The following is a 143,738-nucleotide window of genomic DNA, read 5'->3' on the forward strand; positions in this document are numbered from 1 at the left end:
AAAAAAATCTCGGCCCGTACTAAACGCCTGTTATCTAAAACAAAAAAAAAGGGATGGAAGGCGTTCTGTGAGAGCTTGTCTCCTAGAACTCCCCCATCAGTATTATGGAGAAATATAAAGCGGTTCAGGGGCTCCTTCAAGTCTGACACTGTATCCTCCGCTGACAAGTCGCTTTGGCTCCCAGACTTTGCTGACAGATTGGCTCCCCCAACTGCCCCAGAAGTATCCTGCTTAATATTTCCTCCTGTCGCCACCCCACCAAGTACCTTCGACGAACCATTCTCGTTCACGGAGCTAAAGTTGGCACTGGATGGCCTACGCAATACTTCGCCGGGGGAAGATGGTATCCCATACTACTTTGTGACTAAACTGAGCTCATACTCACGGGAACACTTCCTTGCCATTTTGAATCACGTTTTTGATACAGGTGAGATCCCAGAAGATTGGAAAACCCAAATTGTCATCCCGCTATTGAAGCCTACTAAAAACCCGGAAGAGGCCAGCTCGTACAGACCGATTGCGCTCTCTGCTACGATGGGCAAGATTCTAGAACACTTAGTAAAGAATAGGTTGGAATGGTATGTCGAGAGCAGGGGACTGTTAGCAAATACTCAATTTGGGTTCCGTAAAGGTAGGAGCACAATGGACAGCTTAAATATACTAACCACAGATATCAGACTAGCACTTTCATTTAATGAGGATCTACTGGCGTGTTTTCTGGATATTTCGGCAGCCTATGACAATGTCCTTCTTCCGGTGCTCAGAGCAAAGATGCAAAATCTGAGCATTCCCGTGAAGATTGTACAAATTGTCTCCAATTTATTCATAGGAAGATTCATCAAAATCCGTAGTGGCAGCTCTTATCTTTCTCCGCGTATGTTGTGGCGAGGCCTCCCTCAAGGATCTGTTCTCAGCCCATTACTCTATAGCATCTATACATACGATCTAGAACAATCTGTATTACCCTTCTGTAACATTCTACAATATGCAGACGATCTTGTTCTCTATGCTTCAGCAAAATCAATTAATACAGCAGCTACAAGGCTGAATATGGGCCTTAGGTATCTGAAGAATTGGCTGGAAGACCACGGATTGTCTTTGTCGCCTTCCAAGAGCTGTGCGGTGATTTTCAGCCGCAAAAGGAACATGCCCATTGCAGACGTTCACTATGGTGAAGAAAGCATTCCCAATAAGGAGTCAACCAAATTCCTGGGCATCATCTTGGACCGGAAAATGTCTGGAGAACTGCACCTGAAACATATAAGGGACAAGTGTGAGAAAGGCGTCAACATTTTACGAGCACTATCGGGAGTTTGGTGGGGTTCACATCCATATTGCCAAAAACTGCTTTATAACGCTATCATTCGCAGCCACATGGACTATGGATCATTCATTTTAGAACCTTGTAATAAGAAACCCTTGGAAGGATTGGATCTAATACAGGCTAAATGCCTAAGAATCATACTTGGTGCCATGGCTTCGTCTCCCAAAAATGCCATGCAGGTGGAAGGTGTGGAGCCTCCACTCGCACTACGTAGGCAATATCTTGCTGACAGGTTCCTCATAAGAGCTATCTCCAACTACAATCACTTGTTGTTTCCACGCTTACGAGATCTCGCTTCACTGGTCACTGAAAACCCTTATTGGACACATAAGGACTTCCCCACCATTATCATAAGTTTTTCTAAATTAAATAACTTAAATCCCATAATATACAAATCAGGAACAAACCCTATATATGAGACACAATTTGAAACTTTAATTTACTCCCCTCATGTTATTTTGGACCTAGGGATATCTAAAAAGGACCCAGGAGCTGACAGTAAATTTAATAAACTATTAGAGAAATGGCCAGGCTACCTACCGGTGTTTACTGACGCATCAAAGATTGATCCCACGAATTGTGTTGGAGCAGCAGTGGTTATTCCAAAATATAAGATTGTTCTGATGTTTAAGTGCCCTCCACAAACATCCATATTTACAGGCGAGGCTGTAGCTATCTTGGAGGCTGTAGCGTATGCTGACTCTCATAACATTGAAAAATTGATTATTTTTACAGATAGCAGAAGTTGCCTGCAGGCTATTATAGGCAATCAGTTCAAAATGAAGGCAAAATTCCCTTTAATTCTCCAAATAAAAGCCTTATTAAGAAAGTGTGACTTAAAGGGTTTAAAAATCACCCTTGCGTGGATTCCAGGTCATTGTGGCATCGTTGGTAATGAGTCTGCAGACCTATGGGCAAAGAAAGCTATTGAGTTGGGATCACCAGGCTACGACAAGGTATATAGCTCTGACATTCTGAGCCATGCACAGGCTGATTTATTTAACACGTGGCAAAATCGCTGGAATTCTTCCAGATTGGAGGTGGGAAAGCATTATGGTCGCATTCAACCGAAGATTACCCGTAAGCCATGGTTTTTTAAATTCCGAGCCCATCCTAAGTGGGTCATATCTACAATTTGTCGTTTACGCTTAGGGCCAGTTTGTACACCTGTATTCCTTGCTAAGATACATGTCCGGGATACTTCACTGTGCGAATGTGGGTTAGACGAGGGCACCGTAGATCACATTTTTTTCTCTTGTCCGAGATCCAATTACTCTTTGTATGATGTGTTACCTGCAAATATTCCGCGACCTATTAATTTTTACTCACTTCTCACTCTAACGGACCCGCCCCTAACTTCTATTCTTATTAAATATGTACAGGAACAAAATATAAAACTTTAATTATTACTTTATTTCTATCTATCTATACTTAAACCTCTACGTTTTTTCCTGCATTTCATCCGCTATGTTGCTTGCCTTAACAATCTGTCATCCGCCTTCCGCTCTTTTTCACTAATGTTGGTACTATGTCAATTGTGTCATGTCATGTGTTTGTCTGTGTAGTCCATAATATTTGTTTGTTTTAGGTTACCAGTCTATCCTTCCACAAAAACCAAAATTTAACCGAACATTCTCGTTGCGCAAGTCAAAAGTCTACACCTCGACATTGGCAGAATCCACCTTGCTAAATTTAGCGAGGAGTAAAAGCCATGATAGGAAAAAAAAAAAAAAAAAAAAAAATAATAATTTATATTCTCGATTTTATCCCGAACTCAGTGTTGCCAGATCGTACCTTTTAGTACGGTTTTACGTACTATTTTTTGACCTTGCGTACCTTTTTTGTACGCAGCGTACATCGTACTAAAACCGTACCTTTTGATGTACAATTGTTTATCAACTTTTTTTTCGGTATATTGGTTCAGGATGGTTTGTTCAGGGCAAAATATCTAATCTGACAATAATAGCCACCATAAAAAAGTACCATGTACTATATAAAATACACGTTTCTTTAGTTGCAGTCGGCAGTTGTGTCTTTCTTACCTGTGCTTTGCTAATAGTAATAGTAATATCGTTTATTGCAAACCATGGTACAATAGAATAGATGTTACAATGGAAAAAGATGACATGGCACCCTGATAGGTTATTGGCAATTATCCATAAAACTACATTAAATAATTTATGTGTAATATTATTCATATTGCTTTGTGATTGCTTCTAATGCAGTTGCTCGAGGAATAATAAAAAAGCTAAAAGAAGTTAAAAAAATGATAAAGAATTTGTTCTCGGGCTGTCAGGTACCTAAATCCTACTTTTATTATTAAAAAGGGAAGTTACATAATTATTATTACTTATCTGCCAACTTGTTTATCTTACCAATCTTATTCAAATGCATTTCTTTTTAATTTATATACTTATGTACATTTGCATATCCAGTAGAAAGTTACTTATACTTGGTCAAGCAGATCTTGTCAGCAGAAAAAGGCGGCAAATTTGAAAAATGTAGGCGCGAATGGATATCGTCTCATAGAAAATTTGAATTGCGCGCCTTTTTTTACTGACAAGATTTGCTTGACCAGCTATAGTCATCTGAGTGTATTTCGTTTTATTTGGCATTATTATCCAGATTACAAAACTCAGGTAGTCAAAATTCAGCCAGCCATTTATAGCCGGTCAAACAACTTAGTCAGTATAAAATGGCGCGAAATTTAAGTTTTCTATTGGATCATAACCCTTCACACCATTTTTTTTTAGATTTGCCGCTTTTTTCAACTGACGGAAATGGCTTGACAAATTTTATTTGTCATGTACCTATATCAATGGAAACAAAATTGGTTAACTATGACGTGTACACTACACTTATAGTTGGTCAAACCAATTTGTCAGTCAGTAACAATCAGGAAAACTAATACTCATCCACCCACCCACATAGAAATATTGTTTCTGTAAGAAAATTTTACTAATAAAAAAACCGTACCTTTTTTATCAAAATCGTACCTTTTTTGACGTACGACTGTACATAAGCTGGAAGCGCTCTGGCAACACTGCCCGAACTAGTACACAGCGTTGCCAGATGGTCACAAAAGTCACATTTTTCGTGACTTTTCACCTGCTCGTGTGACATGCGCGTGACTTTTGATTTTGAGGCAATTTTTGTGACTTTTTAAGATAGTCGATTTTTGGACAAGTTTATTTTTGCAATTCGTATTATTTAGGAACTCTCCCAAGTTTACTAAGCTCTTTAAATTTGACACTTGCACTGACCGTTGACGTTACATCAATAATCATGTTTATTATCATAGTCATGGCAAAATGAGACTTGTTACCTTGACGTGACGGTGTTATATAGTTTGATAGTAGTAGTTTTTTTTTAGTGTAATGATTCATTTCTTTTAGTCTGTATCTATATTTGTTATTTACAATATAATATGCCACTTGTTAATGTAAATTAGTGTACTGTTCTGGATGAATATGACATACCTGTGTAATTTTTTTGATTGGTATATATTGTACAATATACATATTAAAAATAAAACAACTGATATATGGGTGTTTATTTAATTTAAAGGTAAATAAGATAAAGGTCACTTTTCGACTTGGTTGCGTTGTACACGTACATAAACCGCCATAGGTAAGTATTGTCTGAAAAGATACTACCTACTACGAACGCCTTATATTGGGCAAGATTTAATCCTGCAACAAACATGTATGGATTAGGTAGATATTGCGAAAGAACGGCGATATAATCAAGGCTCTTCTTAATACTGTTTAAAAGGTTTACCTTTGTAAATAGTCACAACTGATTGCTGAAAATATTAGAACATGTGGGCCTATGGACGGTTTCCAGGACACAATTTATGGTCTTGTTGGATAGATTTAGGCATACGTTTTAATTTTATTTATGCCTTTTAACCCTAAAACAAAAAAACTGAACATAATCTTAAAAGTTCGAAAGAGTTCTTCCAATACTTGTCATAACCTCAATTTTTAGTAATGTTTACCATCAACGAGCATGATTGTACATTGTAGGCCCCTTAGCTTTGCTTATTCTTATTTAATGTATTGGTATTTAATGGTGACTGCAGAAATATCTCTTGAAACAGAAACGATTCAGAATGAAAACCAAATGAAAACAAATAAGGTGACGGCTGTCATTCACGATCCACATTCCACAGATAAAACACAGATGACACGCGTTTTGGAATTATTTGAACACAGTGTTGCTAACCCGCGATTTTTCAAATTTGCCGCCTTTTACTACTGACAAGATTTGGTTGATCCAGTATATTTGTTATTTACAATATAATATGCCACTTGTTAATGTAAATTAGTGTACTGTTCTGGATGAATATGACATACCTGTGTAATTTTTTTGATTGGTATATATTGTACAATATACATATTAAAAATAAAACAACTGATATATGGGTGTTTATTTAATTTAAAGGTAAATAAGATAAAGGTCACTTTTCGACTTGGTTGCGTTGTACACGTACATAAACCGCCATAGGTAAGTATTGTCTGAAAAGATACTACCTACTACGAACGCCTTATATTGGGCAAGATTTAATCCTGCAACAAACATGTATGGATTAGGTAGATATTGCGAAAGAACGGCGATATAATCAAGGCTCTTCTTAATACTGTTTAAAAGGTTTACCTTTGTAAATAGTCACAACTGATTGCTGAAAATATTAGAACATGTGGGCCTATGGACGGTTTCCAGGACACAATTTATGGTCTTGTTGGATAGATTTAGGCATACGTTTTAATTTTATTTATGCCTTTTAACCCTAAAACAAAAAAACTGAACATAATCTTAAAAGTTCGAAAGAGTTCTTCCAATACTTGTCATAACCTCAATTTTTAGTAATGTTTACCATCAACGAGCATGATTGTACATTGTAGGCCCCTTAGCTTTGCTTATTCTTATTTAATGTATTGGTATTTAATGGTGACTGCAGAAATATCTCTTGAAACAGAAACGATTCAGAATGAAAACCAAATGAAAACAAATAAGGTGACGGCTGTCATTCACGATCCACATTCCACAGATAAAACACAGATGACACGCGTTTTGGAATTATTTGAACACAGTGTTGCTAACCCGCGATTTTTCAAATTTGCCGCCTTTTACTACTGACAAGATTTGGTTGACGGACTTTACTCATTGTACTGCATAGTAATTTTGAGATTTTTGAGCGCTCTAAAAACATTAATTTTATCCGGGGGTAAATTATTTACGCATATACTATTTTCTTTTGATTAAAGATTCGCAAACAGGGAAATCGACTCCACACTCGCGTTCGCGCTTCCACACCGCGACAGTGTAAACTTTTAAAACTTTTTTCGCACTGACTGACTGTGACTCGTATCATCGTAGTAGTTTGTGGACTGATGTGACTGGGTTAAGGTTGGTAGATTAAGGCGTGCCCAGACGAAGACAATCCCCCCCCCCCCCCCCACTCTCCAAACTATCCGATCAAACGGACGCGTGGACGCAAACACCAATTTGGCCAGTTTCATGTATTTTAATTTTATGGTGATATTTTCTTGACTGCACATTTCTTATAGGTTTTTCTGTCATAACTATTAGTCCCAATAGTTTCGGAGATAAGGGGGGCGGGGAATGGTAATTTTTTGCCTATTTTCTTGAATAACTGCTAAACTATTTATCCTAAAATTATATAAAATAAATATTTGAGATTCTTACAATGAGCTCTTTCATTTGATATGTAACACGATATAGTTTGAAAAACTTTATTTTTTAATTTTCTCATTTACCCCAAAAGTGGTCTCCATATTTATTTACGTTACACGTCCATTTTTGGGTCACAAATTTACATGTGTGCCAAATTTCAACTTAATTGGTCCAGTAGTTTCGGAGAAAATAGGCTATGACAGACGGACGGACAGACAGACAGACGCACGAGTGATCGTATTAGGGTTCCGTGTTTTCCTTTTGAGGTACGGAACCCTAAAAATGCCCCTAACCGCGAAAACTAGCGTCACAAATTGGTATTCTTGCGTCCGCACCCCATTGTATCGGTAGTATCGGTCATAATCGGCGAGCCAAATTGGCGTTTGCGTCCGCACGTCCCGACCCAATCGGACAATTCAATCAGACCGGCGAAAAATTGTCCTCGTCTGGACAGGCCTATACTATAGTCTGTCAAGCCATTTCATTAGGAAGTAGAAAAAAGCGTCAAATTTAAAAAATGTAGGCGCGACGGGTCTATATCTTCCCATAGAAAATTTTAATTTCGCGCCCTCTTCTACTGACAAAGTTATTTGACTGACTTTATAATAACTTATTATAGTAATTTTTTTTTTCGTTTTCAACAAGAAAAAATTCAAGAAAAAAAAGGAACTTACAATTCATGAAATCGATCACAAATAGCATTAAATATAAAGAAAAATCATATAAGGTTAGTAGATTTTTTGTGAAAAATATTATTTTTTGATTTTTTCTAACTAAATCGATTTACCAAATCATACAATAAAAATGTGACTTAAGCAGCAAAAACGTGACTTTTAGGGAAACGAAACGTAACTTATGACTCCAGAGCCCTGGCAACACTGCTAGTACAATTTAAACTAACCTATAGGTTCTAATAAGAGGCAATTTATTATGTCGGGTTTATTGTCAGCAGTGTTACAACCTTTGCGGTAAGTTCAACTAAATTTTAAATATGCAATGGTGCGCATTCATTGCAAATGAATCTAATAACCTAATAACAAACACTTTCAGGTTTCTAAAGCAAGGGCTGCACACGATCAGTCAAGTAACCCCAAGCACTAGCTTAGTCAAGCCAGAGAGCTTTTCATTACAATCAATTAGAACAAATGTTCGCTGTTATTTCCCACGGCCCAACGAAGTGAAAAGAGTCCGTCGACATGGCTGGAAAGCCAGGATGGCCACACCAACAGGCAGAAGGATCATTATGCGGAGGTTATTAAAAGGCAGATATGTTTTGACCCACTAAACAATACCATCATAGGATAAATAGTTTTAGAAAATAAAAAACATAAAATAGCAACAAATTGTTTATTGAATCTCTTTTTTCCAACTTGGTTTTATGATTAAAACTTTTTACAGTTTTGAACTATAAGCATTTTACTTAACTATCTACTGTAGAAAAACATAAACAAAAACAAACATTGACTATACATCATCTGAAAGGACCTGACAATGTTATAATGGATTTTAGGATCATGAGAAAAGTTTCTTGTGCCTAGTCAGATATAATAATTATGATTAGATAGTTGCAATCAGCAATTTGACAATGAAAAGGTCTTGGCCCTTAAAATTCCTAAACACATATTCAAAGATTTTCATGCTGTATAATTTTATATGTGGGGCATTCCACAAAAAGTACTTTGTCAGGGATGTGACGCTTAGGGCAGCTACCTTACCCTGCAAGTCTGTATAACCTCCTAAGGCCCAAGGTCCTACCCATAGTACTTATTAACTTTCTTATTCAGACCCAGCTCCTACAACAATTGTGTAGTCATAGCGTACCACGGTCCTACCAGTAGGACTTAATAGAAAACCCATTTCAAATTTTGCACTTATCGAAATTAGAGTGTACGAACTTCTAAAGGACTGTTTTGTTGTCTTTGAGCCCTTTAACAAGTTCGTAAAAAAAAATCAACGTGCTGTACAAATTGCTGTATAATATAAGTACAATAACATTAAAAAAAGTCTTTTAAGTACTTGGGTCTGAATGAGTATAAAACAATAGTACTACTGGTAGGACTACGGGTCGTACTGACTACATACTTAATTTTTCGTTGGGCCTTAGGAGGATAATATACCATTGAATTTAAGGCTAAGTTATCTAATTGTCATCCCAAATAGCTTCATCAGAAGTGTTTAAAAAATTGTGCCACATATCCAACACTTTTCTGGAATGCCCCATGTGATGAATTTCATGTTAACACATTCATTGCCAACCAGCCAAACAAGACATCCGCGCCAGGCCACCAAAATTTCGTCATATTGAGCTGTAGTACCACAATCCTAACTATCGGGTTGTCCGGCCTGGGAACAAAATAAAATACCAGATAGTCGGGTTTTCGGCTCTGAATGTGTTAAGATATTTGACTCTGCTTTGGTAGTATCAGGTATCAATAGTGTCCCAAACAAAACAACATGCAACTAAAATTATGGAATTATCTGTATGTAGAAATGACTTTATTGTCCCTAGTTTGTCGTTGAATTGCAGAATTTAATATGGGTTCAATAAACTACTTTTAGAAATTTCTGGCCATGAGCCAACTCTTATGTCACTCTTTGTAACTAAAGTCTATTTTTTTATTCGGTAGACTGAAATGACAGTTAATAGTATGAAATGACATTTCATGTTCATACAATTAACTGTCATTTCAGTCTACGGAATAAAAAAATAGACTTTAAGGTGTAACATTAAACTAGGGCTGCCCACCCATGTTTTTTCTGGGTTTTTGAACTTATGTCCACAGAATTTTGTCCATGGTAGCCCTACATGACATTACCCTATTGTCAGTACTCCAACCATTGTTGACACCTATCACATTTTTTTAAGGATGCAGCTCTCCGACTTCCCTAAAAAAGATATGCCAACCACTGGTATTTTTCATTGCCAATTTACTTTCATTAAAGAACATTTGTAACAATTATAAGCCTGTTTTCACCTTACCAAGTTAATAGTCTGTACACCCTTTTTCTCAACTATCTCCACAGTAACAATGACAGACAGTTTGTCAATCCATATATAAAAATTGATTAATTTGCATACAGAGGTAATTTCTGCATATTACTCTTAAAACAAATCCCGAAATTGATCTAAAATCTCTAGTTAAACAGGTACTTTTGCTGGGAGGGAGCAGAATCTTCACTTGTGGGAGTCTTGGCAGGTTTGAGAAGGTTGGACACTTCTGACACAACCAAGGTTGTCAATTTGATTATGGCCAAATGGGCCGCCAGCTGCAGTATGAGGGCTCCAAACCCTTTGTAGAGTCCCGACAAGCCTTCCTTGGCTATTGTGGTGTTATAGCAATCCATGAAGCCTTCGTAGCCGGTCAGGATCGGTGTCACGGAAGTACCCGTGTCGAGATTGTCGATTATTGTTCTGGTACCCTAAAACATAATTGGTAGGTTAGAGTTTAAAAATATCTGACTGATTATTGGAACGTTTCAGTTCGTCTACGACAATTCTGGGTTGGGTGGAAGAACATTTCCCTTCAGTTTTTTTTGACCTGTGGCATAATTACGGCGCATATGCGCGTTGCCGACCCTTTAAAAACCTGTACCCTCTGGTTTTGGAAACCCATACTGTAGTCACTCAAGAAAACCTCGGCAGGGAGCTCATTCTTATTCAGCTGTGGTTAGATGGAAATATTTTAAATATATAATTTTAGTGGACCATATAATATATTTCATAAGTTATCTACTGAATAATACCTGTATATGAAGCCTGTGTATAATCGTCTCCACGGGATAGAACAGTATCTCCATGGTAATGAAGGAGAATATGTTGGCCCTCAAGTTGATATCCTCAATCAGCGGGTTCTGCGACTGTTTGTAGTTAACATTGTACGAGTCGCTAAGCTCGTGGCGATGGCGCTGTTGGAAGCGAAGGATACGGACCGTTATGCTTTTTAACGACACGCTGAAACAGTAAAAAATGTTTAAAAACCTATAACCCGAAGAAGACAATGTGGATGTGGTGTGATCTGGTCAAGTATAGAAGGAACCATTGGGGAAGTATATGACTAGTTCAACTAGTTGTGGAGATTCTTGAGGCAGACCGATTATCTGCAATTAGGGTTACCATAGGAAAAAATGGATTATGGACATGACTTTAAAGGTAAAAAAAACCTGGACGGTAAACGGCAACACGTGACGCAACAAGTCCCCCCGTGATTCTGACAAAGGACCTAAACCCTTACACGTCAGGGGGAATCCCAATCTGCAGTGGAAGACTTACCAAGTATGGATGTACAGTCAGCACACGGGATTGTTACGCCGTTCAGGGTCCTAGCTAAGTTGGTTGTTCGATACTTACGATATGAAATGTCCAATTTAGCTAGAACCCTGAATGACGTAACAATCGCGGAGCGTGACGGTACTTCATTTAGAACCTCCTCCTCTTGGAAGACCACACACAATACACATATATAAAATGACTAAACTCAGTACAATGTTACACCAAAGGCAGTTGTAGGCTCCACTATGGCCTATTTATAAAGACAAAATTCGGCTCAATCTTGGCGTACCCCTCTATAATTCGGCCTTTGCTCTTTGAATTGTAATATACAGTTATATCTCAAAACTTACTGAGCCAAATACTTCGTAACTCCAAAAGCAGCCGTCGGCCCGACTATGGCCCATATAGGGAGCATTCTGCCTCTGCTAGGTGTTCCCCACTCCAGTATACGCAGGAACCCCTCTCTGAACACATCGAGGAGAGCTGGCTTGTCACTGGCTATGTCGCTTTGAACTGTTTCGACCAGGCTCGCTGAGTAGAATGGCGTGATGATGGCTAGGCTTATGCTGAAAACAGAAATGGTTAGTTGGAGTTCGAAAATAGAAAAGTAATTTTTCTGCAGGCGTAAAGAAACCATAAAGAAGCTGATTTTGTTCTAGAGTAGGGAGTTAAGGCAATAGTTGCGAAAATACGTAAATCTGCATTAAAGCAATACAATAAAGTAAATACCAAAATTAATAATTACCATTTTAGAGTCACATGTTGGAGGAACTGCAATACTGAATTGCACTTTGAAACTTCCCTGCAAAAACATAAAATTAATAGAAAACAGAACCAGTAGTATAAAAGATTTTATACATGCCAAATTTAAAATGACTATGACTGTACAGCTTGCGTGATTATTTGCCTAAATTGTAAAAAAAAACCGGTTGCACTAGTGCTGGCAGAAGTGAAAACTCAATGACTAGTGCAAAATGTCTGCAGCACTATGTATAATTGAGGTTAACGCCATCTAGCGTTATTTCGTCGCATTACTTGAAGCCCCTAAGCACTGTTAGTACTCGAGTTATATTATTACCAGTAAGAGGGAAACTCACTAGACGGCATTTAAATCAATAAAGAGAAACTCAATGTCGTAACAGTTTTTCGATCAGGTCACGTGTCCGTCTTACGGTCACGTGACCTGTCGCGAGTTTAACACTTTTCCCCCACCTCAAAAAGTGCACAGCGCCGCTAAAGAAGTTTTCACATCAAAAAAATTGATAGTACAGTTTCTTAGTTTGTTTGGATTGTAACAATTAAATCCATAGTCTATGATCCATGTTCCATATGGATTTTAAAAGAAAGTAGTTACCTAAACATAAAACCCCAAGACTCAATTGTTCAGCCATTATAATTACTATGTACTAACTTGGGCCACCCTGTTGCTTTAGCCACCACATCTTCCACAGCTAAGTTGAGCCCCTTGACAATGCAAGTTGAGCCGATGCCCTTCCACAGTGTCGTGAAGTCCTGTCGCCGATGCAGCCGCACCACAACCGGCATTAATGTGTAAGGTACTATATGGTAGTTGCGGAGGTTATTGTGAACCTGTTGGTAATAATTTATTTTTATAGCATGCATATAATTTTTACAGTGTTATAATAATGTAGGTAACTAAATTATACAATCTTAAGCTCTTTTTAAGTTTTTTATTAAATTAGCCTCTTTGATTGAGTTTAAAACTACAATTTTTTTTTGTTAAAGTTACGATTCTTAAACGGTACAGTCAGCAGCAGAAGTGCCTAACACTTTTTCTGAAACACTGTTTACAGAAACAGTGTTTCAGGTTAGTGTGGATGGTCTGAGATACAATGAACTTGGCGATAAACAATAGTGTTTACCACAACTGTTTCTGTGTTGCAGAAACACGTGGATTTCTGTTTCTAAAACCGTGTTCCTTAGCAAAATGTTTATAGTGAATATGGCTTTGGTGATGCATTTTTGATTATCAAACTTTTTTTAAACCCATGATATTTTAAAACTTGACTCATTAAGGCAGCTCACTTGATAATGTTCTTAGTTCTAAATCTAATAATTCTATACATCAGGGATGTTGCGGATGCCGATTTTTTGACATCCGTGGATGCGGATTTTTAAAGGCTCACATCCGCGGATGCGGATGTCAAGGTAGGTACATAAAAAACGTCAAATATTACATTTTAGTCATTTTTATTTTTAAAAAACGGCCAAGTGCGAGTCGGACTCGCGTTCCAAGGGTTCTGTACATTAAGTCCCATTCACGCTTGACTGCTCATTTCTAATAGGATTTTTTGGCTAATGACTAAATTACCTAGCAGTCTAGCACTTACGCCGATGCTAAGACGTTCCTGTACCGACCTGTTCCACATCCGCATCCGCATTAAACTACACATCGATTTTATGCAGATGCGTATGTTGAAAATAATGCGGAAGTTCCGCGGATGCGGATGCGGATATTCGCAACATCCCTGCTACACATACCTGGCATTGCCTTCTTAACACAATAAATGGATGGCTGAGGAGATTCTCAGTGATTAGACTGGCAACACTAATTGCTGTTGTAACATATGCATTGTTGTCTGAAATAAAATATAATGTTATGTAAGATGTAACATGTACATACTTATTTATTAGCACTTTATTACTCATAACAAGAGGAACAAAAAGCGGACTTAACACCTCATGGCATACATTTATCAGTCCACCATAGAGTCAAACATAGCTTAAAAAAACAGTTAACCTCCCCCGAATAAAAAGGGATCATTTGAGTTAGATTTATACAAGTTAGGCACATAGCACAAGTTAGACATTAAATAGATAATGACTAAGGACTGGTTACAAATAAATTAAGCTCAAAGCAGTGATCTTGTGCCCTAAATATCATTGAATTTATATTTTGGAGAAAGGAGGCCATGAAAACATTATTTCGGAAACAAATATTATTGTGGAAAACTCTTTTGTGAAGCAAAATATCAGCGGTCTGTAAATACAGAACATACTGTACGCTTAAAAGTAAACACTTGTGAAAATAAATACGAGTTTGTACAAAATTTAATTATAAGAAGCTATAAAGGATACCTTCTTCAGAATTATCATCCATAACAAGAGGTGGACCCTGGTATTCTTCAGTCATAGGTGTGTGATATCCGTATATTTGCTGGTAGCGGGAATCGTACAAATCATTGCTTTCTCTGTTGGGATCCAACCCATACGGCCTGTTGTAACCAGTGTAATCAAAACCAGCCATCTTAGCACATTATTTTTCTAATAAATATTGCCTAAAAATAAAATTAATAATACTTCTGTAAAAAAACGTCGGCCAAGAGAATGATTTCTGTTGGTTGACGGTTGACCAATCTTGACATATTAGTTGTCATTGTCAAACAGACTGACCATACTACTACTTTGACCAATAGAATGTCTTGCGCGGTAACTATCCACCAACCAACGTTACCATTGCTACCCAAAGTACTATTAGGGTTTATGATTGGTTAAGGTATGATGATAATAGGGAACATATTTTTTTTAAGTCGTAACACACTATCGCACCGATCGATAGAGATATTACTATCTTTTACTCGTTCTCACTTATGGGTGCGGCGTACCATGACCTTGAACGGTGCGGTAATGTGTTAAGCCGGCTTCCCACGGCCCGTGTTTATTACAGGCCAGGCCGGATCGCGCCACGCCTGTGGATGCCTGTGCGGTTGATTAAGCCGGCTTCCCACGGCCCGTTTTTTCACAGATCTGACCGCGCCTCTACAGGCCGACAGATCGTGGGAACGGTCGCATTCGACGAGGCCTGTCGTCACCCGTCCGATCCGTCGGGGGTCGGTAACTTCAAAGGCGCGTCGCGGCGCGGCGCGACGGTGCCTGTAGGGGCGCGTCTGCGTCGGTTCATTTCACCTGGGACAGCGCACAGGCCTCGTCGGATGCGACCGTTCCCATGATCTATCGGTCTGTAGAATCTGGCCTCGTCGAATGCGACCGTTCCCACGATCTTCGGCCTGTAGAGGCGCGGTCGATCTGTGAAAAAACGGGCCGTGGGAAGCCGGCTTTACGGCTTCACAGCTCCTATGGACTAACGAGGATATTCGCGCCGGGCCCAATGTTGGATGCATGGTTGGATAGATGATGGATAATGGTTGTAATGTAATAAGCCCTTAAAAGAACTAATGTCAATGTATAGCGGCCTTTAGTTTATGGTACAAGTATTTTTCTTTTTTGTTATTATCTGTGTCTCTTATCACCAACCATGCTTATGGAGGCTGATTGTCAAAGCAAAATTAAATTTTACGTAAAAGAAAAAAAAGGAAAACCATGATTGTAGGGAAATGACCTGGATTATTCAAATTGGTGAACAATTTCACCCTTGGGAACAAGAAACAGTTTTTACAATCAACACCTTGACAAGTTTATAAAATGACTTGAGGATGCAGACAGGATGTAGCGATATTTTAGAGGCTAAAGTTGCTGAACGCAATGAAAAAGCCAAAAAGCTATATCGGTAAGTTCTTGCAGTGTATTAACTAGATATTATTCATTACCGTGGTGCCATTGAGTATCTAACTTTTTTTGTAAAGTGAAAGGTCAAAGGTGACAGCTGTGATGTGATTGTAAACAAGGTTTCCTAACACGGGTCTTGTGCGAGTTGAGGGAATGTATACTTAATCATTAGTATCATTACATTTCTGTTCTAGGTATGTGAGTGACGCCGCTAGACGTGTCGACGAGGCGTCAGCGGCCAGCCACTCTATAATCGACCTATTTTCCAGCAAAATAGAAATTCTTCGTCAAAAACTCAGAGACAATTGCGAAAAATTGCTCTTTCTCGATCTATCAAACTATGGCAAGAAATCCCTTGAGCTTCTATGGAGGAAGGGATACTATGAAACTGTATCAGCAGCAAGGAAATATGCGGAATCGGATACTGCTATAGATAATTTTCTGTTTACTCATATTGGGTGTGGAATAGGTCATTTTCATCACATCTTGAACAGGATGCAAGCTATAACTAAAATTTTTCCCGGAGAATTGGACTATGAGCTCATGCTCGAGGATGGAGAGTCAGAGAGTGAAACCCAACTTAGTGAAGAAGAGGTTCAGCTTGGGCGCTCTGTAATTTATCAATGCTTGATTTACCTTGGCGACTTGAGTCGGTATCAAGTGGAAATATTCCAAAACTATGAGCCTTCTACAGCAGCTCGCTATTACCTCCAAGCTGCTCATATTGACATGTGCTCCGGAATGCCATTTAACCAACTAGGCAATCTGTATCTTGATAAAAATTACAACTTAGACTCTGTTTGCTATTACATCCATTGCCTTAGCTGCACCACACCGTTTGAAGGTGCTACTGGTAACTTGGTAAAGATTCTAGAAAAACAAACACAATATTGCGAAAATTTAAATGATGCTGAAACTTACACACAAGCAGAACACATACAAAACACAGTTGCAAACTTTCTATCGCTAATTGACATATGGTATTTTAGCAGAAATGACACTAATGTGCCACAGAGATGTAACAAAATAGCCCAAGATCTGAGAATAGCAATGGAGTTTGCAAAATCTCCATTTCCTGACATGAATAAGAATTATACTGAGTATACACAGGCTGTTGAAGAAGAAAGCACTACTCCATCCTATTTAAATGGCAATCTAGTCCATAAAATGGTACAGATTTGCCTGTTTACAGTATCAAAAATGATGGAAATAGATGAACAAAAAGCATTTGCAGGCAAAGCATTCACACTTGCATTACTATCCCAGCTGTTACAGAAATTGCTTAAGCAAATGGAAGAACTGGGTTTTAAAAATCCTGCTCGAAAATATAGAGTCAGATCTATATCAACAAATTATGTGGAATCTGAAAAATCAGACATTCAAGCTAATAACACAAATGAATCTGAAGTAATAGAAGATACCATTATCAATAAGGAGAAAACACCACCACAGACTGAAACTGAAGATGCAAAAGAAATATCAGATGGAGATAATAAAAAGTTAGAAAATGGTGACAGTAAGCCAAATCTTAAAAAGACTAAACGCAGACGCAGGAGAAGGGTTGATTCCTCTGAGAGTTCAGATTTGAGTGGTTCAGATAGTGAAACTAGCGGCATGACTTCAGATGATGCTTGCTCTGATGATGATAATGATATATCAGATTCAACATACAAATCCGATGATGAATCTAGAAGTGAGGATTCCATAATTGAGGATTCTGATGAAGAGGAAACAGTAGAAAACCTAAATGGAGATGTGGATAAATCTCCTAAGCCAATTGAAGATGCCAATGCTCCCATTTCTAAAGTAAATGGTACAGATCACATTCGAAAGAATAACCCTAAAAAACAAGACATTGAATTGAAAGAAGAAGAAATTCAAGATTTCTTAATGGGTGATAACTATTTGCCAAGCATCAAGCTCTTACTAGACTGGGTGCTCTTAGAAAAAGAGTTGATCCTATCCTGTGGAGACAGCGGTGAGTCACTCTTCCAATGTGTTGTTGATCTGCTAAACATTTTCACATTCTACTTTTATCCCAAAAGCAATGAAGTTCCTGGCAATCTGAAAATCTTAGCTTATGCCAAACATATTGCTATGAAATTAAAATTGGAATACAAGAAGATACCCCTACCAGAAGACCTAAATTTACGGGGCACTAACATCTGTAAATTTGACAAAGATGCTGCAGAATGGCAGATATTAAACAAGTACCAACCATCAGTGTACGAAGAAAACGTAATAAGGATCCTGAATTTTATTGACTTTGGCAATCAAATTGCTAAAATTGTCCCTAGAATAAGATTTAACAGATCCATGAAGATATTCTATTTCAAGAAGATTTCAGCACCGAAATTGAATACTAAAATAAATCACAAGAAAAGTAGAGAATGGCACAATTCAAAGACACCCCATGTAAGTATAATTTTTTTTTTTTCATTTTAGCTACAAGATATTGTCTCATCAGTACATGATCTTAACTAGAAGTTTTGTGAGTGATTATTGAGAGTCTTCTCTATAATTATACGAGCCTTATTGTTATACAGTAGAGTCCGGTTATAACGACGCCCATGGGACCGCTGATATTACGTCGTACTAACCGGACGTCGTACAAAACGAACTGCCAATTTTAATATATTTTTTTAATCAAAATAATTACGTCATTTTGTATTTATTAATACTTATGCGACAATCAAAGAAAAAGAAACATTTCCTTTAAAATATTTATTTACGTTAGTATTACAACACTTTGTCTTAAATGGAGAGAATTGTGTGTTTATTAGAAGAAGACACTTTTCAAGGTACGCGTAGTCAACTCACTCGTCATTCGCAAATTACTCGAATCCCGTAAAATAAAAAGTCGTAATTCTTGGAGATCTAATCCAGCTGACGTTGTTTTATCACACAGTTCCTATGGCCATCTCCTGTGTCCATAGATCAGCTCGAAGGTACCTACCAAAATATTGCATTGTACCTAACTTATGTACATAATTATGTATGTGAAGTTTAAGCTCAATTGAATAATGGGAATTGGGTTTTATTTAGTTTGCAAGATTACGAAAAGTCACATGACTATTTCATCTTGCTGCGTATAGGCAAAAGGGGGAGGGGAGTTAGGTGCGCGGGACGGAGTAAGCTCTTTACCAACTATTTATTTATAAAAACTACGTCGCTCGTCGTTGTAACCGGACTTGACGGACGGATCTTGATTCAATTTCCGTCGTTAAAAGCGATCGGTCGTTATAAGCGGAGTCGTAATAAACGGTTGAACTTTCATAGTAGCTCGTACTAAAACCAAACAAGTGCCTATACTTACGTCGCTATAAGCGGTTGGTTGTTATATCCGAAGTCGTACTAATCGGACTCTACACTCTACTGTAGTAAGACTGTCAAAAATAAATTAATGTTTTCCATGATAAAGGATGGCTCCGGCGGCCTCCTCCGCCGCCTCGGGCGCCTCTGGCTGACGGCCCAAGTGCGCGAGCTTGAGCGCAGCCCCTCCGCGCCCTCGCTGCTAGCCCTGGATTCGTCCGCCATGCACCTGCATCTGCGGAAGGTGAAGCAACTGCTGAAAGCGCGGTCGTTCGTGCTGCTGGTGCCGACTGTCGGTAAGTATGATAGGAGAGAATGTATATAATAATATAATAATAATAAATAAATATTAGAGGACATTTTTACACAAATTGACTAAGCCCCACGGTAAGCTCTAGGCTAGTGTTGTGGGTATTCAGACAACGATATATATAATATACAAATACTTAAATACATAGAAAACAACCATGACTCAGGAACAAATATCTGTGCTCATCGCACAAATAAATGCCCTTACTGGGATTCGAATCCAGGACCGCGGCTTCACAGGCAGGGTCCCTACCCACTAGGCCAGACCGGTCGTCATGTATGTATGTAAACACTTTATTGTACATAAGACAGGTTAAGATACAATTAAAAGAAAGTATACAATGTACAGAGGCGAACTTATCCCTATAAGGGATCTCTTCCAGTCAACCTTTGAGCAATTGAGAGTAGACAAATGAAAATGACAGACAAACGAACACATGTACTGAAAAGCAAATTATGGTTCAATTATTACCCAAGTAAATAATGAGAGAACATAATGGTGCTCCCACATTGGCACCACTGTGAGTATTGATGATGTTTTATTATGTTGTCCCTGTCACACCATGTTACATTTTGTAACCTCTAGCATCAAAATTTGCGGAACTCATACAAACATCCACCCCCTAGTTTTAAGGGGTTGGGGGTCAAAGTTTTAGGATTTTTTTGTTTTTTGTGTACTAATACTAGCTTACATACCAAATTTTAGCTTCCTAAGACTTCAGGAAGTACCCTAAGAATTTTGATGATCATCAGTGAGTGAGTCAGTGACAAATTTTTTTTTTCTATCGCAGTGTTGCAAGAGCTAGACGACCTGAAGCGCTCACAGCACAGCGCGCGCGACGCCATCCGCTGGCTCGAAGCGGCCCTACGGAGCGGGTCGCGTTTCTTGCGCGCTCAGAGGCCGGGACAATCGCGCCCGCTACCATTACTCAAGTATCCTAAGAAGGTCAGTACAATTTCAACTATAATAATAGCCTTTTATTCAGACAAGTATTTTACAATTTACGAGTTTAACTATTATTGAACACAATTTATCAAATTACTAATTAAAACTATTTCAGACAACATCGGTTTGGTCTGTATGCCGTTTGGCAAAGGCCTCTTCCATTTCAACTAGTTTATTATAATTATATGACTACGACTGGTGCGCTAATTTCAAGTATATACTAGTAGTTCGCCCCCAACTGAGAACTCGCGGTTCGCCAAAATCGTTCGTTATTTTAAAATTGTAAATTTAAAAACTATATTATAAATGTGTAAGCCGAGCACTTTCATTTGATACCAAACTCGACCATACTTTCTTGCAAAAAAGACCACAAATAGCTTTTTAGCATTCTAAGCTCGTCTAGCTCAATCACCCCTTGATCGAGCCTGCTCATAATTTAATGACTAAAATATAATGCCCTCAACTACACGTTTACCCAATTTCATTTAAATTAGAACAAATTTACTTAAGTTATTGTGTATCAAACTATCCTCTGATAGTTCAGCTTAAAAACATCGAAATGCCGGGACGTGCCCCTAGCCAGCCGTGTGCTCCAAGTTGAATGTAAGAACTTCACTTCGCTTCGCTCGCTCGTTCGACTAAGAGTTACTTGATAAAGTTTGTGCGGTAAGAAAAGAGTCGTGGAATGTATGGGGCCCAATACATTCTTCGACTCTTCTCTTTCCGTAATTTTATTAAACTGACCGCTGGTAATTCAGTTAACAAAGTGGACTATGGTAAGTTGTTTCACGAATCGGAAGACTTCAGAAGAGGGATTGGTCAGGGTAACGTGACGCGATCCAATGGTCCGAGGCGGCCTTACGTAGCGGTACAGTCAGCAGCAGAAGTTGCTAAGCGAGCGAGGTGTTCAAAATTACCTTGTCAGTCTTGACACGCTCTTATTTTCTTAACAATAAAGTCTTGTCAAGATCATTTTGAATACCTGGCCCGCTTAGCAACTTCTGCTGCTGACTGTACTATTTATGTGACTGTTTCGAGTGCCTTGCTTGAGCAAAGCTCACACTTTGATTCTCATTTCTGTTTTATTTCATAGCTTTAATGAAGTGACATTAAAGATATGAAAAAACAGAAATGAAATCTTCATCAAAACAGGCTTAATAAACCCAAGAAAATTAACAGCCAGCCGTATTCTGTAAGTACAATAGGGATGTTGACACATGTTGAATTTTATAACAAAATCTAGTAAAATAGATAGCAAACGAGCAATTTATCACAATAATGTGGATATTAAAATAAAATATTGAAAAATTACAAAAATACAGGACCTGAAAGTTTCAAAATTTAAGTTCTTTTTCTAACTTCCAAAAACGATAAAAGTAAGGGTACCATTCGATTCCTTACATTTCACCAAAAAAAAATTGTATAGCAACTATATACATAAACGCAATATTTCACCGACAAAAACGCAATTTTCTTGTTTTGTCCATACTACAACGTGGGCGATGACGTCACGGCCTCTGGCCGTTTTGTATAGGACGTTTCGCGAGTGAAGTGCGACTGTCGGACTTTGACTACAATTTCTGACTTTTGTGTTACTTTAATGCAATGGGTCCCATATAGACATTTGATCCTAAAAACAAACCCGATCGATTGATACCATAAAAAAAATTAGTCATGTAGCCTATTATAAAGAGGGGGGTTGAGTTCACCTAAGCTGTTCAATCTATACATGAACGAGTTAATCGAGGAGCTCAGCAGTACCTATGTCGGATGTCACGTGGATGGGGTGTGTGTTAATAACCTCAGCTACGCGGATGATATGGTGCTGTTGAGCCCCTCGGTTGGTGCACTACAGAGATTGGTGAAGATATGTGAATCGTATGCAGGTACCCATGGGCTAAGGTACAATACTTTGAAAAGCGAGGTAATGCAATTTAAAGCTGGGCCAAAATCGTACAAAATGACACCTGTTACCCTTTGCGGTACCGCTTTAAAAGTCGTACAGAAGTTCAAGTACCTTGGCCACTGGGTAACAGAAAGCATGACAGATAACGATGACATAGAGAGGGAGCGCAGGGCGTTGTGTGTTCGTAGTAACATGCTGGCCCGCAGATTTGCTCGTTGTAGTAATGAAGTGAAGCTAACGCTCTTTAAAGCATACTGCCAAACATTCTATACGTGCAATCTGTGGGTCAGTTTTACGCAGCGGGCATACAACGCACTGCGCGTACAATACAATAACGCGTTTAGGGTGCTGTTTGGGTTGCCGCGTTACTGTAGCGCGTCAACTATGTTTGCCGAGGCGCACACTGATAGTTTCGACGCAATAATTAGAAAACGGTGTGCGTCATTAGTCAACCGTCTTCGCCACAGCCCAAACAGTATTCTAAACGTGCTGGCGCAGCGCTGGGACTCGCCTTTGTTCGCGCGCTGGGTGCGGCTGCACGCGCCGCCGCTCGCCGCACCACGCCGCTTTTAATATAGTTAATATTTTGTGTTTGTTTGTATTTGTATCTACTTTTTGTCACTAACTTAGATTTATAAGTTTTGTTTAGCCTTAAGTACTAACAATAATACGGATTTTTTATTCGAAATAAAAATATTGAATTGAATTGAATTGAATTGAATAATGAAATTCTTTTCCATAGACTCCTCCACACGTGACAAACTTCATCCAAATCCTCGAGTTCTGCCACCACCTGACGGCAGACGAGAAACAGAACGGTCAGGGCGAGCCAGACCGCGGCAAAACCAACAACCTGCTGATACTGCTGGTGGGCAATCAACCGGGCACGGACGAGTACAAGGAGTTCAGCGTGACGGGCGCCGCGCAGGCGGCTGGCGTTACTGTGCAGTACATAGGTATAGTTTGTAGCAGGGATGTTGCGAATATCCGCATCCGCATCCGCAACCGCGGAACTTCCGCATTATTTTCAACATCCGCATCCGCATCCGCATAAAATCGATGCGGATTTAATGCGGATGCGGATGTGGAACAGGTCGGTACAGGAACGTCTTAGCATCGGCGTAAGTGCTAGACTGCTAGGTAATTTAGTCATTAAGCAAAAAACTTATTAGAAATGAGCAGTCAAGCGTGAGTGGGACTTAATGTACGGAACCCTTGGAACGCGAGGCCGACTCGCACTTGGCCGGTTTTTTGAAATAAAAATTACTAAAATGTAATATTTGACGTTGTTTATGCTACTATCTTGACATCCGCATCCGCGGATGTGAGCCTTTAAAAATCCGCATCCGCATCCGCATCCGCGGATGTCAAAAAATCGGCATCCGCAACATCCCTGGTTTGTAGCTTTCTAATAGACCCCGAAGGCTAATCCTATTGTCTATTGTTCAGTAAAACCGCACGTGCTACTTACCTGCAAAAAAGGGTCCTAATTATTCTATTTGGCACCTGAGCGCGGGCTAGTCCAACGCTCAAAAAACCAGTGTAGGTGCGCTCTCCGATAACGCGCCTTTGTTACGCATCTCGATGACACATTTTAGACTGGTTCTGTAGCGTTCGACTCGCCGGCACTCAGTAACCGAAGTACCGATTTTTTATGCAGGTGGTTGTGGCACGTGGCACGAGCGGTTTTTCTTAACAATAGACAATAGGATTAGCCTTCGGGGTCTATTAGAAAGCTACAAACTATACAAACTATAAACCCTTGTGTGCAGTAGGGAATCATTGGGCAGTCCGGAGCAGGGATGTTGCGAACATCCGCATCCGCAACCGCGGAACTTCCGCATTATTTACAACATCCGCATCCGCATAAAATCAATGCGGAGCTTATGCGGATGCGCATGTCGGACAAGTCGGTACAGGAACGTCTTAGCGGCGGCGTAAGTGCTAGGTAATTTCGTCATTACCTATAACGAAATCGTCTAGATCCAGAAAAGTCGGCCAAGTTACCGTTTATTAAATATAACGCACCTATATTCTTGCTCAAATACTAAACGTTTCGTTTTTTTTAATAAAAAAATATTAAAAATGTAATTTGACGTTTTCTAAGTACCTAATTTTGACATCCGCATCCGCGGATGTGAGCCTTTAAATATCCGCATCCGCATCCGCGGATGTCAAAAAATCTGCATCCGCAACATCCCTGCTCCGGAGGCTGCTCGGCATGAATCTAGTATTAAACTGGATTGGGCATGAGTGGTGGGGATAACTGACAGAAAGGGACTTCTCAAACTGACCATACCTTCTCATCGTACTGGTTTCATGACTCATTCTTTCGCCGTCCAGGCTAGCCGTCTTTGGAATTCACTCCCTCTAAATATTAGACAAGCTACTAGTAAGTTTTCTTTCAAGCGGATGTTACGTAAGCATTTGCTAAAGCAAGAGTTCGAATAATATCCATCATTATTATATTTATAGTATGTATTTTATAAATATGTATAAGTATAGTTTGCTTTTTTTAACTCACTCAATATATTTTCTCTCTCTGCACCAATTGAAGGTATCTCTGTTTCGCCCTATGGTTGACTGGTAGAGAATGCCATTTGGCATTAAGTCCGCCATTTGTACATTGTTGTATATATTTTGTGCAATAAAGTTTAAATAAATAAAGGGATAGTCTTATGTATCTTTCAGGAGGAGTAGCAGCGAAAGCGCTATTATTGTTTGTCCTTGTCACAGTCTCGCAATTTTTATTTCCCACCATAAATTAGTATGGATTATGGTGGACAACAAATAAATTCGACCAATCATAGCGTCGCGTTGCGTATGTTTTGTCCCTCACGGAGGCACGCGTAGACCACTTCTATAGGATATGGGAAGGACAAATTATTGGTCGAATTTTGAAACAGGAAATTGGGGAATACACACGTCTATTACGACTGTGTCTAATTTATGAATAAGTGATTATTCTTATCTAATTTTCATATAGTTCGGTGGTCTATTATGCTCTCTACAGTTTTCGATTCGTTTCTCTATATATACCTAAAATAATATAATTTTTCAGGTGACTTCTATGCGAAGTGGCGCCAGACCATAAACAAAACCGGCAAGAAAAGATGAACCCGTTTTTGTCGCGTAACGGACTTGGCTGAACAATCGAAGATCGAATCGGAAATCGATGCGAATCGCCGCGGCGATGAACCAAGGGAATCGATAATCGGTGGTCATATATTATCTATGGTCTCTGTAACTTTTTTAATGGAACCATTTTTTATTTTAGAAAATGTAATAGCTTAATGCATTTTTATCATTGTAGAATTATCGTTGACAAATCATTCATTTTAAGAAGTAACCATTTTACATCATTGTCATTATCATTCTTGGGGATTTTTCATGAAATATTCATTTTCATTATGACTCCATAACATGCATTTTCAGATTTTTGTACGTTTTATTTGGCTTAATATGTATTGATTTCTTAAGATATGGTATTATTCATTTCAATAAATATTACGTTCACAAAATGATGTTTTATTAGATCTATCAACAATTTTGCTGAATTGCTGAACTGGAATAGTTTACCAGTCTTTGGTTTCAGGTTTCATTGATCAAATGATCATTGGTCATCATAGTAATTGTTCATCAAATAAAAGCTTGTATAGATGTAACAAGCGCTGGTGGCCTAGCGGTAAGAGCGTGCGACTTGCAATCCGGAGGTCGCGGGTTCAAACCCCGGCTCGTACCAATGAGTTTTTCGGAACTTATGTACGAAATATCATTTGATATTTACCACTAGCATTTCGGTGAAGGAAAACATCGTGAGGAAACCTGCATACATCTGCGAAGAAATTCAAAGGTGTATGTGAAGTCCCCAATCCGCATTGGGCTAGCGTGGGGACTATAGCCCGAGCCCTCTCGCGCATGAGAGGAGGCCTGTGCCCAGCAGTGGGACGTATATAGGCTCACATTATTATTATTATTATAGATGTATCTAAAGCCAATGACGTCCTGACATGCTCCCTAGTGGTGAATCGGAGATACTACCTACTTTTGTGGTTTTTGGGGGATAGTTGACTGGATAATGCGAAAAGTAAATCAAAATGTTCTTACAAGTAATTTAATTTATTAACAATTATCATAATCATACGTAAAACTAGTTTTATTATACTTAGATCTTTTCGTCACCACTCTTCAGGCTTGTCAAAACGCGCTAGTGTTAGAATGTCTAATAACAAGAGAATTTTATTAGGTATGTGCAAAATTTCCGGGACGAAGATTCATAAACCCACAAATGAAGGGTCCCAAAAACGCCCAACTAAGTCACTGTCATGCTCATAAAACCTATATCCTATATCCGCACCACTTATTTATTTTTCTCCTTAAGACATTTTGCTACTAATTCGTTTCGACAGCACCAAGTAACATTTTACAGTTCATCAAACTTAAGTCAAAAATTTGTATACAACTTCCAATACAACATACGGTATTGATGCTATTCCATGGATAATTTCATTTCATAGTTTTATTTCGTTGTTCCGTTTTCGTAACTTTCGATTTTTAATTTACGAAACTAAAATACAATTTATTCACATTTAAAGTTAACTTAAAAGATTTATACGTTAAAGCAGCGGTCGGCAACCACGGCCCGCGGGCCGCATGCGGCCCGTGAACCTGTCACTTGCGGCCCGCGGCCTGCCTGGCTATTTTGTATGTAATATTGACAAACGACAATGTCTGATAAAGTCATAAATATTAATATAGTGCGGCCCGCATCTACTTCGTGAACTATTATGTGGCCCTTGGCTGCTAAAAGGTTGCCGACTGCTGCGTTAAAGGATTATTTTTACAATATAAAGTTGTATCAAAATCTTAACAATAAGATCGCAAAATATAGCCAATATTAGAAAAACTACGTCTTTGAGACAATGGGTCAAGATTGAATATTGCCTGGAAAATTTTCTATGCTTATTTATACTGTATTGATCACGAGAGAGCGAGCATAGTTACGAAAAAGGAACAAAGAGTTACGCGTTCCATAACATTACTATTCGAATACAGTGTCATTTAGCGATTTTTCTCGGAGCGTTTGGGGCTATTCATAAATTACGTCATTTCAAATTAGGGGAGGGGTCTGGATATCGGATGGTAGGAAACGGGGTCATTGGAAGCATGATTTTTGGATGATTTTAGGGGGGGGGGGGGGGTCAAAAATCGTCAAAAATAGATGACGTAATTTATGAACAGCCCCTTTGTCTGGGTTATTAGCATCCGTCATGATTATTTTGGAACCTAATACATTATAATAGGACTATTTACATAGCGCCACCTAGTGGTGAGCGTGGGCACCAGGGATGTTGCGAATATCCGCATCCGCATCCGCATCCGCATTATTTTCAACATCCTCATCCGCATCCGCATAAAATCGATGCGGATTTAATGCGGATGCGGATGTGGAACAGGTTGGTACAGGAACGTCTTAGCATCGGCGTAAGTGCTAGACTGCTAGGTAATTTAGTCATTAATCAAAAAAACCTATTAGAAATGAGCAGTCAAGCGTGAGTGGGACTTAATGTACGGAACCCTTGGAACGCGAGTCCGACTCGCACTTGGCCGGTTTTTTGAAATTAAAATTACTAAAATGTAATATTTGACGTTTTTTATGTACCTATCTTGACATCCGCATCCGCGGATGTTAGCCTTTAAAAATCCGCATCCGCGGATGTCTAAAAATCGGTATCCGCAACATCCCTGGTTATTAGCATCCGTCTTGATTATTTTTGAACCTAATACATAATAGGAGTATTTACATAGCGCCACCTAGTGGTGAGGGTGGGCACTAGCCGGATAGGTCGCCGTGGTCGAAAAGCTCTTGGTCATAGAGCGCGGCGCGCACGGTGCGGCCGCCAAAGTATCGCCCGTTCAGCGCCGCCGCCGCCGCTGCCGCCTCTGTATAAAACATACGTATATGGTTATAGTTCGTTTTTTTAGCATTAGAAATAAGGTAAACAATCTTGATGTGTCTTTTAATTGAAAAACACATTTTTTTTTAAAAGTTACGGTAAATATGTAACAATTATGAATCTAATACGATCTTTTATAGTCTTCTGCTTTCATAAGTAATAGTTATTGATTTTTAGGGTTCCGTACCCAAAGGGTAAAAACGGGACCCTATTACTAAGACTCCGCTGTCCGTCCGTCCGTCCGTTTGTCACCGGGCTGTATCTCACGAACCGTGATAGCTAGACAGTTGAATTTTCACAGATGATGTATTTCTGTTGCCGCTATAACAACAAATACTAAAAACAGAATAAAATAAAGATTTAAGTGGGGCTCCCATACAACAAACGTGATTTTTGACCGAAGTTAAGCAACGTCGGGCGGGGTCAGTACTTGGATGGGTGACCGTTTTTTTGCTTGTTTTGCTCTATTTTTTGTTGATGGTGCGGAACCCTCTGTGCGCGAGTACGACTCGCACTTGGCCGGTTTTTTATTTAGCATTAGAAATAAGGTAAACAATCTTGATGTGTCTTTTAATTGAAAAACACATTTAAAAAAAAAGTTACGGTAAATATGTAACAATTATGAATCTAATACGATCTTTTATAGTCTTCTGCTTTCATAAGTAATAGTTATTGATTTTTAAAAAGTGTTTTTCATTTAAAAGTTATGTCAAAATCGCTTACCTTTTTTTAAGTTCTTTCTAATGCTAAAAAAACGAACTATAGGGCGTAAAATGATCCATGAACCATGTGATGAACCAATTAGAAAATGTCTTCTTTGGATGGCTCAACCGCGAAAAGTCCTGACTTAAGACCAGAGCATAGCGGCTGCGTGTATGGTGTGCTGTCTCTCATAAGCATGTGTATTACAACGAGCACGTGCACGTCTACGCACACGCATCCGGTGTGCACAGGCTTTAAATAAAAACCGGCCAAGTGCGAGTCGGACTCGCGCACGGAGGGTTCCGCACCATCAACAAAAAATAGAGCAAAACAAGCAAAAAAACGGTCACCCATCCAAGTACTGACCCCGCCCGACGTTGCTTAACTTCGGTCAAAAATCACGTTTGTTGTATGGGAGCCCCACTTAAATCTTTATTTTATTCTGTTTTTAGTATTTGTTGTTATAGCGGCAACAGAAATACATAATCTGTGAAAATTTCAACTGTCTAGCTATCACGGTTCGTGGGATACAGCCTGGTGACAGACGGACGGACGGACGGACGGACAGCGGAGTCTTAGTAATAGGGTCCCGTTTTTACCCTTTGGGTACGGCACCCTAAAAAGGCACCGTTCACAAAATGTCTTGAAACAGAATATTACATTTTGTAAAATCAGTTTTTTTTTTAAACTTACAAAATTATTCTAAATACTTTAAATGACTAACTGTATGTTACGGGTGAGATACTGACCTTCAGGGTTTTGGAACTGCACGAAAATCTTGACTAGTGCGTGCGCGGGGTCATCGTCCTCGCTCTGCCGCTCGTTGTAGATCACAAGCCTTTCTACCGCGCCCCATTTGCCGCATTCCTCCTGTCAACAAAATAAGTATAGAAAATGAGCGTGTCATTAAATATGCGGGTCTATATAGGTATTATAGAATAAGAAATTGATACGCGAAACAACTCGATCTATGGAAACATACCGAATGAATTACGAGGGGTGTTCAAAATATTCTCGGTATGAGAATGAAAACAAACAAGTACGAAAAGTTTGATATTTTTATTTTTCAATATACTCCCCCCCTATGTTCATACACTTAAAAGATCGATCAATTATTTTTTTTAATCCTGCATAAAAATATTTTTTATCTTTGGTGTAAAAATGCTCCTCCACTGCCGCCTTCAATGCTTCATCATCGGAAAATTTATTTCCACGCAGATCCTTTTTAAGATTGGGGAACAAAAAGAAGTCGCTGGGGGCTAAGTCCGGACTATACGGTGGGTGAGTAACAGTTTCAAACCCACATTCAACAATAGCTGCCTTGGCAATATGAGCAGTATGGACGGGGGCGTTGTCATGCAGAAGCATAACACCTTTGGTTAACTTTCCTCGCCTCTTTTCTTTGATTGCATCCTTTAATTGACGTAGAATGTTAGCGTAGTACTGTCCTGTGATATTTACACCTTTTTCTTTATAATCGATCAGTAATACTCCTTCACAATCCCAAAATATCGTGGCCATGACCTTGCCAGCTGAAGGGATGACCTTGAACTTCTTGGGATGATTTGAACCCTTAATATGCCACTGCATGGACTCTTGTTTACTCTCTGGGTCATAATGATGAACCCAGGTTTCATCTCCAGTAACTATTCTTTGCAGCACCTCATCAGGATTTTCACCGCACAGGTCAATAAAATCGGAACAACAAGCTACACGCATGTCTTTTTGAAGCCGAGTCAGCATTCGCGGAACCCATCTTGCACTTACTTTTGACATATTAAGATGGTCATGGATAATATCATGTACGGTACCAATAGAGAGATTGGTTACTTGTGCTATAGATTTTACCTTCACTCGACCATCTTCCAATATAAGTTTTTCCACTTTATCAATATTTTCTTGTGAAGTAGCTACTACAGACCGGCCAGGTCTAGGGTCGTCTTCAACACTCTCCCTTCCACGTTTAAACTCGCTTGACCACTTTTGAATGGTAGATAAAGAAGGAGCAGACTCACGGTAAACACAATCCATTTCCTCTTTTATGGTTTTTTGATTTTTACCCTGTTTTGTCAAGAATTTTATCACGCATCGATGTTCTAATTTAGTTAACATTGTCAATTCCCACATGATGTTCATGTTTGTTCAGCAATTGCAGAAAAACAAAAGAACATCTCGGTTCGAATTATACTTTTTTTTTATGTCAATGAATAAACCTTAGCGGCCAGTAACGAAAGAAATTTTAGAAGAGGTTGTAAGATATCAATACCGAGAATATTTTGAACGCCCCTCGTAACTCGTTGCCTGCTATAACGAAACCGGTTACATAGGGGGAACTAAAAACCGGTTTTACATTCTCTGGACTCCTGGAGTATGTTACTTAGACAATGCCACCTGGTGAAGTGAATAAATAAATCTCGACAATTCTACGTCTTCATCTTCCTTCTATAACAAAACCGGTTACAAAGGAGGGACTAAATACCGGTTTTACATTCCCTGGAGTATGTCACTTAGATAATGTCACCTGGTGAAGTGAATAAAAAATCTCGACAATTCTACGTCATCACCTTCCGTCTATAACAAAACCGGTTACAAAGGAGGGACTAAATACCGGTTTTACATTCCCTGGAGTATGTTATTTAGATAATGCCACCTGGTGAAGTGAATAAAAAATCTCGACAATTCTACGTCATCATCTTCCGTCTATAACAAAACCGGTTACAAAGGAGGGACTAAATACCGGTTTTACATTCCCTGGAGTATGTTATTTAGATAATGCCACCTGGTGAAGTGAATAAAAAATCTCGACAAATTCTACGTCATCTTCCGTCGCAAGTTTCTCGCGGCGCGCCAGATCTTCTTTTCCCTTCTAATTTCCTCTTAAATTTGCAACTGTACCTGTATCTCGTGGTGCAGCGCCTCGTCGACCTCCTCGGGCGCCACCATGTTGGCGAGCAGCACGGTGCGCGACACGCGGCGCCGCATGAGCCGCTGCATGACGAGGTGCCGCGCCGACTGCCCGGAGATGTAGCGGCTCCTGCTGTAGTGTGTCGGGGGACAGGAGTGTCTGTGGGGCATGTAGACCGGCTACTGTACCTGTATCTCGTGGTGCAGCGCCTCGTCGACCTCCTCGGGCGCCACCATGTTGGCGAGCAGCACGGTGCGCGACACGCGGCGCCGCATGAGCCGCTGCATGACGAGGTGCCGCGCCGACTGCCCGGAGATGTAGCGGCTCCTGCTGTAGTGTGTCGGGGGACAGGAGTGTCTGTGGGGCATGTAGACCGGCTACTGTACCTGTATCTCGTGGTGCAGCGCCTCGTCGACCTCCTCGGGCGCCACCATGTTGGCGAGCAGCACGGTGCGCGACACGCGGCGCCGCATGAGCCGCTGCATGACGAGGTGCCGCGCCGACTGCCCGGAGATGTAGCGGCTCCTGCTGTAGTGTGTCGGGGGACAGGAGTGTCTGTGGGGCATGTAGACCGGCTACTGTACCTGTATCTCGTGGTGCAGCGCCTCGTCGACCTCCTCGGGCGCCACCATGTTGGCGAGCAGCACGGTGCGCGACACGCGGCGCCGCATGAGCCGCTGCATGACGAGGTGCCGCGCCGACTGCCCGGAGATGTAGCGGCTCCTGCTGTAGTGTGTCGGGGGACAGGAGTGTCTGTGGGGCATGTAGACCGGCTACTGTACCTGTATCTCGTGGTGCAGCGCCTCGTCGACCTCCTCGGGCGCCACCATGTTGGCGAGCAGCACGGTGCGCGACACGCGGCGCCGCATGAGCCGCTGCATGACGAGGTGCCGCGCCGACTGCCCGGAGATGTAGCGGCTCCTGCTGTAGTGTGTCGGGGGACAGGAGTGTCTGTGGGGCATGTAGACCGGCTACTGTACCTGTATCTCGTGGTGCAGCGCCTCGTCGACCTCCTCGGGCGCCACCATGTTGGCGAGCAGCACGGTGCGCGACACGCGGCGCCGCATGAGCCGCTGCATGACGAGGTGCCGCGCCGACTGCCCGGAGATGTAGCGGCTCCTGCTGTAGTGTGTCGGGGGACAGGAGTGTCTGTGGGGCATGTAGACCGGCTACTGTACCTGTATCTCGTGGTGCAGCGCCTCGTCGACCTCCTCGGGCGCCACCATGTTGGCGAGCAGCACGGTGCGCGACACGCGGCGCCGCATGAGCCGCTGCATGACGAGGTGCCGCGCCGACTGCCCGGAGATGTAGCGGCTCCTGCTGTAGTGTGTCGGGGGACAGGAGTGTCTGTGGGGCATGTAGACCGGCTACTGTACCTGTATCTCGTGGTGCAGCGCCTCGTCGACCTCCTCGGGCGCCACCATGTTGGCGAGCAGCACGGTGCGCGACACGCGGCGCCGCATGAGCCGCTGCATGACGAGGTGCCGCGCCGACTGCCCGGAGATGTAGCGGCTCCTGCTGTAGTGTGTCGGGGGACAGGAGTGTCTGTGGGGCATGTAGACCGGCTACTGTACCTGTATCTCGTGGTGCAGCGCCTCGTCGACCTCCTCGGGCGCCACCATGTTGGCGAGCAGCACGGTGCGCGACACGCGGCGCCGCATGAGCCGCTGCATGACGAGGTGCCGCGCCGACTGCCCGGAGATGTAGCGGCTCCTGCTGTAGTGTGTCGGGGGACAGGAGTGTCTGTGGGGCATGTAGACCGGCTACTGTACCTGTATCTCGTGGTGCAGCGCCTCGTCGACCTCCTCGGGCGCCACCATGTTGGCGAGCAGCACGGTGCGCGACACGCGGCGCCGCATGAGCCGCTGCATGACGAGGTGCCGCGCCGACTGCCCGGAGATGTAGCGGCTCCTGCTGTAGTGTGTCGGGGGACAGGAGTGTCTGTGGGGCATGTAGACCGGCTACTGTACCTGTATCTCGTGGTGCAGCGCCTCGTCGACCTCCTCGGGCGCCACCATGTTGGCGAGCAGCACGGTGCGCGACACGCGGCGCCGCATGAGCCGCTGCATGACGAGGTGCCGCGCCGACTGCCCGGAGATGTAGCGGCTCCTGCTGTAGTGTGTCGGGGGACAGGAGTGTCTGTGGGGCATGTAGACCGGCTACTGTACCTGTATCTCGTGGTGCAGCGCCTCGTCGACCTCCTCGGGCGCCACCATGTTGGCGAGCAGCACGGTGCGCGACACGCGGCGCCGCATGAGCCGCTGCATGACGAGGTGCCGCGCCGACTGCCCGGAGATGTAGCGGCTCCTGCTGTAGTGTGTCGGGGGACAGGAGTGTCTGTGGGGCATGTAGACCGGCTACTGTACCTGTATCTCGTGGTGCAGCGCCTCGTCGACCTCCTCGGGCGCCACCATGTTGGCGAGCAGCACGGTGCGCGACACGCGGCGCCGCATGAGCCGCTGCATGACGAGGTGCCGCGCCGACTGCCCGGAGATGTAGCGGCTCCTGCTGTAGTGTGTCGGGGGACAGGAGTGTCTGTGGGGCATGTAGACCGGCTACTGTACCTGTATCTCGTGGTGCAGCGCCTCGTCGACCTCCTCGGGCGCCACCATGTTGGCGAGCAGCACGGTGCGCGACACGCGGCGCCGCATGAGCCGCTGCATGACGAGGTGCCGCGCCGACTGCCCGGAGATGTAGCGGCTCCTGCTGTAGTGTGTCGGGGGACAGGAGTGTCTGTGGGGCATGTAGACCGGCTACTGTACCTGTATCTCGTGGTGCAGCGCCTCGTCGACCTCCTCGGGCGCCACCATGTTGGCGAGCAGCACGGTGCGCGACACGCGGCGCCGCATGAGCCGCTGCATGACGAGGTGCCGCGCCGACTGCCCGGAGATGTAGCGGCTCCTGCTGTAGTGTGTCGGGGGACAGGAGTGTCTGTGGGGCATGTAGACCGGCTACTGTACCTGTATCTCGTGGTGCAGCGCCTCGTCGACCTCCTCGGGCGCCACCATGTTGGCGAGCAGCACGGTGCGCGACACGCGGCGCCGCATGAGCCGCTGCATGACGAGGTGCCGCGCCGACTGCCCGGAGATGTAGCGGCTCCTGCTGTAGTGTGTCGGGGGACAGGAGTGTCTGTGGGGCATGTAGACCGGCTACTGTACCTGTATCTCGTGGTGCAGCGCCTCGTCGACCTCCTCGGGCGCCACCATGTTGGCGAGCAGCACGGTGCGCGACACGCGGCGCCGCATGAGCCGCTGCATGACGAGGTGCCGCGCCGACTGCCCGGAGATGTAGCGGCTCCTGCTGTAGTGTGTCGGGGGACAGGAGTGTCTGTGGGGCATGTAGACCGGCTACTGTACCTGTATCTCGTGGTGCAGCGCCTCGTCGACCTCCTCGGGCGCCACCATGTTGGCGAGCAGCACGGTGCGCGACACGCGGCGCCGCATGAGCCGCTGCATGACGAGGTGCCGCGCCGACTGCCCGGAGATGTAGCGGCTCCTGCTGTAGTGTGTCGGGGGACAGGAGTGTCTGTGGGGCATGTAGACCGGCTACTGTACCTGTATCTCGTGGTGCAGCGCCTCGTCGACCTCCTCGGGCGCCACCATGTTGGCGAGCAGCACGGTGCGCGACACGCGGCGCCGCATGAGCCGCTGCATGACGAGGTGCCGCGCCGACTGCCCGGAGATGTAGCGGCTCCTGCTGTAGTGTGTCGGGGGACAGGAGTGTCTGTGGGGCATGTAGACCGGCTACTGTACCTGTATCTCGTGGTGCAGCGCCTCGTCGACCTCCTCGGGCGCCACCATGTTGGCGAGCAGCACGGTGCGCGACACGCGGCGCCGCATGAGCCGCTGCATGACGAGGTGCCGCGCCGACTGCCCGGAGATGTAGCGGCTCCTGCTGTAGTGTGTCGGGGGACAGGAGTGTCTGTGGGGCATGTAGACCGGCTACTGTACCTGTATCTCGTGGTGCAGCGCCTCGTCGACCTCCTCGGGCGCCACCATGTTGGCGAGCAGCACGGTGCGCGACACGCGGCGCCGCATGAGCCGCTGCATGACGAGGTGCCGCGCCGACTGCCCGGAGATGTAGCGGCTCCTGCTGTAGTGTGTCGGGGGACAGGAGTGTCTGTGGGGCATGTAGACCGGCTACTGTACCTGTATCTCGTGGTGCAGCGCCTCGTCGACCTCCTCGGGCGCCACCATGTTGGCGAGCAGCACGGTGCGCGACACGCGGCGCCGCATGAGCCGCTGCATGACGAGGTGCCGCGCCGACTGCCCGGAGATGTAGCGGCTCCTGCTGTAGTGTGTCGGGGGACAGGAGTGTCTGTGGGGCATGTAGACCGGCTACTGTACCTGTATCTCGTGGTGCAGCGCCTCGTCGACCTCCTCGGGCGCCACCATGTTGGCGAGCAGCACGGTGCGCGACACGCGGCGCCGCATGAGCCGCTGCATGACGAGGTGCCGCGCCGACTGCCCGGAGATGTAGCGGCTCCTGCTGTAGTGTGTCGGGGGACAGGAGTGTCTGTGGGGCATGTAGACCGGCTACTGTACCTGTATCTCGTGGTGCAGCGCCTCGTCGACCTCCTCGGGCGCCACCATGTTGGCGAGCAGCACGGTGCGCGACACGCGGCGCCGCATGAGCCGCTGCATGACGAGGTGCCGCGCCGACTGCCCGGAGATGTAGCGGCTCCTGCTGTAGTGTGTCGGGGGACAGGAGTGTCTGTGGGGCATGTAGACCGGCTACTGTACCTGTATCTCGTGGTGCAGCGCCTCGTCGACCTCCTCGGGCGCCACCATGTTGGCGAGCAGCACGGTGCGCGACACGCGGCGCCGCATGAGCCGCTGCATGACGAGGTGCCGCGCCGACTGCCCGGAGATGTAGCGGCTCCTGCTGTAGTGTGTCGGGGGACAGGAGTGTCTGTGGGGCATGTAGACCGGCTACTGTACCTGTATCTCGTGGTGCAGCGCCTCGTCGACCTCCTCGGGCGCCACCATGTTGGCGAGCAGCACGGTGCGCGACACGCGGCGCCGCATGAGCCGCTGCATGACGAGGTGCCGCGCCGACTGCCCGGAGATGTAGCGGCTCCTGCTGTAGTGTGTCGGGGGACAGGAGTGTCTGTGGGGCATGTAGACCGGCTACTGTACCTGTATCTCGTGGTGCAGCGCCTCGTCGACCTCCTCGGGCGCCACCATGTTGGCGAGCAGCACGGTGCGCGACACGCGGCGCCGCATGAGCCGCTGCATGACGAGGTGCCGCGCCGACTGCCCGGAGATGTAGCGGCTCCTGCTGTAGTGTGTCGGGGGACAGGAGTGTCTGTGGGGCATGTAGACCGGCTACTGTACCTGTATCTCGTGGTGCAGCGCCTCGTCGACCTCCTCGGGCGCCACCATGTTGGCGAGCAGCACGGTGCGCGACACGCGGCGCCGCATGAGCCGCTGCATGACGAGGTGCCGCGCCGACTGCCCGGAGATGTAGCGGCTCCTGCTGTAGTGTGTCGGGGGACAGGAGTGTCTGTGGGGCATGTAGACCGGCTACTGTACCTGTATCTCGTGGTGCAGCGCCTCGTCGACCTCCTCGGGCGCCACCATGTTGGCGAGCAGCACGGTGCGCGACACGCGGCGCCGCATGAGCCGCTGCATGACGAGGTGCCGCGCCGACTGCCCGGAGATGTAGCGGCTCCTGCTGTAGTGTGTCGGGGGACAGGAGTGTCTGTGGGGCATGTAGACCGGCTACTGTACCTGTATCTCGTGGTGCAGCGCCTCGTCGACCTCCTCGGGCGCCACCATGTTGGCGAGCAGCACGGTGCGCGACACGCGGCGCCGCATGAGCCGCTGCATGACGAGGTGCCGCGCCGACTGCCCGGAGATGTAGCGGCTCCTGCTGTAGTGTGTCGGGGGACAGGAGTGTCTGTGGGGCATGTAGACCGGCTACTGTACCTGTATCTCGTGGTGCAGCGCCTCGTCGACCTCCTCGGGCGCCACCATGTTGGCGAGCAGCACGGTGCGCGACACGCGGCGCCGCATGAGCCGCTGCATGACGAGGTGCCGCGCCGACTGCCCGGAGATGTAGCGGCTCCTGCTGTAGTGTGTCGGGGGACAGGAGTGTCTGTGGGGCATGTAGACCGGCTACTGTACCTGTATCTCGTGGTGCAGCGCCTCGTCGACCTCCTCGGGCGCCACCATGTTGGCGAGCAGCACGGTGCGCGACACGCGGCGCCGCATGAGCCGCTGCATGACGAGGTGCCGCGCCGACTGCCCGGAGATGTAGCGGCTCCTGCTGTAGTGTGTCGGGGGACAGGAGTGTCTGTGGGGCATGTAGACCGGCTACTGTACCTGTATCTCGTGGTGCAGCGCCTCGTCGACCTCCTCGGGCGCCACCATGTTGGCGAGCAGCACGGTGCGCGACACGCGGCGCCGCATGAGCCGCTGCATGACGAGGTGCCGCGCCGACTGCCCGGAGATGTAGCGGCTCCTGCTGTAGTGTGTCGGGGGACAGGAGTGTCTGTGGGGCATGTAGACCGGCTACTGTACCTGTATCTCGTGGTGCAGCGCCTCGTCGACCTCCTCGGGCGCCACCATGTTGGCGAGCAGCACGGTGCGCGACACGCGGCGCCGCATGAGCCGCTGCATGACGAGGTGCCGCGCCGACTGCCCGGAGATGTAGCGGCTCCTGCTGTAGTGTGTCGGGGGACAGGAGTGTCTGTGGGGCATGTAGACCGGCTACTGTACCTGTATCTCGTGGTGCAGCGCCTCGTCGACCTCCTCGGGCGCCACCATGTTGGCGAGCAGCACGGTGCGCGACACGCGGCGCCGCATGAGCCGCTGCATGACGAGGTGCCGCGCCGACTGCCCGGAGATGGACAGGGATTCCTGCTGCTGCAGCGTGTCGGGGGAGGAGTCTAGGAGTTTCTTCTGTAGGGCTGCTTGGAGGCCGGCTTCGCCTGCCGCGGCGGCGGACGCGGCTGATACTGGCGGCGGTTGGATCTGGGAAATGAAACATCCTTAATTGACTGTTGTGATAATACTTATGATTATAGTAGTGAAGTAATTATTATACTTGGTCAACCAGATCTTGACAGTAGAAGAAGGCGGCAAATTTGAAAAATGTAGGCGCGAAGGGATATCGTCCCGTAGAAAATTTGAATTTCTCGCCTTTTTTTTACTGACAAGATTTGGTTGACCAGCTATATGCATATAACTTCATGTCTGTGCTCATTTATGAACTTTAGTCAGATCATGGCCGATTTTTTACAGTGTCTAAAATATGACGCATAATACAAAATTTTACTTCTCCAGCAACCTTTCATAAACAATAAACATTGTAATTACATATTTTTAATTTAAAAAAATCTAGTTTTGTAAGTCTGGAAGTAATATATTGCCGAAAAGGATTTACTCGGTATGTATAGTTACAGAATAAGTAATAGTATTATCATACAGAACGGACACGCACCGCCGCGCCCCGACTCGGATTACCTCGCCCTGCGTCTGGTCGCAACATGAATCTGACGGACTTCTGGCATGCTCTCAGTAGAGCGACTTACGCGCACATACACAATGACGCGTGTACAGACGTGCCGCGCACACATACAGGGTGGCCGACTTAGAGGTATACAACTTTTTTTTGCCGCCATTTTATTTTGGCGGTAAATATGACAGTTATTGCATGAAAATTAGTTTGTGTAGATACGGCAAATTTATTATGAAGCGTTTTACGACGGAACAACGTGTTTTAATCATTAAAAACAATAGAAACATTAAAAATAACGTTTCCCGGTTGATTAATTTCGAGAAACGGTGACATTGACTGGCCCCCAAAATCGCCTGATTTAACAGCTCCTGACTTTTTTCTGTGGGGCTATCTAAAGGGACGTGTCTATGCTAATAGGCCAACGAACCTTCAGCAATTAAAACAAAATATTCGAAGCACTGTCGCTGAGATAACGCCAGAAATGTGTGAAAAAGTGATGAAAAACGCGATGAAAAGGGTTCGCATCTGCCATGCTGCTAGAGGTGGACATTTGTCTGACATTATTTTCCATGTGTAATTGCTGACCCTACATATTATATTTAACAAGCAATACTTAATATTTTTTGTTTTATAGAATAAAATTTCAAAAATAAAGTATATACCTCTTATTTGGCCACCCTGTATAAACGCAAATCATTTTTGATGTATGGCGTGTCCGCCATGTGGTATAGTGTACCTGCGGGGGCGGCTGTGGTCTCGCGGACACGGGCGGCGGCGGGATGACGACGCCGGGCGGCGGCAGCGCGGCCGGCAGCGCGGCAGGCAGCGTGACGGGCAGCGCGGCCGGCAGTGCCGCTGGCAGCGCCGCTGGCAGCGCCACGGGCAGGCTGGCGGGCAGCGCGCCCGGCAGCGCCGCCGCCAGCGTGGGCAGCGCGGCGGCCGGCGGCACGCCGAGGGCGTTCAGCTTCGTGAGACCTAATGCTACTGCGTTGCTGGCTACGGCGTCCATCGCCTGCGCATACAAAAGTAATACATCTTATAGGATATTCTTACACAGATTGACTAAGTAAAAAAATAAGTAACTAGTATGCGTTGGGGTAAGATGGAATGGATTTGTGATTAGATGAGCAATTGCCATCAGTCGGTAACGACTATAATCAGTATTGCTGTATATAGTTATTAAACAATTTGGGTTTTCGAGACCATCGTCTCTCTTAACCACTGCTTTCTTATGGCACAATGTGCTTCCTTTTAAGTCTTTTTACTGTTTCTGTCTTGTAAAAAAGATGAGCAATTGCAATAGGACCACCGTAAAAAAAATACAAAGGTTTGTGTACAAAATTTGTACATTGTGGGGTTAAAAGCAAACAATAGACTTCCCTACTCTATCGTTGCAATAAATTAAAATGACCTTCTAAGAAGATTTTTACCACAAAATACACTGGCGGAAGATAGAATGGTGCGGAAATTCCGCATAGATATAATTCCTAGAACCGCGTATATTATGAATGCTATTAGGTTATCGATGTTTGGCAATATATAGGTTTCTGAACGTTAACACATCAACACTGACACGAGGGATGAACCCTACTCTTAAGATAAAGGAGAAAACTTGTAACGCAACGAATAGATTATACAAGAGGATGTAAAACTACGCCTAGACGACACGATGATAAAACTGATGCCTTCTATAGCTTGTCAAGCAAATCTTGTCAGTATTTATTAAAATATAGGTATAGTACATGTAATATAAACAAAACATTAAAAACTACATAAAGCTACAAACAAAAATTAAACGAATACGCTTAACCCGCGCTTGATAAATAAAAAATACAAAAATTTTAATTTTTTCAAAATAAAAAATTAAATAAAAAACAACTATACGAAATTTAAGTATAAAAAAAATACAAAAAGTTATGTAGCAGTATACAGTTACTGGGGATGGAACCAGGGACCTCCCGATGCAAACAAAATAAGCGAACGTTTGCAAAATACGCCATTATAGTTCTTACTAAAGCTGACGAAATTTAGCTACTCATTCTCAAGTAAAAACTAAATATCTAAATACCACCAAAACCAGCGATACAAATTTTCTGAATTTTTGGCCATTTAATCTATAAACATATCTCAAAAAGAAAAAACTTATGATACCGATACGACTATTTGTTTAGGCGGGAGCTATCACGACTCCGCCATTTTGAAAAATTTCCAAAAACCGGATCGACAAAAATTTTTTATTTAGTCATAGAATTCGGTCACAAAATTTCACGAAAATCGGTTATGAATTGCGACTTGTAGAGGAGAACATCCGGACATACAAAAGCAAAATGCCCGAGTCAAAACGTAGACCTACGCTACGCTTCGGTCAATGAATGACAAACGAGACCGGTACAGTACCTGTATCTTGGCCGTGGCGGCGGCCGCGGCGACAGCGGCGGCGGTAGGCATGGCCTGCGGCGGCGGCGGGCCTGAGAGCGCGTGAGGCGGCGTGATGGCGCGCCCCACGCGCAAGTACTGCCCGCCTAGGTCGAACAGGTTCATCGACGCGATGGCTTCTAGCGCGGCGTTCAATGTTGCGTACTCTAGGAATCCGTAGCCCTAGGGATGAAATAAATAATAAATAAATAAATAGGGATCATCATCTTCCTCGCGTTGTCCCGGCATTTTGCCACGGCTCGTGGGAGCCTGGGGTCCGCTTGGCAACTAATCCCAGTAATTGGCGTGGGCACTAGTTTTTACGAAAGCGACTGCCATCTGACCTTTCAACCCAGAGGGTAAAACTAGGCCCGTATTGGGATTAGTCCGGTTTCCTCACGATGTTTTCCTTCACCGAAAAGCGACTGGTAAATATCAAATGATATTTCGTACATAAGTTCCGAAAAACTCATTGGTACGAGCCGGGGTTGGAACCCGCGACCTCCGGATTGCAAGTCGCACGCTCTTACCGCTAGGCCACCAGCGCTTCTCAATAAATCAAATAAATAAATAGGGATGAAATAAATAAATAAATATTAGAGGACATTTTACACAAATTGACTAAGCCCCACGGTAAGCTCTAGGCTTGTGTTGTGGGTACTTAGACAACGATATATATAATATACAAATACTTAAATACATAGAAAACAACCATGACTCAGGAACAAATATCTGTGCTCATCGCACAAATAAATGCCCTTACTGGGATTCGAACCCAGGACCGCGGCTTCACAGGCAGGGTCACTACCCACTAGGCCAGACCGGTTGTCAAAGTTCCAGTTGTTTTAGTTTGGCAAATTATCTAGCGTGTTGGCACGCTACATTCGAATAATCAAATCATGAAAACGCATTTGCTAATAGTTACACACACATACGTACACATGTACGACAGATCAATGAGATAAATGTACAGTGATCGTTTATAATACTGATATACTTCGTTTTTGGTAACGTTTAAAAATGTATGCAAAAGGTAATTGAAAAACCGGTTTATTTAAATTAACCGGTTAACTACTTCATTGTTTGAGTTCACCGCATCTTTCAACCAGTTGTTTACGTTCTTAAAAAAGTTTTTTTTTTTAATTTTTATGAACGTTTTTTGCTCTATACCTATTTTAATTAGCATACGAGTACACATAAGAAAAGTAAAGCTTTGGTTTCCTCCGAAAGCGGTGCCGTCATATAGCGGCCGTCTCCATACAAATACTACGACATCCATATTTAGCCGTATTATTTAGTATGGAGACGGCCGCTATATGACGGCACCGCTATCCTAGGAAAACCGATCTTAAGCCAATAACAAATATAACAGGAACATAAATGATAACATGATATTATTTCTTTATTATTGATTTATTTGATGTAGGCGATTTACGAGCGCATCTTTAGCGATCAAAAGATAAACAAATGTACCCATTCCATCCAGCGTTGGCGCCTAGTCTACTCTATGGCTGCTGCTCGACGCAACGTTGGTGCAACTGCGGAGAGACACCATTTTCCATAGCGCTGACTAGACGCCGACACTCAAAAGACGCTAGTATGTAGTGGTGGCCAGGGGGCGCCATAAGCCTTCAATAAGAATTGCATATACTTGGAAAAATTCGACCTATGCCGCTGTGGCCCGGTGGCCGAATGGCACAGGCACCTGCCGCGAAAGCAGAGGACGCTGGTTCGATTCCAGCCTGGGGCACTGGAGGTCTTGGTCACTTTTTCTTAGGTATATGACATTTATTTCAGTTTACGCTAGTATGTAGTCTCTTAACACTGATTTAAACTTTCACGATTTTTACACATTATTAAATTGTACAACGGGACTTAATCGCGTATCTAAGTTTTTAAGATTTACCTCCGACGTTTCGAGGACGGCGTTGTCCCCGTGGTCTCGGAGAAGACTGGCTTAAGTTGACATCAGCATCTTCTAACCGCGCGAGTTTTTCGAACTACCCGCACTTGGTCTTGTTTATCCGCTTGAACGGTTTGCGCCAACTTAAGCCAGTCTTCTCCGAGACCACGGGGACAACGCCGTCCTCGAAACGTCGGAGGTAAATGTTAAAAACTTAGATACGCGATTAAGTCCCGTTGTACAATTTAATAATATGTAGTCTCTTGTACCGGTACAGTCACCAGCATAAATGGGCAGCCGTGCAAAAATATCTGATGCTCCATTGGAACCATAAGTATATGACGACACTACCTCGGTAAAAATATGTGATGCTTTGTGGCCGGCAAAAATATCGTTAGTCTGTATCCGCATAAATATCGGATCGGGTCGCTTAAAAATATTTGATTACTCTTAAAAATCAAAATTATCTGATCACTCTCATCTAGCATAAATATCTCTCCACTGTGAAAGCAAATACATCGGATGGACGACGGACCGCCTATTATATATCTGACACGTTGGAAAATCACAAATATGTTATCGACCTTCAATAAAAAACCGGCTAAGTGCGAGTCGGACTCGCGCACGGAGGGTTCCGCACCATCAACAAAAAATAGAGCAAAACAAGCAAAAAAACGGTCACCCATCCAAGTAATGACCCCGCCCGACGTTGCTTAACTTCGGTCAAAAATCACGTTTGTTGTATGGGAGCACATATTTTTACCGAGGTAGTGTCGTCATATACTTATGCCTCCAATGGAGCATCAGATATTTTTGCACGGCTGCCCACAGTCATATATTTTTGCTGGTGACTGTACATAATAAAATGCTAACCTTATGCCTCGTGGCCTGCGCACCGTGCGCGAGCCTGCAGTACGTGACTGGTCCAAACGCCTCGAACACGTTCTTGATGTCGTCTTCACTGAGCTCCGGGTGAACTGACGCTACGTAGATACGGTTGTATTGCTTTGCCTCTTCCTGCGATCAGAAATTTGTTATTTATTTGTTTATTTATTTATTTAAACTTTATTGCACAAAAGAAAAACTTATCGTACAAAAGGCGGACTACATTTCATTGTTTTTTCTTTTCGGGTATTATCTGTAACGACCCAAATACCCAATGTGTAGAAGTTGTGTTTGAAATAATACAATAGGTACGAAAGAAATGCCGGGCAAAGCACGCCCGATAAATATGTTCTACTTTAACAGACATTTTCCTACGAATACCGTCGTGACTTGTGACCTCGCAAGTATTTAAATTAATTGTAAGGTAGGATATGAATAATTAAATTTCCAACCAGGGGAGCGTTCAAGTATTACGTAACGAATTTGGGTTTCTTGTAAAACGTTACGATGCGTTACAGGGGCGGGAGGGGGTGGTTTGAACTACGCGTTACATAACATTGTTTTTTAACCCTTCAGAACTTTTCGCCACTTTACGGTACTTTACGCCACATACATAATTTTATTGTGGCCTTTAGGTAAAAAAATGGTCACTTGGTGGTTACGTAACGTTTTACTAGGGGGAGGGAGGGGTACAGAAAAACGTTACGGCGCGTTACATGGGGGGGAGGGGAGGTCAACAATGTCCAAAAATTGCGTTACGTAATACTTGAACGCTCCCCAGAATTCAGACAGGACTAATAAATAAATAATAGGAAAAGAACGTTCGTTCGTATAAACACCCTTTTATGTCATTGAAGTTTAATTTTCTCCGCATTAAAACACAAGAAAACCTCTGTGTATGGATTAGTTTATGAACCTGTATTTCATCTATGACGGCCTGCGCCTGCGGCATGTTGCTGGGCCGCCCCACGACCTTGATGTTCCGCCCGCCCAGCATCACGCCGTTCATCTGCTCCAAGCTGAGCTGCGCCGCTTCCGGGATCTCGTATTCGACGAATGCGAAGCCCTTGTGAGAATACATTTTGTTAAAAACATCAGATAAAAACAGATGCAAGCTTTCATTGTTAAGCACAATTTGGACTTTTAATTAATTGAAGCGATTCTAAAGTTGTTTAAAGAACTTTACAAGCTCGAACTCAATGCAGTTAGAATTGGACCAATCTAATAAGGTTGTTGACAAATGTTGAATGTTGAAATTTATAACTTATTTTTTTTTTTTGACGACCGGTCTGGCCTAGTGGGTAGTGACCCTGCCTGTGAAGCCGCGGTCCTGGGTTCGAATCCCAGTAAGGGCATTTATTTGTGTGATGAGCACAGATATTTGTTCCTGAGTCATGGTTGTTTTCTATGTATTTAAGTATTTGTATATTATATATATCGTTGTCTGAGTACCCACAACACAAGCTTTCTTGAGCTTACCGTGGGGCTTAGTCAATTTGTGTAATAATGTCCTATAATATTTATTTATTTTATTTATTTATAACTAAATATAGTTAAGTAGATAGAAAATGAGCAATTAATCACAATACATTGGAAACTTTAAAAAAAAACTTTAACTTGCCGGATTTCATTACAGATATCTGGACAGGTTTAAATATAAGCTTGAAAAAAGAAAGCATGCAAGCATCTTTGAATGTTATTTACCTTATGTTTTTGTGTAACAGGGTCCCATGACATGTTGATGCTCTTGATCGGGCCGAACGGCAAAAACGCCTGCCGGATCGTGTCTTCCTTTAGCTCAAACGAGATGGACCCAACATATACTCTGCAACAAAATATAACCAGTTAATTATACTTTTACTAACTCTATTTTTAGTTACTTAGTCTATTTTATTTCTGACAAGTTCTGATTAAGAAAAAAACACATAATTGCAAATATTGCATCAATCAATCAGATTGACCACTCCAGACATATTTGGGCAGAGAATCGGTACCGAATCACGAACAAATATTTGGCTCTTCCGCAGAAAACAGACATATGGTCAGCCAAAATATATGAAACAGCCTTTACTTTTGCGATTTCGGAGTTGGTCCGATAATAAAAGCTGCGCAGTATAACTTATGTCTTCATCTCAGTGTTGAAAATCATCCTGTATATTTTAATGTATTTGTGGGCATTGGCTCAGATCTTTTCAGCTATAGAGGTCACAGGTTCGACCAGCGTGAAGCGGGAACCTACCGGTATCGCTCTCATCATTGCCATCATTGTATTTATTACTAATGAACATCCAAAAAGCGACTTGTTTTTGATCTCCTGTTTTTTGTCAACTGCTAACTTCATTCATTAATTGTTTTTGTTTCGTTAATAGCTTAAATGTGGCTTTCCATCAGAGAAAGGTCCTTATGCACATGGAGCATAAGAACCCTTTAGGCATGGAACGCCTCAAATGTCCTGAGTCCGACAATATTATTAAATTTAGTGGGTAAATATAAATATTTCTGGTTTTTGATTTAAAGCTAATTTTTAATTTTTTCAGTTTCTTTTTATTTAAGCCTATGGTATGCGGCTCTTGCACCTACATCATCTGTTGATGTGTGACCATCTTCTTCAGAACAACCATCTCGATGCTTCTCCATAGCAAATTATTAGCGTTAGTCTGAATACCTTCTTCACTTGAATGCAGTGTAAAACCGGTTTTTCCAGCGTAGTAATAGTTCCTAGTAAAAACCGGTTAAAATCTGAAGTGTCGTGTCGTACCTGCACATGAGGGCCAGCGCCTGTTGCCGTTGCACCTGCGTCCTCTGCGAAGCCATCTGTTGCTGCTGATGTGCTAGCGTTTGCTTCATCAGGACCATCTTGATGCTCTGCTCCATGGCGTACTTCTTGGCGCGGGCGACCGCGTCCGCCTGCTCGCTGGAGAGACGAGGTAGCGAACCGCCGAGGATCGCTGGCAGTGTCGAGCATTTGGCGCCAGGACCTGAAGAAGACCAGTGTTTTTATGCCCAGTGCTACGACAAATATGGCGCTCCTATGGGATATGTAGGGTTGTGACTGCCAAGTCGGTTCAAGTTTAGCGTAATCGGAGACTACTATTACGACTCCCAATGTTAATCATTTCAAGGATATAAATATAGGGCAAAAGCATGAAATTTGGTATGTATATAACTTTTACAAGTGAATAAATCAACTATTTCTTGTTGTTTCACTGCGCCATCCAACGAGACGGAGAAATCACTGTTTGTAATAATGTTTTTCCACGTTCTTCTAAAATTCATAATAGATGTGTAATTGTATTTAAATGCTTTTTTAGTATGCAAAGAATGACCCAAGAGAATGTTAGCAGTGATTCTCCTCATTCCCACCACTTTTGTGCCCCGATTCAAATTTTGTTTTAAATTTACTTATAAATAGTTAAAGATACAAAAAATAATAATGATCGTTTCTTACCCAAAAAATTCTTACCCGTGTAGACATCGCCAATTTGCTGCAAATCGTAGATGGGTGCGTTGAAGTCCCCGCCTGCAACAGGAATTAGGTCAGTCAAGAGTTCGCACTTCGCCCCGCGGGCCACACCACCGCACCGGATCTGGTATTCAAAGTGGTACCCTATATGTCACCAACGACTGTTATCACCTAACAATGACGCTTAGACATTTTTAGTATTACAAAAAGCTATGGTACTTGAGGACTGATTGTTGTCTGAGATTGTCGTTAGTCGTTTGTGAAATAAGGGCTGTTTTATTTTTCGTCAGGTACCCAGTGGTCCGGTGTGGTGGCGCGGCCCGCGTGGGCACTGTATTATTGCACGCAACATGCACACTTCTACTGTCAACCCGCGCGTCCTGGCCGGTTTAGGAACCCAATCGGGCTAGTGAAACTTTCTCTATCATACTTCATATCTTCCTTTTGTACCTATCACGCTTTTTAACCTTTCATAGAAGGATGCAACGACAAAACCTAAAAACGTGTGAAAACCTAGTATAGTATTTCAAAGCATGTGTCATAAGTATTTGTTTTTTCCATAAATGTAAATAAACACTCAATAGCTAAATACTATAACAAGATTACAGATAATAACCTAATGACGAAGTCATTTTGTTATTATTTTTGTTTAGGAAACAGGCTATTTCGGGGTACCATGTTGTATTGTGGTGTGTGTTTGTTCGCGATAAAATAATAAAAACTATTTTGAGACGAATCGAAAATTGTGAAACCGGTATTATTACTTTAAACAAATAACCGGTTTACCATTTTGGTTAATCGCCTTTTACGATATTTCTTCTATTTTAAATCATTCATTGCCGTAATGCTAATAAAAACAAAATAAATCAACAAAATGTGAGTGTTGTGTTGTGTTAGCGGTTCCGACCCTTGAGTGTGCCATTGATTGGTAGGTATATACTACTCGACGTCCGTTTTATTCGAATCGTTACATCCCTACATTCAGTCATCGGGAGAGCCCGTGAGATCGCAATCTGCGGAGAGAATCAGGCTCGCCGGCCAGGCGGCGCCCTAGCACGCTCGCTCGGCCGAGTAGGGAAGGTAGGTACATTGTGCTGCAGCAGGCGGCGGCGGCGGGCGGCGTTGCTCGAAGCGTAACGCAATAACCTAACTTAATATCTAGTCTGAAACAGAAAGCAGAAACACTGATCACTGAGGAGATGTTTCTCATGGCGAACACAACGAGACGAGTCAGGCGGCGGCGGGCGGCGGCGGCGGAGACAGCGCCTGCAACAGCGAGCACAGGCACGCGGCGTTAGATGCGCCTTACACTTGGGCCGCTCTTACCGAGCAAGGTCACTGGGTACTTACCTGGCGGCGGCGCGGCGGGTAACGGCGGCGCGCCCGGCAACGGCGCGGGCGGCATACCCGGCGGCATGGTTGGCATGGCAACGCCAGGCATGCCAATGTTGGCCATGGGCATGTTGGGGTGCATCATGCCGGGATGCTGCATGCCTGGCATACCGCTCATGCCTGGCATACCGCCCATCCCTGGCATACCGCCCATCCCTGGCATACCCATCATGGGCATGCCGGGCATTCCATGCATGCCTGCCATCTGCATAGCACTTGTGTCACCACCCTGCAACTACAAAATTTCTACATGTAGAGATATCAAAAGCATATGAAACGAACAAAAAACCTTAAGGCAGTTATGAACCTTACTTTACATTAGCATGAGGTTTACAAATTATACACCACAGATGGTCTTATTGATTTCAATATTAGATTGTTGGAAGAAAATGGAATAAATACAGGCTTCCTCATTGTAGGGTCTCAGTGCTTGCCTTGCTTGTAAATTAAAAACCGACTAAGTGCGAGTCAGACTCGTCCATATTTACAGGATTCCCGTACATATTTAACTCTTTAAAAAAAAATATTCACAGTTTAAAAAAAGAATATATTGGTTACAGAGTCTATAATAAGAGTAACAAGAAAAAATATAAACACTTTAATATACTACAACTTAACTCTTCACTGCGCATGATATGTTGTTGCAGTAAAGAGTTAAGTAAAACATTTGTATACATAAGCAAGTTGGCAAATATTATTTACACCACACCTGCTCTATATACACAGCAGCACGCTAAGGAAGAGACAAGTAATAACAAGGATCTCTACTTGCTATGAGAAACAGTAGGCAAATAAAAGGTGTAGCATAAACCTGTAATATCTGGGAGACCAAGCTTTGCTCGGAAAACATATAAAAACCTAGATAAGACCTAGACCGATTTTTTGGCCATAAAAACCCCCTTATAGCAAATTTCATCGAAATCGTTAGAGACGTTTCCGAGATCCCCGAAATATATAAACAATAATGCTCGTTTAAAGGTATAGATACAAGAATTGCTCGTTTGAAGGTATAAGATAGCGATAAATTGATGTACATAAACCCGCTGCAACAAATTTATGAGAACGAAGAACCACGTTAAACTAGTCATGTTATTACAGATTTCGCAATGTAGGGACAATGTGTTGTATTTCTTGGACAAATTAAATGACTGAGATACAGCCACAAAGGGTATACCTATAGAGCTATACCTCAAGCAATGAAATAAAATAACTAAAATAGGTTAGGTTACTTCATGACAGTTCGTGTCAATATATTAAATCTGTTATTGCTTACCAGTTCCATTGTTGTCTTTTTAATTCAGACGGTGCGAAAGTAATAATTATATTGAATTAAATTATCTACATTCGATGCCACTTAGACCACAAATTTATTTAATAAAAATGTGTAAATTACCGTGAACACCATCACAACACGACACTAAAATAAGATGGCCGTCATCGCAACCAATCACGACGCCTCTTGTTTTTTTTTTTGTATTTTATGGCCGGTTGCGAGACCTTTAAGCCAAAGACGACGCCTACAGTGTTACCAATTTATTAGAGACTGGATTAAATAATGGTGCTTCCACGCGTCTACACCTTCCTAATAGGCAGCTTAGACTCTCGCACGAGCCACGAGACGAGCCGCGAGCCGTGCCACGAGACGCGAGTCCACCGCTTACACTCGCGTTCGGCTTGTCATTCGGTTATAAACCTTATGCCGTGCCGTTAGTGTTTAAATTATATTAGCTCGACGAGCTTGCGAGCCACGAGACGAGCCGCGAGCCCACCGCTTACACTCGCGTCTCGTGGCGCGGCTCGCGGCTCGTCTCGTGGCTCGCGCGAGAGTCTAAATTGACTATAAAAAATGGATTGTCCTGCGATTATAGCGAAAGGATACACTGTTGCAAGAAGTTGTGATATCCATTTTGTTATTTCCGTTTCGACGAGCCAGGGTCGATAGTGAATGGGACGCTTTATAAATAAAGTGCGTATACTCTGTGGTCTTTGAGTTGACGGTCCGACTGGTTCTAGAACCCAAAAGACGTAAACGCCATTCAATGGAATGAGATCTACGCACGGACCTAGAGAATAAACTGGATCGAGTACACGGGCCAAAAAGTGTGTCCACATGAGAAGTCAAACCAGAGCCTTGCATCTCGTTCTAATTAGGGTGACCATAAGTCATATGTATGTGGGATATTAGAATAAGTTTAAATGTATAGTTTGGCCAAAAATTTTTCTCATTCGTGCATAGTCGTAGAGAATCATACTGTCTTTTCCCTATGCTAGTATAAATGCTCCAGAAAAGGGATGGATATAGATTTTTTTCTCTTCTGTAAAACGCTTCACACAACCTTACTAAAGTGGTATCCAGACAAGACAATTTTTCGCCAATCTGATGAAATTCTCCAATCGAATCAGCAGGCGCAGACATATAAATGCCAATTTTCATAGTAATTATCTATGGAATGCAAATTTCCTGATCAAATCGACTGATTTGATCAGTCCCGTCTGGATACCACTTTAATTAAGTAAGTCAGTTATAAAAGCTGTTACAGATGGGATGAGCGTATTGGATCGCGATCATTGTTATACTTGGTCAACCAGATCTTGACAGTAGAAAAAGGGCGGCAAATTTGAAAAATTTAGGCGCGAAGGGATATCGTCCCATAGAAAATTTGAATTTCGCGCCTTTTTTTAATGACAAGATTTGGTTGACCAGCTATAATTGTGACGAAGGTGGTCCGCCGTACGTCCATTAAAAACACAGCTATATGTGAGAGCGAGACAGATGTCCAGGGTCGCGGACCGGTATACCCGTCTATTACAGTTTTTAACTAAGGCGCTTGTCACTAAGATAAGCATATTAGAGTTAGATCAAAGAGAATTCTAAATTCTCTTTAGCCCCCTCTAGACTATGTGCGTGAATCGCGGCTTCGCGCCGCGAATCGCGCACGGGTGTGGAGGGCCCTTTTGGTTCACTATTTATGCTCTTAATAATTTTACAAACTACCTATCACTATCAATATCATACTCATGGTGTGTTCATGTACGTGATGGCTTCCCTTTTCCACACTTCAGCTATTCATTAAGCGTAAGCGTCATCGTACTCATCGTAGATCTGTGATTGCAACAAAATTTTCAAATTTGCCGCCTTTGTCTACAGACGGAAATGTGTGTTCAGTCTATATAGAATCGATTACATATATGTAAATAGTTTGAACCAACGTTTCAGTAATTAAATATTATGTTTAAATCACATAAATATGAATCTGTAATGTTTAAGGACTTTGGATTTAAATTTTGGCAATTATATAGCTCTCATTACGTCACTCAAATAATTAAACATGCCGAAATAAAGATATACCTATTTATGTAAACTTTTTTTACATTAAGTACGTAATAATAATTCTGCAAGATCGATCCACATCGTGCCGACATCATAGTCACCCTAATGAGTTTGACAATATCGTTTTGTATTTTTATCGTAAAATTGAATAATTGTGACTTACCTGTGAAAAGATATTCCACAATCAGCATAGCTTTCACTTCTACAACCCCTCACACAACATTTTTTTAACCATTTTTTTTAATATTTTACGAATAAATTCTGAGCGGCGCCATTTACGTATTTTGAAAATACACGAAAAGTTTGGGATACCAATTCATATTCAAAGTTACTACGATTTCTACCATGTTAAATTTAAATGCTTTATTTGTTGTGCGCATGTTTGGTTTAATCAGTTAATAATATTGACATCATAATTATTTACAAATTACTTAAAAGTTATCAGAACTGTAATCTGAATATAGCACTAAAATTGTATAAGAAGGTAATTAATTTCAGTAGTATATTGATATGATTTCTACCACAGTGGTATCTTTTTAACATTGGCAACATGTGCGAGTGAGACACAGGGCTCTGGTTTTTCTATCTCAAGTGGACCGTTTTCTCTAGTCTGGTACGAACAACTTTCTGTCTCGGTGATAAGGTTCAAATTAGTATGGCAAAAAAAGTGACAGTTCCCTCCAGTTTAAAACATTATAACTTCATGGATCTACGCCCATTCTAATTCTACGCCTTTTGAGAATTTTTGACAGTCAAAGTCAAATCTCAAAAAATCACGATGAATCACCGTGAAGTGATATTGGGATGAATTGTGGTTTTGTCAGCAAACGCAAGAAAATATACATTTGTTTACTTTGAACGTCTTTTATGTCGTATATTTAAATATTGTTAAAAGCGGGATACCTTATCATTTGTTGGATTTACCTGTTGTTAAATAATCATGGATAGTGCACCTTGCGTATTTTTAGGCATCAAAGTAAAGCCGGGGCCTATTGAACGGTTTAAATTAGAAAACTTCGGCCTCGATAACACTGTAGAGAACCTAAAAATTGAGGCCGAAAAGAAGTCTAACGTGCCGTCTGCATCTTTGGGCAAGTATATCCAAAATGTTGCACTTTCAGTATGTAATTGAATCTTACTGTAAGTGCATTTGTTTACATTGTAAAATTCTTTAACTCTACATATGGTGCTACTACTTTACCGCTCTAGTGCGGTAATTAACACAATATGTGCCTATGTCGAAAACTTAAATGGCCATAAACACTGTAAAACATATAACACACGTGCCAATATCCTTTTCGCACTTGTATCGTAATGTACTATAAAACAAAAATCCTTTAAAAGATTTTAACATATAATATTATCATTAAAAGCAGTATTCCATGCAGTATTTACAGTCAATCAGAAAGACTTGTATTTTATTATTATCAATTCAACATTCCAGAATTAATTCACCATGGGAAAATTCTCAAACCCGAGGCCACATTGCAAGACTGTGGGGTAAAGAGTGGTGAAATGGTGCATGTTGTCAAAAAGAAAGTCCCGGCAGCGGCTCCTCCGCCCCCCACTTACTCGGATGCCGAGTTGCAACAGATAGCTAACTCGCTGAGAACTCTAGGATGCACTCCCAATGCTCCCGGGTGGACTAGGGCTATGCAGGTAAAGTGGATAACATATTTATTTGTATCTACTTAGTAAATACTGACACATTCAAAATTTCCGGAAAAACAGTGCCCTTTTTACCCAGTTATGGTAAAAATAAAATTAATGTTGCATGTTCCAGTTCCAGCATTAAGTCATAACAACTGAGCTAATTAAGATAATTAGGGAATAGGGGTTAACCAATTAAACCTAGAGTAACCATGATTACCAGTACAATTTGACACTGGGTCAACGGTTTAATCACTTAACCCCGGGTTAGTGGGATGGTGCAAGTGGCACTAAAAGATCTAAGAAGATTGCATAACAGGAAACTGGACTTACTAGACGAAAATTTCTCCAAAAATGATGTGCAACCTATACTTAAAAATAATGTAGTGGTGTAAGTAATGCTACACTACTACATTATTACTTGATCTCAGTACAGGGGTGACATAGTCACTGTGTAACAAAACCCCTTTAAAAATATAATAAAGATTAAAAAAAAATACTCTTTTTTTGGGTCACTCATATCAGTGTTTTTCTTTTGCAGCTTTTAAACGACGAATCAGCCATGAACGAAATCCTCGAACACGCCCCATCACTCAGAGAGGATTGCGTCACACTGTCAATGCTACATGAAGTGGAACTGCTGGCTGCGTTAGGCGCCAATGTAAGCACGATGAGGCGAGCCGCCAACGCACACCCGGACTTGCCAGCGGCCCTAAGGCATCTTACTAGGCTGGTGCACACCAGAGCCAATACTTCTACGTCGAATGACAATGGTTAGTGCTGTTTGTTGAAATTACTGTAGCAGAAAAAGCGTTTTCAAAAACCGTCCGTTGCTGACATTGCTGTATGGTAGAATCAGATTGCATTGTCATATAATTTATAACATATAATAATAAAATAATAGACACATAACATAATACTTATAGATTTAAAAAATGCATCTTATAATATTTCACTTTCGGGAAGACATTCCATTTATTATCTCGGTTATTCTTTAGTTAACCATCAATTAGTAGTATTTAGTAGTTAGAACCCGCTATAAACAGAGTATTTTAATCAGTTTACCATGTCAGTGTAAACTCTAGGTACTAGTTTAGTTAATAATTTACATGTGTAAGTGATAATTTGATAAACATTCGTGTAAAGTTATATTTTATGTACCTGGCCCCTATTTCACCACGGTGACAGGTGCGAAAATTGTCGACATCACTGTTACTGACGTCACAGGCCTCCATAGACTACGGTAACCGCTTACCATCGGACGGGCGGTGTGCTTGTTTGCCACCAACATATTAATTAAAAAAAAAACTCCATTATATCGCCACTGAAAAAATACTTATTTTGCGAAGCTAATGACAATTGTCACAAGAAACACGACAATTGTCACGAAATTCCGACACAGAACATGCACAGAACTCATTTCGTGTCAAGAATTACCGAAAGTTCTATTAAATCGTGTGACAATTGTCATCATCATCATCATAAACTTCGAAAGAGAAATACCTGATTTTTGCCGATATAATAAAGTTTTTTTTAATAATACAATGATGGTAGCAAACAGGAATAGGGCCCGTCCGATGGTAAGCGGTAACCGTAGCCCATGGATGCCTGTGACGTCAGGAACAGTAACATTTGTCGATTGTCGCACCTGTCGCCGTGATGAAATAGGGGCCTGGTCTACAATGACTTTAAAACTCTTGCGAAGCAGATTTCAGGCTTCCTTAGCGAGGCCTGGATAAAAACCAGGACTGCAATGATTGAATTCAAATCAAAATCAAGACTTTACCAGATTAAAAGTAAACACGAACTACGATAGGCTTCATAAATAATTACCTACTTTTTTCCAGTACCAACATCTGGTTTCGCGTATTCCCTTGAAGCATTGTCTGAAGACGAAGATGCTGATGAAGAAGAAAACGAGGAAGGGGAACGGAATACCATTACTCAAGAGCAGTTCGCTGCTGCCTTGCAGGTACCGTGATCTAGATAAGCGATCAGTTACTGACTATAGGCTAGTTTTGTCGGGTTATTCCCAATTATTACTTATCTTTTATAGTATTTTATACAACCGTTGTTTAAGAGGGGTCAAAAAAGGCGAGTGGCGTGAGTAACAATTTGAGGCGAAGCCGAAAATTGTTAATAAAGACGCCACGAGTATTTTTTGACTCAGTTAAACAACGTTGCATACAATACTTTTTCTACGACCAAGCACTTACTTTGAAAAAAAATTGTAAATTAAACAAATATTTTTCATTCAACAAAAATAATACTTTAAACAAGTGGAATCATATAGGACATATGTGTAGGTAAACAAACCAAACCCGGCCACCGCGCCCCGCGCCCCACGGCCGGTTGGTCAGCGACACCTTCTGGTAACTCATGAGGCCCTGGTACTTGCTCTTAGTTAAATTACAATTTTGGATAGTTTTTTTTTCTCGATTTTGGCCAACCGCGCCCCGCGCCCCACGGCCGGTAGGTCAGAGATACCTTCTTGTAACTCATGAGGCCCTGGTACTTGCTCTTAGTTAAATTACAATTTTGGATAGTATTTTTTCTCGATTTTGGCCACAGTAGCCTATGGAGACTAACAAGCAACGCTAAGCGGTGTTTGCAGTCTATGGATCTTGCTATATTACGGGTGTCACATGCGCGTTTCTGATTTCTGAAGTAACTTTTTTGTTTCTACTACTTACTCATCTGTCAGAGATGACAATTAAAATTAGGTTGGCAACAATGTATTTCATACAATATTTTTTAAGTGGTGATTACACGAAGTATCGTAAAAGTACCAAAAAGATACCGCGTGTATGCTCAAATACTTTTTTGGGGAATAGACTAAAGACTTGTCTTGACAACTATAACATAGGGGTTTAAAGGTGTGTGTACGACCTTTTAAATGACAAATAAATGTACGGGAGCAGAAAAACACATTAATTGCCTACCTGCCACCTAGGTAAACAAAACATCCGCGCCAGGCCACACCACGATCCCGACTATCGGGTAGTCCGGCCCGGGAAAGGAATCATAAAATGTGTTAAGGGTATTGAGTACTAACCGGTTGTTAATGGAAAGTACTAGGGATTATTTTTCCCACGGTAGGTAACTACTGAGAGAAAAAAAAACCCAGCTACTTCAGCCAAGGGTGGGGTGGCAACTACAGATGTTTTTTCTCACTTGTTGTTACCAGCCCTTCCGCTTCGGCCACGTAACGCACGCTCTGAGCGTTCAGTGTGCACGTTCGATGTTGATGCTGACTTTCATACATTTAGTGCCATCTTCACTTGAAAGACTGACCAACGTCAACCGGCGCGCCGCGGCGTTTTACTATGAAACTTTCCATACAATACAATTTTAAGCGAACTCTTTAACCTTTTCCACGCCGTGTCAAACACAAAAGCTGTCACTCAGACCCACAGACAATCCAACCTCTAGACATAGCATAGTCGCGCTACCCCCTCTGCCACACATACGGTAGCGTTACTCCATCTTCGAATCAATCCCGTGCCGTGATTGGTCCGTGTCTTTGAACGGACCAATCACGGCACGGGATTCGCTCACCTCGTCCCCCCGCACCCCCGTATTTTTGGCAGCATCGGTTTCATGAAAGAATTGGCATAAGCTCAGTCTAGAGGTTGGATTGTCAGTGCTCAGACCGCTCAGACGCCACATCATTGAAGTGTCAAAACTGAAGTTGAACTTTATGTATCTGCACGTAGGTCGATGTTGCTCTGTGGTCTGTGACCGATTAATCGGTCTGTGGCGTTTAACCTACGGTGCGGATATATCGGTCATTGGCGTCGAAAAGGTTAACGATGACAAACGATGCAACCGACCCTTATAAACAAATGTACGACGGTCGGCGTTAGTCAAAAGTCCGGTAATAGTTATTTGTACAACAAGAGATCAAAGTTTGATATTTCTTCGAGTGCTTATTTTGAGTCCCGTGCAAGCGAAAGATTCTATTCTAGATTCACGAGCGTAGCGAGTGAATCTAATTTAGAATATTGAGCGTAGTAAGGGACTCAAAAGCGCACGAGATGTAAATAACTTTGATCTCGTGTAGTTCACAAAACTTTTCACCTCAGCAGTGAGAACAATGTATTCCTTCTTCATCACTTACCTCTATTCACTCATGTTTTCTTAAGATATACCAACAATTAAGTTTTCACCTCAGAAGCCCGAACAAGGGTACTTTGCTACTTAAAAACAGTGAGCAAAATCGCATTTTGCTCATTTTGTCTCACTCAGTGAGCAAAATGCGATTTTGCTCACTGTTTTTAAGTAGCAAAGTACCCTTGTTCGAGCTGCTGGGGTGAAAAATAGTTTTTGACTCGTACATTATGTACTGCAGGCCGCAACCGAGGCAGTTTCGGCGTCCTCGAGCCGCGGCGGCGGCGGCGGGCAGGACTCCCTTCTGCGTCTGTTGCAGGCCGCCGGTGCTGGATCCGGCGGCACTGATAGCAACGAAGAGACGCCCGCTACCGGTTCAGCTACAGGTAAATGAATGAATGAAATCTTTATTTCAGGCAACTAGCATACATATTATAAAAATATACCTAATTAAACACTAAAAAAACCGGCCAAGTGCGAGTCGGACTCGCGCACGGAGGGTTCCGCACGATCAACAAAAAATAGAGCAAAACAAGCAAAAAAACAGTCACCCATCCAAGTACTGACCCCGCCCGACGTTGCTTAACTTCGGTCAAAAATCACGTTTGTTGTATGGGAGCCCCACTTAAATCTTTATTTTATTCGGTTTTTAGTATTTGTTGTTATAGCGGCAACAGAAATACATCATCTGTGAAAATTTCAACTGTCTAGCTATCACGGTTCGTGAGATACAGCCTGGTGACAGACGGACGGACGGACGGACAGCGGAGTCTTAGTAATAGGGTCCCGTTTTTACCCTTTGGGTACGGAACCCTAAAAATCACATCATGATTGCGATGCTTTACGCAACCCCGCAGTGTCAGGGAGCCGGCCGCGGAACCGCCGAAACTTGACACCCTTCGGCCAAAACTCCTTGGTGAAGGTCGCTAGATGTTCAGTCGGAAGTGTCGCCACAAACGAATTAAAATTAGCATGGTGTCGAGATTCCAACTTCGCGACCCTTAGGATGAATACGGTTTTTGCTTTCACATACTTTACGATATGATCCCGTCTATATCTAATCTCTATAGACCAAGCTACTTATAAAAAAGGAGCTACACAACAGTAGCACAGAAAAAATATGACATTGTGAAGTGATGAGGCACAATTAGAATGATAGAGAAATCCAGAATAAGTTAGACAAGGGAGTTCTAAACTTGACTCAATGGCTAAGCAGCACATTAGATAAATTCAGGCAGGTCGAAGCTTGGCTTGGCAAGGTTTTGGGGTCTCTCGCTATTTTTCTGTCCACCTCATTCGAAAGGCTCGCTATTTGTAGCCACTTAAAAAAACAACGGGTTGCACTCCGGGAGTGCCGACAGAAGTGAAAACTCAATGACTAGTCCAAAATGTCTGCAGCACTATGTATAATTGGCCCATCCTCCTTTCTGTTGAAAAACTTTAGTTCCAAAATTGCTGGTCAGTGAGCTTGTTTAAAATTGGAAATTCAAATTTGTAGCGTTAATTGTTTAAAATTCGAATAGAAATTGTAAAGTTACCTTGCAGACCTCTCGCATCTAAATATATTTGGTCATGATATTTTGAGTTTTATTTACCAGTACTAGAGTTCACTTTTATTAGCGATTTCATCAAGATGTAGCTTTATTGAATTATGTCATTGGGTTTTTCTTTATTGATTTAAATGCCATCTAAATGAGTGGCCATCTAAACCTTACGGTCACGTGATCGCCTTACGCTGTCTCGAGTTTATCATTTTTTCCCCACCTCAAAAAGTGCCCAGCGCCGCTAAAGAAGTTTTCACTTCAAAAAAACATTCTGGAGTTTTATCGTAAAAAACGTTTTACAAAAAAAAACCGACTTCAAAGAGGATGAAATAAAATATTATCCTTTTTGAAGTCTATGCGTTACCAACTGATATGTTTGAAGTCGGTGCCAAGCCAAGTAGTAACAATACCAGTCAAAAATAATCAGCTTTATGGCTATAAATCCCATTTTTGACTCGGTTTTATTTTTTTTGTAAAAAGTTTATATTTTTCCATTTTTAGTTTCAATCGGTGAGTGAAAAATCAATCATCCCCTATTTTCCTACCCTTAAGGTTGGATTTTTTTTCCAAATTTATATGGCACCAACTTCGGGGTATACCCTTTCCAATAAAAAAAAATATTATCAAAATCATTATTTACTCTGTAAAAAGTTATGCGTGGTCATACATAAAAAAAAAATATATACGCGTCGACTTGAGAACCTCCTTGGTTTTTTTCGTCGGTTAAAAATATGAACGACAATAATTATTTGTTTACTCCTAGGCACCGGTCGCGCTGTGATCACTCCGGAAATGTTCAGCGATGCCATCTCGGAGGTGTTCAACCGGACTGGAACAGGCAACAGATCCTCTGGCACGCCTATGGAGCAAAGCACTGCGGGTAAATAGCAGATTTATTAAGGAAAATGAATGACCAATATCGCTAATATTATCGAAACAATTAAGATTTTAATAACAAAACTTCCGTGCGACAAAGACATAGTAAATATATTAAAAACGGGTCACTCACGTATTTTAAGTCGAAAAACGCTCGACATGTTTCACTTCGTACCGAGAAGTGTCATCAGGAGCTTGCGTAATTAAGATTTTCTAGAAAAGTGTAATCTATGAAAAAAAACGGTACCTCTACAGCGGAACTGATTGACGCTTTTCGCCATATTCCTACCTATGTGTTGTGTTGTGGTACTGAATTTTCAAACGTCAACTTCTGAAAACCAAACAGGAATACGGCCCGCCCGATGGTAAGCGGTAACCGTAGCCCATGGATGTCTGTGACGTCAGCAACAGTGATGTTTTACAATTGTCGCACCTGTCATCGTGGTGAAATTGGGGCTAGAGTTCCCGTATTATACCTATCAAAGCGAATATATGTACCTATAGGCAAAGATAATTTGAAATAGAGGCGGATTGCCAAAGTAAATTATTTAGACACAGTACATTTACTGCCATCTTTCGACAGAAGTTTAAAACTTCGCGTTCTAACGCCATTTGACTTTGATCCTTATTCTTGTTAATTTGTTAAATATCAACGCCATCTACTCGACAGTAGGCCAAAGGTATAGCGCCATCGCCATGACAGTAACTCTCTATACACTCTATTCTCTTTGCTATAAGGTATACAGAGCTGTACAACATAACGTTGAAAGCGTAAGTATGAAAAGACTCGTCTCATGACGATTTTATTTGTACACAGCATCCTCTTCTGCGAGTCCCGTGGGCGAGGATTTCTCGTCGCAGCTGACGCGGATGCACGAGATGGGATTACTGGATGACGCACTAAACGTTCGTGCGCTACTCATCTGCTCGGGTACGGTGAAGAAATTTAATTTCAGTAACATTTCGTACCTTGTCACAGTGACTATAGTCACAGAATAAATAATAGTACTAACTACACAAGACTCACTCTCTAACAAAACGCGTCTGTTACGATCAGTACAGATATGGCCGCTAGGTGGCGACAGCGCCACGCGCGGATTATGGCTTTCCCCAAAATTGGGGCCGAACAGATGTACTTTTAGCTACCTGTAGCAAAGCGACGAAATCGCGGAGTGAGACACGCCTGCTATAGTATTAGGTCCCTAGCCACTTTCATATTGATTGTCACTGTGACAAAGTAAAGGTACAGTGGCCATCAGATTAATGTGTTTAATGTATGTACTAATTATATGCATGTATTACTATTCGACACAATGTATATTGTTTAGAATTAAATAAAATAAAATAAATAAATAAAAGATATATCGGAGCGGCCAGGGCGCTCACAAATAGCTGAACACGCAGATATTTGAGAAGCCCTTCTATTGTCAAGGCATTAGAGTGCGTGTTCAGATATTTTTGAGCACCTCGGCCGCTCCGATATATCTGAGTGATGTCGCCATCACTGTACTGTACTGTACTGTACCATAGGTTTAAATTTCACTAGAAAATTATTATAGGCTCCTCAGGAAGGCTATTCGTAAACTGCCTATTTGCCCTGCCTGGTTTTTGTTCCCTTTTCATATTTTTTTTCTCGGTAGCAAAATAAAATCTAAGTAGCGAACAACAATTCAATTATATGGTAACTGTTAGGATTATTTCCTGACTAGTGAGTAAGCCAGTGGAGACAGGTGATAATATTAATCTAACTTATAATATTTCAACCTGTTACCAGTGTTACCACATCACAGGTAATAGATGGGAAATATATTCCCCTGAGTTAGCATGCATCCATTCCACCACCATCATCAAAATAATATTCCGGCAACTGCCGAGATAATTTTTCCCGTATGGCTAACTATTAAGAAAAAATATCCGAGTACTGGTATAGCTACTTAGCTACCATCAACTCTTTAGTAATAACAGCTGGGAATGTTTATTCCTAGTACAGTCAGCAGCAATAGTTGCTAAGCGGGCGAGGTGTTCAAAATCATCTTGACGCGCCTTTGTTGTTAACCTTTTCGACGCCGTGTCAAACACAAAAGCTGTCACGCTGACGCCACGTCACCGAAATGTCAAAACTGAAATTGAACTTTATGCATATGCACGTAGGTATATGTTGCTCTGTGGTCTGTGACCGATATATCGGTCATTGGCGTCCAAAAGGTTAAGAGAATAAGAGCGCGTCAAGATAATTTTGAACACCTCGCCCACTTAGCAACTTCTGCTGACTGTATATACTACTGGCAACAGATATTTGTATCCACCATGTTATGTTTGTTTGCACAACTAAGCATTTTGTTTCAGGCGATGTCAACGCTGCTATCAACTTGGTGTTTAGTGGCGCTATTGCAGACGAATAGGTCTTTTGGTCTTACATAACCCGATACTAGATTATACACAGATATAGAATTCATCAATTTATAAATCCAACAACTCAATACCCCATGGAATAAATAGTTCCACTGGATAGTCTGAAAAACTTGATATTTTAAATTGAAATTGAGGCTGTTTGTTGACCCTAAGACCCCTAAGTTCAAGCCAATGGGAGACCCCTAGAGGGTCATAGCCAAAGTTGAAATGAAAGAATATAGATTTTTAATCGAATTTAATTAATACCTGTAAATTTTGAAGATTGCTTAAAATTAAATATCACTGGATGTATGAATCCATAAGGGCAAGTTTAAATAATACCTACAAAATAAACTAATACTATTTATCAAGTGTTTTTATAGGGGTCAACCCTAACACAAATACCAACTAATCTAATCAATTTAGTCATGTCAAGATACTAAAATACTTTAAGTAGTCAATTAGTGACCATGGGGGCTATTCTAGTCGTACTGTCGCCATCAGATATATTGGAGCGGTCAAGACGCTCACAAATATCTGAACACGCCTCTATTGTCAAGGTGTTAGAGTGCGTGTTCAGATATTGTGAACACCTTGGCCGCTCTGATATATCTGATGGTGACTATATAAGTGACTGGCCGTGACCTGGCCTGAACAAATACCTAGATATAGGTTTCAACCTTTTGTGTACATTTATTTGGAATGTGGACATAATTATAGTAGCAACGTCACACCTGTTACTTTTAAGAGTCTAACATGCCCCTAGGTAGTGAAAACGAGCTATAGTGCCCAACCGGTAAAAAGTAGGTGTCACTAAGTAATATTACTATTAGCTTATGGTAACATTGATAGAAATAGTATAAAATGTAGAATTGACTTGATGTCAATGAAAAGCTACGCACCGAAAAAGCTTGATATGCTATAGAAACATAAAAAAAAATTAGTCAGCAGCAAAAGATGCTCAGCGAACAGTTTCAAAAAGATCTGCATCACTAACCCTTTATTATAGTTAAAATATATTTTTGTAGAAATTACATTTCTTTCCTCTTGAACTCATCTAATCTTTGAATATGTCCATGGGCTGCAAATGTCTAATAAAATAATTCTGCCCGCTTAGCTACTATGCTGCCAACTTCACTTAAGGTGACAGTCCATTTCCAACCGCAGCTGCACTACTGTCAATTTTACTATGGAAATTGACAGTAACAGCGGCGCGTTCAGTACCAGTAGTGCAGCTGCGGTCAGAAATGGAATGTTACCCTTAGTAAGCACCTTTAAGGTGGCTATTCTAAGATCTCTCAGATGCTTACAGCAAATGCAATAGAATACATCAGCAGATAGTGTAGAATGAAGTGAAGAACATCTAATTCAGCATCCAGCCCGATCTTTAACATTTTCTATGAACAACATCACAACAATCTACATGAACCATTCTAATCTGCTTTTAATTCTAGCAGTGTCAACATATCTTACTTAACTAGCGTTTTGTCTTGAAATTCATGGCTCGCTTGGACTTCTCGTGCTTTCGGTGAGTGCTGTTGTCTCCCTTTACGCGGCATTGCTCTCTTTTCTGCATACGCCTGAAATACCAGCCGCTGTTTGGATTATTGTCCCCGAACAATTCATTTTCTAGTTTCTTTCTAGCTTCAGTACGCAGCATAGCGCGTTTCTCATACCATGAAGCATCTTTTTCTTTAGGTTTGACATTTTTCTCACCCTTCAATGGCTTTTCTTTGCGCTTGACATCAGTTTGAGTAGATCTCGTGTCTTTAGCTTCTCCAAACTGGTCTATATAAATGGTCCGTTCGAAATCACGACTACGCTCGTTCTTGTCTTGTTTAAGAATGAAGTCATTCTCTTGAGAAGAAGTTACTGAAAATTCATCATCGTTGATGTAGTTGTTGATTTCAAATTTTTCATATTTATTTTTTCTTTTCTGCTTCTTGTTTGGGTGGTGGCGATCGCGTTTCCTTTCCTGTCTAGGTCTTGGTGCCATATATCTATCGTCTTTTTTAAACTCTTCCTCACTTTCTTCTACTAACGTTTTTTCTTGCGACACAATTGATCGCTTTGGCCTTTTCTTGCGGTAATTTGTCCTCATTCCTTCACCTTCAAAGTTATCTCTATCGGAAATGTGTTTTGTTTTGTTATCAGATCTCAGCGAGTCTGCGTACGTGATTTTCTTTCCTTGTGAAGGTTTGACGTCCTCAGCAATTGTTATCTCTATTTCTGGGATTATATTTACATTGAATCCTTCATTTTTTTCACCTTTCTGTTGATTTAATTTCTCCTCGACAAGTACGCTCCTTAAACTTTTTTTATCTTTTATAGCTTGCTTTTCATTTTTCAACCTCCTTGCGATAGCTTCGTCCAGCCAGCTTCTATTTTGCATATAAACATTCTTAAGCTTATCTACATCACGCAGATAGTCTTTTTCATACGGCAGTTGTGTGTTATCCAGTAACTTCTTCTCATTATCTTCGTCAAGGCATTTCGTCAGTTTGTTTACATTTTCGCTATTTAGTGGAGCTTCAAACATTTTTTTACAACGAGGCGGCTTTAGACCTTTATCTGCTGTTTTTTGCAGCTTTATATTATTTAGCAATGTCAATTCTTTCAGCTTGTTGCGTAAGTAGGCGTTTTCTTCTTGAAGTTTATAGAGGTTAGATAGTATTTTGTTGACAGAAGGTGTAGTGTGCATACAGCAGTCATCTCTGACCCCCCACATATGCCCTATGGCAACGCCTGCTGCCGTGATGACACTGCCGAGCATTATGATGTTGAGTACGGTGCTCAGCCGTTTATTCCTCCTGTGGACATACGTTTTGAACCTTCTGTTGTTGTCTCCGAGTAAGTCATCTGTGCTTCTTATGGATTCGTCGTGTTTATTGCCGGGGTACGGGACCGAAATGAACTGTGGTAGGTCTGTTGGACGGGTCTCTAGTTTGGGCATGTCGTCGGTAATTTCACACGGAATGGACTCCGGTTCGCTGTCGGTGATGACGGAGATGCCGTCGGTGTCTTCATCTTTCTCGATGTTCTCCGCGGTGTCCCTGAAGCAATAAAAACAAGAAATTTGAACGCATGTTTGTGAATGTAAAGTTGTAAACAACCGAAACTGCCACACAAACTCATTCCGTTACCTAAAGAATTCGCTATCTATGTCTTATGACCCCTATTTTTTTATCGCTGGATAATAAACATTCAAGATAAAGATTATTTGACTGGATTCTACGTTTCCTGCTAAAAGAGGCAAAATACAATACGTCTATTAACACTGCTTTGTGGATGTCGTATTTACGAGGATGTCTTTTTGTTCCGTACCTCAAAACGGAAAAACCCCGATACTACTGGGTACTTATACGTTTAGAAATACAGCACAATAGTTTACATTTTTTTAAGCAAAATGTGAGACGCAAAAACACATAGAACAAAAATCTTTAATAAGATGTGTCGCAGTAGACTGCCGCATCGTATTAACTAAACACTTTATTATCTTAAATCAAAGCAATGCCTAAGTAAATAGGTTGTCTTACATCAAAGCATGTAAATAGGTTACGTTACCTAAATGTTATGTTACGATTACGCGTAAGAAAAACAATGATAAGACTTATCAAAGGAAAGTGAGTCAATGTTAGTGAAGTAGGTAATGTTATTATGAATACAGGTAAGAAAGTACGTATGCACTGGTTATTAAAGTCAGTTTTGCATACGTTATCTTTTAAACTACCAGCACTGAGTAAATGTCAAAAGATGGTCAAAAGCCTCTAGTAACACACAATAGCGTTCCCTACAACGGCGAAACTAAAGGAGGGTTATGAATTTGACCTCAATTTATGTCCGTTACTATGACTATAAAACAGCTGGATCGATTTTAATAAAAATGTATTTAGATTCTACTTAATTGCGCTTAGTTATATGCATCTAAATTTCGCAAAAAAAAATCCAAAGATCGAGTGGGATACTAAAATGCAACTTATGTTTTTACATGTAATTTGAAAAAAAAAAATCATCTGGAGTGAGTTTATTTCTTGATTTTTATTTTAAATAAATCTTTTAAATTAAATCACGTGAAACGATATGGCGACTGAGTGGCAGAGGTAACTTTGTGGTGAGTTGAAGGGTTGATTTAGGTACTTCCTCTAAGTTAATTGTACCCAAAATTCACGTACGTCTTAGTTTTTCATCCTGACACGTGTATTTTGAATATACCATCAATATCATGATATTCATGATACAGTTACTTACATTGTTTTGCGCGAATCGAATACTATCTTATTTACTCTTCAAATAAACTTCCGTATGAATATATTCGAAGTAAAACAAAGACCTCCAGGTCATTCACAGTGGTTTGGCACCATTCCAACAAATGCGGCCGAAAACATTCACGCTCGACTTTCCAAAGTAGGCATGTTATTTGCAGTAAATGTGTTTATTTCAAGTCTTTGTTAAATATGCGCATTTAGTTAAGAACGATGAATTCGCGTGACCTTTAACAGAATGGAAGAAAATAGCTATTTGCACAGGCAGGTTTAGATATGTGCCTACTTTTGAGCATGTTAGTAGGTAGCAGCGGAGCGACCATTCCATAGAGCTCCAGTCCCATCTTCTATCTATTTTTTAGAATTTAAAAGAGTTTTTTTTTTAAGAGTTTGAGAGTATACACGTGACCAGCCCCGTGAGGGATGCGTTCATAAAGTTAACTTTTAGGTAAATACTAACCACACGAAACATATGCTATACTGTTCCTGTATTAAGTACCCCGTAAGGAAACTATTGTTACATACTAAAGTTTTGGTTTTTATTGTGAATTTCATAATTTAAAAAATATTTAATCTTAATACCATTCCAATTAGCTGACCAAGGGCGGGTTTAAATTCAGCAAGCTGTACCCGCACCTTTTTCATTACTTACACAATTTGTTGCACAATGTTTAGATAAATACTGTACTTACTTCATGTACCTAAGATGGACTAATTACCTACCTAACCCTTATATTATACCTAAGAACTGATGTAAAAAGTAATGAAATAAATGCATTTGTATTTGTATTTTAGGTCTTTGTGCATCTTATCCTACAGGTATCTAGGAAAAAGTAGACCAAATGAGCCCCGGCATGCCCAACAGGTAGGTACAATTTTGACGCATACACTGGTCGCAGGTTGGTACAGGGAAACACGTTGATTTTACCTCATTACTTCTTAGTTACCGCATATTGAAGACTTTATCAACATGTTTCATTGATACTTTTATAACTAACACGGGACTTATCGCGTAAAACTTACGTTTATTTCCAGGCCATAAATAAACGTAAGTTTTACGCGATTAAGTCCCGTGTTAGTTATAAAAGTATGAGTGAAAATCGTGAAGTGTCACACAAATACAAGTATTTACTATTTAGTCTTATCTCTCGTGCGACATAGGTCCAGGGCCGGATCTAAGGGGGGCGCCAAAATGGCAAATGAGAAAAAAATGCTTGAAAACTTCAACGAAGGGCGCCAAAACCGACTTCGCTCTACCCTGATCAAGGACCCGGGGCGGCACTGCATAGGTCCAGTCACGTCGAAAATGCGATATGGGTGCAAGTGACTGTACGGACGAACACCTGCACCCCTAGTGTATCAATATAATACCTGACGAAATAAAACTTATAAAATGTTGCGCAATTTAAATAAATTGATAACAAATGGAGAGGTAGAGCAATGAGCTACCTATAATATTCGCACGTGTACAAATATTTATTATACGGCTGCATGCCTATTACGGCAAAACCGAGCAAGTTTGTAGTAAATTATTTGTGGTCCTTAATGCACATTATAATAGATTGTGAAAAGTGACCTTATTACACTCGAATTAAGGTCTTTTTTCCTATAGTATCGTAAGACCCGCTGTCCCTTTTCACAGGACTCTAGGGAGACGCATTATTGCTAAACGTGCTGCGTGGTAATTTAATTTAAAGGGACCTAGCCTAGGGCAAGGTGTTTCACAATGGGCCCTTTTCTTTACCTGACTACAGTGTACCTACCTGTGATTAGGTTACGCAGGTAGCAGATGTAGATATACAAATATACAGTAATATGTACTGCAGATAGGTATTCGACCTGCTTTTATCCGTCATTTTAATTTTGAAACTTAAAAATGTAATATACTAGTAGTTCGCCCCGAACTGAGAACTCGCGGTTCGTCAAAAAGATCAATTGAATGCAGTGCTACTTAGTCCGAGATGGGCATTTCGCGATATTTCTCCTCCTGATTCCACGATTACTTGAAATTACTTTTTAATCTGATTACCGATTCCCAGATTAGGTACTTTGTAATGTAACAATACCGAATTACTAAGTACAATTCCATTTGAGGAATCAGGAATCAATATCTCGAATATTACAATTAATAGTAATTGGAATCAATGTCGATTCCTCATTACAGGAATGCATTACTTGATTCCTTTCAGATTACATTTCGTACTACTACTATCAAAAGTACATTTCAATAGTAGATATAGATGTTGTTGACTTACTAGGATGCATCTATATCTTATTTGAAACAGGTGCGCAGATTTCGAAAATGATGACCATGACCTATAAAACGACATCCATGACGACTTTTATGACATACTGCATGGCCGTCATTTTGGATTCCAAAATAGTCATCATTTTCGAAACCTACGCCCCCTAAAACCTACAAAACGACATCCATGACGACTTTTATGACATACTGCATGGCCGTCATTTTGGATTCCAAAATGGTCATCATTTTCGAAATCGGGGCCCCCTAAAACCTATAAAACGACATCCATGACGACTTTCATGTCATAGTGCAAGTCCGCCATTTTGGAATCCAAAATGGTCATCATTTTCGAAATCTGCGCCCCCTATAATCTATAAAACGACATATATGACGACTTTTATGACATACTGCATGACCGTCATTTTGGATTCCAAAATGGTCATCATTTTCGAAATCGGGGCCCCCTAAAACCTATAAAACGACATCCATGACGACTTTTATGACATACTGCATGGCCGCCATTTTGGATTCCAAAATGGTCATCATTTTCGAAACCTGCGCCCCCTAAAACCTATAAAACGACATCCATGACGACTTTTGAGACATACTGCATGGCCGCCATTTTGGATTCCAAAATGGTCATCATTTTCGAAATCTGCGCCCCCTAAAACCTATAAAACGACATCCATGACGACTTTTATGACATAGTGCATGGCCGCCATCTTGGATTCCAAAATAGTCATCATTTTCGAAATCTGAGCCCCCTATAACCTATAAAACGACATCCATGACGACTTTTATGACATAGTGCATGGCCGCCATCTTGGATTCCAAAATAGTCATCATTTTCGAAATCTGCGCCCCCTAAAACCTATAAAACGACATTCATGACGACTTTTATAACATAGTTCATGGCCGCCATCTTGGAATCTAAAATGGTCATCATTTTCGAAATCTGTGCTCCCTAAAACATATAAAACGACATCCATGACGACTTTTATGACATAGTGCATGGCCGCCATTTTGGAATCCAAAATGGTCATCATTTTCGAAATCTGCGCCCCCCAAAACCTATAAAACGACATCCATGACGACTTTAATGACATACTGCATGGCCGCCATCCTGGAATCTAAAATGGTCATCATTTTCGAAATCTGTGCCCCCTAAAACATATAAAACGACATCCATGACGACTTTTATGACATAGTGCATGGCCGCCATTTTGGAATCCAAAATGGTCATCATTTTCGAAATCTGCGCCCCCCAAAACCTATAAAACGACATCCATGACGACTTTAATGACATACTGCATGGCCGCCATCTTGGAATCCAAAATGGTCATCATTTTCGAAATCTGCGCCTCCTAAAACCTATAAAACGATATCCATGACGACTTTTATGACATACTGCATGGAGTGCATGGCCGCCATTTTGGAATCCAAAATGATCATCATTTTCGAAATCTGCGCCCCCTAAAACCTATAAAATGATATCCATTACGATTTAATGACAGTGCATGGCCGCCATCTTGGATTCCAAAATTGTCATAATTAAAAAAAAATCTTTAAAAAAAAAACAATATTATAAATGTGTAAACCGAGCACTTTCATTTGATACCAAACTCGACCATACTTTCTTGCAATTAAAATGACCAGAATAGCAAGACCCCTCACAAATGGCTTTTTAGCATTTTAAGCTCTTCTAGCTCAATAACCTCTTGTTCAAGCCAGCTCAAAATTTAATGACTAAAATATAATGCCCTCGACTATACGTTCACCCAATTTCATTTAAATTAGAACAAATTTACTTAAGTTATTGAGTATCAAACTATCCTCTGAAAGTTCAGCTTAAAAACATTGAAATGCCGGGACGTGCCCCTAGCCAGCCGTGTGTTCAAAGTCGAATGTAAGAACTTCGCTTCGCTTCGCTCGCTCGTTCGATTACACAAGGGTTTAGAAATTTTGGGTTATTCTTGTAAAGGTGCCTAGGATGAAGCGAATCCCCTGCTCTAAACCTTAATTAATAGATAAAAATAGGTCGTTATTGGATGATTCAGTAAAAAGTAGGTACAATTATTTTTAAATGTCTAGGCAAATTACGTGTAGCGTGCTACAGCAGTATTGATTTCGCTCTACGATACAAGTCAAGGTCGTCTAAATACAAGGAGTTATATTGATGATAATTGTTATGTAAAAATTACACAATAAATATTTAACATTACTTACCCCTGTTTGGGAACTATGTCGCAGTAGTCAAGAGCATCATCAGCATAAGTTGGGGCATCTTCCAGCAAGGTCCAGCTTTCACCGGAGTCTGAATCACTGTGATCGATGTTCGAGCCGTCCATTTGTATTTTCTGAAATGATTTTATATTTACATAAATCAAGAGCAAACCCAAAAATATTAACTACGCAAGTGCGCAAAACAACAACAAATCAGCCAAAACTTCGCCCACCTTTGCGCACTGTCGCGGAGAATTTATATTTGTCTAAAAAATATTGTTGTTTCTGGTTACACTAGAATTTTGATTTAACAAAAATAGTAAACGACATGTTTGGAACCACTTGAGATTTTTGTTTGGAAAGGCGACAGTTCGATTAGACACGATTATGTTTTGTTTTGAGTCAACACAACACACGCATTCAACCTTCACGTTCACTTGTGAATGAATGAAATGAATCAGCAGATGGAATGATTTTTCTTTTCGCACGCTTTTCAATATTTTTGTCTGTGGTTGACCACAGAGTATTTATAGTTGGTCAACCAAATCTTGTCAGTAAAAAAAGGCGCGAAATTCAAATGTTCCATGGGACGATATCCCTTCGCGCCTACATTTTTCAAATTTGCCGCCTTTTTCTACTGTCAAGATCTGGTTGACCAAGTATATATTAACAGGGTTCATCCCTTTGGATAGTATGATTTTCTCTGTCTATCTATGTTTGAAATGAGACAGTCCTTTGACAAACTATAATAAATTACATTTTAACCATAGATGGTAGGATCCTATAGATGTGCTATCCGCGTGCGTTTCTAGGGACAAAACATACGCAATGCGACACTATGATTGGTTGAATTTATTTTTTTCCTACCATAATTCATACTAAATTACGGTGGGAAAAAAAAGTGAGACTGTGACAAGGACAAACAATAATAGCGCTTTCCCTGCTACTCCTACTGAAAGATACATAAGACTATCCCGTTCGGTCATTTCTCCCCACCCCTCATGCCGGATCCAGTTATACTAGATTCATGATTTTAACAAAGTAATTATAGTTGGTCAAACCAATTTGTCAGTAAATAAGAACAAAAAAACTATATCATTTTCTTTTGGGTGCTAGTACTAGTGTAAGACAAAGATAGTATGATTCTCTCTGTCTATGTTTGAAATGAGAGTCCTTTGACAATAGTATTTTATGCAACCGTTGTTTAAGAGTGGACAAAAAAGGCGAGTGGCGTGTGTAACAATTTGAGGCGAAGCTGAAAATTGTTAATAAAGACGCCACGAGTATTTTTTGACTCAGTTAAACAATGTTGCATACAATACGTTTTCTACGACCAAGCACTTACCTACTTTGAAATAAAATTGTAAATTTAACAAATATTTTTAATTCAAGAAGTGGCAAAAATGGAGGGTACTGGCGGGAAAAGGATGAATGAAATAAAAAAAAAACATGTCTATGGTTCACTTATTTGTCAGAGATGACATTTAAAATAAGGTTGGCAACACTGTACTTCATTCAATATTTTTTAAGCGGTCATTACACGAAGTATCGTAAAATCGCCAAAAAGATACTGCGTGTATGCACAAATTCTTTTTTGGGGAATAGACTAAATACTTGTCTTGACAACTATAAAGTAGGGTTTTAAAGGTGTGTGCACGACCCTTGAAATGACAAATAAAAGTACGGGAGTAGAAAAAATCTATTTTAAACCACACAAGCAAACTTTTGTAGATGGTTTGTAAAATAAAATACCAGTATGTATCATATTAGGTATTTGCATTTAATCGGAATGTTCAAGTTCATACTTATTTACACTAGGATCCTCTATAGCATATCTCTGGTCACAAGTGAAAGATACTGTTATAGCATATCTTATGCCAGATGTAACTTTCTCTACAAAATGCAAGTTTTCAGCACCGCTGGTGAACATGCTCACTCTGCCTTTTCTGGGTTCCACAGTTCTATTGTATTTCTCATCAATGAATACAAATCTTCCTCCTTCAAAGTCTTTTCCATAATCTCCTAAATACAGCAAGGTAGTGTAGTGGAATGACTTGTAAGTTTCCTGAAAATATGTAAATATTTTATTTTATTGTCCTCATGCCTTCATATAAATTAAGGACAACGATAATTTGCTGAATGAACTGCCTCAAAACCACTTATTGAAGCATTTGATAACATAGTCTCATTCCTAGAAGTTTTCAATTTAATAATATCATTTAAACAGATCAATCATAACTATGCTTTTGATCAAAACATCTAACACTGTAATGTAAGTATAAATTTAAAAGTGGAAAAACTAGTCTTGGGTGAGACTTGAACTCACGGCCTCTGGCTATGAATGAGGTCTTGGTGGCTCAGAAAGCAGAGCGCTGGAGTATCGATCCAGAGGCGTGAGTTCAAGTCTCACCCAAGACAGTAATTTTTCCACATTTTTTATTCTAAGCTAGCATCGTTCGCAAACGTTTCTGCTAGTTAAAAATTAAAACTGTAGGTATAATTGTAATAAATTCATACTTTATCAACATGAGGATGCCAGTATTCATCATGTACCGTGACTGCATCTTTTGAAGTAATTTCTGAGAAGAATGTAGGATGTGTTAAATACAGCAAATCTGGTGATACTCCAAAATGATGTGCAACACTGTGCTTGATTTTTTCTTTGACTACCTGTAAATTAAATACAAAATTAAATAAGAGGTTTGTCAAAATTATATAATTATTTACTTTTGAATGAATGATTTAGTACTGACCCTGTAAGCATTAAAATCACTTTCATCAAAGACATTCCTCAGTTCTGGTATTTTGTAAAAATTAACAAAATACTGTCCTTTTGACATTGCTCCACTGTGCAGATCCAATATTGATGCACCTCCGGTGGAACCACCATGTCTCAACCCTTTCTTAGCTATTGCTAGCAGCTTATCAGCCTCAACGTCTGACACAACCATGTCAGTCACAAATCTTTTACAGTACTTTGGAAAACAGCCATCATATATGTCTACCTCTTTCATATATGATGCAGAACATTCCACTACTTGACCCTTTCCTTGTAACTTTTCGGACTGTTTAGCAAACACTTTAATATTTTCATCTTTAGACGAAAAGTAAACTATTATTAGGAGAGAAAATATGACTACTGAGCGAGATAATATTTTTAAAGACAAATTCCGGTTGGGGGTCCTGAAAACATATATTTTTGACATAAATTATATTTGAATACCAATTTAGAGCATATGTCTGTGGCATGAATACTCACTCGTCTTTCTTCGGCTTTAATTTATCGCTTTTTTCATTTATATTTCCTTTGTTATCTCTATCTTTGGTTACATTTCGTCTTTTGATTTCTGGCATGTTATTGATATAGTTCTTGTTTCTTTATCGTAATTAGAATGCTTATCAAAACACACGCATTACTATACATACGATTCTTGTAACCTCGAGTATAAACTAGTTTTATTAATAATGTTAAGCAAAGGAAATTGAAATTTTATTGATAATATTGACAATCACAATTGACATGCATTTGAGTATGATTTGATTGATTTGAGTGATGGAGTGAATGAAATGTTGATGAAATGAAATCCAATGATATGAATGGAACAAGGATACCAACGTAACAAAAACAATGTGCTCCGCTATTCCAATTACATGAAAAACCGTAATTATTTTGAAAGGTGTTTTTGACGTTTTTTTTACCAAGCTGACACGTCTATTCCATGTCATGTTGTCATTGTCATGTCATAATAATTATCTGTTTTTGGTTTATGTAGTTATGTACGTAGTTATTTGGAATATTTGGATTCGATTCGGCAGAAATAAAATGTTTACTCAACATAGATTAATAAGTGATTAATATTTGCAAGCCCTGAGGTGCTTTTATTGTTATATATCAGACGTGAATTATACAACAGTATTTCAAAATGTCACAGCCTAATTTACTTGAGATAGTGCCTGAACAACTATTTCAAAATTATTTTATCAGCGAAATAGATCAAGTTCAGAAAAAACTACAATATGAAATTGAAAGGAAGAGAGAAGAGTTACGCGCTATGGTAGGGTAAGTACTAAATAGAAATCCCTAGAATGACTATAACCCCTATTATGTTCACTAACACTAAGAGATCAATCAAAACATTCAAAACACTAGCTTTATCAAACTTATATTGACCGTTTAGTACAGATTTTACGCACCCTTCAGTTAAGTTATTGTAAAAAACATCAATAAACAAAAATAAGCAATTTGCAATCTAGTTTTTTAGTATTCTAAAGTTTGCTGTTTAATATTTCAGGGAAAGATACAGGGACCTGATCCATGCCGCGGATACTATAGAGGAAATGAAAGCAACAACAGAAAGTACTCTAAACCACATCACTGGTATGATGGAGACCTGTAAGAGCCTTCATGATACTCATCTTGTTGGGTTTAAAGTTGATAAAAAGCAGACACATACTTCAAGGTAATAATTTATGAATGAATTCTTTGTAACTCTAGACGAGGGGTCACCGATAAGTTTCTTCAGGGGTCCGGTTCTTAAAATAAAATGACCATTGCGGTCCGTTTCTACTTGAGTATACCTATTAAGTAAGCAAAAAATAGGTCAGATCCGGACCGCGTCCGTCATTTGGTGAACCCTGCTCTAGACTGTTGTCATCATACACCTGTGCTTTGAGAAGATTTAAATCCCCTCTCAATTGGAGGAGGGTATCCCAATATGGGAACGGCAAGAAACTCGACATGTTTTCTAAACATTACATCTTATTTCCAGTTTCATCAATGTAAACCCAATGAATGGTATATCAGTACAAGTGAAGTTGCTGATGGAGATTCCTGAGAAGATTTGGAAATGCATTGAGGCTGAGGACTTTGTGAAGGCGACAAGGTTGTTTATAATGGCAAGGCATATCAACACTGGTCAGTACTCTTGAATATTGAGTACAATACAATACAATACAAATCCTCTTTATTGCACAACCTCAATAAAACATTTACAGAGAGACACACATAATACATGAAGGCAGAGGTAACAACACACACACAGAGACAGGGAGTACCTATAGAGTATAAATTTAGTCACCTGCAATATTTACGGGGTGAACATATAGGTCATACTGAGCAACTTTTACTATGGGACCAACCCCAAAATCGCGAACTTTTTTTGCTATGAATTGTCCATGCTATGGACATTACTAACTTACATTCTTTACCTTAACAAATCAATGATAAAATCTGAATGACATGCTGTATTTTCAGGGCTCCAACTGCAAATAGGCGGTAAGAATGTGAAGCCGGGCATGCAGTCCCTGCAGTGGCTGATACAAGCACAGTGGAGCTCCATCTCCAACTTCAACCAGACCATCATAGATGTTTGCAGGCAGAGATTGCAGGATGTGGACATCAGTGTAGAGGTATAAAAAAACTGATACAGTTTAAAAAAATAACCAAGACCTATTGACAAGTTTTTAGTCTAATGTAAATAGCCTTTATTATTGAAGTTTGCAGTATATTAATTTGGTTTAACTTTAACTTCAACTCATCCTTTGATGTAGGCCTCCTCCATAGCTTTCCATTTATTTCTTTCCTTTGCTATTTGCATCCATTTACCTCCTCAGATTCTTCTTAAATCATTCGACTATCTAAACTTTTGTGAACCACTTTTCCTTTTATTATATCTGGGGCACCACTCTACAAGGTCTTTTGTCCACTTATCAACGTACGTACTTTTGGTTTTTCTCATTCTAATATGTTCTTTATTAGTCTAATATTTCTTGAGATATATTCCTCGGAATAAAATTATTACATCTTAGCCATAATTTTGTGAAATTATTAACTATAATGATTAAAACTATGCAATTTCTTCACATCCAGTGATTTTCCCACAAAAAATGCACTTTCAGTGTCAATCATTTGGACAATTTGTAGATAAAATAGTCAACAGCAATAGTAGCAATACTTAATTTTTTCCTGAAGCGGTAATATTGTAATAGGCCCTAGTTTTTATAGGTGGCCAGTTCCTGCCTCACGAGCCTGTACATCCTCGACTCCCAAAGCATGGTGGAGCTCCTGAACACCTTCATAAGCCTCCACAGCAACAGCAGCTTGAAGTCGACGCTGCAGTTTGAGCTGCAGCACATTCTAGAAGGAGACGTTAAAGCGCAGATCAAGGAGAAAATTGTGAACGCTGTGAAAATCGTTTTGAAGACTGTTGTTTTGGTATACGCTTCTTTTGTTGGTGAGTTTTTTTTTGCAGTTACTAAGGGAATGGCAATTTCCGCTTGCATAGTGAAAGTAATTCAGAAGAATTTTTGAGTCACCTTTACTAAGTATTTAACCCTTTAAACGCCATCACTTGACCTCTTTGGGGGTCAAGATTGGATTGGGGTTAAAGAAAACGTAACTGTCATTACCATAGCCACAAAAGGTTAACAGTAACAGTTACAGAACTATTGGAATGTATAGTGTTTGTACCTATGTTATTATCTCGTAATTGGTTTGTTTACATTATTTTGAATAGATAACAACATGAACAAACTACATATAGTCACTAAGGTAGACAGATGGATTTCATGAAATATCCGTTGTATTTCGTATAGCTATTGAAACACCACCAGATTTTTCAGTCAGAACCGATTCGCCCTGTCTACTCTAAAAATAATTGATACTACTGACTTCCCTGGCTGGCGCGATGACCCAAAATGAGTCTTGCCTCCAACACAAGAGCACGCCACTTTGCTCGGCATGCCAACACATGCCAATCGCTAACGCTCCGTAGCGATCGAAACGCAACTGTCACTGTCGCTCTAATATGGAAGAGTGATAGAGAGATACAAAGCGATTCTATGGCGAAGCGATATCGTTTATCACCTTGGCTAGAGCGTTATATAGCGGTATCACGCCAGCTTTCGCCGACGCCGTGCTAACGGAGATTGCCTCCGCTCTGTTTGCCTACAATCCGCTCGGATGGATGTGATAGTACTTATTTGTTTTGTTTCAGAAAACAATGGAGGAGCAGTGCTCGCCAAGTTGAAGGATTTGTTCAGAGCGGACTCGGATACTTTGGTTGAAATAGTGCAGTTTAGTGACCCTTCGGCGCTGAAACTTTTACCCCCTGTTATTGCCAACTATAGGTTAGTCCATGAGTTTTAGGGAAAATCCTTCAGTTGGTCACGAATGAATACAATTCCAATTTACATGAAGTAGTACTAAATTTACAAATTATAACCCTTTACCGCATACAACATAAAACAATGTTGTAACATCTTATAGTCTGTCAAGCTGGATATGTCAGTATTGTCAGTAGCAATGTAAAGCAAACTTAAGTATGGTATTCCTAGGAAACGGACAAAAAGCAGCGATGAAATGTAAACAAAATAGTTCCACAGATAAGAAAGATATAAATAACACGCGATTTTCGAATAATTCAAACGTAGTGTTGCTAACCCACGATTTTTCAAATTTTTCGCCTTTTTATACTGACAAGATTTGCTTGACCAAGTATATAATTTCAGATTATCATCAAACAAAGAAGTCCAAGAGCTAGAAAAACAAGAAATAACTACCTGCGTTCAAAAATGGAGTGTATGGGTGAAGTCCTTCATAGATGAGAGTGTGAAAAGTCTATTGCAAAACGTCACCAGGGTCAAAATTCTGCACGAGATACGTGAAGAAGCATTTAAAATTGGTAAGAACGGACGTTGGAGGCATTCAGAAAAAAAAAAAAAAAACAAGCAGAAATGTCTGCGAATGATGCTATTAAGCTTAGAATAAATTTGAGTGGAATGATGACTGCCTCGGGCGAGACTTGAACTCACGGCCTCTGGATCGATACTCCAGCCCTCTGCCAACTGAGCGATCAAAGACCTCATCCATAACCAGGGAATCTTTCCACCATATCGGTCTAGGGGACCCTAGCGACATCTACCGTAAGAGTTTATTCTAAGCCTTATTCCACGTCTTTTTTCAGAAATTCCCGATAACTGGAGCGCCATATGCTCATCCTTGGACATCCCAGGGGTCCACGTGTGGTGCCATTACTTCCAACCACTCCTCACCTCTCGAGTCAAGATCATCATAGACAACAGATGGACTAAAGTCTATGACGCCTTTAAAACACAGATACTGGTCGATTTGACCAGATCAGTGGACAACGAGGGGGAGATTGATATAAATTGGTTTGTGTGGAAGGACCTTATTGGGGATACTGTTATAGAGTCGAGGAATGAAGTTATAAAGGTCATGAATTCGCTCATGAGAGGTGAGTGATTGAAAGAATACCGATTTATATTGATATTGATGGATCATTTAATAATGTGATAAAGCCTATATATTACTAGAATCATACTTTTGAGGTTGTCGATATCGACTTTATGTATTCTGCTCTTAACGATAAAATGAAGGCATACCGGCTTAAAGTTTTTCAAAGAAAATTACACCTTATTATAGAGTACAGAGTATTTAAAATAGAATGTGATGTTTTTACGAACCGTGTCGTTATCTTAACCTAAGGCGTAATTTTTTTTGTACATTTTCCACTTTATTAGAGAAAGTAAAGAGTTCCAAATTCAAAAACAAAACAACTGTTTCTGGGTCTCAGGAGGTTAAAGCAAAAACGAGTACTAGGCTTATATGTGACGTCTCAAGGAAAAAGGTACCTTATGGCGGTTGGCGCTTCCGCTATTAACGCCGCTCCAATACTATTGCGGTGCTATGCGACGTAAGCGCCTGCTGCCATAAGGTACCTTTTCCCGTGGAACGTCATATATCCAGAGTTTTTAAGGTTAAAAAATGAGACTTGGATTTACATACATTTCTCCCTTGTTTCTCCATTGAACCCTATGTTTATCGAAATATTTGCATGTAAGTTTGAGGTTACGAGTAAGAATATATTTCTCTGCAATCCAGGCATGTCCCTCCAAGATCGCGGTTTCACGACCAACCTAGAGAAACTCTGCCAAGACCTAGACAGCGAGTTACAGAAACTTCTAGAGGACCTCAGAGTGTACCTGTACCGGGACAAGAAGGGGACAATTCGAGAGAAACTGTTGTTCACGTATGAAGATGAGGAGGATCTCGCGCAAATGTATAGTGATAGACAGGAGATTGAAGTGTATTTGAAGGATACGGCGGATAGTAATGTTGGAAGGTATGTTTTGGTATTTTAACTAGTAATTGGTTAAATGCGGAATAAGGGACAAGAAGGGGACAATTCGAGAGAAACTGTTGTTCACGTATGAAGATGAGGAGGATATAGCACAAATGTATAGTGATAGAGAGGAGATTGAAGTGTATTTAAGGGATACGGCGGATAGTAATGTTGGAAGGTATGTTTTGGTATTGTAACTTGTAACTGGTTAAATGCGGAATAAGGGACAAGAAGGGGACAATTCGGGAGAAGCTGTTGTTCACGTATGAAGATGAGGAGGATATAGCACATTATAGTGATAGAGAGGAGATTGAAGTGTATTTGAAGGATACGGCGGATAGTAATGTTGAAAGGTATGTTTTGGTATTGTAACTTGTAATTGGTTAAATGCGAAATAAGTGACAAGAAGGGGACAATTCGGGAGAAAATGTTGTTCACGTATGAAGATGAGGAGGATCTCGCGCAGATGTATAGTGATAGAGAGGAGATTGAAGTGTATTTAAGGGATACGGCGGATAGTAATGTTGGAAGGTATGTTTTGGTATTGTAACTTGTAACTGGTTAAATGCGGAATAAGGGACAAGAAGGGGACAATTCGGGAGAAGCTGTTGTTCACGTATGAAGATGAGGAGGATATAGCACATTATAGTGATAGAGAGGAGATTGAAGTGTATTTGAGGGATACGGCGGATAGTAATGTTGAAAGGTATGTTTCATACTTATCGGTGTCATACTGTCCTTCGTTTTTGTGACAGGTACATTCGAGTTCATAAATGTGTATATGACACCGTAAGATTGAAAAAAAAATCATATTTATGAACTCTTTATTTCTTTACTATTTTAATAGTACTAGTAGTAGTAATCACTTTATTGCACACAACACAGGTTTACGTGTGGGTGGGTGGTTTATTTTACGTGTGTGTGTGTGATTATATCCAATCATTCACCATTTCTTCATTCATCATTCGCATTTCTTTAAATAGCTAGATCTATATAAGGATGCTTTCATCTGTCCAATTTCTTTGACCAATGTGTATTTGCATCTCACATTTTGATTGAGAAAGTGAGACGCACTGAGATGGACAAAACAATTGGACAGGTGGAATACCACCCTAAGGTATTGTGCGATTCGTTTTGATTTTGTAATCAGTGTTTGAATAATACCGACAGTGAATTTACTATTATCCTTTTATACTCGTTTTTAGTATGCTCCAATACATAAAAGTGTGCTTCGAAGAGCCAACGCTCCAATCATCAGAACTCCAAAGAAAAACAACAGCAATATACACCGCTCGATTCCTCCAAGCAATTCCCATCATTATGATCAATCTACGCAAGTGCTATATTCCCGAAGCTACACTCACTATTGATGAAAATGGGTTGAAAAGATGGAGCGACTTGTGTGGGATTTTGAAGCAGAATTGTTTAGTTTGTTGGGGAAATTGGATAGATATAGTGATGGAGAGAGTGGAAGAGTTAACTAAGGATTTGCCTCAGGAGTTTACGCTCGAAGCTAATGTTGATTATTTGATGATGGTATGTATTTAAATGTTTACAATAGTGTTACTTTAGTGAAAAGAGGTAAAAGTTTATACGAAGCTAAAAGGGTATAACAGTTGCGCGAGACATGTACCCCTTTCCACTAGAACCACATTTATAGAGGTTGCCCAGTAATTAATGGATAACCTTCTAACCACCAAGAGGACACCTTGGGCTGGTCCAGGAAATCTTTCTATGAAACAAGAAACCAAAATTAGAAAAGTGCGAATATCTCGAAAACCACGACTTTTACTTACCTCAAAGTCGATTTTTGCACCACCCTCTTGGTGGTTAGAAGGTTATCCATTAATTCCTGGGCACTCTGTATAAACTGTATTTTTTGCAGAGTCGTTAGTTATAATTTTTAGATGAGGATACTTAGTTATTATATGCAAGAAGTAAAATATCTGGCTTTGAAACTATTTACTGATGTTACTGTCGTGATTAGCTGTTAAAATTATAAACAGAAATTTTCTTCAACTGCATATGTCTACGATTTTATTAGATCATTTTTTTCTACCATTGGTTTATAATTATATTCATTTGTCGCACCAGTACGGCATTATGGACCTCAATAAAATGTGGTATACTTATCTAATTTGATTTGAAAGCGGATAGTTTTGTATATATACAGAATTTTAATTCTTTACAGCAATGGGACGTCATAAAAATAGAAGAAAAAGATGACCAAGACAAAACTATTGATTCCACCATCAAAGTACCGGCCGGACCATCTTTAAAACTACAAGAATACCTCTACGCCGTCAGCAGAATACTCGATGAAGTCGTACCACACACCTTACCAGTAGAAATCCACACATTATTTATAGAGAAAACTACAACTATCACTTTCGCACACTATAATAAAGTGATAAGAGAGAAAGAGGCAGATATAAATCAGAGGTGTGCGCTTCAGTTACTGATGGACGTTCGACATTTGACTTTATTGCTCGTGCCGCGAGAGAATAAGAAGTCTATGGATTTTTCTCATGAAATTTGCGAGTTCTTAAGGTCGAAAATTGATCCGTTCGACTATGACGTCTTCTATCCGTTCGTGCAGACTAATTTGAAGAGATCTGTGCAAAGAGTCCAGGTGAGTCTAATCAAGTGCTGCAGAAGCGAGTTACGGCTACGCCCCTGTTGGGCGCCACTGTAATGTGTAGGTACATATTTACAAAATCTTTTATCGTAAGAGTATGTAGAACTAAATACTGCACTAAGGTTCTATAGTTAACTTGCATGTACTTATATGGGTTGTCATTTACACACCGCACGTTTTGTGATCAGCTTGCAAAATATTAAACTCGTTTTTAGGCAATGTAAAGATATATTCATACGGAAAAGCGAAACAACAATTAACAGCGTAACGACGGATTCATAAAAACCAGCGATTTGTGCTTTTAAAATAATGTGCAAAATTTTGAATATCCTTGCACTGATATACAGGGTGCCCGGTAATTAATGGATAACCTTCTAACCACCGACAGGGCACCTTAGGCTGGTCCAGAAAATGCACTTATAGGTCTAGTAAAACTTTCGTGGTTTTCGAGATAATCGCACTTTTCTAAATTTGAAGTGTGGTGCTGGTGGTATGGCGCGATTAAGTCCCGTTGTATAATTTAATAATGTGTAAAAATCGTGAAAGTTTAAATCAGTGTTATGGTGCTAGCTATTAAAAAAGACAGAAAAGTTCGATTATCTATTATGGCCTGAAAACGATGTGTCTAACTTTGTTGTTAATGTTCGTGCGTACATTATTGCAAAGGGCCCACTGGCGGTCAATTAAGAGTATTGCACTTTGCCTCGAATATAAACTAACCAGTATTTCTCAATTTCAGACATTGCTCGGCAGTATAATCCTCGAGCACGGGCAGCTGGCGGGTATAATCGGGCCCTCGCCCGTGGTGTCGGGCGGCAGCGGCGACCGCGCGGCGGCGCTGCTGGCGGCCGGCGGCGCGCACTGGTTCTCTCTCCTGCCCGTCGCCACGCAGCCCAGCCGAGAGAAACTCGACAAGCCGGTACGTCACACGTTTATTCAGACGTTGCTCGGCAGTGTAATCCTCCAGCACGGGCAGCTGGCGGGTATAATCGGGCCGTCGCCCGTGGTGTCGGGCGGCAGCGGCGACCGCGCGGCGGCGCTGCTGGCGGCCGGCGGCGCGCACTGGTTCTCTCTCCTGCCCGTCGCCACGCAGCCCAGCCGAGAGAAACTCGACAAGCCGGTACGTCACACGTTTATTCAGACGTTGCTCGGCAGTGTAATCCTCCAGCACGGGCAGCTGGCGGGTATAATCGGGCCCTCGCCCGTGGTGTCGGGCGGCAGCGGCGACCGCGCGGCGGCGCTGCTGGCGGCCGGCGGCGCGCACTGGTTCTCTCTCCTGCCCGTCGCCACGCAGCCCTGCCGAGAGAAACTCGACAAGCCGGTAAGTCACACGTTTATTCAGACATTGCTCGGCAGTGTAATCCTCCAGCACGGGCAGCTGGCGGGTATAATCGGGCCGGTACGTCACACATTTACATTTCAGACATTGCTCGGCAGTATAATCCTCCAGCACGGGCAGCTGGCGGGTATAATCGGGCCGGTACGTCATACATTTACATTTCATGTCGGCTGTACACACTCGTCGAGAGCCTCTCGCCGAGAGTCTTGGCACCGCTCCGATCCAATCGCGAGACGAGACAAGGAAGAGCGAGATGAGAAGGGAGCAGCGTGTACACACTCGTTCCCGGCATGTCTCGGGTCTCTCGACGGGTGTGTACAGCCCGCATCAGACATTGGTGGATCAACTGTTTGTTATTGTTCTGTCGGGTCAGCCAGGGGACAATAGTAGGAAAGTGTGTTAGGAGAACTATTGTATCACCCAGCTGGGAGAAACTGGGCGAAGCGGTGCGCTGAAAACGGATTTTATTTTTCTGAAATATTATAATTGTATTATCATAGTTATCTGTAGTTACGAGAGGCGGCTGAAAATTCACGGCCTTAGAAAAAATGTTTAAAGAGAGTAGTAAAGTAAATGCTAGTTATTTACGCTAATAATCGTTAGTAATGACGGCAATATTTAAACTGCCAAAGAGGCGGGCAAAATAGTAGTAGTTATTTTTATTTTTTCCTTTTTTTTTCTAGCTTATGCCGCGAATATTTCAAGCTCCCCTCGTATACTACAAACAATAACTTGATGGTTGGATATGATAAAAACTGTCAAATGGCTTTCTCTAACTTTATTAAATTGTACTAGTGCCAACGCAGCATTCATCCCTCTCTGAAGCTGTTTGGGTATGAACAGTGTGACAGTGGCATTGTAAAACCCTAAACTAAGCATGAATAACATTTTGTCTAACAATGTTATTGAGTTTCTGTAAATATTAACGCTTTGAACGCCATGAATATCGTGTGAACCTTGTCGGAATGCACGAAGGTTGATATTGGGCTGTTTTTTCCTCGAGTGATAACTCGAGTGAATAGATATATTCGGCATTCATTGTGACTCCTTTTTTCAAACTGAAAATTAAACACCAAAATTCTAATAAGTGTAGATTAGAATTAGCGTTCATTTACCTCCGAGTAAGTAAGGTAGCACACGGCGGCTTTCTGCAGCGATTCAGTACTTAGCGCGATTATTGCGATGCAAAATAGAATATAATAGTTTTTTATTCGTAAACACACAGACAAAAGACATACATAGAAATAACATAGTGAAAAATAAAGTGTCACGAAATGGCCCCAATCGTGTGTACCTACGTGTGCGGGGGTACATTTATGACCATCAGCGACATCATTCCGACTGTATCGATACTGTATCTGAATCGCTGCATAAAGTCGCCGTGTGCTACTTCCTAACGTTCATAAGTTTCATAACATTGTCTTTCTAACACATTGCAAATTGATCCATACAATCAACAACACATAGTCCAAAATGTCTTAGTGTAAGGCCTGAGTGGACGCTCGAGTTGGGCGTGCAGCGGGGCGGGGCGTGCGGCGTGCATGTTAAACAAATGCAAACGTATAGGAGCGGCCTTAGTGCACGCTGCTAAAATTACTCCTGATCCCGACGCTACGCTGCCCGCCCCGCCGAACGCTCCGCTTCGAGCGTCTACTCAGGTCTTGAAAATGAAAATGAAAAAAATGAAAAATATTTTATTCAGTAGCTTAAAAAACAAATTACAGTATCTGCACTGGTGCCTCTTTTTAAGTGAGAATACACTTGTGCTAAGAGAACACCGCTCTTCCACGCGGTTAGTTTACAATAAGTATCTTAGGAATAATATGTAATAATAATAATAAACTATGAAAAAATTACAAATTCTAGCATTAATATAAGTATTAACTAGACCTTAGTGTGGTTTAATGTGGTATAGGGTACTTAATATAAAAGAGGTGTGTGTGTGTGTGTGTGTGTGTGTGTGTGTGTGTGTGTGTGTGTGTGTGTGTGTGTGTGTGTGTGTGTGTGTGTGTGTGTGTGTGTGTGTGTGTGTGTGTGTTTAAAGGTCTTACACTTACACTTGACTCAATTTCCAGATAAAGAAAAAGCCAATGACGTCGGCAAGCCCCAACAAGCCCAGAGCGGACATCTCCGAGCTGATGACGGCGTCACTGCCCATCAACTTCGCCAACGCCCGTTCTGGCGCTGCGTCGTTCTTCAACTCGATGACTTCCGATTGGTTCAGCGGGTCTTAACGTCTGTGTGTGATAAGATTGATATGGTTCCTGACTGAATTCTTAGTCATCTTTTTGCATTTATTTTCTAGAACGGTTTTTTCTGCGCTAAACACTACAACCGAGGTTTAATTTAAACCCACGAATTTTGACCACCACATACTATGAAAGGTTAAGTTATTTAAAAGGGGAAAAATCTTTAAAAGAGGTAAAACTCCCTTTGTACGGGACTGACCCGTAGAATAGTTCTAAAATGTACCTATTTTTATTTAATCCCAGGGAGTGTTTCTTCGTGAATAAGTTAAGCAAATGAAAGAAAATATATTTAAAATGTGAATAAGTATGTAATACATAACGATATTCTAATGCTTTTGTTTTATTATAGTGTCCAAAACCAGTTGCGTCGCGCAGTTATATTTGTTTTTCCCAAAATATCTTGCAGTCAATCTGGACCACATTTGAAGCCCGTCAATAGCATGGCAGCCATAACATCACGCGTCTATATCAATATGAAATTTGTACTGCCTAGCTTTTTAAGCTTTTTACCGCCAAAGACGTCAACTGATGCACGCGGCTACAGCCCAATATCAACCTTCATGCATTCCAAGAAGGTTCACAATGAGTTCAAAGTAAGGTTGAAAAACCCCGGAAAAATTCCCGTTTTTTTCTGAAAGCCATGTTTCTTTAGGTTTGATTCGGTAAAAAACAATGTCACTTAGTTTATATACAGGGTGTAATCTAAAACGTGATACAAGATAATCAAACCTGAATCTTCATGATTTTGAACAACTTTTACTATGGGGTCAATTTTGTAATATTAAAAAAAAATTGAGCTGTTCCATAGAAATGGTCAAGGAGAGGTAGACAAAAATGTATGGCAAAGATTTTTTTTATTGTTAATTTACAAAGTTGACCCCATAGTAAAAGTTGTTCAAAATCATGAAAAGATTCAGGTTTGATTATCTTGTATCACGTTTTAGATTACACCCTGTATATTTCCGAAAAAAAACAAAAAATCGGAAATAAACGCACTTTGGAAAGAACTTGTGAATTTTTTCATTTATATTTAGGTAATCCATAGTTTAGGCAACTACACTGCTTAGTCGTGTATTTTGTTATCTGAATGCTGGCTGGCGATCGTTTGTAAAAATGTCTATTGACTTTGACGCTGTCGTTAGTTTAAAAAAGTTTCATTTCTTTCCCAAAAATACGGAAAACACTAATATTTCAAAATGGCCTGAAAAAATCGATTTGATTTTTTCGAAAATTTTCGGTATCGTCTTGGGTCGTCCCATTCGTTTTTCGTCAAGTTCTTAAATTAGTCCTATTCTGCTTTCGTCACTCATTCTACATTGAAAGCCACCGACGATTGTGACGAATGTAGAATCGGTGACGAAAGCAGAATAGGACTAATTTAAGAACTTGACGAAAAACGAATGGGACGACCCAAGACGATACCGAATTTTCAACCCTAGATCAAAGGGTTAAAAAAGAAAAAACCGTGTATATATAAAAAATAATTTAATGAACAACAAAATGAGTGAGATTACACCGTGAACTTCTCTTCGGAGCTGGTCTTCTTGTCCTCGCCCACTTTCCTTCCCACCAGCCTGAAGTTGTCGTTGAAGCCATCGTAGCCACCGAGGTAGTTGCCAGTGTTACCTGTGGGGAAGACAATGTATTATAAAGTCTGGCAAGCACAACTTGTCTGTTAGTAAGAACCAGAAAAAAATATACTCATCCCTTTCTTTTGGGTGCGTAAGACAAAGACAGTATAATTCTGACTGTCTATCTTTGAAATGATACATTCCTGGGCCAAACTATAGTAGAGCTCGTGTTCTCTAGAACTAAAATGACCGTGGCCCATAAAAAATGTAACTTAAGAATAGAAAGAAAAGAAACGAAAATACATTTATTCACGTCATCATATAACAGTGTATTTTTTTTCCTTCCCGGAAATATTTTCAACTAGATGGATTATAGGTACTACAATAATTTAATTTTCTCAGTAGGTAATATACATGGCACTTAAGTTTTTTGCAACCAAACCCACTTATGATATTTTTTTACCAAAATAAGTACCAAGTAGGTGTATTTAATGCCAATTTAGTTTTTATTTAGTTAAATTCCTCTTTAAATATTGTGTGTTCAATAACTTGAATATTGTTACTAATATAATAGTTGCTGTGAGGGTAATTCAGCTGGTAGTTCCCGGATTATATAAAGCTAGATAATTTATACATTACCGGGATATTGTCGGTCGAAGCCCGGTCTGTATTGATTGTAGCTAGGCCTCCACTGGTTGTAGCCCTGGTAGCCGTAGTTGTTTTGAGGGTAGTTCGGCCGGTAGTTTGGACGGTACCCTAAAAAATGAGCGCAATTTTATAATAATTATTATATTTAAGTATAACAACAGAAATATAGAAAAAACAACGTTCCCGAGCATGTAAAATGATTTTTACATGATTTTATTACCTGCAGTGTTTACCTACTGTGAATCCTATTATATCCTAGGTATTACCTATAGAATAAAAACTAGAATTAAACCTAAAAATTAGATTAACTGTAACAAACTAACTGTAAATTAAGATTTAGCATTAAAATAATGTAATTATGCTTACTGGTGAAAACCACTATGTACTTATTCTAAGTTCCCGTTAAGTGAAATGTAAAATTTCTTATCAGAATAATAAAAAATCTTTAACCCGAATCCACACATGATACACACGATCTATTAAAAAAAAAGTACATACTTACCTAAATTGCGCAAAGCAAATGATTTGAAACAGAAAAGCAAGCTGTTTCAAGCGTCTTCCTATTTGTTAATAAGTAATATTAAGTTTGTGTTTACTGTTTATGACCGCGATTTCTTTGTTTTAATAACATTTTATGAATATTACGTGTTTACTGACCTTGTTATAAAAAGGCTAGTAATTTCTAGCCCAGAAGTCAGGAATTTCACGAGATAAAGCTTAGGTAGAATTTTCATGAGCACTAAAACGCGGTGAAGCTACGTTTTATCAACCTCTGGCTTGATTTTATTCTCGAATGTTGATTTGACGTATCAGAATGATATCAAAAATGGATTAATTGCGTGTGCCAGTTTTTTCTGGTTGCATGTGCAAGAAGAAGCAAGCGCGATGAGCTAAATATAGTAATATTTTTATAGTCAAATGGGATAAGAGTATAACGACATGCAGAAAGTACAGTCGCCATCAGATATATTGGAGCGGCTAAGACGCTCACAAATATCTGAACACGCCTCTATTGTCAGAGGGCGTTAGAGTGCGTGTTCAGATATTGTGAACACCTTGGCTGCTCCGATATATCTGATGGCGACTGTACCTATATGTTACTTGAATATCCATGTTAAATTTCATGTTATTTCAGAATGTCGTTTTTAAATGGGAGCGTATAACTAGATTGTATGGTTCCCCTACATAAGTTGACGCGGAATCGGCCAAATCTGATAGGAAAAAGCTTTATGTCTACGCAATAAGAGCGAAAAAGTCGTCGTTCGGTTTTTTCGCTCTTATTGCGCGAAAATAAAGCTCATTCCTATCGGCTTCTGCCGAATGCGCGTCGATATGTCTGGGGTGACCCTTAGGTTACATGTGAGCTAGGAAAACTAATATAGTAATCAAATTGATATTTCATTTTAAGTGTCTGAATTTGGCCTCAGGGCGTGTAAGTCGGTAAAATCAGTGAAGCATGGTCTGTCAGTAGAACAAAGAATGTGTCATGCATGAGTACCGCTGGAGGAAAACGAAAGTTGGGACTTGTTCTAGTAAATCTATATAGGATGAGCATTTGGATTGCAGATTGGTACTCTGGTGATTATGAATTAGGTATACCTACTTATTTAGGGTATTTATTTAATCGGTTTTTTAGTTGCGTTGGTTTAGTATCTAAACTATATTTTGACAATAATAAAGTTATCTGCCTTGCCTTCCTAACCAATGATGATCGCTAATTATGATTAACACAGTATGCTGTTACACAATTTTTTCAATGACAAATGGCCCAATGACTGATTTGACTGTTTTCAATGACCTATGTTGAATAATTGTACAGGACACCCAAAACCAAACGAAAGATAAAATATTAGTTTAGAGAGTAGTAAATTATTAAATCGCGCCAATTGTTTTATTATGTATTTTTAAAGTGAAAACTTCTTTAGCGGCGCTGTGCATTTTTTGAGGTGGGGAAAAAATGTTAAACTCGAGACAGCGAGGCGTAAGGCGTAACCCTCTCTTTCTACCGCGCGGCGAAAATGTATGCCTGAGCCTGCTGTTTCGTTTTTATTTACCAAAGAACTTTAGTCATAACGTATCATAATCAGGTCAATTATTTAAAACTGGACTTTTATATTAAGCAATAAAGCTCAAAGTTCTAATCTTGTACGGGCTGAAATACGAGGATCTCACAGTTACATTCTTTATATCACTCCAATATAATTCAATAAAGCTACATCTTGATGAAATCGCTAATAAAAGTGAACTCTAGTACTGGTGAATAAAACTCAAAATATCATGACCAAATATATTTAGATGCGAGGTCTGCAAGGTAACTTTACAATTTTTATTCGAATTTAAAACAATTAACTACAAATTTAAGCTCACTGGCCAGCAATTTCGGAACTAAAGTTTTTCAATAGAAAGGAGGATGGGTCAATTATACAAAGTGCTGCAGACAATTTGGACTAGTCATTGAGTTTTCACTTCTGTCGGCACTTCCGGACACCCATTGTTTTTTTTTAAATATTTTAAGTAGGTTACCTTTAAAGTAGTAGGTACCTTAATGCTTTGTCCAGAGCGAGAACTTGCATGCGAGTTACCGCATCACCGATCATTACATTGCGGTATTTGATCGGTCGACTGAATTGGATGTAACTGCAATAGTCCGCAATGTAAATAAAATCGCGAGTTCGCGCGCCGTCTAAATGATACATCCCACTGCTGGACACAGCAGCACAAGTCTATCATTGCCCAAAGGGGCTTGGGCTACATGCCCCACGATAACCCAAAGTGGTTTGGTAACTTGAATTACATACACCGTTTCCTCAAGGTGTTCTTTCACCGAAAAGCAAGACGTGAATGTCTAGTGATGTTTCATATAGTTGTTTCATATAGTTCAGTTGTCCGCACCTCCCCCTACGTTCCAGATCTCTATTTCATATCAGCTTTGCTCGTAAGAATTACTCTCGGCACACTTTTTTCAGACGAGTCCCTAGTTATGTTAATAAGCACTTACATGATATTGATCCTTTTCACTCTTCCTTGTCTAGTCTCAAAATTGAACTTAAACGTAAATTGTTTTAGTTTAAATATTAGTTTAGATATTAAAAATTGTTTTAAATAGGTAACAAAATGTATACACGTAACTTTCTGATTGTCCTACCTTCCAAACAGTGAAACAAATTGATGACTACTTGTCTTATCCGATAACACTAAATTAGAAATTGATGTTAAACCTATTTTCCAATCTTCTACGTACGTACCCTCTATATAACTTCACACAATACTGTTTGTTTTGAAGACTGGTAAATATAATTTAAATAGGTATGGTTCATAATTTCAAATTTCTTTTTCTTTCTACGGTTTACTGATTAATGAACCTCCAGGTCTGTTTCTTAAGTATGTTAAGTACACTACATTGTACTATAAATCCATTTGCATTATGTGACTGTTTGTGTTCTAAATAAATTAAAAAAATATATATATATTAGGTACCTAATTAAATCAGTTCAGAATCTTGGTATAAGCTGCGTATTGAATAAATCCTCTCCGATTTGGAGGCATGCCTTAGCGTACTAACGCTTCCGATTGAAATAAATCAACGGAAGTAAAGCGTTTACGTGAGTTTAAATGATTTACATTTTCCAGTAATTTACTACTCCCTCGGTTTGTTTATAGTTTATGTGATTATGAGATTTATGAGTAAGTACACATATGTATGTACAAACCTCCGAAACCGGGGTACCCGCCGTATCCTGAATACCCGGGTCCCGGGTACCCTGCACCGGGATACCCAGGATATCCGCCTGCAGACATTAATATATTAGTCTAACCTGGCTTTAAACAGGATGAATCCTAATTGGACAGCCTACGGACAATTATTAACAATTTGTGATTTTTTCATAGCGATCAAATTATGCTTATAATTATGCTTACTGTATCAGATATCTTTCACGGAAATAAGTAGCACATGAATAAATACGATAGGACACATACCTACATATTTCACTTTCTTTAGATTTATGTTAAATAGAAGATATTTCCCTGATTTACCCAAGGCAATCTTTTTTAATGCAGAGTTGTAAGCAGTGACACTAACATACAAGAAAAAGTGCAAGCTGATAGGATAAGCTATTCTAATCGTGCGGCATTTACAAAAAAAAAAAAACAACAAGGTATGAATAATGTTCTCACCTCCAAATCCTCCTTGGTTACCCGGATAGCCGCCGCCAGGGTAACCACCGGGGTACCCTCCTTGGCCATAACCGGGTTGGTAGCCGCCGTAGCCGGGTTGATATCCTCCTCCGTAGCCGCCGCCGTAACCACTGCCGTAGCCTCCGCCGTAGCCACCTCCGTAACCACCGCCGTAGCCGCTATAAAGCAATAAAGAATAAAACATACAATGATTTATTGACCGGATTGTTAAAGATACCTTCTATCGTTGAATATCAAAACAAAGCCCAAGACGGGTTAGAAAGGACAGGAATCAGATTTAACCTGCTTTTGGTAGACAGTTACGAATCCATATACTACCAATTTGTTGTATCAATTATCCACTGCCGTAACAAGTAGGATTGATTACCTTTGCCGGTAGCTCCACTTGCTATGGCAGTGGATAATAGATATTATAGCATGTCTGCCGAAGCCACCGGTACGCCGTCCCTCCGTGTTGGCTTCTTGTAACGGCAATAACAGATCTTTTATATCCGCCTTCGTAGCCAGGGTTGCCGTATCCGGGTTTCAGCAGACCGTAGCCGCCGGTGAACTGTCTTTATCCAATCGTGTTAAGCCATCTCGTAGTCAGCAGCAGAAGCTGTTAAGCGGGCGAGGTGTTCAATATAAACTAAGTACTTTATTGCTACGCGAATAAGAGCATGTGTATAGGTAATGACGAACAATTCACTCGCTTACCTATTTCTGCTGCTGACTGTAACAGTAGGTAATTAACAAACACTGACAATCCAACCTCTAGACTGAGCTTAGGCCAATTCTTTCATGAATCCGATGCTGCCAAAAATACGGGGGTGCGGGGGGACGAGGTGAGCGAATCCCGTGCCGTGATTGGTCCGTTCAAAGACACGGACCAATCACGGCACGGGATTGACTCGAAGATGGAGTAACGCTACCGTATGTGTGGCAGAGGGGGTAGCGCGACTATGCTATGTCTAGAGGTTGGATTGTCTGTGTTAACAAATGACAAACCTATTATATCCTCCGCCGTAGCCAGGATTGCCGTAGCCGGGTCTCAGCAGACCGTAGCCACCGGTGCTCCGTCTCTGTCCATCCGTGTTGCTATCTTCTAGCCCCTGCGTCACTGCTACGGCCAGTGAGCATGATATTAAAATTATGTTCTGAAATTCAATGAAAACCGTTATGCTTTAATGAAAACAAAAAAAATCTTTTATTGTTTTTTTTGTCTCTCATAAAATCGAATAGGTCCTGAAATAAAAAATGGATCTTACTTTCATATATACTCCACTGTCGAAGAATTGAGTAGTACGATTTTTCGCGTGTATTATTATATCGAAATATTTTTTTAGCACGCGTAAAGCTATGTTTGGACTGCCTAATAGAGTCTGGTTTAGGTAGTGTAGGCAACAGGTCTATCAACCTTTGTGCTGCGCGTGTACTGGCAGCTCTGCTGACAGCGCGAGTCTTTAGTTTAATATGTATAGTTTCTGGTTCTGTGCTGTCAATGAGCCCCTAATGTACGTACATTTTGCAATTTTCTGTGTTTTTCTAGTGTGTTTGTGTATATAATTGAATTATACAGTGAAAGGTTGACGCGTTTTCATTCATCATCATCGACCCGATAGCTTACAGGTACCTATAATTTCTTTTGAATTCAATTCTTATGCGAAAATATCGAATGGATAACAGCCTATTTGCTTACGGTGGCGCCGTTGATCGGGTCGTAGCTTCCAAAAATATGGCAAACGGAGGCGATAAGGAACGTTATTCACAAGACAAGCGGAACACAACGATGAAACCAGTAAGTATAAAACTGATCACAAGCTGTATTCACATTGACCTACTACAAAAAATCCTGCTAATAAAATATAGATTGTAACTGACCGCATTCCAAACTATGTCGCTTGTGAAGTCAGTGAAGTGTTAGCTTGTTCTGACTCAATATTAGAAACAAAGTAGATACGAGGCGGTCGGAAAATGTTTTTGTGAATATTGTAGGTTGAGATAAGATACGCGTCATGCCCGGGCCCGCTTGTGGGCTGCTTGCAAGCGCAGTGTAATTTAATGGTGTGAAAATCATAATTTAACGCCAGTAACTCGGCATTTTCGCTTAAATGCATCTCCTTTGTGCTCTTTAGGGGTATTGTAGCGCGATTGGGTGTAAATCAGGAGTATTTTTAACAGCTTAATGCACAGGCATATTATCATTTTATGATTAAATGTAGGTATTAATGTGCTGCGTGTGATGTGTGTTTCAAAAGATATTGACTACCAAACTTAAATACCATTACCTAACAGCTTACTTCGAAGCAATTGAGTTAATTACCAAATGAATGAACATTAAATTATAATTTAAAAACCCCAAACACACAAACAGATGAATTAATTTTGATAAGACATGTCTAAGGACCCCCGCTAGAAAACCTTTAAATTAAAATAAAACCCGCATCCAAATCGGCTACGGTTGTTACGGCGCAATAGACAGAGACACATACATAACGGTCAAACTTATAAGTTATAACACCCCTCTTATTACTCTTATTAATTCAAGTTATGATATAATGTAGGTACCTAATACCTGATATTGTACAAATAGTCGCTAAACATAACACGGTGGCGGTGAACACGGTCTCATATTTATTATAAAATAGTCTCTCTTTTTGATAACACGTACCTAGTTTTCTAGCGAATTGTAAATTTAATTAATAAAGTCTATAACTAAGCTACCGTAATAAATTAATAAAATCGGCTAAAGGGGCCCACTGATTAACCAGTCCGCCGATCGCGCGGCCTGTCAGTTGTTCGGAACTGTCACCTTGGCACCTGGGCAGGACTGGTAGTCAGAGGGCTCCTTAAGTCAGAATCACGCCCCGAGGGTTCCGTGCCATCACACGATTTTTTACAATGTATTATGTTGTAACTTATTTAAGTCTTATTCACGCTTTACCTATTAGGTCCTTCGATATTCCTATTTACCATCATTATATGTGTTAAAACTCATAACACAAGCTTTTTTGGGGTTACTGCGGGACTTAGTCAATCTGTGTAAGAATGTCCCTAAAGTTAATTATTATTATTTAAGTGACTGCCATAGTGAATGTTACGACATTAACGACGTATTTAGGTAGGTATGCTTTTCGTAGAATGCAGCTATCTTGCACATTTGCGATTATCACTGTATAAGTGTATAATATACAATAAAATAAGTACCTTCATAAAAGTGATGGTGGCACATGACGGACATAATTTCAGTCGTAATAAATTGAAAACGCAGTTTCTTTGACATACCTTATTAATATACCTAATTATTTGTTTAAGGGCCAGACGGACGGATTGTCTTTATTTTTACATAGCCGAAATTTGAATAACTTAATTATTCATGTTTTTCACTTTGCACTGCACTTTAATATTCATATTTTAATAACAAACATGAAAATAACCTCACCAAATAATTCATGTTAAATCGCAACAGTAATCCGCACGCTTCGTTCTGTATCACTGCTTTGATGTGTCTCCACGCATCTCGGGTCTTTATATCATACCGTCGGCGCGGCAGAGGTTTTTGCGCTCACAATTATTGTAATTATTGAAATCATCTCATTGTTGTTTGGTTCATCGACTTGTTACGACATGTATTGATTACCAATTAGAAATTGTCCTCAGTAATTGAGGAAATGTGATCGCGCGATTCGGAAGTCGGTAATTATGTCGTATTATTGGGATTACATTGTTTATAGGCTGTTTATTGAGATGCTAAAGATGTGAGATGGTTTTTGCGCTTAGCTGTTCTTCTCATGTCTGTTAATGAGTAACAACGTTGTACCATTTGTAGCTCATAAATCTGAATTGTAGCTGCTTATCAATTAAGCTGATAATATTTAATCTTAATCTCGGATAATCTTACATTTGTAGGTAATGTGTGTATTGGGGAAGTACCTAATTACCTAGGTACCTACATACATAGGTAAATCTTAGTTGTTGTCATTACTAATTAATCTGTCAAGATTTGAGGATTATCATAATTCAATTAAAGAGCTTTACCAATGTATGCCATTAAATTGAAAACACCTTTTCGGCTCATACAAAAAACTTTATACCAATATCGGCACTACTTTGAAAAAATCTCGTAGGTATCTCACACTACTACTCAAAGTTGAAAGGCAGTAACTCTGTATGTACCTGTATGTATGATTGACAGAACAAGAGACGAGTTTTTTTTTTCAAAGTAGTGTCGATATGTTAAATTTTTAGGTGTATAAAATAAGAAAACTAATATAATTTTGACCTACCTAATGTTCATCAGTATTTGCAACCCATTAATTTTGCTATAGGTACTTGTTACCTATGGGAAGTTTCGTAGCTCTAGGTACATACTTACTCTACCGGTTCTTACGTGGCAGTCGTCCGCTCGCACCGGGACCCGCGCCCGCGGCGGTTAGCGTGTCTGTCTGTAGGTCCCCGTCGTGTTTTAAACCCGAGGTCTTATCAGTGTGGTTTAACTGCCCATCATCATCATTATCATCCCCAGACAGCCCGTACGCTTCATTGTCACCTGCATCTAAATGGTATACAAATAACACCTTGAAGTATTCTTTGTACCTTATCCTATGGGAATAGTAGACAAATATGACTTAAGTACTTATCATTTGAATAGAAAACAAACACGCGGAAGGCGTGCGTGCGTCGGGCCTTAGCTGACAAGGATAATGGCGGTACAAGGATGGAATTCATGATTGGGTTATTACCCAACGGGTTATTACGTTATATAATTTTAGATAATAATGACATGTCATTGTTTGCTTGCAGTCCTTTGAACAAAGAGATCGAAATTGCCGCGTGCTAAAAAAGCGTTGATGAATCATTCGTAGGTAGGTACCTAGGTATCCGAAGGACGTTTCTTTTGATACACGTAAGTATAAAATAAATTGTCATAGTTTATAGAACACTTGCTGAGAGGCATTCGACTTAAAAAATCTCACTTTGATATTACTACAACAATCGGTAGTTAGCTCGCTTAAAATAATGTCAAATCGATTTTTTAATTCAAATCAAAATTTTAAGTTGGTAATTCGACTGTCGCTCCATCGGTTGTCTGCATTCTAAAGGAGTTCGTAAAGCTATTAAAAATATGATTTCCGCACAAGATTGATCAATATGTAGTGTCCCCAAATATTTGAATTCAAAACCGCTACAAATTGCTGTTCCTTTTAATTAAGTATGATGGAATCTCAAAAGCGAAACACTCGTTCTGTTTCCTCTGCCAACATTTTCGCTCATTGTTACTCGTATATTTAACAAAGTTAAAGAATAAACATTAGCTTCGCCGAGTAAAGGAAACATTGTCTCTGAAACTTTGCTGCGAAAACATCTTTCAAAGCAGTTGGCTAATGAGTGAAATTAATACAGAGTTATATTTTCTGTTTCCGTGTTAGTTAGTAAATATTGCATTTTAATTGGGAAACGGCATTGTAAATGATTCGTTTTTTCAAGTGTTTGTTAATTTGTTTTGTTACGTATTTAGTAAGCTTCAAAAAACGAATAGATCGAAAAACCTGGGATTAAACTTACGATCTTCAATTAAACATCCTGAACCACGAGATATCATCTACATATCAAGATCCATTTTATTACTTCATATGAAATGTGCATAAAAAGGCGACGACCTTCCGTTCAAGCACCTAAAACTCAAACGTTATAATGAATATCACCACCCATAAAGAGAGAATGAATGAACTTGAGGAATCCCCCAAGGACCTACACTTTATAAGCGGATTTTGCATTAAAGGTCTCGCCGCCTACGTGATTTTATGGCGTAGTAGTAAAACCTCTTTATGATCGCTCTAACTTCTCTAGACGCTAAATTGAGGTTTGTAATTATGCTCGCGTTAAATTTGTATTGTTTTTGTTTAATTTATTTTATGATAAGAAGTTTATAGCTTTAATAAGCTTTGCAGCACGAAATTAACTTTAGCTTATCTGTCGTACTCTCCGTCCTCGCTATAGTCTATTTATATAAGCGTACCGTAGCTGCTAATGAACGATGGACACGATACGAACGGACGATATTTTAAAAAGACTTTTTTTAGTTCAATTTCAAATGTTTTGGGGCTGATCAGATATCGATGTTTTCTATGGAAGAGCAAAAAAAAAATGCAATTTAGGGGGTGGTTTCATACTTCCCTAAGCATTGCAGTAAAAATTGCTCAGTATAACCTCACAAAAATTGGCTAAGGGTTCAAAAAACGCCCCGTATATTTTCACTAAGTACCTAAATATTTCATAATAGTAACGCTTCCTTTCCGTCACCAATGTTAGTCACAACATTCATTGTACAGTAATTACGACAAAACTATTTAGATACGACTATCTACTAGAGTAAGTTAATTGAATAGTTAGCCTACTTTTGCGCAAAAACGGGCACTATCTGAATAGAGTTCGCTTAATTAGTTCGGATGGAAAGGAAACGCGCTCGTTTCCTGCGCCATTGTTTGACGCCGTGATTTTTGCCGCGGGCCAGGTGCGGATATTTATGGAGACAATAAAAGAGAAGTGCGGGTATTTGTAGCTACGCATCACTTGTGTTTGAAATATTTTAATGTTTTTATTGTATGTATGATAATTGATGGCGCAAGTTGCAATCTTGCACTCTAACTGTTGGTATTTCAAACAGACGTGTAAGATTACTTTTAGGTACCTATACTGATTTTCCGATGTCTCTGACATAGTTGTTAATATGATGTAGTGGGGCAGAATTAGCCTAATAGGTATGAAATCAATTTTAAACAGGAATGATGCTCCTGTGAACTTGATACAAAATTAAAATGCCTTTTTATTCTTTTTTAAATTACCGCGCCATCCTACATGAAAAAGGCCGTGATATATTTCAGTAGGTTGCGAAACGACTTTATCTTTGCGCTAATATCGTCGCCGGGAAAACAATTTCGCTTATATTAGGAGCAGGAAAATTGCGTTTTTATAAGCGGAGGTACAGATTTTTTACTTGAAAATAGCCCGTGTAGGGCTAAGAGTTCGCTTTTCATTACATGATGTCATTGTTGCGGACGCTTATCAGACGTAATGAACGTACGAGGGGCGTTCAATATATAATGAGAATGAGATGTAAACTCTTTAAATATTAGGAAAGTAAATACTGGCCGGTAAAGCTAATCTACCTAGCTGATCGCCATGAAAAAAAAAACTAACTGTTTTTTGTTTAAAAAAAAAAATACGGCGATTTCTTTGCGATGCTATTGAGTACGTTAGCGAAAATGGAGAAAATTGAACTGCGCGCCGTTATCAAATACTTGTGTTTGAAAAATTTTTCTACGGACCAAGTCGATTTAGATTTACGGGACACTTTAAGGTCTAATTCTCCTCCGTATTCGACAGTCGCACGTTGGTGCGCCGAATTTAGACGTGGAAGAACATCGACCATGGATGACCCCCGCTCCGGACGCCCTACTACAGCAGTAACTGAACAAATTGTGAAAAAAGTCGAAAACTTAGTTTTGGCGGATCGTCGTGTCACGGTTCGTTTTATTGCTGAAAATGTAAAGATTTCAACGGGGAGCGTGCATAATATTTTACATGAACGCTTGGGTATGAAAAAGGTATCAGCGCGTTGGGTACCCAGAATGCTTACTGACACGCAAAAACAAACTAGAGTCGAGATTTGTCAAGAAGGTTTGGACCTGATACAGCAAGCCAGGGAACTTTTTTTGGCGCGATTTATAACAATGGACGAAACATGGCTCCATCATTACGACCCTTAAACGAAACCGCAGTCTATGACATGGAAAAGGCCATCATCTCCAACTCCGAAGAAATTCAAGGTGGGCCCATCTGCCGGTAAGGTCATGGGCTCTGTTTTTTGGGATGGTAAAGGGGTCGTAATGATTGAGTATCTCGAGCATGGAGCCACTATTACGGGCACTTTATATGCCAAACAAATAGCAACATTGCGCAATGAGATCCGTGAAAAACGGCGAGGTAAACTCTCGAAAATTGTGTTGTTCCATCAGGACAATGCACCGGCACACAAGTCCGCCGTTGCAATGGCTGCAATACGTGATGCTGGGTTCGATATCCTTAAGCATCCTCCGTATTCACCAGACCTCGCCCCTAGTGATTTCTACCTATTTCCGAGATTGAAGGAATACCTGAGAGGCAAGAAATTTGAAGACGACGACGCGGTAGTCGCTCCAGTACAGGATTTTTTAAGTACTCAAGATGAAACCTTTTTTAGAAATGGAATTTTAAGTTTAGAAAAAAGATATAATAAGTGTATTATGCTAAAAGGTGACTATGTCGAAAAATAAAATAATATTTAATAAAAGTTGTATATAACATACTCATTCTCACTTTTTATTGAACGCCCCTCGTAGTATGATGTGGCTGCTGTGCCCTTTAGTGATATATAGTTGTCTTAGCGATGTTTTTTCCTATTTGCATTACTAGAGTATTTTAAACCAGATGTTTACGTTAAAAACATTTTTAACTACACCCGGGTAATATATCTAACCAACAACCCAGGCAACAAAGAAGATCTATCTTTTTGTTGCCACAGAATATGTAATAGTATTATCAGTGTTGCCAACGTTTGGGAAGAGGTAGCATACGATGGACATCTATTTTTGATCACCGGAAATTATGGGATCACGGCCCAAAATTTTGTAATAACGCAATATTGAAGTTTTGGAATGGAAGCGCAACTGTAGTCCAGCAGTAGGCCATAATTATAATGGGGGTATTTGGCTGATATAATGATAATTGATAAACCAAATCAACATTCATACCCTAGTCGAGTCTTCACATATCATATCAGTATTACTTTGTGGTTTGTTTTTACATTGCGTCGCTGCATCACATTCATTTGACATACTCGTATTGAGAATAATAGAGAAGAAAAATCGCAACTCTTAAACAAATTCCGAAATGAATCCGACATTAGAGACTCTAGAAAACTAGATCTCTACGGAAGATTTGCTTTTGATTTGAAACTTCGAGTCTTTAAAACTCGGCCGAGGCTTAATTCACGACACTAACAGTTCTATAATTTAATAAGTTATTTTACGAGATTTGTATACGCTATTCAAAACCGAACGTGTTTTAAACCCCAGCTCCGAACAAAATTCTCGAACATTTTCCCACAATGCCGGGCGCAAATTGCGCTTCTTATTCATCTCTACTTTCACGTTATCTCTTGGAGGATACAACTAAACGGAGTAGCCATTAACAGGCTTTCCCCTCTGTCGAAAATAGGCGGCCAACGGTCATACACAATGTATGGACTGACGTTTATCTGACATGGCTATTTTTACGTTACGCATACATTTGACGTTCCCCTCCCCCGCAAAAATCGGCAGACTGTTTTGTACAGAAAATTACAGACACGGCGTCTCCGTTTGATTATATCCTCCAAGCGTTATCTGCCCCGGTGGAGCTAAAATGTGTCTATTGTCTACGGATCTAGTTCCGAGTTCTGACCCTCCCTGCCAGAGACAAGACAATCTACACTTTTAGCTAAATGGGGTTAAGAACTGTTCTAGCGCTAGTAAAAACTTAAAATTTGTGTAAATACAAGATCGCGAAAAAATGCATTGACAATTATTTTTAGGAATATTTTTCTTACTTACATGGCTTTTACAATATGTCACTAAAAACTAAAACTGCAACCATTTAACTAAAACAAAACTTATTATCTCCAAAATATACTCCTTTAGTATTGATATTTAAACTTTATGTTTAAAATTAGAGAGTTTTGCTTGTCACCTGACGATATACTTAGGTACTCTATTTTTCCCCATTAAATAAGTAGATCCGCAAATTAAAAAAAAAATCCTGAAGATGAAAAAAATGAAAATGCTTTCATAATAATAAGAAGTCTTATTCGTTAGCTCGTTCACTAAAAGAATGGAACAATGTTCCCCCACAGAACTTCCCTCTAAGACATTCGCTGAAGCGGATAATACGCATCTGCATTAGTTGGTGATTATTAAGTGTACTTACAACCCCTCTTATAATACTTGATCATGATTGACAGAATTAGAAAATGTTGGGCTCAAATTAATACAGCTTTCTGGTACTTATTAAGGATCACAGAGCTTAGCCACGGTTGGACAGACAGACCAGATGGACATAGGCACAACGAAAAATAACATTTTTAGTTATTTCTTCCTTCTTTTACTTGAACATGCAAGTTATGAGAAGGTTGTATTACTTAGGTATACACTAATAATACGACCGTTAATTTTATTCGTTAACAGGTTCAATCTTTGTTTAAAGTTTAGCAAAATAAAACTGTTAAGTATTTAGAGATAATTGAACATTCCATCTAAAAAGATTCGAATAGTTGCGAAACTCGTGAAGAAGGAGGGTGGTGATGGCCATACTAAATGTTACAATCAATATGAAAGTCGCCAGGGACCTCATACAATAGTGATAAGGTACGAAATGGTACTGAAATTAAATTCATTGATCGTACCTAGTACTTTAAAATATTTCTTTTTCAGTATTACCTGAAATTGTAATTGTAGTAGTGTAATTTTAACTTTTATGTTTCACAGCCTTTTGAGCCATGTTGCTTGATTAATAAAATATATAATAATAATAATATACACCAAATCGGTGATTTCCAAAGGGCGCTGGTAAATTAAATACAAGCGGTATGAAGCGGTATAGGTAACACATTTAATTTATTTTTTTGTATAATATCCGGCCCTGTTTTGGTAGAATGGGGATCTATATCTGAATCCCTAAAGTCTTTTCTCCTATCTTTGCATTCCCTAATATTGTTTGTCATAATGATCAGTTGTCCTAACACTAAAAACCCTAATTTTGGTTTTCCTAATTATTGATTGCTTATTCTAATGTTATTAAGCATATTTTCTTTTTTGCGAGGGTCGCAGTTCTAACCCTAACCTAACCCACTTTTGTGGCAGCAAGTTCTAAAACCTAACCATTTTTCAGAACCTTAACATTATGGAAAATAATCGTTATGACAATTGATCGTTAGGGCATGTGCCCATTAGGACAAACTAGTTAGGGCAAGTGACTTTAGGACAAACGTTGTTAGGGATTCAGAATGACACCCGTAGAATGGACTGTTTACCACAAACAAAACACCATAAGTGGGTGCTTAATTACGAACTACTGAAGTGTCCCGCGACGGCACATTAATTTTATCTTATTTTTCATCTTTCCCAAGCAATTATCTTGGCGGCTCGTAGGGAATTTTCCAGGGAGTTTTTAATTTCATTCGCCGTCCCAATTATATTTAGCTGGCGATCAAAAGGAAAACTCGTAACTAGATTTATTTGTGAAGGCTAGCAAAAATTACTACGTGTTTGAGAAAAACCCTTTTACTTTTCATGTTGCCCATAAATGTTTTGTATAATTAGTCTCAATTTGTATTTTACATTAATATAATTAATTAATTTAAATTCACTCAACTTAAAAAAAGATATTAAACCAGTTAAAGCACATTCTATTTAGTGGGCTCAAATGACGACCAAGCTTTCTAAATCTTTGTATTTGCCGACATAATTATAAAATCCCCAAATCAAAATGCTCCATATTTTTTACTTTAGAACAGGAAACCTTATGACCCGTTAACTCAGTTGCATTCGTAAAAAGCTGGTGCCTCAGGTGCTGTGCTAACTCAGTTATCCAGCTTCCAGAATAAACCAACAAATCCTTCAACCAGCTTTTACTTTTTTTTGCATGCCCATCGCTCTCTGCTTAAAAATGATATATTTGTGTTTCCATCATGTTTTTCCTTCTAATTTCTTCTAACGACCGGGTCACGATCGTTACCAATTGCGAGATAAATTTGACCTCTTGAAACACTTTCCATGGTAATGACTTCAGGCCGCCATTATGTGGTCCAACGTGTTTTCCAACGACTCACTCTTAAAATAAACTACAGCCTTATAGAGAGAATAAACTTTTGTCCTTCAATGATACGAGGGAAACAAAAGAGACGGGAAGACAAAACCTAAAGAAAATGGGATAGGTACCTACATTAGATAGAAAATTCTCTCCCTCACTGATGCCTCGTCGACCAAGATGGCAGGAGCAATTTGCTTATTATTTGATGTTCCTGAACGTTAATTAAGGACGCCAGATATGAAAAAGTCTCGTTTCCTTAATTTTCCGTTAATGTTAATTTATGCTGCGTTCCGATTTGTGCGTATTTTGGGGTTTCATGTGGAAATGAAGTTTTTTATTGTCTTGAGAAGTCTTCATGACAGTACCTATTTCTAAATTACAAACAAAATGTGATGCAAATATCGATTTAGATTTCTAAGAGTTTTTTGTTTAATAACTAATAAAGAATACTCCGCATTCACTTGCAATTAATCTGTTGTTGAGTTATTAATTATCTGTATTCAGGTAAATTATAATAATGTAGATATTTGATTAATTGAGTTATAGGTAGGTATGTTTTCTTTTCAGTCCACCGTATTCCTCAAATAGTTAACCATAATTAGGCTCAATTCGATCTACGAAGTTATTACAAAATTAATGGATGAATCATCATATCAAACAAAACACCATCATGCCCTTCAGGGCAAGTAATGCATAATGCAATTTAATCAGCCACCGGATTGTTTGTATAGAGAACGCAGCTTTGCAGTTTGCACCACGTTAATTCGGTTGCCGTTTGGGAAATGCACAAGTCATAGCATTGGTTGTAGTTCATGATATAAAACAAGCAACAATGGTTGCACTCTGGGAGTGCCGATATAAGTGAAAACTCATCTCACTATGTTACCGACGCCCGGTAACACGATACATACGTTTAGCGGAGGTATTCAATTTATTTATTATATATTATTAACATTCTCAAATAAGAACACACTTTTTCATTGACATGTTTATTTACATACTGCCATGACAACGTCAAATTATTATATACACACATAGGTAAAGAGTCTTGAAAAGGAGTCCGCAACATAAATGTCATATAACATTGAGTTTTTCTTTATTGATTTAAATGCCATTTAAATTATGAGTGCCCACCTTACGGGGGTTACGGTCACGTGATCGCCTGACGCTGTCTCGAGTTTATCATTTTTTCCCCACTTCAAAAAGTGCCCAGCGCCGCTAAAGAAGTTTTCACTTCAAAAATCTTCTAGCGATATCAGATTTAAAAAAATATATGTGTGGGTAGGAAGTTTTTCAATTAGGCCGCCTGGTGTTTGCTGACGTCATTACTGAGGAAATTGTCTCTTTCAAAACTATGTCATGCAAATATTTTTATAACGTCTTCCACTGTCGTCTTAAATACGTTTATTATTCTGGTCTCATTTCATAGGAAAAATAAAATTTCACTGAAACGCCTCATGGAATTCACGGCCTGATGCATGCACGGGCCAGGACGCGACGGGACAATTCTTTTGTGCATGTGTCACCGCCAGCCTTCGCCGTGTTACGTCACTTCTATTGTATATATTTCATGGCAAGCCCTTGGGCATTACTAAACTTATTATCTTTTTCGTATTGTAGAAATAATTGGTCGTTAATTCCTATTATTAATGTGTGATCAAATGAAATTTGGATGCGTCATTTAAACGTGACAAGATACCGCTCTGTTTAGATCTATACAATCCTTCTATGCTAGTTAGAAGGATTGTTTACTGATACCAGTATAAATAGGAATAGGTACACAGTTGAAGCTTAGTTAGGTAAACACACTGAGTTATTATTACGAAATAAAATAATAGTTCAATGGGTAAATATGTAGGTATTTATTTGTATTGCCTAGGAGGTTGTGTTTTCTTAGCCCTACGAGATATCATCTCTATGATTCTCCTCTCATCAGAGAACGTGATTTTTTGGCATTTTCTCCGTAGGCATTCGCTGATTTTTTACGTTGCTACTAACTCATTGTCTTTATTTTGCCACTACGCAAAACATTTTGATTGCAAGGATTGCAGCGGCAGATAGGAATACTATCATGATTGCTATTTAAATGTAAAGATTAGATTTTATTTAAAAGATAAAATTTGCACGTCCAGGAAAGAGGTGCAGGTTTTGAACTTATAATCTTAATTGTCATATTCTGAATTCATAACTTGTCAACGTCATTTTGTCAGATCAATCTGAGAAATTCGTAATCTGAAATACTTAATCCGGATGTGTGTGAACTATTGTTAAATTGTTTGTAGGTATAGGTAGGTACTAGGTACATTTCCGTGCGTTCGGAATTCAGATTGTGAATGCATAGGAATTACGAATTCAGATTGTCTCACATTTATAGACGGGTCTAACGCGAAATTTATTCAATTACCTTTAAAAAAAAATATTACAAACGCGAAAGTTTTAAATATTATTATTCAGATTCTGTTTCAGACTGTGTAAGAACAGACAAAGAAACATTGACACACTCGAAATACATTACTTACTCTCCATTTTCGCTAGTCGGACAAGAAGTTAGAAACGGTCTCGGAAATTTTTGAAAACTTTTGCGAGAACTAAGTCAAGTTTTCCTTAAGAAAACTATCTTAAGAAAGTTTTTAACTTTACTGAGAAGTTTCCTGACTTTACAAATTATTTTTCCTTGCTATTAAAGCTTTTAAACTAAACTTTGTTGTCTATTTTATAGACATACTAGCTGTTTTAGCTATAACTTTGTATTAAATTTGTAAACTTTGTATTCAAGATGCTGATACAATACAATAAAAAATAACTGATTATTGCATTACCTGAAATAACAACAGTTGGCTAACTAACTTATGTTGATGTTTTGTAATATTTATGTTCCAGATATTATTATTATACAAAATTAAGTAGGTACATTAAGAAGATATTACGCTTTAAGTTTTATAACTCTCAGTACCTACCTAATTTATCAATTGCAGTTAAGGTGTCAAATTTAGATAACAATCAAGATAATATTGCAATATCCGTCTAGATATCTGGGTCTGATTGCATACGTAATTAGCAATTTCGGTAGCACCATGGCTGACTATTTGACTATCTGTAGGTAAGTGATTTAATATGCTGATACGACTAGCCCTCAAAAATATGGAAATTTTCGTCCAAGGTATAAGGAGTGAAATAGTATCAAGGGGAGTCCCTCTGAGACTTGCCCAGCTGGAAGACATGAAACAATTTATAAAAAATAGTGCTAAAATCAAAATACATACCTATTCATGTCTTGGCATATATGCGTCATGGATATATTTTGGTACTAGAGAATTTGTGGTTGATGAGTAGTAATTAAACGAAATTGATGCCACGTCCAGGATGTGTACTTAGAAAATTAAGTAGTACGCAGACTAACAATATATATAAGTCGCAGGTGCAGGCTTGTTTATTTTTATTGCCTTATGTACGTACCTTAACGTCCTTATAAAATTGTATGTGTAGGGAATCCCATATCTTGACTGCAACAACAAAAGATGACATACCTACCTTGTAAACCTTGCCCTCGTTCGCTGCACTGATTCCACACACACATAAATGCAAGTGTATTTCTTAGTAAACATAACAAATTATTCTAGCAGGCTTACATTCCCAATCTACCTGCTTATTCCGTGGAAGTAGATAAGTAAATTGGGAATGAGAACGCAGTATCTTTGATATATACGCAGTATCAAGGACTGCAAGGTATTATGCTACGAGTATAACCTTTAGACCGCCATTTTTCACATTTAAAAGCTAGGAAATATAACCTTATTTGAAGAGATGAAGGTTTAGCATACGCCATAACATTTATTTTATGCGTTCGTGGCGCTATTGATACTAATTCTCACAACGCCAGTCGCCAACGCCATTGCGTTCACAGGGTTTTGTTAAACAATTATAGCGGTATAGGTATTTAATCGCTAAAGAGCCTTACTGAAAATTTATGTGTAACGGATTTATTGCACTAAATCTATTCAAACATTTGCTATGATTCTAAGTAGGTAAGTATCAATTTATGACAAAATTCTAAAAAAAGGTAGAGTGCAAATCTACTCGCCTGACCTCAAACACCCACGCTTAACCTTGTCAGACCAAAAGCAAAGGTTAACGTTTTGACCAAATCGGTCAAGTTTAGTCACCCAATAAAAACCGTTTTTATTACCTACTCCGTCATAGTAATACGTCACTTATCGGTATGATTCGTTGTAAAAAATGTAAACAAGGTAGACGGGTTAAGCCGCTCTAGAAATTAATGTTTTTAAACTTCTTAATCCAATTTGATTTAGGTTCAAGGACATTTTCATTGCCCAGAAATATTTTATCGGCTATTCGTTAATTTATTTGGGTTTTTGGACAAGTCGTAACGGACCAACGGTAGGATCCTAACCGCCAACATGGAGAACCTTTGGGAGCTCTGGCGCGGTGGGCGCATAAAGCTGGCGTTCGGATGGCTACTGCAGCTGCATTACTGTTGTGGCATTACTGCTGCGGCCTTGACGCGGCGGCTGTTGCTGTCAATTTGCTCGATAAAACGGTGACGTTCGTAGCTGCATTAAGTACGATTCCAACCGAACGGGCAGAGTCGGAGCGCATTTCACACCTATACGGCCGCAAGCCGGTCGGCTCCTCGCGGACGCGGACGGCTACGCTCGGATCAATAGTTTCTGTCATACATAATGTATAGAAACATTGAAAATGCGTTCCCGCGCGGTCCGACATCAGCCGGTCGGTGGGAATCGTATATTACTTTATAGCGATAGAACGTTCCATTCATCACTCATTTTATCAAGTACTTACAGCACTGCAAATAAATCGACAATGCACATTACGGCCCGCGTCAAGGCCGTAATGTTGCAACAGTAATGCAGCTGCAGTTGCCATCCGAATTTAACTTCATCTTTAGCTGTAACATGAAATGAAGAACGTCGACCTGACTATTTACGTCATGCGTGACGTGAGAGGATTCTGCAATACGTCAACTGGATTAAAAATGTCGGAAGTGCTCGTCAGGTAATAAAAACCTTGACATAATACTGTCAGACGCGACGATTACCTGATTACGCTTCACAGCTAGCTAGTTGTGTCGAGATTTAAAAAACTCACATGGCAGTTGACGAGTATAATTGTATTAATGTCTAGACACGCAACAGACTGGAATCTTAAACTAGGTACTAATTATATTTATTATAATTATTTAATTACGGGCCTATGCCACCAGAGGCTTATGTAATTAAGGAATCGGATTACATTGTTCTTATTATGTTACAAATATGTATTTTAGTGTGTATTTAAACAATTTATATAACTTGAGCATTAAATGACCAATTATGCCGTTGAAAACAATTCTAAATTAATTTATATGTTCCCTGTTGGCATAAGGAATTTATTTTTTCATAAATTAATAGTTTTCCTTGAATTAAACTACATATAGGCACATAAACTAAAACTTAAGCCTTAAATTGATTGTTAAGTACTTAACATTTAATTAGAAAAATTACAATTACATACAGTGTCAGTTCGTAAAATTATTTTATCTACACACATGTCATAAGTGCTCTATAGTCACAGACAAGACATCCTCTAGACTGAGCATAGTAACGCTACCCCCTCTGCCACTATATACGGTAGTTTTACTCCATCTTCGAGTCAAAGTGTCAGAATCCCGTGCCGTGATTGGTCCGTGTCTTTGAACGGACCAATCACGGCAAAGGATTCGGTCACCTCGTCCCCCCGCACCCCCGTATTTTTAGCAGCATCTGTTTCATGAAATAATTGCTCTAAACTCCGTCTAGAGGATTCCTAGTCTATGTCTATAATGCGTTCAGAAACTGTAGGAAATGACAAGCTTTATTACAACCAATTTTACTATGAGAACTTTCTTATCTGTGGTAGTAGGTAAAATCTGTACTTTAATATTATAAGTAGTTATAACGTTACAGATTTTTTGTAACGTTATGAGTTTAAATTTGGAACAGCAGTCAAAACTCAACTGGGTCTCTATTCTAGTATCCATAGATATTAAAACAGTTATCGATACGAAACGTCAATTTATACTTGGTCAACCAGATCTTGACAGTAGAAAAAGGAGGCAAATTTGAAAAATGTAGGCGCGAAGGGATATCGTCCCATAGAAAATTTGAATTTCGCGCCTTTTTTTACTGTCAAGATTTGGTTGACCAGCTATAGTATGTTTTCTTAATATAAACCGTACGATATTTGATCGCGAGTGACATGAGAATAGGGACTTCATTGTCTTCATTCGTTTGTCTAGGGATTTAAAAAAAACTAGGATGCGTGGCATGCGTGAAAAAAGTTTTCATTCACCGCCATTTGACGTACAGTTTATCTTTTAATTAGTTTTATGTATGTGTTTAGATAAAGTAGTGTATGTAACTGTACATAATTAGGCATTCACACACTCGTGTGATCCTATTAAGAAACTCACTGACGTTCGTTTCTTAAACCCACACTCTTATTTTAATGCCTCTCATTATGTAGCAGTCACATAAACTACTAGTATATAGTCAGGTGACAAGCAAAACTAATTACCACCAAAAGTTAATAATAGCCATAGTCAACCATAATAATATTAATATAAGGTTGATTTTTGTTTAATTATTTTTTGGTAATTAGTCAGTATTGGTTGTCACCTGACGTGACGATATATAACTAAAATAGAATAAATTAAAACAAATAAATATTTTCAAGTGTGGGGTCATCCATTAATTACGTCACACGAATTTCTAGGTTTTTTGACCCCTCCCCCCTCCTTGTCACACTTGGTCACATTTGGAAAACCCCTCCCCCCTAGTGTGACGTCACATATTTTCTACGAAATCGCCAAATCGAATTAACCCTTAAATGCATGACTTTTTCTTTTTACCCGAAATTAATATATGTATCACATAATTGTTTGCCGATTCTAGGAAAAATAGTTAAAAAAAATATAACTTCGATTTTCACTGCGAAATCAGTGTTAGAAGTTGAATTGGCTAAATCATATTTATGTAAATATGTAATTTTCAGTAATAGATATATGAAATTTTTTACTACCATTAGAAAGGTACACTATTTGTGATAATACCTATGATAAAGTTTTTAAATATAAAATAATTACAAACCCCGAAAAATCTGCCCAAAATGACATACTAAAAATCATCAACTTCCAGGTTTTTCCAAGTTTTCCGACATTCCGTCTATAAACAAATGTAATTTTTATAAATTAAAATACTGCGTAAATTTATGTAATGATTCGGAAAATTTATTAGTTTTACTATTGAAATAATATACAAGATCAAATAGAATTTGTTTACTAATGCATAACATTTGATGTTTATGTTGTGTGTATAAATGCATCACTATGCATTTAAGGGTTAAGTAAGTACCTAAGTATTATTAATATTATATCAAAATATTTTTGACGATATAAATATTAGTAATTTTATAACACAAAACTGCTTAGGACAGAAAATTAAACAAATAAAAACGATTATCGTTTTAAAAACTTGTTATTTAAATGTACAGCGAATAAAATAATTTAAATAAATTTTCAGTTACTGATGAAGTTACAGTGACGTCACAAAGTTTGTGTCTCCCCCCTCCCCCATGTCACAATATGTCACATTTTCTTGACCCCCTCCCTCTCCCTAAACGTGTGATGTAATTAATGGATGACCCCTGTATAGGGTGTGCGACTCAGAAATCTCTTGGTGACTTACCGATATCGGTATATTTCAATTTTTTTTCGTGATAGCTATAGGTAGGCGTTGTTATCATTCTTATAAATACCATTACGCTTGTCGTGACACTAGGATTAATGTTATAAATTTACAATGTTACCTACCTACTAAAACTATCATTATCTATCATACGGCACATCTGAGAAAACGCTTCTCGCTCGAGGAATAATACTGGGAGCTTCCTGGGTTTCTAAATCTAGTGGAAAGTTGTGGCTAACACCCTTGCTCTTCCCTAAGTAATACGCGCCAACTCCTATCACCCCTACTACTGTAAATGCACCTACTGACACAAATGTAATAGTAAAAGCATTCCAGAAATTACTATCTTCTGAATTTTCCAGGTCCTCTGGTTCTTCAGTGCCGGTATCTATACCTGGATCTTCGGTGCCTACTTCTGTACCTTCAGTATTATCCTCAGTACCAGGCGGGTCTCCTGACCCATCTATGTCGTCTGTATCACCGTCTGTATCTATTTCTTCAAAAGCGAAAATGAATTCATCAGGACTACTTAACTCTTGCATATTTGTATATGGTGTATTTCTTAATAGGTCACTTGTGACTCTTTGATCCTTTATGTCGCTTTGAGAATATGTTAAGTTACCAGGCATGTATCGCAGGGAGTCGACGATTACTAATTCACTGGTAAGGCTTTTTCCAGATATTTGCACCTGCGGTAAACAAAATTAAAACAATTCAGTTGTGACGAAATAGATTTCACATTTCAGATTTCACATGAGAGGTTTACCTCATATCTCAACCATCTCACATACTTTACAATCAAATAATAATAAATAATTTCAGCTTATATACGTCCCACTGCTGGGCACAGGCCTCCTCTCATGCGCGAGAGGGCTTGGGCTATAGTCCCCACGCCAGCCCAATGCCGATTGGGGACTTCACATACACCTTTGAATTTCTTCGCAGATGTATGCAGGTTTCCTGGCGATGTTTTCCTTCACCGAAAAGCTAGTGGCAAATATCAAATGATATTTCGTATATAAACTCATTGGTACGAGCCAGGATTTGAACCCGCGACCCCCGGATTGAATGTCGGACGTCATATCCACTCGGCCACCATCGCTCCCAACCCTCCTCCTCATCTTACAATCATGTTAGAAAAATACTTTCTTAGGCAAAAGGGTCGGGTTTTTAATTTTTATATTACAAGAAGAATGGAAAAATTTACACCTCTGGCAAGACTCCAACTTGCGACCATTGGGGTCTTGACGGAGATGTATCCATATATCCATTTTTCCTTTAAATTAAAAAAAATTGTTTTATCGGTCGCAGACGTTTGTGCTTGATAAAAAATAGTAAAAGAGGTATTTGAGTTATTTGTATTTTGGGCGTTTAATGTTATTTAAAGGTTCATTTTTTTAATTATGCTAAGATTTCACGTAACGTAACTAAGTATTCAGCATATTTAGATATACTTACATAGCCTATTGTATGCTCTTTGATAGGCACCACAACGTCGACCCAACCTGGCACAAATTTCTTGTTCGACCGTTGATACCTGACCGACGTTATAACTTCGTCTCGATCATCAAACACAGACACAGTTATTCCACTGTATTGCGATATTGTTCTAAGGTAAACGGTAACTTCTAGGGTTCCTTCAAGGAATGAAATAGGAAATGTTGCAGTGCAGCTATTTCTTAGAGCACGAATTGCTTTAGATCTTGCTTCGTATGGCGGCACTAGCTTCAAATATTCATAAGTCACTAAACTCCATCGAGTTGTATTCACACATTGTCTGTCACTAAAAACATCTAAATAGTGTTCGTCAAAAGAATAAGACACTCCTACTAAGTCGTCACTTATTACTGCCACAAAAGCAGTAATAAAAAACACTAAGAATAACATTTCATGATGTCTTTTGCAGCCTTTGTGTTATACGGAAATAGATGGAACACTGGCTTTTTAAAAGTGCTGTAAGTATTATCTGAAATGCGGGTATTAAATGTAGTTTAGATTACATTGATAGATAAGTCGTCAAGTATGTACATTTTAATCAAAAGCATAATGCAAATAATAAAATAAATATTGGTGACGAAATGTTAGAAATACTTTCATTGAAAATCAGGATTATGATTCTTAGATAATTAATTTCATTTATTTAGTTGGTTAGTTTCTACGACTTTATGTTATTGTTAATTTATGTTATTGTGGGCTAGTCGTATCAGTAAGTTTGACTTCTGATACGTGTCTCTATTTCTTATATCTAGTAGTGGACTTAGGTGTCAATAAATTAGCTGTTGTCAGGCTGTAAAGTGGTGCCATTAGGTACCCCTCGTTTCGAAAAATAAAGTGCATACTAAAAAATCATGTAAAACTCTAAAATCAAATGTATTTTTTTATAAGGTAGGGTATACAAATAATACATTACATACTATGACAAATAATTTAATTAAATTAAAATTCAGTATTTAACAAAACTTAAATAATAATGTATACATTCGTACTAGTACAAACCCATGAATGTACTTACGAACGTTGCAGCATTTCCTACATAGTATTATTTATTTTGAACTTTTCTGACTGTAAGTCACAATTAAACAGAGTATATGTTATTATTTCTAGCAACGTAAGAGCTTTCAACGGATTCTGGATACATGCTCTTGACTCTTGGAACAAGATACGGCTTTGGAAGATTATCAATATCTTCATATACTCGAGGCTCTTGTTTAGCCCCCTGCCGCTTCCCTAAAGCGAAGCAACCCCAACCTAGTAAAGCTAATAATATTACTGGGATTATTACTGCTAGGGAAATAGTAAGGGGTGTCCAGAAATCTTCCGTGTTAAAAAGAAATGATCGCTCAGTAGCTGACTCAATGTAAATTTCATGACTTAAAATTGAATCTGCCTGTATAGCTTCATTATGAGTTGTGAGTAGTTTCATTTGTTCTGCAGGAAAGTAGCAGATTGATTGGACCAGGATTTCCGAGTTTGAAGAAGCTTTTCCAACGAGCATAATCTGGAAACCAATATACATAAATAGATTAAAATATATACATTTTTCATATTCCATGAGTAACGGTACCTCATTGCGGTCGGCGCTTACGCTACTATTATTAACCTTTTGGACGCCAATGACCGATATATCCGCACCGTAGGTTCAACGCCAAAGACCGATTAATCGGTCACATATCACAGAGCAACATAGACCTACGTGCATATGCATAAAGTTCAATTTCAGTTTTGACACTTCGGTGACGTGGCGTCAGCGTGTCAGCTTTTGTGTTTGACACGGCGTCGAAAAGGTTAAAGAAAAGACCTCCAATAGATACTAATGCGGTGCTACGCGACGTAAGCGCCGACCGCCTTAAGGTACCGTTTCCCGTGGAACGTCACATTTATAATTATTCGTAATTATCGTGTGAATGAAAATATTCAAAAGGTTACTGCAAAATATAATCTGCCTCACATAAAAAAATCTATTTAAACTCTATCCCATGGAAACACGTCTTAGCGCTTTCCCGGTTGCATCCAAGTCCGGAGTCTGTTCTGGAAAACTAATCCCAATAATTTGCTAATCACAATTCAATTCATTAATGAATATGTTTTATCCAATGTCGTCACAGATAAAAATCACTTACCTACAATACCTGCGCTTGTATTTATACATTTATGGACTACATTTAAATACTTACATATCGCATTGTTAGACACTTAAAATCTAAATCTTATAATACACTATACCTACAAATCAATTCATAAGTCATTGTTTTAGAAGTTAGGTATACCGGTTCCGGTCCCGGTTTCTGGGTAGCTATTTAAATGATGACTGACCGAAATTATTATATTCTAAAACTTTTAAAATCAGACTAATACTCACGTAACCATCGTAATGTGGTTTTCCTTCTAACATAACTTCTAAAACTGTCCATTCATCACCGACTCTGTTGTCAGTGTCGAGGAGGGTTGCTTGGCCAACAACATTGTTTTCTTCTGCCTCATACACTAACACTGTCAAGTAGTCTTCTACAGCAACTGACTTCGTGTAAACCTTCACTTTCAAAATCCCACCACTAGCCAATGATAGTGTGTCTGAGGATATACAGCTTGGATTGGCATCGGGAGTTAATACAGTTACAACACCATTCTCATTATCTACGCTCACAGCGGTCACACTGAAAGTACCGTTGAATTGCGCTTGGCACCGCCCATTATCACTTAACAAATTTTCCATGTTCTTTCCACATAGATCACAACTCACGACACCGAGCATAAACAAAATTCTAAGACACTTAGCATATTCCATTGTAGAAATTCTAGGACACAATAATTACTACTTCATTTGCTAATTTTCTAGGTTAATTTGGTATGTCACATAAGTATTATCGCTGATAAGAATATCGATTAGATACATTTCATAGACAACGCAGAAATTTCTATGTTATACCCTAAGTATATGTTTGCGTTAGTTATTGATATTTGTTATTGTTTAGGGATCGTTTTAGGTACGCGACTGCCGTCGTTGTCAGAATTCGTGGAACATAGATTAAATGAAATGAAATACCAACCTATACCAAAAAAAACTGACATTTACTAATGTGGTTTAAACATATATTGCAGTAATATTATTTACAGTAAGTAGTTATTTTTAGATTTTGTCGTTATTCTGATAATTCTGATAAAAGTGATAAACTTACCTTGTAACGGTGTACCCAGCGCCTAATAAAATACAAACGCAACATATACGATAAATGACGGGTATCTTACTATCAAGGCGTTGAACGTTTTATTATACCTACATGAATATAATCTTGTCAAGCAGAAACCCTTCTTACTAACGTTTATCTACACTCTTTTATTAGAGAAGACATATTATCCCACCAAAAACATTTTCATGTAAAATGTTGCCAAGACGAAACCTTAAGGCTCGCACTGACAAAAAGTTATCAGATCTCTTGTAGAGCCAAGCTTCTAACTCTACAAGCCCTAACTTCACAAACTCTACACCTTAGTCAAAATATGTGGCTTGACCGTTTCACTACTGTCACATGGACGTAAGGTGAAAAATGTATTCACTATATTCATTATTTTTTATAATACAGTAGTTCTTGGAGTAACGAAACGGCCAAGCCACATATTTTGACTAAGGTGTAGAGTTTGTGAAGTTAGGGCTTGTAGAGTTAGAAGCTTGGCTCTACAAGAGATCTGATAACTTTTTGTCAGTGCGAGCCTTAAGGTTTCGTCTTGGCAACATTTTACATGAAAATGTTTTTGGTGGGATTTCACTTCTTTTTGTAAGTTGCTTCCATCCCCTAACTTAAAGGGTTGCGCGTGTGATTTAAGGACCTACTATTAAAAATCCTGAAATACGTACCTCGGGGCATCTTTTATACAATCTGCTTTTTACTGATTCCCCATACAAACTTCAACCCTCTTTTTCCCCTAACGCCCTTTTCCACCCCCTTTTCACCCTTACGGGGTGATTTTGGAGTTGAAAAGTATTCTATACCATTCCCCATTACAAAAACTATCTACATACCAAATTTCAACTAAATCGGTTCAGCGGTTATTGATTTCCCATACAAAATTCCACCTCCCTTTTCCCCCCCTTAGCGGCAAAAAATTTCAAGATTTTGAATTTTTTTGTTGTTTGTGTACTAATACTATCTTACATACCAAATTTCAGCTTCCTAGGACTTCAGGAAGTAAGTACCCTAGAGGTTTTGATGATCAACAGTGAGTGAGTGAGTCAGTGACGAAATCGGGGTTTTTTAGATATGAATAAAATCTTAAGTATAAGAGCTATGCAATTGAATTTTTTTATGTTTAATAAGTCCACTATTGACATCATATCCCGAGAATTTTGTTTATCTGGTATAATCCAAACCCAAGTTATGAGGGTTCAAAAAAACGACGAAGCGCTTCGAGAAAAGGTAGGTAGTGCCCTTGCGCTTCGCTTTGCTCGTCTTGGCGGGGGCACTACCGTGCCCCCAGATTCCAACAGAATGCTGTGAACTTTGTGGTAAATACTCCGATATTGTCAGGTCCTTTTATAGCAAAACGGTAAGTATGGGACCCCGAGGACCCCACAACTTCTAAATAAATATGGACATATAAATAATATTAGTGGAGGAAGGGCCGCAGGGAACCGATCCCAATATTACCTACTTTTAAGTTTTCGGAGGCTTCGGGTCGGGAGGGATACTTTGACAAAGGTCATTTTAGATGTTAGGAAATATTCTAATTGCGGTATGTCTTGAATAATTTATTTATACTTTTGCCGGTTTGCTGTAAACACAATAAGTTAAATGGCTTTTAAATGCCATTTGCGTTCTTAATTAAAATTACAATTTTCGTTGTTTTAAGGTTGGTCTTTAAATCTTTTAAAAAGGGCTTTGAAAAAGCCCACCAAACAAATTATTTCATAGGAAGTGTGAAGATATTCATAAAAATTATGTAGGTACGTATATCAAATTTGATAAAATGTAAAGAATCTGTTTAATAGTAGTCTTCTTCGCATTTCGCAACTGTATGAAAAATGTATTTTTTTTTAATTCTATTCATTTCTACCCTGGTTTTAAAGTGAATCTAAGAGTGCGACGTTTAAAAAATCTTCGTAGAAAAAAAACAATAGAAAAAACTATTTGAGACACTTTAAATAACTTTAAGCAATTTGGCAAGATTTTTTTTCCTTTTTCTTCGGATGGTTTACGAAGTAACTCTCGCTGAATCCGAATTTAAAATCCCTGGTGAGCTCTTAACGCCGTCGCTACCGAGGATGTATCTTACTTAGATGATCGAAACACATAGATGTGGCGCAAATTTCAGGGTTTTTTATTATTATGATCGTACCTACATTCTTAACTACAAAAACGTAATATAAATATAAATAGGTATCATCTTTACTTCAATCATGAAAAAATGTGACTTTAAATAGTCGATGTAACCTTGTCTTTTCAACTTTTGACGACCTTTATCACAAAAGTAGCGATGTGGTAGTGATTTCACCTCGTCTATTAGGGAAAGGAAATATTTATTATTCATAAAACAAGTTGAACATGAAAAAAAAAACAGTATTCATGACACTTAAGTGTGTTTACATTGATTTATGGGGGTTCTAAGTTAGGAAGAGCAACCCAGTCGTTGAAGCTAAGAAAATGTTTTGTCGATCCCACGGATACACAACTCGTGGCTTAGATTTTGAGACAAATTGGGGTCCTGTATAAATGCAATATTTGGTTCCGAATAGTTCTTACTTGCCACGCTATGCAAAGACCAGCATCGGTAGTCGATCTGCACCTAATTAATTTCACAATTTTTTATAAAAGTATGAGCGAGAGGTGCTGCAACTACTGCAAGTATGGTAACATCAAATTAAGATCAGAGGGGCTACCGCAGAAGACTAAATACGCAAATCGCGGGGATCTTTCTCTTTTACACCAATGAAGGCTTAATTGGAGTGAAAATGCCCGCAATTTGCGATTTTCGGTTTTCGCGGTAGCCCGTCAGACTTCTAAAGCCGCTATTCACTATTATTATTTCCATCGCATCTTCTTTCTGTGACGTTAATCTAAGCGCAATACTTAGGAGGCAGGCAGCGAGAGCCACAACAAAGCCTGTCAAGTTAACGTCGCCGCCATTGTCCTGTTCAATGCAGAAAGAAATTGGCTACTTTCTTACCTGAAAAGAATTCGATACCTCAGGTATTGAAAAGTTTCGTTTTGACGTTATAGAAAATTGAGCGCAACGAGTGTTCGATTTCACGTCACGTAAAATGAGGGCCCCTTTGTAAGACGACACTGTTTTATGAATGTGAAACTTGATAAGAAAATTGACTTGTCGACGATAGTTGTAAAGTGAGAGGCTAAGTTAAATAGCCAATGGTTTAGTAACTTTGTGTTAAAGCCCGGTGGGTTCAGGTTCTTTTCTCTCTCTCTCTGGGCGTAAGCGTAAGCGAGATGGCTATGCATGCCCGGGATCGTGTTTTTGAATTTTAAACACTGACATATACAGGACATACACGCTATCGTCTACGTAACTTACTTTCTACGCAAGTCGCTCGTACTGACATAAGTATTAGTGCGAGCGAGATGTACAGAAAGTGAATAACGTATACGTTAGCGTACATGTCAGTGTTGACACTGTCAGTGACTCGTGGTACGGGTACAGTTCTCTCCTCTTTCACTCAGCATCATTGGCTATTGTCAGCATCTTAACCAAAGCGCGACATTCTGAAGCTCCAATTAGGTGCGCTCGCATGACAAAATGCCATCGTCCTATTTCAGTCCGCAGATGGTTTTCAATAGAAAATTATCCATTATTCAACCCGCATTTTCTCCTGAGATTTCCACTTTATTTCGTATTCTAACATTCCTCCGCTCGTGTTAAAAGTGCAAAAACTGCACTGTAAGCCGTTGGTCTGCCGGTGTTTGAGCTCTAGGCACTTTTAATGCGTTTTTAAAAGTAGCTATCCGAGATGGTTTTTGAGTTGAGCGTCTCGGCAGGTTGCCGGAATAATCTCTCGCTGATAAAAGGATTTTAGATTATGCATAGTTGAGGTTTAATACCTACTTAAAACGTGGCATGAAACTTAATTGGTTTTATGTCGAGTTTTAATGGTTTTAGTTAGAAAATAACGTCGAGATTATCGTATTCCCTTAACTGAGTTAAAAACAGAGAATGCTAAGTTGTGAAAATAATGTCTCATAACATACATGTAGGTATATCTATAATACTTAGGTATACTAATTTGCTATAATGCTTAATAACTCATTATTCATTAGTGAAATAGATTTGTTTGCCAGAGGGCTCTATATCAGGATTATGTTAATATCCCATTGCCAAGATTTACTGACTAAACAGAACTCGTATGTAATAATGAAATGCATTTCACGCATTAATTCAGGTTAGTAATGCACATAGTGTTATGGGTTTAGTTACATCCCAATTAATGTAATATCATTTAATGTTGTTGTTCCTATCTGCGCTACGGCTAATTTTGATAGGACTCGGCAGATCCTCATTTCTAGTGCCAAGACAAAGGTAATAAACAAATTTTTATTGATGTAAGGAAGAAACATATTTCGCAAAAGAACATTTTTACCTTTAAAGATTGTTAAAGCTTTTCTAAGGAAGGAAGTTTTTCTTTTTCATTTCGTGACTGTCGCTATAGTTCACTAAAATTCTTTACCTCGAATGCTTGTTCTTCTACAGATTCAAGAATAATTTGTTTTCCGGACAACTATAGGTGAAGCAATAAAACGCAATGCAAAAAGAATAACGTCCATGCGCGTATGAACTAGTCAATGCAACAAACAGTCTATTCTGTCGGTTCCGGACGATTTACGCAGGCCGATACCGATTCTTTCCGACTACACGTCGTTAACTGGAATAGATAACATTTGTTCCGGTAGATGGTGTACATTCGTTTGTTGGCGAGGTGTCATGATGGCGCGTTGCGGGGATTTTATGGCCATTTTAGATTGTTATGGGGGTATACAAGACCGCTCACAACACATACAACATGCATACTCAGCTCCGGAGGAACTGATTTTGGATTTTTAAAAAGAAGTTTTGCTTTATTAACTTTAATGTTTACTTATCTTAATTATTTCTTATCTTCAAAAAAAAACTCATTGAATACAGAAATATTTTAAAGTAAAAACCATGTTTACCAAAATGTCACAAAGACTTGTTTGTGTGACAAAGACAACTGATGTTGCCACTATGATTCGCTTTTAATTCCATTTTTTTTTTAATTTCTTCAAGTACTATTTAGTAGGTAGTACTATTGCTATAAAACAAGAATACGTTAGTGTAATGCTTGTAATGTTGTTACCTAGGATCTCATACCGAACCCGGCTAAAGTTTCGACTGAATTGAGGCATAAATTCATAAGGGTATCAGGCGTGTCGCTACATGCAACATCACTTTACCAATAGATAAAGTTAGCTGTAATGCTGTAAAATTTTATTTCAATAAATAAATATCAAATAAATGAAACATGTAAAACGACTTGCTCCCATAATAGTCAACCTCTTCGGGCGTTTTCTAAAATAAATATCGAAAACCTGATTCTTTCAAATCTGGACATTCTTGGGCTCATTCTACTCAGAATCGACAACACTCTCCATCCTTCCATTAAAAAAAGTTGTCCCCAAAATGTCCATTCCATTACGTCACATTTTAATATGAGAAAATTTTACACTTGTATGGACGTGACGTAGTGGAATGTACAATTTTCATACAAATTTTTGGGACAAGTTTTTTTATCATCAGGACTGAATATGCTAGTGATTCTGAGTTGAAAGAACCCAAAAACACCAGGATCTGCGAGAATCTGGTTTTCAATATTTATTTTAGAAAACGCTCCTTCGAACAGGAGAACGTTCTCAATCGACGGGATCATTGTTTTTATTTTTTTGTGTAAGTAAGTATGTATTCTTGAAATGGTTGAACACATTTTAAAAATAATGTTTTTTTGTTTTTTTTTTTTTGTAAACTTTACACTTTACAGTTGGTAATTTTCGAACAAATGATATTCAACTCAAATAACGTAATTAAAAATGTGTATATCTAATATCTATATTCAAACTTCCTAACTAATAATTTTGTATGGTGGGTGGGTGGCACGAGGTTAAAATGTGATAATGACTCCCATGGGAAATCTAAAGAACTCTTCAAATATTACGGGAACGACGAGAAACGATGGAGTATAAAATAGTGTAGCAAACAATTGAGTGCGGCCTGGGGCCCGTTTTTAAAAGCTTGTAACTTGTAACACAAGCGGATATCACTTATTGACAACTTTTGTTAGAAAGGGACTTCCACTTGTATTACAAGTTACAAGCTTTTGAGAAACGGGCCCCTGGGATACAGTTTTTTCCGAATACTAGATTGTCTCTTTGCAAACCGTTAAACAGGTAAGACGGTGTCTAGAGGTAGTAGTCTATCATAGAATAGCAGTAACTTTACTCGCCCGTTTTGAATTGCCTCATTTGGCTGAAACGGAAGTAGGGTTCCGTATTCGAAGGGAATCAATCTACCAGTCATAAGATTACATCTCTATGTTTGTATAGAATGTTTTAAACAGACCCAATTCCTTGCTCCTTCTGCTTCCCAATGCTCGACATGATAATGCCCTATAGGTTGGCCTGGTTGTCAGGTCATCTCTATTGCTAATGACTCATCTTCCTCGCGTTGTCCCGGCATTTTGCCACGGCTCATGGGAGCCTGGGGTCCGCTTGGCAACTAATCCCAGTAATTGGCGTGGGCACTAGTTTTTACGAAAGCGACTGCCATCTGACCCTCCAACCCAGAGGGTCAACTAGGCCCGTATTGGGATTAGTCCGGTTTCCTCACGATGTTTTCCTTCACCGAAAAGCGACTGGTAAATATCAAATGATATTTCGTACAAAGTTACGAAAAACTCGTTGGTACGAGCCGGGGTTCGAACCCGCGACCTCCGGATTGCAAGTCGCACGCTCTTACCGCTAGGCCACCAGCGCTTTTACCTCTATTGCTAATGATGTGAGTTTAAATATAAATAGTGGGACAAGGACGAGCACTTGGACCTATTCTTAAATCTTTATGTATTTAGTTTAAGCAGTACTAACAGCTAAATATACAAACATTGATATAGTATAAAGAACTGGATACCCAATCAGCCGCCAAAAATGGCCCCACAAAAGTGATGTCAAAACAGATCATGCATTACTTTTTCGTTTAGTCTTGTTTGAAACGCTCAAATGTGAAGTTGTCAACAATTACGAAATGTGCCGTTAAAATATGTAAAAATAACAATGATAAAACAAGGAAAAAGGATGGAATGTATTTCTTTCGGTTAGTTCTTTGGATAGCATTACATAATTTATGTAATCTGGTGGTAATTTTATGGTTTTGAATAAATTAATTTGTTAGTACCAAAGAAGGGATGTCAAGGAACAAAATTCTATTGAGTCGATGTGAGGTCAATATTTTTTTATATTTTTATATGGAATTCATAAGAAATAATATTATGTTTAAATTGAAGATTTCCAGGAAAACCTATGCGACGTGCAAAGTGGACTGCTATTTAATTATAGCAAGAGATAGGGGTGATGCAGTTTTAAACAAGGCAAAACGGCACTTGTGTGTTTGGCCCATTTCCCTGTTTCCGACATATACACCACCAATAAGGGCTTATATCGACTAACTGTAAATGCTAAACCTGTCCGAACACAGTGACAACCACAGGATTTTTTTTTATAAAGTATAGGTAGACTTTATAAAAAAAATCCAATCAGTATCTAAATGTCCCCGTGCACCCGTGTTATGAGTAAATGTAGATCTTAAATACACAGTTATTTAATAAGTAGAATTTATTTCAAGGAAATTAGTATTTAAAGACGTATACTTATGAATTAAAAATTTAATTTGTTTGAATTTGAACCACGAATTAATTTTATTTGAGCTCCCGATTAAATTAAATTTGTTTTATTTATTACTTCAATTTTAATATTTTCCTGTACAGTAATACATATTAAAGTGTACCAAAGTGACTCCATTCGTTCATTATTCTCGTTTGACGTTGTTTGACGTAAATACATTACGTTTAGTGCCATCGGACTAAATTTTTTAACAGTGTTGGTACTTATGTTTGCAAATTTGACACTTAATGCTTACGACATTAAGTTCTTTTCTGTACGAAACATTTATCTTGACTCAAAATTTACGTAAGCGTTTTTATCATCAATGCAAATGGTGCGAAACGTCATTGGGATCCACATTTCTTGACGTTTTTGTTCTGCTTTGTGTGTCTATTTCTTTTATATTAAGTCAGTGTATACAAACAATAATTATGCACACTTAGGTCACAATACAAAGGCAAAAACGGGAACTCACAGATATAACTAAGTATGTCCAACCACGCCCAACAGTGGGCGCTTGCTTAGCTGAAGAATTAGAAGAAAATACTGAAGTATGTACCAGTAAAACATCATCCTAAATGCTAATTGTATTAAATAGACACAACTTTGGGAAAAAATCAAATTATTTTATTAAATATCTTGATTTGTGTTTTTACTAGTCACACTACTATATATAAATTTTATTATGAACTGAAATAGATGTCATATATTAAAGAAAAAGCGACGAAGCCCTCCAGTGGTGAAGGCCGTATTCGAACCAAAGAGTTCAAGGCGTTAGCCCGGATTGCTAAAGACGCCGGTTCGAATTTGGCCTTCACCACTGGCTTTGTCACTTTTTCTTTAATGTATGACATCTATTTCAGTTTATATATATTAAAAAGAGTTATGCTTGTAAAGAGTTATTTGCAAGTAGGTAAGTAATTTATTGCTTCAAGCTAAAGCAACAAAGAAATTAAAAGAAACAACAAATACAGGCTAAACGAAACAGCTCCGCTTCTCTCGAACTGGCTTCCGAGAAACAAAAACACGTCGACAATACAATTAATCATTGGAAAAGCGCTATGTGTTCTCCTAATATTTATAGCAATCGGACGAGCGTTGGTCCAATAAAAATACCCCCTGTAGGTAGGTACGGTCTTTTGTTTCAACATTGCCCCCAGGTTTTAGTTAAAACTAGAAATCAAAGCGCTGCGTTAGGGCTGTCACTGAAAACAAAAGGTTTCAGCTTGTTAGTTTAGAAGTGTCTATGTTCAATTGTTTATATGTACCTAGTAACGCTCTGTTAAACGCTTTTTTAAAATCAGTAACTATTATACTTATGAAAGCAGAAGAATATAAATGATAGTAAAGATTCATAATTGTTACATATTTGCTGTTATTTATTTTTAAAACGTGTTTTTCAATAAAAAGACACGTCAAGATTGTTTACCCTATTTCTAATGCTAAAAAAACGAACTATACTGACATGCTAACATGAGTTGCGTTCTCGTGCGCGACTCCATACATGTACCTACATAGCGCGACTTCAAGTATGAACTTGCGCGCGAGGCCGCAACTTATGCTAGACCGCCTGATGTAATTCTCAGAAGTCTAGGTAATATTAAACAACCGTTAGTTTGTATGTTTGATTAGGGGTTTGAGGAGGATCTACGAAACAGTGAACAGTTTCGACGTGGCGTAAGCATTATCTTGTTTGACTTATTTGTAGGTACTTATATTTAGTGCTTCCAGCTACATACATCTAATAGTGCGATTTCTAGCAAACCAGTCGTCCACCAAAAATGTGTAGTTAGCTACTAAGAAATTTTGACGTTCTATGCATTGTGGTTTCATGTGATTAGAGATTATCTCTCCAATGAAAACTATCGAAGGCAGCCCTGTCCACCAAGTATATAAAGGGGCATTTTTCAACGCAAATCCATTTACACTAAAAATATTCGAACGAATAAATCTAAAAATATTACCGCTTGTCGTAACGGGTGCCAAACACTGTAGCCAACGCCATTTGTTTGTTTTATATCTCTGTGTCATTACTAAAATTCTGTCAATAGCTGAGTTTTGTATAGGTACCTACTCTACACCGTGTACTTTTAATACGGCCACATATTTTAGGAGTAGTTAGTATAGGTCTAAATGAATTGACTCTCATATGTGGTGCAAAAATAATACAATTATGTATTTTTTTTTTCTTTATAAAATAATTCAGCACGCAATGCGCGCATAACTTCGCAAACACTGACACGACGACTATTATTTTTTAAATTGTTTCATGGCACTAAAACCTACGCCTCAGTTCAATTTGAGAAGATAAAATACACACTGTAATACTGTAGGTATTTGTGTAAACTTAATAGCGTAAAACAAGCACTTTGATAGAAATTTAAGTCCTCGCACCGTAATTAAACGATGACATTCGGAATTTACTACCTTTTAATACTGGAAACTAGTCGAATGTCTCATACACTGTGGTTCGGTACATAGTCTAGCTATCTCTGTGACACTATATGTGTGTGTAAATACTCGTATGAACAGCTTCAGCTGTCATTGAAAACATTTCATTGAAATATTAGTGATGTGCAATATTTTACGTAAGTTTGTAAATCACTAACTTCACTTAAAAATAGGTAGGTAAAAGTTATAATTTATGTTAATTTACAAAAATCAAATAAGCTCTAGAATATAATAAAGTTTATTAACTATGTAGAACAAAAAAAATATTTTAAACGTAAAACTTTTCAGCGAGCTGTAGATACCTATGCGAACTCATTTTATAGACGATTAACATTTCATTAGCCTAAATATACGAAAAACGGGAGAAAGTTGAGTTTTTCCACGAAACTTTTGCCGTACAGAATTTTATAATAAACTCAATCATGAACATTTGAGTGAGATTTCATTAAAATTATGTACAGTCAACAGCAGAAGTAGCATGATGGTTTGAACACGAAATTTATCAAAGAAATATTAGTACGGATTTAAACTTATATGATAATCATAGGGTTTTGCCGCAAACCTGCTGAGCGTGATCAAAGGAAATAATTTAAGGAATCGCACATCTATTTTCGAATAACTGAACTAGACACCATTCCAGTTTACAGTCAAGCCGTATTGTTAGGCATACATATAAGACCGTGTAAGGCTCGATAGACTGGAGGTCTACCTATCTAGGTGCCAGATTGTCATGTCAATGATGCCATGATGCTAATCCATATGACCATAGCTACCCCTCCACTAGGGGCGAGTAGCTAAGTAGATAGGCTAGAAGACCTTGGAAAGCTTTGCCAATTGGTGACACAGCTCAGGTAAGCAGGAAAGCACATCAAATATTATATGTTGGTAATTAATAATAATCAATCAGATTTATATAATATGTTTTCCCATTTCTTTTAATAACTTTATTTTCTTTTCCTTTTGTAAGAATTTGATATGTTTTCTGAAAGAGCTACGATTTTGTATGATTCCATGTACATATGTATATTTTCTAAATCAAATTTCTATTACACCTTATGTGTATAATTGCATGAATTCTATAGTAATTTAAATTGTATTTTTTCCCTTATTTTCTCGTAATGCATGTTAATTATAAGATGTAATTATTTTTGAAAAGATGTGTCCCGCCGAGTTTGTTGCCGGTCCCATATTGGGATACCCTCCTCCAATTGAGGGGGGATTTAAATCTTCTCGGGGCAGAGGTGTAGGGTTGGAGCCGGTCTACCTAGCTTTATTTGACGTTCATAAGCGCATTGTAATTATGCCTACTTGAATAAACTATCTTTTATCTTATCTTTATCTTAATATTTAAAGAAAAACTGTAAAAGTTAAAAAAGTACATAATTTTTTTAACCAAGGGGTTTGAAGCGCAAAGAAGGTTGGCCTACACCAAAGGAAAATACCGGTCATATTTTATTTGAAAAATGAATCGAGATTACTATAGTCCTAATTTGAACTACCACGTTATTTGGCTTTGGAATAATAAGATTTGATTGATTTTCAAAGCGACCACAAGGAAACAAATGTTACGTTGTTCCAATTGATTATTGATTATTGAGCTTAATTTAAATTAATAAGTAATGTAGGTAGACGGTAGTCCCTGGGTGTCTAAACACAAAATCAGCTTTAAATCATACAGAGTTCGCAGAAATGTAGAAATTCCAATGATTATTATGTATTCATTGAAGAAAGGGACTCGATTAAAAATTTCCTTCTGAAAGAGTTTTTTGAATAAGCAAGTAACTGATTTTATGCAGAAATTATGTATGCGGGGCTGTGGATAGGAAAACCTTTTTCATAAGGCAATTGTCCTTCTGCCGTATTCGAACTTCAAGATATTCACAAGAGACGACATGTACTAGATCCATTCTAGATACGTTATAATTTAGATTTCAACCAGTTCTCTTTGCAGCGCAATTCGGGCAACCAATGTCACTTTTACATGCTTTTACGGTAGATCGTGTTAGACATCTATTAGACGTGAATTAGATCTCTAAGTAATATCTTGTGGAAATCGTTCAAGAGTATCTCCAGAATCGCGGAAATGTCAAATTTGACAGAATAGATCTTAAACATATCGTTATCGTATCTTGGCGATGTCTAAAATATATCGAATAGATGTCTATTACAGAATCCGAATCGGGCCCCTTGTGGCATATTCCACTTGTTTTAATGACTATTCGTAACATGGCCGCCTACTACGAATAACGAGTGTTTTTTTTAGGGTTCCGTACCCAAAGGGTAAAAACGGGACCCTATTACTAAGACTCCGCTGTCCGTCCGTCCGTCCGTCCGTCCGTCCGTCCGTCTGCCACCAGGCATCTCACGAACCGTGATAGCTAGACAGTTGAAATTTTCACAGATGATGTATTTCTGTTGCCGCTATAACAACAAATACTAAAAACAGAATAAAATAAAGATTTAAGTGGGGCTCCCATACAACAAACGTGATTTTTGACCGAAGTTAAGCAACGTCGGGCGGGGTCAGTACTTGGATGGGTGACCGTTTTTTTGCTTGTTTTGCTCTATTTTTTTGTTGATGGTACGGAACCCTCCGTGCGCGAGTCCGACTCGCACTTGGCCGGTTTTTTTAATTTAATGATGCTTATTTACGGCTAGAAGACATATGTTTTAAGCAAATGATTGGGTACATCGCGTGGGTGTTAACCAAACCCATCTATTTTCTTAGACACAAAGGAATATCAATCACGGAGCGAGTGAGTGGCCAACTAATTAAGTACGGAAGTAATACTATTACGCCGAACGAAAGTGTATTGTAACTAATTTTAGGTTAGTACAATAGTTTTCTGTAGTTGTATGTTCCAATGATTATAAAGTGTCATTCAATAGAACTTGCTAACTATGTAAACAAAACTTACTAGTAAATTGACATTTAGTGTCAATTTTAGTATGGCGGTTTGTTTACATACTTAGCAAGTTCTATTGAATGACACTTTAGTTCGTTCCATACCTATAACATTAGACTCTAGACGATCACAGAATTAGATATTTTAAACTTTTCTATCAAGTTCTACGGCAAATAACTTCGATTCCGTAAACGTAACACGTGGAACGTGAAAGTCGCAAAATAATTAGTGGACGAATTGGGTGGAAATATTTTCTTCTTTGATATTTTATTTACAACTAGGTTTTCATATTATGCCATTAACCACAAATGTACTTTAATAGAAGAGCAATATGTATGTCCAAATATTACTTTCTTTGTTTTTAGCCACAATTTTTTTCCGAATTACGGGCACCAAGAGGCCGAAACTTTTTTAAAGTAGGCAATTCAGTTCAAAAAATATATAAATAGGTACTTATTTATGATTCTCACTAGACTTTATATTTCTACCTACCTAGAAGCAATGCTAACTACAAGGCGTCTTGGTATTGGTTGTTAAGGAGAAAAATTGTAATTTTCAAATTTTCCTTCCTCGTTTGGGCATCCTGTACAAATTTGGATACCCCGAGCAAATTGGGACGGTAGCACAACAGAACACCTGCCGCCAAAGTTCGTTGCCGTATTTGAATGAGAATGGCGCGAATTGCCGGATCCGACGAACTTTTGTTCGCCGGCGAGCTACCTCATGGTGTATAAAAACATATTTGGGCGACATTGGTTTACGATTAGCGAGATAATTCGTATATGTAGATACATTAGAATAAGAATAAGAATAAGAATTGTTTACATTACATTACATAATATTTTTTTCTAAATAATAGTTACATAAAAGTGGTAGCAAATGTATTACGAACGAAAATATTTATTACCTAGAGTCAGACCGAGAAAAGTCTGCAGCGATTTTGATAGCCCACGCAGTGCAAGTGTCATTTTAAACGTCAAACTTCTATGAATTTATCACGTGTAAATAACACTTGCACTGCGTGGGCTATCAAAATCGCTGCAGACTTTTTTTGGTCTAACTCTACTTATATACGTACAAACAATCGAGATAAAATATAATTTTTAGATCTCTATGGTATTCACGGTATTTTGGCTAACTTCATAGACAGTCCGACCAAGTTTGAAGAAAAAGACAAGTGGCTATATGAGTGATAAGCGTCAAATTTCCCCATAAGAAGATCCTTTTCGGTAATTTTCCCATGGTCGTAATAAGTAGAGTCACCAAGCTAAGTTTTTCAAGCCAAGTTAGTGCAAAGTAAGCGTGGTTGGAGTCTACAGGTTTCCATTGAAATAATTGTATTGTTCCTAACAACCAACATTGTTAATCTCTGTAAAAAAACGGACTTCGATTTTTTTCTGTCTGTTATAAAAACTGTCAATTCATTTTTATTTTTTGTATAATTGGCCCCGCGACTCCTAAGACCAAATTTCTGTGAATATATTATTGTTTCTCATTTTCCCTCACCGCTCATTTGGATTAAACATGCACTCTGTATGTACCTAACCTAAATACACAATTATACGAACCCTTCCGAGCCATTTTTCCATATTATTTTTAATAAACCTTTGCAGTAAATTTACTCCTGGCCCCTTAGTTAATAAACGTTAATTTGTATAATTACAGATTAATTTCTAAATATACATATATATTATTATTATTATTTAAGATATATAAGTAAATACTTAATGTATAGTAGCAGTGCAAGTTGTCATGTCAGAACAAGTTTATCCGCAGCTTTCTTGGAGGATATAATCAAACGGAGACGCCATGTCTGTAATTTTCTGTACAAAACAGTCTGCCGATTTTTGCGGGGGAGGGGAACGTCAAATGTATGCGTAACGTAAAAATAGCCATGTCAGATAAACGTCAGTCCATACATTGTGTATGACCGTTGGCCGCCTATTTTCGACAGAGGGGAAAGCCTGTTAATGGCTACTCCGTTTAGTTGTATCCTCCAAGGCAGCTTTACGTAATCCAGCATGATCGCAGTAAATGGCAGCACTATCCATATTACAGCTTTATCTCACCCGACGCGCCTTGCTGCCACATAATATCCTTACGGAGCAAATCTATAAGGATAATATTACAGGTACTTTATCGAATGAGGAAATAAAACCCTAAAGGCTAACCCCAGGAAGCATCCTTTATCTTTTTACGGTTCATGAGCGCCATTCAATAAGAAGGACTCTCCATGATTTTGCAATATGACTCTTCCAATATCTGATTCAAAATGGAACTGAGCTCTTTGCACAAAGAGTTAAAGCTTACCTTTGTTTGTTAGGTGAAGAAAGAAGGGAACTCGTGGTTCCACGTTTGGAATTATTGGCAACATTTTGCAAGCTGAACTTGCGTTTGAATACAAATGTTTCTAGTTTCAGTCGGTTCGATACCACCTGCATTATTATAATGGGTTGCTTTAGATACCTAACCTGCTACTAGATTAGCAAATTTGTGATCACAAATAGTACTTATGATTATTTATATGGGAAGTAGGTAGGTGCCTTCTTATGGTAGTTGTGTTCTTATTTTCACTTCACTGTCACTTATTTTTGTCGTATTTATTAAAATTCAGTCTAGTACACAGCTTTGTGATAAATAAAATTTTGCTTTAATAAACTTTACGTGAAAAAATTGCATAAGTTACAGCGAAAAATCATATTGCGTTAATGTCCATCTTCACCACTTAGATGGTTGGCAGTCCTCAACTGTGCGTTTCTCCAGAAACTTCCTGCCTCGCACAGCCAAACTGTGGAATGAACTGTCGCCTGCGGTATTTCCGGACCGATACGACCTTCAAACCTTCAAGAAAAGAGCGTACTCTCATCTTAAAGGCCGGCAACGCGCTTGCAACCCTTCTGGTGTTGCGGGTGTCCATGGGCGGCGGTAATCGCTTACCATCAGGTGATCCGTCTGCTCGTTTGCCTCCTATATCATAAAAAAAAAAAAAAAAAAAATGTAGGTAGACAATAAATTAATAATAAATAAAATATATAATTTTATTTTTATATCCATGTTATAAAATAACCTAACTTAGAGAAGATAAATAAATAAAGAGAACAATAAAATATAATAGTACTGCGAATCGCAAGGCGGCATGGGAGAGTAAGGTGCTACACGGGCGGTTCTACAAGGCCCTCACGGGACCTGATGTGGACCTGCTCGCGCCGGTGAACTGGTTTTGGTAAGTGTTTTTATATTTTAATTACTTGTATAATCATATTATAAAGAACCTAACGTAAGACGAAAAATAAATAAAGTGAATAAAATATACTGTTTACCTACCTTATTTGTTCCTTTTGTGTCTAGTATTGTGACGTTTAGCGTCGCAGTTAGGGTTAGAAAGAGGTAGGAAGGAAATGAAAGTTGGATAGATGTAGGAAGGAAATGAAAGTTGGAAAGAGGTAGGAAGGAAATGAAAGTTTAATTTAGAAAAGTTAATTAATATTAGGTATTTAAAATTACAATAAGTTAGCTAGGGCCGTGAGTCCTTATAACTGAGCCGGCAAGATTGAAATAATGAAACAAGTCTTTAATAGGAGGCACTTTCCTGGAACTCTACTTCGCAGGCGGGCAGTTGTAGATGGCTCCGCTGAACAAAGCAAGCATCGCAGTCGCAGGTCCAGAGTATTCTAAGAAGGCTCCGCACTGTGGTCCAGGATCCTCAGCTCGGAATGGAAACCTTCTAGATTGTGGAGCATGCGCATAGCGCAACCCGGGATAGTGCAGGCTAGTGGGCTTTCAGAGTCAACCCCAGACTTGATCCCTAGCAATATTGGTCTTATTAGAATATGCACACAACGGTGACTGCGTCATCCGGCCCGCAAGGAAAGAAATATCAGGAAAGTTAACCTTTTAGCATTTCTTTAGTGTTCACGGATGAAGCAGTCAGAAAAGAACAGATTAGTAACAGCATAAAAGAATACAACGTAAAATTATTCCCATAAGAAACTTAGATTAAAGATTCACAACACTTACCCGATCCGGGGAAATGTACACAGCATAATAAAAGCTTGTGAACACAACAACTTGTGATCTAAAGGTATTCAATCAAGTTTAGTATTTTACATTTAATATATATCAAAGAAAATTTGCGAAAATACGAGAGCAACCTTCACCATATTTTTCATGTGACAGATTCACAGATTCCTGAAGGAATTTTTAAAATGTAATGTTTTTTTTTGCAACCGGCCAGCACAAAGCGCCGAGTGCAAACGAGGTTTTATAGCAAACCGTTACATACCCCCCTTTTTAGGTTAGGATTTTTGCTAAGAAAATCCGCTGCTAAATCTATTTTACTTAATAGAAATACAAGTTATCAATCAGGCTTCACACACAAAATACCTCTTCATACTTACAACACGCAGGCAAACAAGCAATAAACACTATAGAAAAGTGTTTTTGCGTCCATACAGGCTGAGTATTTTACTTAAACTAGAATAAAATACTCTCATATAACTATTAATAGATGTTGATTAGTCTAACTCTAAACCTCAGTATTCAAGTTGTTCACGCATACTATTCTTTTTCTGAAAACTTTGTAGAAATTTTATAACCTAAATATAATAGGCAAAGAGCTCATTAACCAGTAGGGGTTAACAGCAATATTTTACGTAATAGATAATTAAAAAAAATAGAATATGATAGCGGTTTAGTTAGTAAAAGTTTCATGAGGGTTTTCTACAGAATTAGACAATAGACGTAGATATAGCAATAAGGGAAGAAATTGATCTTAACACTTATAGTTCGTGATCTTAAAATCTTTGACATGCCAGTCACCTAAATTATTACCCTGCATGTCTTCAAGTTCATAAACTAAATTAGATTTTTTAGTTACAACTTTACATGGCACATACTTTGGTGCTAGTTTCTTAGAAAATCTATTGCTTTTGTCACTCAGATAGAAAGTCTTTTTCCAAACAACATCACCAACTTTAAAGTCAAAATCTTTTCGGCGTAAATTATAGTGTATACTATTTCTAGAATGAGCGTTAATTAAACAAGACTGCACTTTATCAAAAATTTTCCGTAAATTGCCTAAATTTTCAACATAATCATCCCTAGGTGTAAAAATTATGTCATCAATGAGCTCTGAGTTGACATAATGTAAGCCAGAAGTAACTAATTCCCGACCATAGACCAGAAATGCAGGACTGTATTTAGTCACCTCGTTAACGGATGAATTCATTGCAAATTGAATTTTAGGTAGGTGACAGTCCCATAATCTGTGATCATTTTCAATATATGATGACACAGCCGTCATCACAACTTTATTGTAACGTTCAACAGTATTAACTTGCGGCGTATATTTAGGTGTGAATCTGACATTAGGAACATCATAATCCCTAAACAGCTTCTTTAAAATATTACTAGTGAACTGTTTTCCATTATCCATAAGAACCGTACTGGGAATACCATGAACAAGAAAAACCTTCTCCTCGAGTAACTTAGCTATTATCTCGGAGGTAGCGCGACGAATAGGGAATAATAGACAATATTTCGAGAAACAGCAGGTAACTACAAATATAAAAGTGTTCTGATTTCTCGAAGGCGGTAGAGGACCAATTAGATCCATACTCAACATTTGAAATGGACGAGAGCAATCTTTAGGACGGCCCATAAAGCCAAGAGTAGCATGTGTAGCATGTTTTTGAGCACAACACGTATCGCAATTTGAAACAAATTCAGACACATCACGATGCATGTCAGGCCAAAAGTAATTTAATGACAGACGTTTATGAGTTTTATAAATGCCAAAATGACCGGCAGTAGGTTCAGAGTGATTTTTGTCAATAATTTCAGATCTGAACTCAAGAGGAATGACTTGTTTCCACTCAAACTCTCTAGTTAAAGGATTTAGACTCTTTTTGTACCTGAACAATTTACCATCGGCCACTCTGTAGTTTAGAAATGAGGTGGGAGTATTTTGACAACCAGTGTAAACATTTAGGTACCATGGGTCATTTGTAGTGTAAAGCATTGCACTGTTCGATGGAATTTGATCAATAGCAGCAATAGGGACAGAGCGAGAAAGACTATCAGGAACTACATTTTCAGAACCACGACGGTGCTTAATCTCGAAATTGAAAGACGACATGCGAACTCCCCAACGAGCTAAACGACCTGTGGGATTGTTCAGATTTAAAAACCACTTCAGTGACGAATGATCGGTATACACAGTGAACTTTTTACCGTTTTCTAAGTAACACCTCCAATGTTCAATAGCTGTAAGAACTGCGAGAGCCTCTCTCTCAGTAGCACTGTAGTTACGCTCCTTGCTAGAAAGAGACTTACTCATGTAAGCTATCACTTTCTCCTCATTATTGATAAGTTGGGTCAGAAGACCACCAACGCCGTAATCACTCGCATCAGTGTGCACTTGGAATGATTGAGAATAGTCAGGGCACGATAATACGGGAGAAGACACTAAAGCTTCCTTTAAAATACGAAAGGCATTTTCAGCATCGGTAGACCATTTGAATGGAGGTGAGTTTTTAGCCTGAGAGGTTAATTTATTAAGAGGCGAAGCTATAGAGCTAAAATTTGGAATAAAACGACGATACCACGATGCAGTTCCAATGAATCGACGAACTTCTTTCCGATTAGTAGGTGTAGGATAGTTAATAATTGCCTCAACTTTTTCAGGATCTGGCTGAAGTCCATTACTATCAACCACGTAACCTAAATATTTCAGTTTACTCCTAAAAAATTGGCATTTTTTATAGTTAATAGTTAGATTAGCCATTTTAAGCTTTTCGAGAACACGAACTAGTAAAGAGATATGTTGCTCAAAGGTTGGCGAAACTATGATAATGTCATCAATGTACACAAAAACTTTATGCTCGAATTCTGGACCATAAAATAACATATCTACCAACCTTTGTTGAGTTGCTGGAGCGTTAGTGAGCCCAAAAGGCATAGATATAAATTGAAAAGTTCCACGAGAAGGTATATAGAAGGCGGTTTTACAACGATCTTCTTCCTTAATAGCAATTTGCCAAAAGCTCTTAGACAAATCCAGGCTAGAGAGGTATTTCGCATCACGCAAGTTGTCTATAATCTCCGAAATATAAGGAAGACTATAAGCATCTTTAATAGTAACAGAGTTTAGTTTACGGCTATCTAAACAAAATCTCAGTTCGCCGTTCTTTTTAGGCGTCAGCAAAACAGGAGACGACCAAGGACTTTCACAAGGTTCTACCACGTTTTCCTTTAGCATTTCGTCAAGTTGAGTAACAAGTATACTCTGTTTTTCGGGGGACATTCTATAGTATCGCTGACGAATGGGAGCAGCGTCGCCAGTGTCTATACAATGTGTAATTAGAGAAGTCCGACCTAAGCCACGTTCCTCGTAAGAAATCTCTCGGAACTGTGTAGTTATATGATCAGCCGTAACTTTTTGTTCATTAGAGAGATGAACATAATCACGTAAGTGCGTAGGTTGATCAATAGATAGTGTTTCTAATGAGTCAACATCATCAGACAAAATTACAGAGTCCAGATTTTTAGGAAACAAGTTAAAAATTCTCCAAAAATCCATGCCTAGTATCAAACAATTTTGAATTTCAGGAACAACGTACAACTTTAAGACATGAGATTGACCTAAGAACGTCACAAGTAAATTCATCATACCTATATTATTTAGCGCATGCCTACCAGCACCAAATAAATCCAGAGTTTCAGAACTATCTAGCACAAAACCAGCATCCAATAAAACTTTATGAAAGTTTTTACCTATAATTGAATAGCCGCTGCCAGTATCTAACAAAGCGTTAATCAACTTACCGTTGATTTGGACAGAGACATAAGGTCTGCTATGAATATTTTCAGATTTAGTTTGTAAAGCGTGGATTGAAGTGACAGAATAGCAAGAAAAAAATTTCGATATAAAATTAAGCCAAGATTTCCAATCTGCATCATTAAAATTTCTTCCAGATTTACTGTCGACTTCATGTGCACTGCAATCCACCAAATTTAGTTTTTTGAATCTTTAGGATTACAAGTTGTACAATCTGGGTAGCGAGTATCTTTTTTTCCACACTTAAAACATATAGGGAAATGTGGTTGCTTGCATTCTTTTAGAGAATGTGTAATAGAGCGACACCTCGGGCAGTACTTTTGAGTAGCGTTAGGATTGTTAGATGAATTCGCTTGTACAGCATTAGTAGTACTAGGTTTTTCTTCTGTAGGTTTAGATTTGTTGTAGTTACTAGAGCCGGAGTAGTTAGCGTATTTGTTTTGGTTATAATAATTCCTCTGTCTATCATTGGAATTATTGTTTTGGTAGTTTTTATTTGTATAGTTGTTATTATTTTTATGTTTATTGTAGGCAAAATCAGGGGCTAAAGTTTCAGCAGTCGCCCTAGGCGGTTCATGAAATAAGGACATGCGTGACTGAATGTCCTCATAATTTGAGCAGAGTTCTTTAAGAGATTTCAGGTCCTTGATAACTGAAGAAGCCGCTAGAGTGCTTGCATAACATGGACGGATGTTATGTAAAATAATTTCGAGCTTTTCATCCTCACACAACGGTTTAGCCAGTCGCGCGAACATGCCATGCATAATAGACAAGTATATAGAGATGTTCTCTTGTTCCCCTTGCGTACGAGATTTAATTTCACTAATTAGGCGATAGTCATAATTCTTAGGGCTGAAGTCTTTTTTTAACAAGACAACGACATCTTCCCAACTTTGGAAACTTTCTTTATTGCAACGGAACCAATGTAATGCGTCGTCAGAGAAAATCTCGTATGCAAACTTCAATATACGATCTTTTGATATATTCCTAACTTCTACGAATTCCTCAACTCTTTGAATGAAAGAAAAAACACAGGCTTTTCCAGAGTACTTTAGCTTTGCTAAGTCAGAAGTCAGATTACGATCGCAATGAACCAATTTGGTCTCAGGTTCAGAGGTAGGCCCTGTATTAATGTTTGAAACCGAAGTAGAAGCAGGCTTCAGACTTAACATTTCTTGAGATTGGTTGTTAAATAAAGCGCATAGCGCTTTGTGCTGGTCAACCAACGCAGAGCCAACATTAGAGATGCGTCTTAATCTGTGGTAAATATGATGTAGTAGATTTTCTGTCCGCAAGAATACGGTTTTGTCGAATTTAGTTTTTAAGGATGACAGCATAGTCTGAGACTTAGCAAGACTATCCTTGACACCATCTAGATCAATCGCAGGCTCTAGGTGAGATTCTAAAATATCCTCAGGTGGTATGTTTAATTTTACAATCTGGCTTCGGAGATCTTGTACTAAGCCAGCTGATCCACCTCTGAGAACGACCTCGTATTCAAGCTCAGCTTTTTGTAGAGACAAAAATTTAATAGGGTGAGACATGATTAAGTCACACGAATAGGGTAGGTGTTGTGATTACACAGTAGGTTGAAATACAGTTTTAGTTTCTTAGTATGTGGTTTTAAAACTCACTTAGTTAGTTAGTTAGGGTCGTGGGTTCGTGCCCCACGTTGGGCGCCAATGTGACGTTTAGCGTCGCAGTTAGGGTTAGAAAGAGGTAGGAAGGAAATGAAAGTTGGATAGATGTAGGAAGGAAATGAAAGTTGGAAAGAGGTAGGAAGGAAATGAAAGTTTAATTTAGAAAAGTTAATTAATATTAGGTATTTAAAATTACAATAAGTTAGCTAGGGCCGTGAGTCCTTATAACTGAGCCGGCAAGATTGAAATAATGAAACAAGTCTTTAATAGGAGGCACTTTCCTGGAACTCTACTTCGCAGGCGGGCAGTTGTAGATGGCTCCGCTGAACAAAGCAAGCATCGCAGTCGCAGGTCCAGAGTATTCTAAGAAGGCTCCGCACTGTGGTCCAGGATCCTCAGCTCGGAATGGAAACCTTCTAGATTGTGGAGCATGCGCATAGCGCAACCCGGGATAGTGCAGGCTAGTGGGCTTTCAGAGTCAACCCCAGACTTGATCCCTAGCAATATTGGTCTTATTAGAATATGCACACAACGGTGACTGCGTCATCCGGCCCGCAAGGAAAGAAATATCAGGAAAGTTAACCTTTTAGCATTTCTTTAGTGTTCACGGATGAAGCAGTCAGAAAAGAACAGATTAGTAACAGCATAAAAGAATACAACGTAAAATTATTCCCATAAGAAACTTAGATTAAAGATTCACAACACTTACCCGATCCGGGGAAATGTACACAGCATAATAAAAGCTTGTGAACACAACAACTTGTGATCTAAAGGTATTCAATCAAGTTTAGTATTTTACATTTAATATATATCAAAGAAAATTTGCGAAAATACGAGAGCAACCTTCACCATATTTTTCATGTGACAGATTCACAGATTCCTGAAGGAATTTTTAAAATGTAATGTTTTTTTTTGCAACCGGCCAGCACAAAGCGCCGAGTGCAAACGAGGTTTTATAGCAAACCGTTACAGTATATAAGTACTTACCATATAAACACTCAACATGCAGTTTGAGCGTAGTGATGTATTTGCACCACGCATAAACTTTCATAAGTTTCTGTGGCGCATCTTAGTTCTAAGTTCTTTGTATTATGTTTTTGTGATGTGTAAATAAAAATAAAATAAAAAAAACTAATAAAATAGATGAAAATAAAAAGAAGTTATAAAAAGAACACCCCTTCTAAGACCTGAGGCCTGCGGCATTGGGCATTGAGCCCATAACGCTGGCTGCGTTACCTCTGTATTGCCAGCGATATGCGCTGGGAGAGGTAAGCGCCAGTCCTATGGTCTCCCGAGGCGTCGACCAGCCGTCAATAATAAATTGGTTTAATTCAAAATGAGAAAAAGTTTATTAAAGCCGTTGAAAGATTTAAGAAAGAACCCCTATTTACAAGTTTATATTCATGAAACAAGAATAACACATTCAGCGCTTGCTACGCGCTACTAGCGTAGCCGATAACACGGGAAAAACCATATGTAGCGAAAAGCACCTACGAACAGTGAACTCCCCTAGCGAGTCGTTGGCAGTTAATGTGTTAATGATTGCAATTTACTCAAAGTGATTGAATATAATATGTGACGTTATCTATGAAAAGGGACCTTATTGTCGATGGCGCTTACGCCATTATTAAAGATGTTCCGATTTAAATATAATGGCGCGCGACGCTGTGCGGCGTAAGCGCCATCGACAATAAGGTCCCTTTTCATAGATAATGCCCCATATATGTTCTACAATTTATACATATATAGTAGCAAAATTTTCTACTATCACTTTCTCGTGTCTAATCGCGCCCCAGTTTTACTCATCCCCGCTGCACTCTAGAAAACCGGCCAAGTGCGAGTCGGACTCGCGCACGGAGGGTTCCGCGCCATTAACAAAAATAGAGCAAAACAAGCAAAAAAACAAGCAAAAAACGGTCACCCATCCAAGTACTGACCCCGCCCGACGTTGCTTAACTTCGGTCAAAAATCACGTTTGTTGGATGGGAGCGCCACTTAAAGTTTTATTTTATCCTGTTTTTAGTATTTGTTGTTATAGCGGCAACAGAAATACATCATCTGTGAAAATTTCAACTGTCTAGCTATCACGGTTCGTGAGATACAGTCTGGTGACAGACGGACGGACGGACAGCGGAGTCTTAGTAATAGGGTCCCGTTTTTACCCTTTGGGTACGCAACCCTTTTTTTTTTATTGGGAGGGAACCCTAAAAAACATACTCAAGCAAGCAAACCGTAAACTAGACGTTTAAAACGAATTTAGTTTGCAGTCTGATTCCAAATGCCCAATAGAATAAAATTAACCGACGAAGCACTCCGACGTTTTCGTGCCGGCGATAAAAGACTAGTCTTTAATGAGGCCCGAAGGCCGATTTGGATTTGCCATTTTTAGGTTTCCGTACCTCAAAAGGAAAAACGGAACCCTTATATAGGATCACTCGTGCGTCTGTCTGTCCGTCTGTCACAGCCTATTTTCTCGGAAACTACTGGACCAATTAAGTTGAAATTTGGTACACATATGTAAATTAGTGACCCAAAGACGGACGGATGTAACGTAAATAAATGAATTATAAACATAAGGGGCCACTTTTGGGTAAATGAGAAAGTTAAAAAATAAAGTTTTTCAAACTAGGTATATTGCAGTGAACGCATATAAACCATGGAAGTATTCTGTCCGCTCAATTATGACCCAACGTAAAGTATTCGATTGTAGGCGGTGCTTACAGACTGTTCGATTGGCAACTTCAGTGCGGCCGAGATGACAGTCAGTGACGGATGGCTAAATTGGTTTATAAAAACTACGTTTTTTTGTAATTAAAAATGTCTTCATGTGTCGTGAAGTGATGCAGAAGTTGTTTTAGTTAATATCAAGGACAGTGGAATCACTTTTCACTTGTAGTAAACAGATAACTTCAGTAAAATTTGGAATAAACATGACGACATTTTTTCAATACTACCGTGCTAAGCTAAAACGTAACAACTGCATACGACTTTCATAACAACATACGACTTTTTAAATTGCGAGGATAATAGGGATGGTTTTATGCCAAATGAAGTAGACTATTTTATTAACTTATGATTGGTTTAGGTATTTTCTATATACAGTAGAATCCGCTT

The 143,738-nt window shown here is 39.5% G+C and overlaps 12 protein-coding genes across 13 annotated transcripts; 5 read left to right on the forward strand and 7 right to left on the reverse strand.

Annotated features, from left to right (window-relative positions):
• Positions 1-7,905: 7,905 nt before the first annotated feature.
• On the forward strand, positions 7,906-8,367 carry LOC134656639 (large ribosomal subunit protein bL34m). The gene is made up of 2 exons (XM_063512196.1): positions 7,906-7,992; positions 8,075-8,367. Exons 1-2 carry the CDS (start codon positions 7,955-7,957, stop codon positions 8,307-8,309), a joined length of 273 nt encoding a protein of 90 aa, XP_063368266.1. The 5' UTR covers positions 7,906-7,954; the 3' UTR covers positions 8,310-8,367.
• Positions 8,368-10,072: 1,705 nt separating this feature from the next.
• LOC134656401 (mitochondrial outer membrane protein SLC25A46-like) lies at positions 10,073-14,649 on the reverse strand. Its single transcript, XM_063511929.1, has 7 exons — positions 14,394-14,649; positions 13,797-13,894; positions 12,706-12,884; positions 12,040-12,096; positions 11,645-11,860; positions 10,769-10,976; positions 10,073-10,444 (listed from the first exon to the last, which is right to left on the reverse strand). Exons 1-7 carry the CDS (start codon positions 14,560-14,562, stop codon positions 10,160-10,162), a joined length of 1,212 nt encoding a protein of 403 aa, XP_063367999.1. The 5' UTR covers positions 14,563-14,649; the 3' UTR covers positions 10,073-10,159.
• Positions 14,650-15,536: 887 nt separating this feature from the next.
• Positions 15,537-25,815, forward strand: LOC134656395 (nonsense-mediated mRNA decay factor SMG5). Its single transcript, XM_063511917.1, has 6 exons — positions 15,537-15,822; positions 16,016-18,236; positions 19,243-19,429; positions 20,234-20,388; positions 23,037-23,250; positions 25,356-25,815. Exons 1-6 carry the CDS (start codon positions 15,749-15,751, stop codon positions 25,409-25,411), a joined length of 2,907 nt encoding a protein of 968 aa, XP_063367987.1. The 5' UTR covers positions 15,537-15,748; the 3' UTR covers positions 25,412-25,815.
• Positions 22,088-22,894, forward strand: LOC134656240 (uncharacterized). Its single transcript, XM_063511742.1, has one exon. The coding sequence runs from the start codon at positions 22,118-22,120 to the stop codon at positions 22,865-22,867; it is 750 nt and encodes a 249-aa protein (XP_063367812.1). The 5' UTR covers positions 22,088-22,117; the 3' UTR covers positions 22,868-22,894.
• Positions 25,816-28,047: 2,232 nt separating the features above from the next.
• LOC134656481 (poly(U)-binding-splicing factor half pint-like) lies at positions 28,048-49,513 on the reverse strand. The gene is made up of 11 exons (XM_063512018.1): positions 49,339-49,513; positions 47,989-48,045; positions 47,284-47,503; positions 46,230-46,350; positions 45,442-45,591; positions 44,514-44,657; positions 41,720-41,920; positions 40,059-40,334; positions 38,581-38,835; positions 29,703-29,823; positions 28,048-28,237 (listed from the first exon to the last, which is right to left on the reverse strand). Exons 1-11 carry the CDS (start codon positions 49,505-49,507, stop codon positions 28,128-28,130), a joined length of 1,824 nt encoding a protein of 607 aa, XP_063368088.1. The 5' UTR covers positions 49,508-49,513; the 3' UTR covers positions 28,048-28,127.
• Positions 49,514-53,504: 3,991 nt separating this feature from the next.
• On the forward strand, positions 53,505-63,339 carry LOC134656404 (ubiquitin-like protein 7). Its single transcript, XM_063511930.1, has 8 exons — positions 53,505-53,802; positions 54,156-54,370; positions 54,903-55,134; positions 56,209-56,333; positions 58,713-58,857; positions 60,779-60,895; positions 61,709-61,822; positions 63,238-63,339. Exons 1-8 carry the CDS (start codon positions 53,652-53,654, stop codon positions 63,291-63,293), a joined length of 1,155 nt encoding a protein of 384 aa, XP_063368000.1. The 5' UTR covers positions 53,505-53,651; the 3' UTR covers positions 63,294-63,339.
• Positions 63,340-64,547: 1,208 nt separating this feature from the next.
• Positions 64,548-72,463, reverse strand: LOC134656229 (uncharacterized). Its single transcript, XM_063511731.1, has 3 exons — positions 72,246-72,463; positions 72,016-72,146; positions 64,548-66,335 (listed from the first exon to the last, which is right to left on the reverse strand). Exons 2-3 carry the CDS (start codon positions 72,135-72,137, stop codon positions 64,760-64,762), a joined length of 1,698 nt encoding a protein of 565 aa, XP_063367801.1. The 5' UTR covers positions 72,138-72,146; positions 72,246-72,463; the 3' UTR covers positions 64,548-64,759.
• A 1,328-nt stretch (positions 72,464-73,791) lies between these two features.
• LOC134656213 (2-oxoglutarate and iron-dependent oxygenase domain-containing protein 3-like) lies at positions 73,792-75,472 on the reverse strand. The gene is made up of 4 exons (XM_063511715.1): positions 75,272-75,472; positions 74,766-75,195; positions 74,530-74,682; positions 73,792-74,077 (listed from the first exon to the last, which is right to left on the reverse strand). The coding sequence occupies exons 1-4, from the start codon at positions 75,364-75,366 to the stop codon at positions 73,793-73,795; spliced, it is 963 nt and encodes a 320-aa protein (XP_063367785.1). The 5' UTR covers positions 75,367-75,472; the 3' UTR covers position 73,792.
• A 350-nt stretch (positions 75,473-75,822) lies between these two features.
• Positions 75,823-87,372, forward strand: LOC134656396 (conserved oligomeric Golgi complex subunit 1). Of its 2 annotated transcripts, none has more exons than XM_063511919.1 (13): positions 75,823-76,072; positions 76,305-76,472; positions 76,782-76,927; positions 77,267-77,421; positions 78,017-78,245; positions 79,008-79,140; positions 79,522-79,694; positions 79,977-80,267; positions 80,915-81,155; positions 82,361-82,691; positions 83,347-83,787; positions 84,734-84,913; positions 87,208-87,372. In XM_063511919.1, the coding sequence occupies exons 1-13, from the start codon at positions 75,936-75,938 to the stop codon at positions 87,364-87,366; spliced, it is 2,784 nt and encodes a 927-aa protein (XP_063367989.1). In that variant the 5' UTR covers positions 75,823-75,935; the 3' UTR covers positions 87,367-87,372. The 2 variants fall into 2 exon arrangements, with proteins under 2 accessions (XP_063367989.1, XP_063367988.1); XM_063511918.1 differs by lacking the exon at positions 84,734-84,913 and adding an exon at positions 84,935-85,114 and having other exon boundaries at positions 75,824-76,072.
• Positions 87,373-88,855: 1,483 nt separating this feature from the next.
• Positions 88,856-97,329, reverse strand: LOC134656582 (keratin-associated protein 19-2-like). The gene is made up of 6 exons (XM_063512140.1): positions 97,219-97,329; positions 94,785-94,933; positions 93,777-93,955; positions 93,311-93,388; positions 89,592-89,708; positions 88,856-89,007 (listed from the first exon to the last, which is right to left on the reverse strand). The coding sequence occupies exons 1-6, from the start codon at positions 97,228-97,230 to the stop codon at positions 88,892-88,894; spliced, it is 651 nt and encodes a 216-aa protein (XP_063368210.1). The 5' UTR covers positions 97,231-97,329; the 3' UTR covers positions 88,856-88,891.
• Positions 97,330-113,544: 16,215 nt separating this feature from the next.
• Positions 113,545-115,378, reverse strand: LOC134656583 (uncharacterized). The gene is made up of 2 exons (XM_063512141.1): positions 114,863-115,378; positions 113,545-114,093 (listed from the first exon to the last, which is right to left on the reverse strand). The coding sequence occupies exons 1-2, from the start codon at positions 115,289-115,291 to the stop codon at positions 113,545-113,547; spliced, it is 978 nt and encodes a 325-aa protein (XP_063368211.1). The 5' UTR covers positions 115,292-115,378.
• Positions 115,379-115,979: 601 nt separating this feature from the next.
• On the reverse strand, positions 115,980-117,740 carry LOC134656584 (uncharacterized). The gene is made up of 2 exons (XM_063512142.1): positions 117,264-117,740; positions 115,980-116,402 (listed from the first exon to the last, which is right to left on the reverse strand). The coding sequence occupies exons 1-2, from the start codon at positions 117,687-117,689 to the stop codon at positions 115,980-115,982; spliced, it is 849 nt and encodes a 282-aa protein (XP_063368212.1). The 5' UTR covers positions 117,690-117,740.
• Between the last annotated feature and the right edge of the window lie 25,998 nt (positions 117,741-143,738).

This window comes from Cydia amplana, chromosome 18 (assembly GCF_948474715.1).
Source record: "Cydia amplana chromosome 18, ilCydAmpl1.1, whole genome shotgun sequence".
NCBI lineage: Eukaryota > Metazoa > Arthropoda > Insecta > Lepidoptera > Tortricidae > Cydia > Cydia amplana.

Coding starts and splice junctions, on each gene's coding strand:
- LOC134656240 (XM_063511742.1), top strand. CDS start 22,118: ATGAACGAGTTAATCGAGGAGCTCAGCAGTACCTATGTCGGATGTCAC.
- LOC134656396 (XM_063511919.1), top strand. CDS start 75,936: ATGTCACAGCCTAATTTACTTGAGATAGTGCCTGAACAACTATTTCAA. Junction 78,246..79,007: donor GGTATACGCTTCTTTTGTTG/GTGAGTTTTTTT, acceptor GTTTTGTTTCAG/AAAACAATGGAGGAGCAGTG. Junction 79,141..79,521: donor CCTGTTATTGCCAACTATAG/GTTAGTCCATGA, acceptor ATATAATTTCAG/ATTATCATCAAACAAAGAAG.
- LOC134656639 (XM_063512196.1), top strand. CDS start 7,955: ATGTCGGGTTTATTGTCAGCAGTGTTACAACCTTTGCG. Junction 7,993..8,074: donor GCAGTGTTACAACCTTTGCG/GTAAGTTCAACT, acceptor AAACACTTTCAG/GTTTCTAAAGCAAGGGCTGC.
- LOC134656213 (XM_063511715.1), bottom strand. CDS start 75,366: ATGCCAGAAATCAAAAGACGAAATGTAACCAAAGATAGAGATAACAAA. Junction 75,196..75,271: donor TTAAAGCCGAAGAAAGACGA/GTGAGTATTCAT, acceptor ATATGTTTTCAG/GACCCCCAACCGGAATTTGT. Junction 74,683..74,765: donor GTGATTTTAATGCTTACAGG/GTCAGTACTAAA, acceptor TTTAATTTACAG/GTAGTCAAAGAAAAAATCAA.
- LOC134656481 (XM_063512018.1), bottom strand. CDS start 49,507: ATGCCAGGCATGAGCGGTATGCCAGGCATGCAGCATCCCGGCATGATG. Junction 48,046..49,338: donor ACCCGCCGCGCCGCCGCCAG/GTAAGTACCCAG, acceptor TTCCTGTTGCAG/GCGGGGACTTCAACGCACCC. Junction 38,836..40,058: donor GACCACAGCCGCCCCCGCAG/GTACACTATACC, acceptor TTCATTTCCCAG/ATCCAACCGCCGCCAGTATC.
- LOC134656583 (XM_063512141.1), bottom strand. CDS start 115,291: ATGTTATTCTTAGTGTTTTTTATTACTGCTTTTGTGGCAGTAATAAGT. Junction 114,094..114,862: donor AAGAGCATACAATAGGCTAT/GTAAGTATATCT, acceptor TGTTTACCGCAG/GTGCAAATATCTGGAAAAAG.
- LOC134656229 (XM_063511731.1), bottom strand. CDS start 72,137: ATGGACGGCTCGAACATCGATCACAGTGATTCAGACTCCGGTGAAAGC. Junction 66,336..72,015: donor GACATAGTTCCCAAACAGGG/GTAAGTAATGTT, acceptor TTATTGCTTCAG/GGACACCGCGGAGAACATCG.
- LOC134656584 (XM_063512142.1), bottom strand. CDS start 117,689: ATGGAATATGCTAAGTGTCTTAGAATTTTGTTTATGCTCGGTGTCGTG. Junction 116,403..117,263: donor AACCACATTACGATGGTTAC/GTGAGTATTAGT, acceptor ATTGGTTTCCAG/ATTATGCTCGTTGGAAAAGC.
- LOC134656395 (XM_063511917.1), top strand. CDS start 15,749: ATGCAGACAGGATGTAGCGATATTTTAGAGGCTAAAGTTGCTGAACGC. Junction 19,430..20,233: donor GCTGCTGGTGCCGACTGTCG/GTAAGTATGATA, acceptor TTTCTATCGCAG/TGTTGCAAGAGCTAGACGAC. Junction 20,389..23,036: donor TACTCAAGTATCCTAAGAAG/GTCAGTACAATT, acceptor TCTTTTCCATAG/ACTCCTCCACACGTGACAAA.
- LOC134656582 (XM_063512140.1), bottom strand. Junction 93,389..93,776: donor TAACCAAGGAGGATTTGGAG/GTGAGAACATTA, acceptor TAATGTCTGCAG/GCGGATATCCTGGGTATCCC. Junction 89,709..93,310: donor CGGGTACCCCGGTTTCGGAG/GTTTGTACATAC, acceptor CTCATTTTTTAG/GGTACCGTCCAAACTACCGG.
- LOC134656404 (XM_063511930.1), top strand. CDS start 53,652: ATGGATAGTGCACCTTGCGTATTTTTAGGCATCAAAGTAAAGCCGGGG. Junction 56,334..58,712: donor AGTTCGCTGCTGCCTTGCAG/GTACCGTGATCT, acceptor TATGTACTGCAG/GCCGCAACCGAGGCAGTTTC. Junction 60,896..61,708: donor TATGGAGCAAAGCACTGCGG/GTAAATAGCAGA, acceptor ATTTGTACACAG/CATCCTCTTCTGCGAGTCCC.
- LOC134656401 (XM_063511929.1), bottom strand. CDS start 14,562: ATGGCTGGTTTTGATTACACTGGTTACAACAGGCCGTATGGGTTGGAT. Junction 10,977..11,644: donor GTTACGAAGTATTTGGCTCA/GTAAGTTTTGAG, acceptor TTACTGTTTCAG/CGTGTCGTTAAAAAGCATAA. Junction 10,445..10,768: donor TACACAGGCTTCATATACAG/GTATTATTCAGT, acceptor ATTATGTTTTAG/GGTACCAGAACAATAATCGA.